At 38.2% G+C, this 109,781-nt stretch overlaps 9 protein-coding genes and 1 long non-coding RNA gene across 17 annotated transcripts; 7 read left to right on the top strand and 3 right to left on the bottom strand.

Moving 5' to 3' along the window:
- Positions 1 to 688: 688 nt before the first annotated feature.
- On the bottom strand, positions 689 to 5,524 carry LOC112556445. 3 transcript variants are annotated; one of them, XM_025225463.1, is made up of 4 exons: positions 5,164 to 5,524; positions 4,299 to 4,550; positions 3,804 to 3,884; positions 689 to 2,129 (listed from the first exon to the last, which is right to left on the bottom strand). In XM_025225463.1, the coding sequence occupies exons 1-4, from the start codon at positions 5,207 to 5,209 to the stop codon at positions 1,930 to 1,932; spliced, it is 579 nt and encodes a 192-aa protein (XP_025081248.1). In that variant the 5' UTR covers positions 5,210 to 5,524; the 3' UTR covers positions 689 to 1,929. The 3 variants fall into 3 exon arrangements, with proteins under 3 accessions (XP_025081248.1, XP_025081249.1, XP_025081250.1); XM_025225464.1 differs by having other exon boundaries at positions 4,702 to 5,523; XM_025225465.1 differs by having other exon boundaries at positions 5,009 to 5,523.
- A 100-nt stretch (positions 5,525 to 5,624) lies between these two features.
- Positions 5,625 to 14,512, top strand: LOC112556443 (adaptin ear-binding coat-associated protein 1-like). The gene is made up of 7 exons (XM_025225459.1): positions 5,625 to 5,852; positions 8,473 to 8,573; positions 9,054 to 9,158; positions 9,493 to 9,574; positions 10,665 to 10,773; positions 10,987 to 11,324; positions 11,712 to 14,512. Exons 1-7 carry the CDS (start codon positions 5,764 to 5,766, stop codon positions 11,764 to 11,766), a joined length of 879 nt encoding a protein of 292 aa, XP_025081244.1. The 5' UTR covers positions 5,625 to 5,763; the 3' UTR covers positions 11,767 to 14,512.
- Positions 14,513 to 17,164: 2,652 nt separating this feature from the next.
- LOC112556872 (delta-1-pyrroline-5-carboxylate dehydrogenase, mitochondrial-like) lies at positions 17,165 to 30,918 on the top strand. Its single transcript, XM_025226271.1, has 14 exons — positions 17,165 to 17,636; positions 18,998 to 19,205; positions 19,466 to 19,513; positions 19,766 to 19,921; positions 20,399 to 20,479; positions 21,061 to 21,132; positions 21,993 to 22,067; positions 23,213 to 23,400; positions 23,597 to 23,670; positions 24,657 to 24,900; positions 25,414 to 25,497; positions 25,787 to 25,853; positions 26,132 to 26,372; positions 26,726 to 30,918. Exons 1-14 carry the CDS (start codon positions 17,596 to 17,598, stop codon positions 26,941 to 26,943), a joined length of 1,797 nt encoding a protein of 598 aa, XP_025082056.1. The 5' UTR covers positions 17,165 to 17,595; the 3' UTR covers positions 26,944 to 30,918.
- A 9,540-nt stretch (positions 30,919 to 40,458) lies between these two features.
- Positions 40,459 to 47,537, top strand: LOC112557476 (glycoprotein-N-acetylgalactosamine 3-beta-galactosyltransferase 1-like). The gene is made up of 5 exons (XM_025227356.1): positions 40,459 to 40,535; positions 40,821 to 41,005; positions 41,369 to 41,558; positions 43,822 to 44,113; positions 45,157 to 47,537. Exons 2-5 carry the CDS (start codon positions 40,954 to 40,956, stop codon positions 45,352 to 45,354), a joined length of 732 nt encoding a protein of 243 aa, XP_025083141.1. The 5' UTR covers positions 40,459 to 40,535; positions 40,821 to 40,953; the 3' UTR covers positions 45,355 to 47,537.
- Positions 47,538 to 49,415: 1,878 nt separating this feature from the next.
- Positions 49,416 to 55,918, top strand: LOC112557832 (integrin-linked kinase-associated serine/threonine phosphatase 2C-like). Of its 2 annotated transcripts, XM_025227899.1 has the most exons (10): positions 49,453 to 49,573; positions 49,962 to 50,059; positions 50,441 to 50,705; positions 50,949 to 51,055; positions 51,553 to 51,646; positions 53,144 to 53,231; positions 54,200 to 54,321; positions 54,831 to 54,950; positions 55,384 to 55,465; positions 55,619 to 55,918. In XM_025227899.1, the coding sequence occupies exons 2-10, from the start codon at positions 49,999 to 50,001 to the stop codon at positions 55,754 to 55,756; spliced, it is 1,077 nt and encodes a 358-aa protein (XP_025083684.1). In that variant the 5' UTR covers positions 49,453 to 49,573; positions 49,962 to 49,998; the 3' UTR covers positions 55,757 to 55,918. The 2 variants fall into 2 exon arrangements, with proteins under 2 accessions (XP_025083685.1, XP_025083684.1); XM_025227900.1 differs by lacking the exon at positions 49,962 to 50,059 and having other exon boundaries at positions 49,416 to 49,573.
- A 720-nt stretch (positions 55,919 to 56,638) lies between these two features.
- On the bottom strand, positions 56,639 to 58,685 carry LOC112557833. The gene is made up of 2 exons (XR_003098004.1): positions 58,406 to 58,685; positions 56,639 to 57,205 (listed from the first exon to the last, which is right to left on the bottom strand). It is a non-coding gene; the product is annotated as an uncharacterized LOC112557833 (long non-coding RNA).
- Positions 58,686 to 60,085: 1,400 nt separating this feature from the next.
- Positions 60,086 to 67,114, top strand: LOC112558235. 3 transcript variants are annotated; one of them, XM_025228572.1, is made up of 4 exons: positions 60,086 to 60,434; positions 64,263 to 64,387; positions 64,766 to 64,903; positions 65,207 to 67,114. In XM_025228572.1, exons 2-4 carry the CDS (start codon positions 64,277 to 64,279, stop codon positions 65,312 to 65,314), a joined length of 357 nt encoding a protein of 118 aa, XP_025084357.1. In that variant the 5' UTR covers positions 60,086 to 60,434; positions 64,263 to 64,276; the 3' UTR covers positions 65,315 to 67,114. The 3 variants fall into 3 exon arrangements, 2 of the variants coding, with proteins under 2 accessions (XP_025084357.1, XP_025084356.1); XR_003098104.1 differs by lacking the exon at positions 60,086 to 60,434 and adding an exon at positions 62,306 to 62,778; XM_025228571.1 differs by lacking the exon at positions 60,086 to 60,434 and having other exon boundaries at positions 63,670 to 64,387.
- A 3,210-nt stretch (positions 67,115 to 70,324) lies between these two features.
- Positions 70,325 to 74,282, top strand: LOC112557607 (T-kininogen 1-like). 2 transcript variants are annotated; one of them, XM_025227578.1, is made up of 4 exons: positions 70,325 to 70,494; positions 72,159 to 72,313; positions 72,781 to 72,900; positions 73,443 to 74,282. In XM_025227578.1, exons 1-4 carry the CDS (start codon positions 70,443 to 70,445, stop codon positions 73,518 to 73,520), a joined length of 405 nt encoding a protein of 134 aa, XP_025083363.1. In that variant the 5' UTR covers positions 70,325 to 70,442; the 3' UTR covers positions 73,521 to 74,282. The 2 variants fall into 2 exon arrangements, with proteins under 2 accessions (XP_025083363.1, XP_025083362.1); XM_025227577.1 differs by lacking the exon at positions 70,325 to 70,494 and adding an exon at positions 70,924 to 71,101.
- LOC112557606 lies at positions 73,961 to 82,302 on the bottom strand. Of its 2 annotated transcripts, none has more exons than XM_025227576.1 (4): positions 81,991 to 82,302; positions 81,605 to 81,829; positions 76,720 to 76,890; positions 73,961 to 76,161 (listed from the first exon to the last, which is right to left on the bottom strand). In XM_025227576.1, the coding sequence occupies exons 2-4, from the start codon at positions 81,666 to 81,668 to the stop codon at positions 75,821 to 75,823; spliced, it is 576 nt and encodes a 191-aa protein (XP_025083361.1). In that variant the 5' UTR covers positions 81,669 to 81,829; positions 81,991 to 82,302; the 3' UTR covers positions 73,961 to 75,820. The 2 variants fall into 2 exon arrangements, with proteins under 2 accessions (XP_025083361.1, XP_025083360.1); XM_025227575.1 differs by having other exon boundaries at positions 82,129 to 82,302.
- Positions 82,303 to 85,642: 3,340 nt separating this feature from the next.
- On the top strand, positions 85,643 to 101,537 carry LOC112557326 (procollagen-lysine,2-oxoglutarate 5-dioxygenase 1-like). The gene is made up of 20 exons (XM_025227112.1): positions 85,643 to 86,018; positions 87,040 to 87,128; positions 87,510 to 87,646; positions 87,847 to 87,961; positions 88,369 to 88,420; positions 88,630 to 88,742; positions 89,109 to 89,172; positions 90,631 to 90,728; positions 93,131 to 93,232; positions 93,584 to 93,715; positions 94,009 to 94,130; positions 94,451 to 94,552; positions 94,874 to 94,999; positions 95,311 to 95,446; positions 95,633 to 95,746; positions 95,909 to 95,977; positions 96,666 to 96,770; positions 99,043 to 99,189; positions 99,439 to 99,567; positions 99,831 to 101,537. The coding sequence occupies exons 1-20, from the start codon at positions 85,949 to 85,951 to the stop codon at positions 99,984 to 99,986; spliced, it is 2,178 nt and encodes a 725-aa protein (XP_025082897.1). The 5' UTR covers positions 85,643 to 85,948; the 3' UTR covers positions 99,987 to 101,537.
- Positions 101,538 to 109,781: the final 8,244 nt, after the last annotated feature.

The following is a 109,781-nucleotide window of genomic DNA, read 5'->3' as shown; positions in this document are numbered from 1 at the left end:
AGTTAGAATGCATTCTGTAGCTACAGAACGGAATTATTTGTATAAAGTGAATTGGACAATTTCTGATTATAATATAAATGAAATACTTTGATTTTTACCGAGTTTTTTTTTTCTCTACCTATTGAATGCATTCTATAAGCAAAGAATTAAATGTATAGCTATATATTCTAGATGAAGAATGCATTCTCTACTTAAAGAATTGAATTGTTTAAATATAGAATGCATTATACATGCATAGAATGAAATGTACGTATAGCTATATAGAATGCTTTATATATACGTATAAAATGAATTGTTTTGGTATAGAATGAAATCTATGCATATAAAATACATTTATACAATGAGAAAATTCCCCTCTTGGTGCCCCATAGATAACTGGTATATATATAATTTGTGCAACACATTTGATGCTTTTAATTGTGTGCTTGTTCCACAACGTCTCTGAGGGACATTGATACATATATATTGCAGACAGCAGTACTTTGAAACTATAATAATAATCAAAATATACTTATACATCCTCTGACTTCCATCTATAAGGAGTAAAGTACAAATTCATTGGTTTGATATCCCAGTTTGACACCATGAATGCAAGAGAAGCAAGACTATAATGTAATGAGACACAGCTTGACAGTACTTCTGCATTTAAAAAGCCATCAAAATATATATATTAATCAGGAACACCTCATCATACGAACTTTTTATTTTATTTGTAAAAAAATATTATGGAAGACGAAACTGTGGATGCCAGTTTCACATGCTTTTCTGTGCACTTATATGCACATACACTCACCCAAGCAAAAACACATAAACAGAATTATTTTTTTTTTTTCATAAGCATTATGCAGATGTTTTCCCTCTCCATGTTTTAACAAAATTTTAAATATTATCCTTATCACAAATACATGTATTGCAATACTATTACCTTTATACATTGCAACTATGTTGGGTCCAAACTTAGTATGTTTAGACTGCTAAGCAGCTATGGATTTCATTTAACCCAGTCATTCTGTGCCTCATATCCCTGCAGTAGTTTCGGCTTCTGCTATATACCAGGGAAATCCAGAAAAGCTGTGATAAATTCAAAGGTTCCATGAACCCATTAATATCTGAGTACAACATATAAAAATAAACTTTTCTATAGCAACCTACACAATGGAATATATATCTATTCTAAGCTTTTACAATCAAATTGGCAGCAAAACAGCATTGCTAAAACATTTTCTCTATATCACATTCAAATAGCTTATGATCAAGAACATAAATCTAAAAACCTTGCTGCAAAACATTTTAACTCTTTAAATAGTACAGAAACCCTCTATGGTGCCACTGCAGTTACTTGTCTAGAGAGGATTAAGATAAATCATAGGGCTTTAAAAAAAAAAACCTAAAAATGGTAATGCCTTATAAATTGAAAGAGTACCCTTATTTTAAACAAAACTCTTTCAGCTGTTAAAATATTTTATATAACAGATAAAAGATTTTACACACACTCTCTTTTTTATAAACAATCACAAGCCTCTTCTCTATCAGACTTGCCTGCCCTCTTTCCATAAGGACTTGCTCTTATTGACCCAAAACACCAGGTGCTTATCTTTTCCCTGTTAATAACAAAACCTAACTTATTTCTTGCATTCTTTTTGATCTTTCACACCTTTATTCTATTATCTGGTTGCTTAGAGGTTGAATACAACATAATGAATGTCTTGCTTTGCTCTTTGGCCATTGACATTCCAATCAAAAGAATGGCCTATCTTAATTCACTTTCTGTATAACCAACTTTCTTATACATTCACTTATAATGTTTCAAAATATCAACAAATAGTCACTACTATTGAAAGTAAACTCTAAAACCTAAACCTTTCATAGAAAATTTCTCAAAGGTAAGCATGAACAGTTTATGCTTCGGGTCTAGACAGTTTTATCAAGCTAGCTACTGGATTTTATAGCAATGGCACATTCCTCCATTTTACTATCACAGAGTACTTTCACGAGATCCTCAATGGTCACATTAGTATCCTTTCTTTTCCAACTCAGAAGCATTTGAAAGACAACTTCTTTAAAACCCCTGTTCCTGTAGTCTTCTTTTATTCTGTCTACATCAGCTGATGCAAGTGATAGCTTTCTCCCTAAACAAAAGAGATTTAGGGTACAAATTAAGAAACAATGCAAAGCAAGTCATCAGAAAAATGTTATAAATCTCTTTTCATTAATGTAGGTACACAATATGGATATCATAGGACTTATATATCCTGAAAATCTCAATTGATGTGTAGGTTTGTGTTTTCGTATGCATGCACAAAGATTTCTGAGCTGAAAAATGCTGATATACAAATTATTTATATAAATATTTATAGGTATATATATATATCAAAACATAAAATGTTGTGACATCAAGGATATATATACATCCATAAGATAAATATCATCTGTCAAGACTGAAAAAAATGGTGACCTCAAAAGGGTTTGTCTTGTACACATTAATAAAGAATCTCCAAATTATTTTAAAAAGACACAAAATTAATTTATTAACAAAACTCCTCTCCATCTTCTAGGTGAAAATGAAGCAACATCTTTCAAGTTCTATAGAGGAATATCACCAAGTGCGACCATAGAGAGCAGAGAGGAAGAAAGATTAGACAGCAAACTTAGAAGCATGGATATATCCAAGCACTTGTTGTTTCTGCTTTTCTTTTAGGCAAAGCATTCTAAAGCTACAACAGTAATTCTTTTGTTGCTATGATATTGGAAAAAAGTGTGTAAAAGGTTAAAAGAAACAGAATCCGCCCATTTGTGAATGAAGGGGAGGTTTGGGGATGAATTTTGTTACTTGTGTTATTTTTTCCATTCCTTATTAAATTCCAATCAAAAAGCTTTGCTTTCAAAATATTTTTGTATATCACTTAAATACCTAAAAAACTAACCAGCTGATGAACAACAACCTATAATTTCTACATCTTTATTCCTTTAATTGTAGTTCTTTTATAGAAGACAAAACAAAAGAAAGTTCTAAAAGACTCGAGCAAATAACTGCAGTTAAAGACTAAAGCATAGTTAGAAATGTACTTATTTACAATAAGAAGTTAAAAAACACAAACAAAGCCTTACAAATAATTTTATTTCAAGGTGTGCTAATTTTAATCCAAATAGTGGAACTCATGAAATCCCTACAATACACTGTAAACATGTGGCACAAGCCTGAGAAAGGTAAAATAAGTTTGCTGACAAAATCATCTCTGAAACAAGGAAATATATAAAAGCTATGATTCAAAGTTCTAGGACTACTTGAAACTTTTCTGATTCCTCTATATTTAAATAATTATATACATCTCAGAATAATTAGTGAGAGATATTCTTCAATATCAAGGGTTAGCGTTGATGCTGCTTGCATGTTCAAAACAAAAAAGCCAGAAGCAGATTGAGGCTTCAAACAGCAAAGCTTTATGTGCTTCTCCTCTCTTTCTGTCTGTTTGTGTGTGCAAGAGCATGCAGTGTTGGCTGTCCTCTTTCTCTCTCATCTTTGCAGACCACGTTTCACTTGTTTCAGCATAAAGTAATGATATATTTAACCAGAAATCTTGTCAATGAATTTAAGCACCTTTAACATCCATTATTAAGGTCAGTTTGATTCCAGTTGCAAGAATATGAAAACAGCAGCCTCCTTGCAAGTATGTCAGCATTTATCACTGAACTGCAACTATTTTTTTTATGTCATGCCCTTTAAAGAGTGATCTGGCACCATGATTCAGGATCAATTTATGAAAAGGAAATTTTATGACAAATCATGCAAATGGTCAGCTTACCCAGTCTTTCAATCCTGCTTTCATCACTAAGGTTGAAGGCTGCTATATTGATATCTTTCTCCTGAACTAATCTCTGTAACTCTAAATAAATAATGAATTAAAAATATATCATATAATAAAGACACAAAAAAGAAAAAAGAAAAGCTTTAAATGCGCATCACACATAAGAAAGCATATAAAAAAAATTTCATGCCTAAAAAGAACACTAAACATTACAAATTTCCTGCAAACATTTCTATGAGGGTGTATATTCCCAAAAGCAAATCTTTATTTAGCTTTTGTCATACGTTATGCAAAGTTAGTGTTGAGTAAATTTTCTTTACTGTTCTGGTTAGTTAAACTTATAATTTGCTACAAACCATACTGATTAATCTGCCTCAACACTATAATAGTAAATTACTATATGGTTTAATCATGTTAAAATAAATAGAAAAACCTACGCCTCAAATAAAATATCTATTTGAAAGGCTTTGGTGTGATTTTAACTTTATATACCTTCTCTGCTAAACATTTCCATGACATGTTCCCTTTTAGATGCATCTTGAAGACTCTGGTCATCATTTCCTCTCAATTCTCTCCTGTGCCGCAGACGTGTCATGACACCAATATTAGGAGAAGAAATATTGAAATATCTCATGTCTTGGTGTATATGCACTTGCCCAATTTGAGGATTAGAAACATTCATCTGTCCTCCTGGATGAACTTCTAAGCTGACATTCCCAAACCGTCTGGACTTACTCCTTTCATCTGAAACATAATATAAGTAATAAGGGGTTACAGGTTTTGATTTCTGAATTACACTTCTTAATCTACTGAGCATAAGTTTAAAGTATGGAACAAATTTAATATACATGTAGTGTATAAAGTTAATTTTCTGGTTGTTGTGAAAATTACATACCTTAATAAACAAGGCACAATAAGAAATATGTGTTGTGCAATTAGTCAATATCTCTGGTCTGCTCCAGCCAATGCTCCACATTGTAATGTCCAAATAACTATCCCCACCCTTTCTCTGCTACCCCATAACTCGGTTTTATTCGTTTTGATAGTGCTGACCAGTATTTGCTACTATATTTGCATTTTGCTTGAACTGTGTTCATTTTTTCATGCCAATCATTTAGGTATGCACATTGATATTCAACTATCAAAGCTTTGTTTCATAAAAAAAGCATTTATTTTAGGAGGACCACTCATTAAATACTCACTGGCACGTCAGCTCCAAATTATTTTACTGAGTGCATAGCACAACCATAGATATATTAGAACAAATAACTGTTCATATTATTACTAGCAATGCTTGATGCAGTTGTATGATTCAATACATATATTTTTGCTTATTTTATGACGACGGAAAGCCAACCTTTACTCCTTCTTGTGGATGATTTGCTTTTCCTTGGTGTTGCCATTGTGTTTGTGAATTTTTTTTTTTTTTTTAGGCTATGTTGTCATTTTGACAGTCATTTATACTTGAATAAGTAACCAAAATCAAAATCTAATCGGGGACTTGCCAGCTGGAAATCCCGATAACAAATGTTTTAGTCACACAAATTACTATTATCAGGAATATGAATAAGAATAGTCTAAAATTCCATACAAACAGTTCTGGGGCACACTAAAATCATTGTTTTAATCTCAAATTAATTAATTTTTCTGTGCCTCTACAATAAAACAGGGTACACATCCCGCGTTTTCTGTGTAGACAACAACAGATCCAAAGTGATTTCCCCTAGCCATACGATTGTGACGTCCCCTTGGTTGTCACGCCCACTTTTTCATTTTTCGCAAATTCTTAATTAATTTTGTCAAAGATTTGTGAAATCTGACCTAAATCAAAAGTTGCATAAAATTTTTAATATTTAACTTATTTATGTGTGACATGTCTTTTGGCTTTAATATAATCAGTACCTTATTTATGGTGAGTGTATGTTATAATTCATCTTTTTAGATTTCCGTGGCCAGCATGGCTGATGTGTATGAGTCTGTGTTGTGCGTGAAAAATGAAGTATTTGTTTACAGAATACCACCTCGTCCATCTAACAGAGGATACCGGTAAGCCTCAATAACAGCTTTAAAGGTTTATTTATCTTAAAGTTGTAAGTTATTTAATAAACTGCACTTTCTTCAATTTCCTAACCAACTGTTGCATGAGTACCAGTCGTAGGAGAGACTTCATATCCATGGTGTACTAACACGGTGATAGAAATCGAATGTTAAGATTAAATTTTGCTTACGTTTAAAAGATTAAGAAAAAAGGGACACTTTTTTACGACTGTAAAATAATATTTTATAGTTAAGTGTCTTGCCTTTTACAAATATGACTGTTGATTGGCTCTGTTTTTATTTGCCACTAAACTGTTTGCATGAGTATATAGACCACCTGCTAATTTGCAAGATTTATTTTCATTTGCAAGTAATACATGTAATAGAGTATTGGTAATAGAAACATAATAAAATTATCTTCACTCTTCTGTACTACTAATCTTAAAATTTTAAAAAACATAACAAATATTACAAAAAAAGCACATTGAATAAATCTCAGAAATGAGTGTGATCATGTGTGTAGTTATTATGAAGCATTTGCAAATCCACACCATTTGTCTGATCAGTACTAAATTTGGCAGTGCCATACTTGATATCTTCGGGAAGGTCATAGCCTGTTTTCAGTTGATTTAGATTTCTCCTTAGCATGTTTATATTTAATGTTTATTTTCTGTATTTTAAGATATTGCCAGTGGCTTCAAATGACAAAAATTTACTGTGCAATCCCAGTTGCAGAGTACCTGTATGTCACGGAACGGGTGGCTCAAAAACTCTCTCGCACCAGACAAATGCGCGTTCTTTCAACAAATAACAAAACGATTGCCTCAGGCTGCCCAAATCATGTTTATGTCATTGTCGAGTGGCACAGGACTTAACATTACAAACTACAACACAAATATGCATCAATAACAACTCGCCTCAATGCCTCGTTCTCAAGGCAATAAACATCTAACGCTAACCACAATGTTTACATCCGGAGGACTTCCCCGATCAGTCTCAACTTAGTCAAATATCTCTCAAAGTATAACGATTACACTCCTCGCACTCTCTCCTAGCAATGAGGTTCCAGTTCCGTCTACTATCTTAAGACCTCACTAGCAATCGTTGAGTGCATTACAGTTCATCACCCCTCTTAGGGTTGTCGCTCTCCACATGACCAGCCTCTAGAATCCAATAACGGCAAATACATAGCAGATAATCTTCGGTTATGTCACAGGGCTCCTAGCCCATGTGCTGCTGTTTGCTGAACCAAAATCATGGTGATCACAGAATGGTCCTCGGAGGCGATTCTTCTTTATCCAGAATGGCTCCAGTTAAATCCCTCATACAATTAAAACCATGTCTAGGCGAGGTAAATCCAAAAACGTGTCAGTACCGCATCGCATCCAGCGTTCTACTTTACACCAAATCTCAACTAGGGAGATTTACAACCCATCGTGACTCAGGCGCGTCTTCTTCTCTCGGTATCCTGGTTCTGAGTAAATTTCCACAACTCATTCCTGCCAAAACCTACTGGTGAACTGTGCTCACTAAACACTTTCGGTCACAGTTAACCCTTTCCTATCTAATGTTTTCATCCATTCAGCCATATATTACACATACACTTTTAGTCCATGAACCGCAAAAGGGTTAAATATTCTGAAAAATACACGAGTCACAGACTGGCCTGTGACACTGTACTATGCAGCACAAATTTAAAAACCTTTATTTCAGATGGCATCCATGCAGGAGCAAAAGAGAGAGGAATGCAAGGAAAAGAAGGGTTGGACAGGGCAGCTTTGCTCAAATCATTGGGGCTTTGTTCCTAAACAAAAGCTGTTAAGCAGAACTGCCTTTATTCTTTTCCATGCCTTCATCACACTTTTAAGACTTTATTTGCACTGAAAACCTTCTGCTCCATCTTGCTGCTTATTTTGTCACTAGGTTCTTGTAGTTGATAATAATGTATTTTGACAACAGCTGACTTCTGCATTTGCTGAATTATAAAAAGTTTGCATATCATGATTTTATTTTAGTTGATTGCCAAGAGGATGAATAGATACAGTTTTTTCTATCTATTTATCTATTACTCTTCATGCATCAGGTTGCACATAAGGCCTCACCCAGTGTCCGCCACCGATGTCGATCGGCTGAAACCTGCTCCACGTGACCCCATGTCCAGCCCTTTCCTTTCATCTCCCTGTCCACTGTTCTTCTCCAAGTTTCCTTTTCGCCAGTCAGGCTTGAATCTCCACCTCTGCATCCCCGGGGTGTTTGCCATTTTGGACCCAAGATAGGTGAAACTGTCAACTTCCTCAATCTATTCTCCATTTAGTTTGATGCTGTCTTGGACTCTGGCGTTCACTCTCGTGCTTTTCGTTTTCTTTGCGCTGACCTTCAAGCCAAGGTTTCCAGCTGTTTCTGAGCAGGCATTTGTTTTTTCCTGCATGTCTTGGTGGCGGTGTGAAACAGGGCAATGTCATCAGCAAAGTCCAAGTCTTCATAGTTGTACAGTTTTTGTATTCACTTGTAAAACTTGCTACATGATGTCCACATTGAAAAGATTGAAATATTTTGTTTTTTACTGATTAAAAATAGGACTAGAAAGTTAAGATTACATTCTACATAACTCCCGTTTATAATGTAACAGAGCCTCTGAGTGGAGCTTGGATACCCCTGATTGGACTGGAAGACTTAGGGTTGTAGCGAGAGGAAAGGATCTGTTTATAAAGCTGGAAGATAAAACATCAGGTATGTTATGATATTTAATTATAAGCTAACTTAATGTAGCATTACTATACTAAAACAAATACATTATTCTAGGTCTTGATCATGCATTATCCAACCATTTAGCTTCACTGCCCTATGAACAGTTCTTATTCAACAATTTGTAAATGATACCTGATTTCAAGCACCTGACTTTTGTAACCTCCTCTTCTGGTTTCAGCATGGTGTTGCATGCACTAGTGTAATTCATTTGTGCCATTACTTATTTAAATCTTCTTAACAGATAACAAATTTTTTTTTTTATAAGGGCCTTCATTCACCTCATTATCACGAGCTCCAGTCACAGAGAAATTTTCTGATAGATTGGAAATAAGCATGTTATCCTTATTTATTATACAGTGTTTTAAATATCAACATACAGAAAATTATAACATAAATTGCTATAATGCACAAAAACAATAATTTTTAAAAATTGCATTTGTTGCTGGACTGCTTTAATTGTAGGTGAATTATTCGCTCAGTGTCCAGTTGAAGCATACCCCAGCATTGCTGTTGAGCCAGTTATGGACTCCAGTCGATATTTTGTCATAAGGATAAAAGACCCCAGTGGTAAATATTTGCCTTGAATTATCAGTTGTATGCCACATCTGGAAAAAAAAGGGAGTGTTTTTACTTGCAAAAATTAACTGATAACTGCCAAAAAATAAATACAAAAGAGAAGTAAGAGAAAAAAAGACTGAGGCATTGTTAATTGATCTGCAGTTTTAATGCTTTCCTGCTCAGGAGTGCTTTAATTTTTTTTCTTTCAGTGTATTTTTCTCTCTTAATCGTTTCTCGACTTATTACCCTTGTCAAAAAGCTTCTGAGCATGAAAAATTACTTCTACATTTGGAGAGAACTGTTAATGCAGCTTTGAAGTAGTATTTGGCTTATGATTTTACAGGCAAATCAGCATTCATTGGGATTGGCTTTTCTGATCGCTCAGACTCATTTGACTTAAACGTTTCATTACAAGACCATTTCAAGTAAGTGTTAGTGTGACTACATATTGAAAGATTTTTTCATGAACCAATTTCAAATTTATTTTTCTGGTTATAAAGCATATATGCATTCTTGTAGAGTGTTAATCATGCAGGTAAGTTTGCATGGTCACACAAACACATATGCTGAGAGTTTTTATCACTGTTTTTCAGCGTATCAGCATATTTCCTGTGCCAGACTACTTCAGCAGATATTCCTGCTAATTTTACAAGAAATAAAATATCACCTGACCTTTAATTTTGTTTTTGAAAAATAATGTTTGAAAAGGCTCGGGTAAAAGTGTTTTAAGTAGCACTGATTTTAACACTACCGCTAGTGTATAATGTGGTTGCTAAAGTTACCTCCCATTCTAGACTGAGATCAACAGGAAACTAATCAAGTGTAAAATACTACCTCTGTTTGTTAACACTTATTGTCTACTATATGTATCAGTAGATAGTTTTCATATTATAAAGACTTACATTCTAAATCACACACACACACGTACTTTGATGTGTAAAAGTTTAGAAATTTTGAGTTTTTTCCCTCCACTGGTAAACGTTAGCCCAATCATCCCCCTTGTCAGGTGTGACGGTAAAGATATTGTCACAAACGCTTATTATTATTGCACAGTATCTAGCTCCATTAAAGAGCGGGTGGCATTAAAGGAAGTGTAAAGCAATAAAGAATGTGTTGTTTTTTTTAACACAGGTTTATGAGTTGTAAAGATATTATTTATTTGAAAGCCAAATAAAGAGATTTTTTTTCTGATTTATGTGTGTGTATCTATACGCAAAACTGTCTGAGTATAATGACGTGGTTTTATGTGTTATGTAAATGAAATTTGTAAATTTAAAACATACTTTATTTGTAAATATATCATTAAGGAAACTCCTATGATTTGTTAACACAGAATTAAAGTGTTGTAAAGATTTCTTATCTCTTATTATTTCTTATCATATATCTGACATCATAGAGGCAGATTTGTAAAATTTGGAACTTATGGTGAAACTAATTGTATGAAAAAGGAGAAAGAAATGCAGTTTCTTAAAGTGCAGTTTCAAGTGTGAACAACAAGTTTTAATTTGTTCATAGATGGCTCAAGCAAGAAGATGAGGCAAGCAAAGCAGCAGAGGATTTGGAAAAAGGCCCAAAACTTGATCTTGGCTTTAAAGAAGGGCAGACAATAACCCTAAATATAGGGGTAAGTGTTGGAGGTTGATTTTTCTATTGGTAATATGCAGCTAATACAAAGATCAAAACTTGTTTTTGAGGATGTTATTCCATCTTCAAAATGGTAAAGGCTGAAAGAAAGCCAAACTGTGTTTATTATTGTTGCTCTTCACATTTTGTTTTATATTTGGTTTCCACTGATGACTTTAAATTTATTTCTATTGTATTTTCTTTCATGTTTCAGAGTAAAAAAGGTGATGTTTCCAAACCCAAACCAAAGAGAGCAGTAGGAGGCCTTCTTCCACCTCCCCCAGGTCCAGGAAGTGTCAGGTTTCCTACTCCCCCTACAAATCAGAATTTCCCTTCAGCACCATCAGCTGTTAAACCTGCACCAAATGCTGTCCAGACATCCAGAAGTATAAGTCCTGCAAATGTTTCTAATAGTGGTACATCAAATGTTGATCTTTTACTTGACTTGGGGCCAAGTGACACATCATCAGCCTCACCTCTGGCCCCTTTACAATCACAGACACAGAATTTACCAGACCTTTGGGGTGATTTCACTGGAGCCAGCAGCAGCAGGTCAATAACAAATCTTAAATGAACAGATTATCAAGTATGTGAATATGTTGGGCAAATTTAAATTTTGGCTGAATGACAATACAGTCCTAGAAAGAGCTTGCAGTTCAGTATAGTGCACTGGGTGCAACATATTATTGTTACAGGTTTCTTCTAAAGTGAGCTGGTAAGGTTGGACACAGCAAAAATTTAGATGATGTATAATAAAATATATTTAGCATAGATGCACTGGCAAAGATAAGTTGCTATAGGCCTTAATAGCTTGTACTTTGTTTAGTGTATAAGCATATTCAAATGTTTGCAAATGATTTTATAACTCAGTGTAGACAAATCTTGCTCTTTGTTGGTTGGATGTTTAAAATTTTCAGTATTTATTTTTCTTTCTTGCAGTTCAGTCCCTCCTACAAATAATAACACAGCAATGGATGACTGGGTACAGTTCTGATGTGCGTTGCCGGTTCATGTACACCAACCTGAAAAATGGTTGTAGATTCAGGTTGTTTTTAGCTGAAAGATTGCAGCTCTTGCTAGCTGCAGTTTATGTTTCTAGATGAAAGAGACTAGATCTTTAAACCTTAGCTGTCTACATTGGTTTAAGTTCTTATTTATGCTGATATAAGCTGGAATCCAGAGTGACTTTATTTCTTTTATTGAGAAATTCCCACATACCATTATTTTATTTTATTACTGAATAGATAATGGTCTGGATTTTAGCATCATGTTTTGCTTTTTGAAGTTAATGTGAAATGTGCTGGTGAGAAAGTTCAGTTTGTCTCTAGAGAGAGTTTAAAGCATAGAAAATGCTTATTATAAATGGATCCTTCTTTACAGTGTGGATAAATTATTTTGATTTTTGAAACAGTATGATCTCTAGTTTATCATATAGTTTGGAATACTTAGAATGTCTTCATGTAGATCAGGCTCTTCTCAGACTGCCTCTTAGTGATATTTAAAACTTTTTTTTTTAAAAGGGAGGGGCATAATTTGGCTTATGTTACAAAAATAACAACAGTAACAAATAGCATTACAGGACCTCCATAAACAGGAAAAAAATCTATATATTGACAAATAGGAAATTAGACGCCTCAGTAGCATGAGTAGATTTTAATTTAAGCCTTCAAGATTTCTGTTTACCTGTTAATGAAATAATTAAATATATCCATTATGTAAACTCTGTTCATCAGGTACATTCCATCAGTAGCACTGTACAGGAAGTATTCATCATAGGGCACTTATTATCCACTGTGGTATTAAAACCATTTTTAAAATATGCATTTGTGTATGCAAAATAAATGCGTTTCCGAGTCATGATTGCGTGTTATCTTGACCCACTCTTATTTTGCATGCACACACATTATTAATATTTTGTAAGGAGGGATCAAAGCTGCGCCTGCCTTTCTTTCTCTCTTTCACTCACACAGAGACAGCAGTTTGTCTTGCTCACTCTTTAGTGCACAGTCTTAGGACTAAGTTGAAACCTATTCTTTCTAACTTCGGATCTTTTCAAAATACTCTCTACTGCAGCCACCATTTAAAAAAATATTTTACAATTTTTTAGAAACAGCATCTGGTGTTGAAGAAAATGAAGCTATTTGGGTAGGTTTTCATTCTGAGTATCTGACCTGCATAATACATCATTGTCATAGTTTTAGCTTATATATGGAAGCATAAACAGGAAGGCATCGAAGAGATTAAATTCACAAAGCTGTAAACCTCAAGAGTAACCAAAATTAAATTTTCATTATAGGGTAATTTTCTCAATGGAATCTTACCCTGCAACCGAAGAATGTTTTATGTTTCCGTGTTTAACTGTGTCTAACAAATTTCATTAAAAGTTACCTATCAAAGGGTGTGTATAGTTGATACAGTAATGCTTATGCCGAAAAAATACTGTGTTCTAGAATGTGTTAACCGGTTTATTTTTCAAGGAATTTGTTCTCAAACTCTGTTAACATCTGGTTTTTTGACAAAAATGGTGTTGGATTGTTCTTTAGAAAAACTGTGTAAAAGCCTTATATCTAACTTGTTAAATGTGTACTTGTATCGAACTCACATAAATTCATCCTATGAACATGTGCTCATACATGCACAGATTTGACGTTAAGAGTATGTGGAGGAGGGTGATAAATGTTGTCAGTCAGATGTTTCTTTACTATCCTGGTTTCATTAACACTGAGTCTGGCCAATGACTATAGCTGACATGCAACTTTGGTCTTTACCTGTTCTCACATTGGTTAGTATTATAGTTAATTCCATGGTGGCAGGGGTGTTAATGTGTTAGAAATCTTGCTACATGTCTCTTGTGATTCTATGGTAAATTGTCATTAATTGTAGTTTAATCCACAAAAATATAGAGTTGTTTCCTGCAGAATTTTCCAAAGAAATTGCAACATGAATGTATGTGCAATGCAGACATAAGTGTTGGTTTTCTGCTTGTATACTTTCTTTATAAAACCTTATTTTCTCCAGTCTTGCTGTAAAACTGACAGGTTGTTAAGTCTTTTTCCTTTATTCTGTTTAAATGTTTGAGACTGAATATCGTTGATGACAGATGATTCATTTATTTATAGTCTGATATGTGCTGCAGTGTGTTGTATGATAGCATTTGAGTTTGGTGACTGGTGGATGGGACTGTCAGGGACATAGGTGTGACTTTCCAGTTGGCACCAAGTCTTGTCACTGTCTTGAATGTTGAGTGGTATAAAACGAGAGAATTTTGTCAGACTGACCATTCATTCTTTTTTTTTTTAAAGTAATCTTGTGCTATGTATATATTGATTAATACTTAGAGATACAGCTGGATCATAATGTAGATGAAGCAAAGATGATTTCCAATTGTAAATTATTCTTACAGCATTTATGTCCATTGTTTACTAGGATTCCCTTGGTAGTTTATTTTTATGGTTTTAAAACTTTTAGCAATGAAAGGATGTTATTCTTCAAGATTAAACTGTTTTTGTGTTAATGCAAATAAATATGAGTGTGCATATGTGCATGCTTTGCTTTCATTTGCATAACAAACTTTTCATGAATGTTCAAGCTCTTCATCACCTTTCCAACCAATCATTACTGAAAAGTTACATTCAGCTATACCCAATGTCTCTTGTATCCTTTTTCACATATAGCAAATTAGATGGCACCTCATCTCTGTTCCTCTTGTCTTAACAATTAAAAATTGCAGTTGTTTCGTCCATCATTTTCTTGAATTTATTTTCCGAACTGATGCTGACTGGTCACTAATGTTGAACAGACAAAGCCTTTTTAACTCATCACGAAAAATACTTCACGTGTAAGTTATAATTTTTCACTAAAATCCCTATGTGCTGTAGTCGAATCGACTAGTGCCTCAGATCTGCTAATGGTTGAATCAACCGGACTTCCCCGATCTGCCGATAGTTTTTTTTTTTAAAATTAACGTGAACACAAGTTGTTTTGCTTTAAAATATAGTATTTAATTTTAATCATTTCACACGACTGTTGAGACTCTTTACCAAGTACAGTTTCGATACATAAATATACTGTTCTATGCAAACTGCAAGTGAAGAAATACATGAAATCGAACCCAGTAAATCGTAAGTGCAACCTGTCTTTCATTTGTCTCTTCTGGGATACTACTAATACTATTATCAACAGTCAACGTTCACAATATAAAAACACATAATAAGCACGTTACATCACTACTTTATGTAAGGTGACCAGACGTCCCGCATTTGGCGGGACAGTCCCGCTTTTGACCTCTTGTCCCGCCTGAATATCGGGCGGGACGCCCAATGTCCCGCTTTCTGGCTTTCTGGCAAGTCCATCAACTGTCCCGGTTGTCTTTAAAAATCACTTTTTTCGGCGTTCTTTGACGGTGACGACACCATCATCGGAACGTGTCCCGCTTTCGCACCCGAAACGTCTGGTCACCTTACTTTATGTCAATGTGAAAGTCAAATCGGAGGCTTGAAAGGTTGACATCAATTACGAGTGACTTCCCTTAGCTTGGGAGTAAATAAAACCACGAAGTAAATGCATCCGTGTTAAAACCGCCAGTTTCGCGGAAATTGAAAATTACGAGACCAAGACATTTTTGAGCTGCTGTTAAATAATGTGAATGCCCCTTGGAAATAAAGTAGTGAGTTATTTGCATTTTTTAAAATTGTAAAATGTCTCTTTGTGCTAGCTCTGTTAGTTGACGAAGTGCGAAGTTTACAGCTGGAGACGGATGAGCCATCTGTGTGTACCGAAATTAATTTTTTTTTTGTAATAAGGCCTTTTATGCCATGGGCCCTCATTAAGCTACTCAAATTAGTTTAACCATGTGGCATACATAGATGATATGTATTTCACATTATCATATAAAGTATTAGTTTTGTGTGGGTAGTAACATTTTATAATACTGTATGAGCTAATTCCTAAAATCGGAAGTTGAATACTTGTTCTGCTGCTTTTAAGAAACATTGGTAAGTTGATAACCAAACTTAATGTAAGATTATTTATAGTTCATCACAGTTTAGATTGTCATAACAATCAAGTATGTAGATAAAGTCACTAAGATGGAACCCTGACTAAACTACTGACCCACGGATTTCATCAGTTTTAAATCATAATGGTGTATGGACATTAATTTTAAATATTCTAATCTTAAAAACAACAAAAGCAGCAGCTAAGTAAATCACCGTATAACTGTATTAAAAATTTAAAGAATATTACGATACAAGACATAAGTACAAATTTTCTCTAGGAAAAAAAAACTGATGATTATAACAGGACTGTTTAACTATAAAGAAGAAAATTTACATAAGCCTCATTAAAACCAAAATAATGGTTTTCTAGGATTCATACAGATGAGAACTACATTCTAGATTTCTTTTTTAACACCTTTTAAAATTTCCTAGACAGCTACTTTCACCAATGTAGAATAAACACAGTACATTAATGACACATGAATTGCCCAAGAGATTAGATAATGAGTTGCTGCTCGATCTTTCTGTCAATGCAAGTGACAAAATTTGACAAACATTTATATGCGTAAATGAATATCTTGATAAAGATCTGCATGTTTCTGTCAATCAGTGTGTGTCTGTGCATACACATAAGGGAGAGTTAAATAGCAAAAGTGCTTATAAGAACTAAGTTATACAGATCATTGCATAAGTAATCATAAAATGAAACTGTTTTCAGATAAGTGATGAAACAGCATATTGCAAACTTAAAATTCATGACCTTTTTAGACTTCAAAAATTCTCCTTGAACCTTGTGTTCATTATCTCTTTCCTTGCTTCAGTATCAAAAGTCACAAAAGTTTTTCAAAAATTCAGCAATAGTGATTTCAAATGGTTAAATAATTGAACATCAACACTTTTAATTTCTAATCATACAAAAAAAATTAAGCTTGTGATAAGTGCAGGTTTTTGAAGTAATGCGAAATAATCTCTCAAAATTAAACTGATAAGAAGGCAGGCTACCAGTTTCACCCTAGAACTTGCAGTCAGTATAGCTGTTGATGCAAACTTTACTATCAGCCCTATCTTTCATAAATTACTAAATTTTGGGTACAGCATGAGGTACTCTGTGATTAGTTCCTTTTATGTCTTGTTTTTTATTTCCTCTCTATGAAATATTTTTTTTTGTTTTGAGCAAACTAGACAAGATGAACACCCTTTCCATTAATATAAAATATTCTTAGACTGAAGCATACCTTCATTAGACTTTTGTTGCCATTATTTAACACACACATACAGCTGATGTATGTGACCAAAGTTTGACCATCTTATACATATAACGAAAAAAGGTGTTAAGACCATGCATTTTTCAAGTTAGTGCCGGTGCCTATCCTTAGCTTTGCAAGTGGTTTATAATTGTTTATTGAGTTTTGCACAACTTCATCCGCAAGCGTATAAGAAAGGTAGGGTGACGCAGTGCGATATACGGTAATCGGTAGATGCGGTCTATTTCGCGAGCTGTGATTGGTCAGATCGTACACACCCTCAATGTCACGCGCAAGGTTACAGAGAAAGGCAAAATTCTGGCAATTGTCCCAATGTTTACAGCAAAGAAATTTTTTGTTTCACACTAGAAAATACTCTTTGTTTAGTCGCGAATGCTTGTGCGCAATTATACTAAGGGCTTTGTGTGCAAGATGTAGTTGCTTTCGAAATATTGCGGCCTCCTGACCTTATTCAGTGTCCTTGTGACTGACAAAATTCGGCTGCTCCGTGTCAGTTGCTAGCAGTACATAAATGAGTGTTGTACATAGCCTTGAAAACCGCATGTGTGGTAAGACAAAATCATGGCATCATTTGTCGGGAGAAGTGCAACTCAGTCTTTAAGGTAATGCGATGTTGATGTTAAATTAGCGTGTTTTAAACATCTTAAAAAATCCGCTGTTAGCCAGCATCGAAAAAGTTTCTGGAAAGTATGCGTATGGGTAGCATTTATGCTGTACGTGATGGTATGTGGCAGACATTAGTCTATATATCATTAATTTTCGTGCCATCAGGTAGAAGGACGACGCATGATTTTTCCCTTAATATCAGAATTATAAGCGTATGCTATTTCAATGTGTAATGGTGTACGTATACATACACACACACCTGCATTGGCGATAATGGATGTGTTTTTGACTTATATGTGGGGGATCACCACAAGTTGAGTCATGATAGCCAAGTAGATGAAAAAGAATGTAACTGTAAAACATGGATAACAGCTGAAACAGCTCAGGTTCATGGCATATTATTTAAATATTTCCAAATATCATTTTCTTTTCCTTTTTTAAATAGAGATCAAAGATTAAACATTGAAAACATGTTTAGTATTTTACTTATCAGGACACTTTGTAAACAATCAGTTGCCATAGCTAATATATAATATTTACCCTTTCGACCCAAACTGCTTGCAATAAACATTTATGGATAGTAATTCACATATTCAGTATCAGCATATAAAGATAATGCAAATTGCAACTGGCAGTTTATTTGTTGCAACAGTAAGATTAATAAATATAAAGAATATTTAAACAACATAATACTAAGGGGTATATGGAATATTTGCTAACAGTTGTGTGGTGTGCTTGCATGCATGCAGGAGAGAATGAATAGTAAATTAGTAGCATACATTATATGTGCAAGTACATACTTGATCAAATCTAAGTTAATAATGGAGTTGTTTGCGAGTGTTTATAAGTGCATTTAAGATCACATCTCCATCTTTATCAGGATAGTACTATTAGTAGGGAAAAATTATTTTATAAGCATAATGCTAAAGCTGCACCCATTATACACCTAAATCAGTTCACACACCAGGTTTGATGTATTTTTATTAGAATTATAATTTTCCAAGCTGGATGGTATAACAGTTGTTGACTGGAATGGCTAGACTAAGATATACAGATATTGGTCTTAATGGAAAAAGAGGGATTTAAATAAGTAATTTGTCATTTATGTCAAGCAAATGTGACAGAAGTATATACATCAACTCTTTAAAGACTAGAAAGAACTGTGTTAAACAATAACTTTTGCCTATTCACAATTGCCTTGACCTTTTTTAAATCCAGTTTCTGCAATAATACAAACTGGGCTGTCTGATTTGCCAATGTAGATGCAAATGTTGAATGTACAACTGGAGAATAGCTTACTGTGTTGTCATTAGTATCAGTAATTAATTTAATAATGCAGAGAATAATCTTGCTTCAGCAGAACAGTGTTTCGACAAGAACTATCAATGGCAGCACCTCAGACTTATGAAGCTGTAAATGAGCCAATACTGGATTTTAAATTGGGGAGTCCAGAAAGCAAGAAGCTAGAAGAAGCACTGAAACGTCTTGAAAACAAAATTGTTGATGTTCCAATCATTGTAGGTGATGAAGAAATTCGTACCAAACATGTGCAACATCAAGTTCGAGTGAGTACACGGCTGAGTGGTATGAGTCTGCACTAAGATTTTTATTTTAAGTTTTACTTAATGGCATAATATTTATTGAAAAGACAAGAAACTGAATGCAAAAAATATTTTTATGGAATGCAGTCATAGTTTAAGGTATTAACTAGCTTCTAGTTCCTAGCTAAGGTATTAACTGATCACATTTTGCTAATAAGTAAAAAATACAATTCAAGTTAAAACAAGATTTTTTGGTTGCTTAAACAAGCAGGTTTGTGTTTCAGCCATTTGACCACCGAAAGCCAGTAGCAACCTTCTACTATGCCACTCCAGTAAGTGTGGGGTTTAATTGTGTGAAGTAATGTGTAGTCACAGACTAGCCTTAAATTTATTCTGTTACCGTGTTAAGAGTAAACTTGACCTTTGTTCTATGATTAAGGAGGTCACAATGATGGGATAGGTGTTTTATAAGGCTGTGCCATTTTGCATATTTGTGTTGTATCTTGAATATGGGTATTTATGTTTGCCCTTTCATAGACAGTTGTACTTTTTTTCAAAATCTTAAATAAATCATTTGTTTAAAGGAGGTGATACACAAAGCCATAGACACAAGTCTCAAAGTTCGGAAAGAATGGGAGAGGCGCCCACAGGAGGAGCGTAGCAAGATCTTTCTCAGAGCAGCAGATCTCCTTTCACAGAAATATCACATGGACATACTGGCTGCCACAATGTTAGGACAGGTGATTAATTGGCATATGGAGTATTCTGAGCATGAAAAGCCTTGTTGAGGAAGCAGGTTCTTTAATTACAGATGCATAGTTACATATTATTTAAGTATGACCCTTCCTGCATGAGGTCCATATGATCTTGCCTCCCAACAGACTGGTGGAAAACAGCTGATACCAAGTCAAATGATCAGAAAACACAGTCAAATAGTTGCCAAAAACCTTTGATCTGTGATATTAGATATCCCTGCAGCATGTGTAGGCATTACAGTTAAACATTCTTAGATTTTTTAGAAGTGTATGCTGTAAGCACTTTTCTACATGTTTTTTATGCTTTTGTAATTTACACTGGTACTTGCATTGTTTTCCTTCAGTTATTGAAAATGCAAATCAAACTGTGATGAACAATAATGTGAATGGTATTGTACCCCTCAGGTCATCTTACAGCTAAATATACAGAACTTAATTTGAACTCTGTTTATTTCTTTCCAGGGCAAAAACATTGTCCAAGCTGAGATTGATGCCTCTGCAGAGCTTATAGATTTTCTTCGCTTTGATGTCATGTTTGCACAGGTATGCACACCAAAGTAATGAATTATCAGGGAAGTTAAAGGCAGTGGAAGGAGATGGTTGGGTTCTGCCTTCCACTTGCCATGCCCTAGACCAGCGGTTCTCAACCTGTGGGGCGCGGCGTGGTTACAAGGGGGTCGCGAAGGTGGTCATTTTTTTAAAGTTTCTTATACCGGTATTAGTGAAATAAGCTTACATTGCTGACTAAGGGGGGCGCGCAGACGTACCTTTGTTCGTCAGGGGGGCATCACAAGTAAAAGGTTGAGAACCGCTGCCCTAGACAATAAATCATCCTCATTCACTGCCCTTCTGGGGTAGACTGTATGACTTATTTGTACATTTTGTCATTTCTTTTGCCATTTAAGCTGTGGTTAAAGACTTTTTGTATCTTTTAGAGTAGATTAAGAGTGTGTTCATGCTATATAAGTGAAATAAAGCAAAGATTGCTGTTAAAGTCTATATGAGCATGACTGATGCATGGTTTGCAATCAGAATACTTTGATTTAGAACATAATTAAACATTTGCTAATCTCACAGTAGCTGCATATTGATTTATGAGTTTTACATGTCTCATCTGATCCTAGAAAATTACAGAGTATCAGCCCATAAGTCCAGACAAGAGGACATTGAACACCATGACCTATAGAGGGATGGAGGTAAAAACAACAGTGCTAACTATACTCATTCTTGAAAGTAACCTTTAGTTGATATTGATGGAGGAGGTAGGGAGAAACCGCATGCAACTGGTTGGTAGGGGAGCGGGCACGTGTTTTGCACCAAGCTGGCAATTAAGGCTGTATCACAAGCCAGCCAGCCCTGTAAACAGACAATATATGCAAAGGAAGTACAAAGTGCCCAAGATAAGAGCTGAATCCAGGACAGTCAACCCTCACTGTCTTGGCAACAGGCACTAACCATTGTGCCACAAGGCAGTCCTGTTGTTGGGGGGAGCCCATGTAAATGCTGAAAGAAATTTAATAAAATAAATAATACATACTGAAGAAAACGACAACAGGAAAAAACTTCCTCCTGTTTCTTTTTCCAACTTAATTGTGCGCTGTTAAATTATGCTTTGCTAAAAATTTGAGGATAAATCATGATGATTAACAGCTTCCTTGTCTAAGAATGTTCTTTGTCATATTAAACTGCTTGGGCATGAATTTATAAAGCACATTTTCAATTGTGATTTTGAATTGATTTGGTTTTAACATTAGAGTGTTTGCTATGGTCCAGTCCACTGTAAAAATATAACATTTATAAAATTCATCCAAACAATGGTTGTAAACAGTGTGTACATTCAAAAATTGAAGAGCTGGTACTTGTAATGAATTCAGAAACATTATCAAGTTATCTTAGTGTTTTAATATTTAAAATGCCAAGAATTGTTTTATTTTTACTTTTTACATTTTTTTTCTAAGTTGTTTCCAATTTTTAAAATTCGTTTTGTAGTAACCAGTCATTTTTACAAATACTCATGATTCATATATTGCTATCAAGCGATGCCTGTCATTTGCAGGGCTTTTGGGCAGCTGTGTGTCCTTTCAATTTTACAGCCATTGGGGCTCATCTCCCAATGGCACCAGCTCTTGTAGTAAGTATCTTTTGTTTCATTAAGAAGTTCATGCAGTTTTGAATTCTCATGATTTTGACATATTTTCACTATGGAGACCATTTTAAACATTTTGGATGGATTAGAGTTAGTATTTTGAGATGTGAGAACAAGGCTGTGCCAACTGGCATGGTTCTCGTGCTCCACAATTGTTTCTTGATATACTTGGTTGTATCTGCAAGTCAATGGAATATACAGGCACACATCATTGACTTGCAGACAAGTCAATGATGTGTGCCTGTATACTCATCATTGACTATGCTCTAATTTTTGCTGTGTTTTTGTGACCGACTGTAGGAATCACGAAGATTTTATTTATATCAGTGGATTTACTCTGCTTGTCATCTGAACTCATTTGGTTTTTGAAATAGGGTCAGTGAGCAGCAAAAAAATAAAAAAAACAAAACAAAACAACAACCTATTCTATGAATGGACAGGACTATTTGCAGTCTTCTTGTTTTTAAGCTAAGTGAAAATTGGCTCAGGGAAACCGGGCATGTGGGCGAAAGTTAACCTTAATTCTCACTACCAACATCAACATAAAGCTGAAGGGGAACCATACATACAATACTCGCAGGTCGATCAGACAGTTCACTGGCACGCGGCTCACAGCCCCCCACCCCTGCTATTACCTGAACACAAAACTTGATGTGGGATATAACGTGTAAAAATAACAGATGTATTTAGCATGAAAATACAAATAAAAGAAGACTCATCTTAGGGGAAGTCCCGGTGCTATCCCTGGACAGGACCATTTGCAGCCTGGATCACAGTTTTTCAAATGATTTGCGAACACTGGAGCAGCTTCTTGCTAGATATTCTTACTATCTGGCATTCTCTAGACAACAATTTTGCATGTTGTGTTGCATGTGTCCGTTTCTGTCTGTCTGTGTTATCTTTTTATTATTATTATTTTTTTTTTTTTTTGTAAACTGCCATAAAAGCCTGTCCATAGGACCAGGATATGGTGCTCTATAAATTCACTGTATTATTATTATCATCATCTGAAATTCTTCTATTTGCAACAATTAAGATTCAATACTACATTTATTAGGAACAGACTGCTGAACTCTGAATTTTTCTGATTGTATTTGTATGCATCATTATATTGTCTACACTTGTATCAGGGCAATGTCTGTCTCTGGAAGCCATCTGACACAGCTGTTCTGTCAAACTACATTGCCTTCCAAGCATTCCGTGAAGCAGGCCTTCCTCCTGGTGTCATCAACTTCCTGCCATCAGATGGACCAGTATTTGGGAACACTGTCACTTCTTCCCCCGATTTAGCTGGCATCAATTTCACAGGCAGTGCAAAGTAAAATATCAGAATAACAATCTACTCATTACAAATTTTTGAATCTGTTTTCAGAGGATTAACATTTTTTTTATTAGATGATGCATATACAGTTGTGATAGTATATAGTTGTAAATTTTTCTTTTGGTTTCCATCAATATGATTTTGAATCTCTTTTTTTCCTACAAAAATTAAACTGTAAATTTTTTTCATACAGAACATTCAAACATTTGTGGAAACAGGTTGCTGAGAACATAGACATCTACAAAACATTTCCTCGACTGATTGGAGGTAAGTGACAGCTGTGTGGATAAAGTGTGTGCCGCCACTTTCATTTTTAAACTGTTTTGTTTTTGTGTTGCTGTGAAATGCAGTGTCTTTGTTAATATAATTTTCAGGTGATAGTTTGAACAATCTTCCACAAACTTAAATCATGCCAATATGAATGCAAGGTATCTTTGAAACCAGTTTTACTGCATGGATCTCAGTTATAACTTTGTAATCAGTGTAGTGAGCAAAGTGAAGAAGATGAAGATAGTGCATAATCCCAGCTAACAGCAGGCTCTAAGGCTTTACAAAGATGCCAGTACATGTGTGTATATATATATATGTCTTAACAATAAGATATGTTAAGATATATATATATATAGAACTTTCCATGGTATCAAGTATTGTCTGTGTTATGTCCGGTCACCTGTGAGCAGTGAGTGCATTCCTGTTGAGTAGATCAAAGAAAGAGTGGTACAAGAAATGTCAGCTGCAGTTTATAATGAAGGGGTGCCAGTTGCCACAAATTCCCCCTCACCATCCTCTGATGTCTCTGTCTTTTGGTAAAATCTCTTAGGGGACCCTTTCAGGTTACAGCTTTGTCCAAGCTGGTTGTACATAGTAGCCATCCTCAAAAGTCTTAAAATAGGTAAAATAAACACAAAAATGAATATATTCTGAAGCATTACACGAACCAACAAAAGCCCATGATCTTTCCGTAGATTGAAAAAATATTTCTAACAAAGTAGGCGAGGATCAGAAAAACAGTATGGATTTGCATAGGTTTAAATCAGAACCACACACAAACATTACAACACTCAGATATATTTATAAGATATTAGATGACGTGAATTTTCTAGAGGACAACATCACACACATCTGAGTGTTTTTGCAGCACTTCACAGTGTCTATAAATTTATGTTTATAAGAGGACATCATCATTTGTTATGAGATGGTGGGCTCTGGTTTTAAAATGTAAGAGATCTTTTGTATCAATATTTTGTTTTCAGAGTGTGGAGGAAAAAACTTGCATTTTATTCACAACTCTGCTGATGTAGAATCGGTTGTCATGGGAACCATACGTGCTGCATTTGAGTACAATGGACAAAAGTGTTCTGCCTGTTCTCGCATGTATGTCCCACAGTCATTGTGGCCTAAGATCAAAAGTCAGCTGCTGCAGATACTGAAAGAAGTCAAAATAGGATCACCTCTTGAGAGAAGTTCCTTTGTAACAGCTGTCATCGATGACAAGGTGAGTTTAGTTCTTTTTCTTTTTTTCTATGTCTAATCCAGTGGTTCTTAACCTTGTTTGAGGTACCGAACCCACAAGTTCATATGCACATTCACCGAACCCTTCTTTAGTGTCATCATGAATTGTGGGTGTGTCTTGACCTCCGTGGCGGAAGCTCCGCCGAACCCCTGAGACCGACTCACCGAACCCCTAGGGTTTGATCGAACCCAGGTTAAGAACCACTGGTCTAATGGTTGTAAGTGTAGTATTGCTTCTTTTAAACAAAATTTTTGTTTGCTGTGCTATTGTAGCGGTCACAATGTAAACATAAAAGTTTCTTGTATTTTCTTGACAGACTAATGTTATTCACACAATATTTTTTTTCTCTATACAGATTATTGTTGAAGAATAATGTCATTTTTGTGGAAGATTATTGCACACACAAAAAATTTCTCAGAAAGAGAAAGAGTCAAGAATACTAGTTAAATTACTTAAGACTTTGATCATAGCCTTTCCTCCCTTTCATCCAACAGGCATTTTGCTCGTATTAAGCAATACCTAGACTTTGTTAAGTCGGACCCATCCCACACAATTTTGGCTGGAGGTGGCTGCAATGATGAGTGAGCTTTTTTCCTCATGTTTCATGTTAACCCCATATGTCAATTGTTGTTGTCCTTTACCTATATCTTGATTGTCATAAACTTTCCTACTCTTTTAAACTTAATGCTTTGGAAATGGATTGCCACATAAACCAACAAACTAAAAGTTGGAAATAGATAAAAATGAATTCCTTGTGTCTTTTGTTCAAAATGAAAAGCATCCAGTTTTGATCACTTAAAGAAGTCAAAAAATATACTTTTTCCCAATATTTAACCACTGATGTTTGCTTTATCTATTTTTTCCCCATAGAAAAGGCTATTTTGTGGAGCCAACGTTAATCGAAACAAAAGATCCAGAGAGCAGAATGATGACAGAGGTAAAAGAAACACTTTAAAATTATTTTTTTCTGTTACACGGGCACTTAACTTTTGTAGCTAATTAGACAGTTCAAGAAAATTATATGTTCCATGAGTATCCTCTGTGGTTTTTCTAATATTTTACATACTATTCTTGTTTATTTTCTTCAAGCAGAAGGCTGTTCCTGCTCCTTAGGATCCAGTGCTGATCATAGGCCTACCTTTGTGATGATCCAAGAAATCAAAACAGTCTTATGCATGGTGGGCATTATAACACTACTTAATTTTTTTGTTATAGGAAATCTTTGGACCAGTTTTGACTGTCTACCCATATCCAGATGAACAGTTTGAGCAGACTGTAAGCTTAGCTGCGCATACATCACCATATGGCCTCACAGGTGCAATCTATACCAAAGACAAAGAGGTGAAGGCATACTTGAGAGATGCTTTCCGGGATGCTGCAGGAAACTTTTACATTAATGACAAATGCACTGGCTCTGTTGTTGGCCAGCAGCCCTTTGGTGGAGCTCGACTCTCAGGTACTAATGAAGCATGCTTTTGAAAGTATTCTCCCTTTCCACTCCTTTGTGTATATGTGTGTGCACCTGTGTGTGTGTGCATTCATATCAATTTCCACTTATAATTGATGACCATAGTACCATTATGTCCTGAAAAACTATTCAAATGGAAGAGCTGAGTTTATTGATGGTTTACCATTTACTGTTCTGGCGTTGTGTCTATGATAGCACTTATGTGATTGTGTTAATTCTATATTGTGGGAGTTGTTATCTGCATTGGTCATAACACCAACCTCTATCACAAAACAGCATATATACATTTTAATATATAAAATATATTGTTCTTTTATTTTACTGTGACATTTTGTCTGTAGGAACAAATGACAAAGCTGGAGGGCCACATTACCTGCTTAAATTCATCTCGATGCAGTCTTCAAAAGAAAGTTTTGAGTTTCTCAAGGATTGGAAGTATCTTCAATGCAAGACTAGTCTTTGTCTTTTTGCTTTTTCACAAGACACCATGGTGGTTAAGTGGGGGAGTCTTCTAATGACATGTTTACTTCATGTCTACCCTGGTATTTACATACACTGATTTTCTGTATATCAGAATGTTTAATTTTAAGTAATTGGAACTTTGTGATTGAAAAAGCCTTACTAACAAACTCGACATTTCTATTCCAGAAATAGCTGTGACTGTTGCATATTCTGAACATGTCAGGTTTTCATTTTATCACTTTCAGGTGACTTTGGAAGGCTGCTAAAAAAGTTAAAGTGATAAAGTGAAGTTAAATGTATTATAAATTTTCTAAAAATATACTAATAAAGAAATTAAGTATTTATTTAGAAAAGTATCAAAGTGCCTTGTTGTCTGTGATTTTGATCAGTTTTGAAGATCAGGAGCAGAACATCATACCTGAGTATGAGTGCTAGGAAGGCTTTTATTTTTGGCCTTTAATTTTGTTGTTGTTGGACATATTGTTGCATGTGCTTTGCTGTTTCCTTGTTACATCCCAGGTTTTGTATATCCTTTCAGAAGTTGTGTTACTGGTTCATTAGGTGCCTATTTCCATTTTGATACAGGATTAAATGCTGCTATTAACACCATACACCCTTGAACTCACATAACAAATTTTGCTTACTACTTGATTGTCAACTGATGAGAAAAACAGTGAGAAAATGTTAATACCCGTAAGCACGACTCTGATAAGTATTTGGCTTGTTAAGTCTATGCAAACATTTAGATATCAATTTAAGCCATAAGAACAACTTTTGCTAGCAAGAAATATAAAATGTAAAATATATGCTTTATTTTAACATCATTTTCAACCAGTATCTGAAAGTGATACAGAGAAAAATGTGAGAATTATTGAAAATTGTAGATTGCCTATATCAGAAGGCGGTGCTAAACACTATTTGTTGGTGTTATTTTTGGTACCAATATTACCAAAGTTTAATTAAATGCTCATATTCAGTGTTTGAGATTTATGAACAAATTGTTGTGATATTTCTCATGTGTTTATAAGATTTCAGGAAAATATAGTCTTTCATTCAATTCAAATTTTTATTTTATAAAGAGTAATACTTGCACCACAGAGATTAAGCACAGTAATTTCTATCTGCCCCTCTACTGCTAATACTTGACCTGAAAACCATGTGTAGTCTTTTATATGACTGTTTCTCATTTTCATACGAAAACAACAAAAGCCAGAAGTTTTCTCAAAAATGCTAAAGGAAAGATGATTTATATATTGATTCTTCCTCTAGAGAAATTCTTTTTTGTTCCTTTTATAAATTGAGCCACATATCTTAAGAAGATGAATGGCTACCTCAGTGTTTAATTGACTGCCTCTGTTGCCCAAGCACCATATAAATTATTTACTGCACTTTGCAAAATGCAAAAATGAGTTTGTTGAGTGACACTAGTAAAATACCGTTGTCATAGTTGGCTGCCTTAATGAAACATATTTCCTATAAATGAAAAACTAGCTGCTTTGCTAGTCATTGTATACGGCTTTGATGGATTTAAATCAATTACATTTTGGTGTTTTTGTGTAGATTTGCATCAGGGATATAGTCAGATACTCTATGAAAAGTTTAAGTATTTTTGCTGACAAGGATCAAAATTAGTTTGCTGCTATGCACTAAAATTGATTACATACTGTGTAATGTTTTAAGTTCATGCTGAACCATATCTGATAAAACCTCCTAGAATATATATGCTCAAGAATTATGTAGTATTAGTAACAGGTTTTTTTTGAGAAATTTTGTTATATTTTAAAGTTTTGTCTTTAGTATTTTAAGAAATGATTTTTAACGGAGCTTTCATTGGATTATTTTGAATTGTTTTTTAGTTGTTACAAAGGCTGCACTAATTGTTTTTACTTTTTAAAGGCATATTTCTGTATATGTACTTTTTTTAGTGGCAAAACTGATATTCTATGTAGTCAGGCTATGAAAAGTCAACTATTTACTCACAAGATTTTTTTATGATTATGCTTCTGCTGCCTTTTCCCACATCTGCAGTTTTGCCTTAATATCATTGTTGTTTGGTTGAAAAACCAGCTTAACTAAGACCAACATGTCTTTTTTTCAGCATGGGTTTATAATAAAATTAGAATGGTCAGCATGATATACATAAACTGTGTTCTTAGACTGTGATGATAATCAATTTACATTTATTGAGTCTAGTTATTTGACCATGAAATGTTAATTAATTACCATAGTGGCATATCTCTAAAGAGATGTGCCTATGTTAAATTCTTCCAGTCTTTGTGCTGAAGAGAAACATTGAATTAATGTGATGGCAGTCCTGGAAGCGTTCTTCCACCTTGTCCATACATAGCTCACCTCCACTTGACCAAGAACCTGATGGTCACCAAAGTACACTTTAAGCGTTATTAATGCCTCTTATACAGTATCTTCTTGGTTTAAAGTTATGGATTTCGCTGAGGTCAGAATAAGTCTTGCTTTTTCAGGAATTGTCTAACTTGTAGAGTTCGGTAGAGGAAGTCGTTGAAAATGGCCTGCAGCTGCATCCTTTGTAAAATTTGTGATAGAGCTGTGAAAGGAGTGACAGAGAAAAAGGAAACATCTTTCCAGTTTCCTAATCAAAATTTCATCAGTGATCAGATAATCTGCTTGCCATCCGCTCTTGTTTGTCCTGATAATTGTGCAATCATTTTTTATTTTACTTTTTTTTTTGAGATAACATGCTGCATGAAAAGTAGTGATTAAAATAAGCCTTACCTCCACATATTAACAAGCATGTATTAAGGCATTTTAAAATGTTTTCAGTTGTCATAAGTTTAATATCAGTCATTTGTGTCAATTTCTACCTTTTTTTTCAAATATCCTGGCATTACTCCGATGTGGCACTTAATCTGTATTTATAGACGGAGATCGTACAGCAGAGGCAAACATTTTGCAAAATATTAATTTTTGAGTACAAATAAATCCACTTAATGAATTTGAGGATACCCAGATACTATCATGGAAAAAGATAATTGTCTCTGATGATAATCCAGCTGTTAAGTAACTTTCAATTTATCTCATTTAATAAGTCATAAAAAAAATTGCCAGAAACCCCAATTTGGGAAGAGTTCACGAAGTCACCATCATTATCCTATCAAATTTAGCCGCGTGACCTTAACACAATCTTTAGCACTTTAGGAAGTACCAGGCTAACTAAAATATTCTTATCACTTAGTCGAGCATGGAGGTTTATTCCCTAAATGAACGTTTTTTAGTGGCCCAATTGGCACTCCCCCTTTGATGTCGAATTTGCTTAGTTCTACCCTCAGTTTAATGGGGTTGTACTGGCTACTTCTGTTCAAGCACTTTAAATAGGTGGTGTGTGTTGTGAATCGGATTATATCATGCAGGTTCGTTTTAAGAAGTGGAGCTATCCACGAAGAATGAAGGCATTCGTGAAAAGTGCATAATTTCGAACGGACAAAATATTTTTGAATACCTGGAAGGAATAATTTTTATAAATCGTCATTGTCTGTATAGTTACCATAAAAGAACAGTGCCTGGATAGATCTTCCGCGACCATTTGCACTTGAATGAAGTCTATAAATCTCACACTTTCGGAAATGTTTAGCACATCATGGACCGATGCTTGAAGCTGCTTATACCTTTAAAGGGCCGTACTTACGAAACAGGTCATGCTGGTTAGCAATAAGTTGTAGGTTCCAGTGACTGGAAACAGGCATGGGTCCATGAGGTCCCCCTCTTCTGTACGATCCACAATACAACAGGGAACATTGCTGTACGTGTCCTGACCAAACCTTGAGGGTAGAATGTAACTCAGGTTCATACAACTTCCAGCACCTGTTGTTGGTTTGGCTGTTAGATTTTAGAGCTGAATGAAAGGTATTTTTTACGAGTTCAAGGTGTGCGAATAATTATCAACAAATTGTATCGTGTATCGCAATATATTTCTTGTGGCATGGTATGTTTTAATACACTAATATCCCGAGACCTTGATTATTATTATTTATACAGTTTTTCTACGTTATGCTTGATCTTGAAAGTTAATATATTAAAAAAATATATTTTAATGCTATTTCCGCGGATCCTACGTTTGTGTGTGTGTGGTGGGCCATGTGCCGTGTTCTCCTATTATAAATTGTCAGACTCGCCTGGTTACACAATTATGCGCACCAAGCATTACAGAGCAGGTTGTAGGGCGCAGTCGTGGAGAGGGCGCGAGGGTGGCCTACTATTTTTTTTTTCAAAGTGATGAATGATGTTATGAAAAAATATCGTTTTCATAGTATATCATTTGCAGGAGACCTTTTCTCTACTCGTCGTGACCACCACACGAGTTTCTCAGTACGTGTTCAGTCGCCATCTGAGGTCAAGGAGGCCGCATTTGAAGTGACAAACTATCCAGCGAGGAAGTGTAGGGTGGGGTGCGAAGGGATGGGGTTTTTCGGGGCGCACCCTTAGGACGGATAGGAATACCCGCCAGTTTCACCTTTTGCTCCTCTTATCTAAAGTCGGGAGGAGTTCCGCACATGCATAGGAAAAAGAGCAGAATTCAGGAACAAATGGCTCAAATGGAATTATCAGTTAATAAAATTATTAAAACGTTTAAGAAACAGATATCAAGGTAGAGGTCGTAGAATTTAATAAATATATCTAGCTTTATTGACAAATTTCAGATCAATTTATTTAATTCAGTGAGAAACTTGTTCTCTCTGTAAGGGCTATGTACGTACAGTGACTCGACTTGGGATATAGAGATTTTACTCCTTATGGTTTTGTACTTACTGTTCTGACTCATAATCGCGAAAATTTCACTTTAGTTAACTAACATTTTTGGTTCAATGAATGTATTATGCCTATTTAGTTGTCTAATTGTATTTTTTTTTCATTTTGTTTTATCTTAGAATGCATTTATTTGTAGATGGCATGAATGGATATTTAATTAATACTATGCTTTTTTTTAAATATTTGAAATAGGCTATTTAAGGACTTGTGCGTATTAAGGCTAATATCTATTCTAATTATAAAATTTTGGATTCCTCCTGAAGACTTCGAGTACACGTATATTACCAGCTTTGTTCAAATTCATATATCATTAACAATCAAGTTATCTAGAGTTCACGATCGAGTCACGGATTATGATGGATTATTCCCAGGGGTAGGGACGGAGTACAATAGCTGAATACTGGACAGGCCGGCGAGAGCCAGCACGGGCCCGGGAAAGACGATCTCTCCTGGCTCCTTTTAATTGCAGTATATATAATTTATTTCCTACCAGTAACGTATTGTAGACTGCAAAAATTAAGACAAGTGCACTAGGATCTACATTACTACTTGAACATAAGATCGAGTTGGTTACATGCGAGTGGTTAGTAATTCAGGAAAAAAGGACGGTAAAGGACCAAACTTGTAGCACTCCGCTCAATAGAAAAAAATCCCCAGAGTGAAGAATGTTAGTCAATTTTTCTTTAAAAGAAAAGGAAAAGAAGAAGGTAAAACATCCACTGAGCAAGGCCGGACATCCTTCACACCAGACTCCCCCTGTCCCATCCCTCCCTCGTCACGACTGGATAGGGTTGCGTGGTAGCGAGCGGAGATCTGTCTTGTCTGGAGACGTAAACAACTTTTTTTTAAATGAGGTTGTACTGGGTTTTTCGTCTGTTCGGTTGCGCAAGGCTGTGTTGCCTTAGGAAAACGACATACTGTGCCGCCCTTGTAAACCATTTATGATCTATAAAAAATGGAATAATTATACGCACACTATGCAACCACACAAACATAGGCCATCCTGTTGAGCAGCCCAGCATTGTCCTTTACTGTGGTACCGACGCTGTAAACATGCTATAAACATAATAAAACCGCTGCACGTATCTGGGGTAAAGTGTCGCTTGCTGAGGAGTAGTAACATGTTCGGCGTTGGGGTGGCATATGCTGACAATGAAAAAGGTTCGCACTCGTACATTACCAAAAAAATAAAAAGGGAGAGTGTGAATACAGCCATGCAACACGCGCACGTACACGGTGGTAGCATCACAACACGTGGTACTTTGTGAAGAAAAGGGGATAGGGGGCAAAAAGACATTGCTTACGGAATCTTTTTGAGGGGTGTCTTCTTCCAAACACCCCCCCCCCCCTTCTTGACACTGCTCCCTGGTTCCTGCGCCACTGGACTTGTCAAGTTTTACAACTGCACCACTCTGGCCATCCTCAAAATTTCAGAATTCAAAAGCTGGGATGCTAAATGAAGTCCTAATTACTTTTGACCACTCGCGGGCTACAAGCAGTTTCTTCACAGTCCCTTTTCCCTACCCAGCTTTGTTCTTATCCCCGAGGGCGGTCCGCGCTGTCATTAATACAGTGAAGATTGGTTTTATATACTGGGTTCAGCTCTCGTCTCGGACACGCTTTTTTTTCTCTCTCTCTCTGTATGCAGCATCTGTTTACAGGGCTGGCTGCCTTGCCGTGATATATAGTTGCTAGCCGGTGTAAGACTGTCTCTCAACCCAGACTACAAGAACCGGTCGAATGAGAAAGACGCCTCGGGCAGTCGACACCTCCATCCGGCACATTAATTAGTAAAGACTGACCGCGCGTAGCTGTTCATATGTCCTGCCTCACCCAGTTTGGGCCGAACCCATTCTTTCCCGCTATCAGTAAAACGTTCGGCTTAACCAGTGGACTGTTTGTGGCCCCAACCTCAATTGAAATTACTATGTCGAAAACATCATTCATCATTCCACAGTGATGGCATTAACCTTCTGAACACGAGTAGTTATATACACTACTCAGTACTCGGCCGCGCAGTATTCGTTATTTTTGAGACCAGTGTCCATTATTATAATGTCTGCGTAGATGTGTGTGTATTTTTAAAAGCTCTGAACCTGCCTTAGATGGTGGGTAAAGTGCTATATAAATCAACTTTATTTACTCCTATCCTGTATCTGGTATCGGACGGACTCGGAGCATACCCGCAAGAGAGGTCGAGGCCTGAGCAGGGCATATCGCACCTCGCGTCTGGTTTTGCAATGCGTGTACTACCTGAACGTGCTGTCCTCACTGTGGGGCTGTGATAAATGGAGGACCGGGTACAGCGCTGGTAAGTAAAGTGCTCACAACTGCTGCTATTATGGTATTAATTAAGATTTTGGTATTAATTAAGTAAAATTAGTCGTGTGAGCGCGTGCGTGTGAGCCCCCGGGCCCTCTCTCTTACACAGGCTCTCTCTTACACCAAAGATCGAGAGAGGACGTGAAAACAGTCTAGAGAAATCTTAGCACCAACCATATATCAGGTGCGCTCGAAACGCCACGCCGGGCGAACAGGTGCATGGGTTCAAAATGAATAGAAAAAAAAAAATAAAAGAACTAAGCCCGGTTACTGGCGTATGGACATGAGTATCGTGGCGCAGTCAACAGCTTTAGGCATGACGAGCGGTCATGTCACCCGGAAATCGTGCGGTACTCTAACGTGCTCCACATTAAAGACCTCTTGTCAGATTATGTAAGAGTGTGACAGATAGGCTGATAAATACGGACCGCTGGTGGCTGCCTAGTTGTTGCCCGGATATTTAATATCCAATAGGACATAAAGTTTCCAGTCGTGTGTGTGAAGAACACCTTGAACCACAACTCTGCTCTTGAACAAAGAATCGCCTACATGCAGAGATGAAGGTTTGTGTAGAATTGGACTGGTGTTTGAAAAATTCTGCCTTATTATTAATTATTACTACTATTAATTACAAGTATTACTATTATTTAGAGCTTTTTATGTGAAAATGTCGGTTTATAATTTCCTGTAATTGATTGATGATCATTCAAGTACGACTTTCGGTATTTTGCGATTGGTTAGTAGTAGCAACGTCGTGCCCTCTGACCCAGAGAGTTCACGCTAAAGCGAGAAGTGTGCAAGAAAAAGACATCGCGGAAACTTAGTCTCTTTGAAAATGGATATTGAGTTTGATATGCCATTTCTGTGTCACTGATGTAAGGACAACCACAGATTATAATTTAGAGAAAACTCTATTATTGATTGTTGGTCTGTACTTCCGGTATTACATGTTTGAGACTATGCGGTTGTCGTCTGCTACTGCGACCACCTAATATAGCTGATTGTTTGTAACACCCATTGCAAGTAACGTTGAGGAAAGGAGATGTGGGGGTCGTCTATGAATGTCTTAATTTCATTGCGATAAGAAGGCTACAAAAACCTACACAGGAAGGAGTTTTCGGGTAAGGACATGTTCAACGGTCACTAGTCTTTACGAGTGGTCTCCCATGGGTCGTCAGCTATCTCAATATTTAAAGTTTGGTTAGTTTACGTGTTGCAGGCTTGTGGCTTTTTTTAATGTAAAATGTATTTTTCAGTGCTTAAAATTGTTAATAAACTGTGACAGCGAAACTAGTCTCTGTTCATAAGTAGTGGACTGTTAATAGAAAACATTTAAATAAATTTTGTTCTCAGACCCTATAGCAAATGAGAGTATTGATCTCGGGAAGACGCGTCAATCTAGCGAAAGTGGATAAACACTGTATACGCCAGAACTAAATTCCAAATTAGTTCCTTTGCCTTTTTGGTTGGGTTGCTTGGTTTGCTTCCACCTAGCGATTTTGCACTAGGAAGAAGGATGGGAAAGAAAACCACAGTATCCGCAGAAAAATCCCGACGGCCATGCTCTATAAACACGCGCACTCGTACAGACATATATACAAGTTCGTGCAGACTCAGAGAGTTCGACAGGAGGTCTGAATCCAAACCTTTTAGTTTTAACAACAGTGGTGGCAAGTGAGTATTTTACTCCAAACAAAACTTTGAGGATCTCACTCGCAATATGGGGCAATTTTTAAAATGTGTTCTCCCACAGGTTATCGCACCCATTCAAATACCCTACTTTTCATTTCCACATCCTGCTTGACTTAGTTCTTAAGCTGTAGCATAATAGGCAAGATTTAATCTGTATTTTAGGAGGGTTTTGGACTGTGACAACTGACATGCACACACTTGTGCTGGAACGCACGCACGCCCATGAACAGTATAAGGCGTTTGTGACAAGATGACCCTGGGCAGCGTGGTTGACCTCCCAGCGACCATGTGACCGTGACAACTGTGAGGCTCGGTCCAGTTGACCATTCTTATTTTTTCACTGTCTCCGCAGGTTAGGTTAGTAGTTTCGAGATAATTCCCCGATTAGGGGAATAAGAAACCTTTGTTGGCAGTTTTTTTCTGGTGATTTGTTTTATCAGACTCAATTTGAGTGACGACATCCTAAGATTCCACGTATCATACTCCATCCAGTTTAGCAAGTGGGTCTGACAAGGAAACGCGCTCTTTTATTTCCTTATACATCATGGAACTAATGAAGCAAACTCGGCTGCCACACAAACTCTCAGGAGATGAACGTGTATATATGCAATTGGATATTTGACTAAAAAAAAATTGAGGTCGTAAGGAATTTTGTTTATTTAAAAATATTAAAATCTGCACACGAGGCCCGCAGCATGGATTCTGTGATCCGCAGTACATGACTTCAAAACGAGGCCAGGATGCAAGACTCGAAAGAACGAGAAAGGTACGAATGTCAACACAGCCTTTCACTTTTTCAAGTACAAATATCATTAATATTGTATTGCATCAATGGACGCTCTTTACTTATGTTCTGCAGAGCCTTTGTGATCACACAATCTCTCCATTTCTGCTGGAAAAGTTGGGAAAAGCTGTAGTTAATTCGAAAAAAAAAAAATTGACTCGTTTAAACAGCTACACGCAAACGCATCTGCATTTCGTGGCATCTACATTTCATGATTGTGGTGTTCATCGTGCATTTTAAATGATCTGGTGATATATAATGTACATATACATATCTGCATCTCGATATCTATTATTCTAGATATGTGTGTATATATGTATATGCATATATCAAACCTCGCGCGACTTGTGGTTTACCTTGCATGCCAGCGATTTTAGATCTAGCACCTTATCTTGTTGAGTGTTGCAGCCTGTTTTACTCAAACTGCATATTTTATTAGAGTTGTTCTTGAATCAGATCGCCCAACTATTTCAAGTAGTATGATTTGTTTGAAGCTGGCTATTGTCAGGAAACTTCAAACGTTAAAACACATATGTGGATCTTTTCCCTAGTTTATTTTAGTTTATTTTGCTATGAAGAGTGATAGAGGTAATATATTATGATCAAGGAGACACAAATGAAAAGCTTTTTTTTTTAAAAGAAGAAAAGGTAATGTCATTGAAGAAAAGAATGTCTAAAGTTGACTTCATGTAAGATGGGATCTGATCTGTCAATAAAACATTTTTTAAAAAAGTTATCGTGATAAAACATTTCTTAAAAATACGGTAACTGAAACGATGAATCTAATATACAATAATAAAAGAAAAGTGTTACAAAGACTTTATCCTAAATATATTTATTTATTTTATTGTGCAGGTATATGTACTTGTCTCACTAGCACACCTACGAGAAAATGAATCTCTGTGTGTGTATCTTACGAATAGCAAAAATGTACACATATCGAATTGAGCGTTCACCTAACTAACTCATCAGGCAATCAGTGCAGCAGTTATTTTGGGAACAAACGAGATATTAAATTAATAAGAAACATTTTCTTCGGATATTTGCGACCAGTATGATACCGTTTAATCGAGGCAGTGACGTCTGTACTGAGGCGTGTAGAAATCCGTCGGATGTTGGCCGTTTTATGTCCGTTCTTCTGCTGCATAAAATGTCTGTAAAGACAGTGTACTTCTGATCTATCTGGAGTGCCAGTTAGAGATAGGCGCTTATGATAAGTACAAGAAGATGACGTGTGCAGGGTGAGGGTTAGAGAGGACCGGGGCCAGGGTGTTCTGTTCAAAGAGCATAAGGATCCAGTTGAGACCATCACAGACCAGTGCACGATAATGTGCACGCGGCAGACTGCCTTTGGGTTCATCAACATTAGAAACGTCAACTTTAGATTTTTTTGGTTTACGTCAGTTTTGTCTCATAATTCCTTTAAGTACCTTTTTTCCTTACTCAACTGTAGTTTTCTTTCCTGTCTTTGTACATGTACGAGGAAGCCCGCATAGCTGGGGCTTAGCTGGGCAAGGTGAGATGATCCAGGTGTGGCTAAATCAGTGCACCAAGTATGTGCAGCATGAGAGGGGCGGGTGCTTGAACAGCTTTCCAATCCTTTCGACAACTCAACATAGACAGTGGGAGGGTCTAAGTATTCATTTTTTTTCCTGTGCCGGTTGACAGCGCATGTCAGAGCAAAACATGTCCTATCTCTAATCATCGCTTACAGGGTGGGACAATGCCTTCACCCATCCGCTCTCTCTCTACCACCCGTCTTGTCTTCCTGCCACCCAGACCTCTTACTCCCCTAAAACCTGAATATAAACTAACCCCATCCTCCGTTTTCCAAGAAAGGCAGCAGTTTTCAGGATAGACACGGTTTATTCGCAAGATAAAACTGTATTTCGAAATGGCAAAATACCATTAGTATGCATGAATGAATAAGGTTGTTACTTTCATCACTACTGTCAGATAGTTCTTTTCAGTTATACTAAAGAACTTGTTGGCAACAGTGGCAACGCTTTTGTTTCATTTTCTTTTTGTTTTTTTCCCAAAGAAAGCAGAAAATTCCGATCTCAACCCCTACGAGAAGCAACAAGACCAGGGGAGCAGCAGAGTGAAGTATGCCGATATGACAAGGTGGAGAACCGGAGACAAGTCGATCATGTGCAGAGGAAAATGTTTGCACGGAAGTCACTGGAAACATCGTTGCCTTCGTCTTTTCGTCACACTGCTCGTCATTTCTCTTGTCGTGATGGTCGTCTTGAAAGGCTTGTTTCTGCTTTTATTCGTTTCCGTCTGTCCGTCCATCTCTGTCTGTTTTAGCCTTCTTATCATGAACCGCGATGTCTGTCATTTAGTGAACTTCTGTGAGAATTCTGGGGATTCAAAGCAAGAAACAATAAGTTTGAATGAATTTAGACTTTCGATTTTCAAAAAGGTACACTAATAACTAGCAATTCTAAATTTATCAACTGGCATTGGTATTGTTTAATCCCTATTTGATTGATAGGACGGAACGTGTTTTTTCTTGATGGGCGTCAATCATTCTTGTTCCACTGTCTTGTGGTGTTTCCTAAGGCCATGTCCTAGTACCATTGTATGTATTCTGTACACAGAACCACTATCATCCTACATTCAGAATCATTCTGTTTGTCATCAGTCCTATGCTAATGACACGCTGTATGCTAATGACATGTTATTGCTGTACTGCCTGCGTCTAACGTTACCGTCAGCACTACAGAGAACTGTATATGTTATGTAAAAATGGGATGGCAGCAAAACAAATTAAAGCTTCATGGTGACACAATCGAATCTCTCCAGCAGGAAATGACAATTTGACCTACGACTATCTGACTACCCAAAACCACCAATGTTAGTGAGGTCAACGTTCCCTTTGCAAGGTCTGTTAGGATTCTTGGCCTCATCGTCACTGCTGACGAACAAGATATATCTGTCTGCCAGTCTGCCTACAGGCTCTGAGAGATTAGTACCATCGGCCGCTTTCTGTCTCGACAAACTGCTAACTTTCTTGTCCGTGTGTTTGTTCTATCAAAGCATAATTACTATAATTCCTTGCATTTGAACTACCCTGCACACCTTCACAAACATTGAAAAATACAGAATTCTGCTGCATGTCGGGTTCTCAGAGTTAAAAAAAAAAGCAACAAACAAATGGATCATGTTACTCCTCTCCTTTGTTCTCTGAATTGACTACACGTATCCGCTCGCATTTAGTACACTCAGCTTTTATTTCTTCCAAACCACTTGTCCTGCCTGTTTCTCCGAACTTCTCTCAACTTACATTCCAACCAGAACTCTTCCCTCTTCTTCGCACGATATTTACACCTTGAATCAAAACAACAAAGTATGGTCACCGGCTTTTTAGCTATGGTACATTAAAACAGTATTAATTCCCTTCCCTTTTATATCCACTGCTTACTCGCTATAGAGTGTTTTAAATATGCATAAAAACATATATAGTCCGAAAGCAGTTTTAAACACATTCCACTACGAACCTAACTCTCTCCTTTTATATCTCAATTTGTGTAATTAGTCATGATTGTTCCCACCAATATTGCTTTGCTTATTACATTTTTAGCTAACTCTTCATTGTAACTGTTACCTTTGTATCTTCACTGACTTTTGTACTTCCTGCTAATCGTTGTCCAATTTACTGTTCCTTCATGTATTACATTTAAACCTATTTTTATATCAAGCACTCAATATATGCTCCTATATAAGCGTGATTCTTTACTATGATTATTTTCAAGATGAATGTATACTACCTTTTGATGACAATGAAAACTTAATTGATGCTAAATGTATGTTTGCTGTCAACTGCACATCACCGCGATGAATTTGTGCCAATGTTATTGATATTTTATTGCCTTTGTAAGGCGACTTTCATACAAAAATTTTGAGTAATTTTGTTATGATATGTTATATAAACTAGTGTACTTAGTATGAATGAATGAGTGCGAGAGAAGATATATATATATATGGCATGCCATTCGCTAAATAATTGGTACCACATTAATTTGTGCTTTCAGATTTATTATTCTGTGAGTTATTTGGAAAACCACTAAATCCGTCCATATTGTCTTCAGATGGTTTCCCAAATGGTAAGCAAAAACCAAATTTAACTATCATTCTGATAGCATTTAAACATTTCATAAACGTTTAAAAAAGAGTTCTCGACCATTTTAAAACGTTTATAAAATGTTTAAATGCTATCTGGGTGGTCTCTGTCTCTCTCACTCACTATCTCTCTGTGTTTTCATTTAGAGAATCAGCTTGTAAACATATTTTCTCGGCAAATGTGGCAACTAATGTAAATGAAAGTTCTATATGTCTCAGAGACAAAAAAAAAAAACCTGAAAAAAAGATGTTTGCGATGTCTTTTGCAGCGTATTATGACACAAACACTTCTGACGACTTAGCCAAGAAAGTCAGGATTTTTTGTTTCGTCCTGACTACCCCAGGAACGCTGAACGTGCAGAAGCTGTCAATGCCACGTGGCTCAGGCGGTGTTCAGGTTCCATGTTTGTGTCGTCATCGCCGTTACCTTTCAAGAATACACTTGTTGTTGGAGGTAGGAACTGACGAGCTTCATGCGATGCTTATCTATCAGGTCATTGCTTCAGACTGAAATAAAAATACGGTAGACTCACACATTAAAAGTAAGGCTTAGCAACCTTGTACGCCTAAGAAGATTTGTATGGATAATTTGTATGGCGAAAGCATCTTTCTCTCTTCTCTTCTCTCTTTGACTGAGGGAAAGACAAAGTAAGAGAGAGAGATTGAAGACTGTTTGCTCTGTTTGCATTTCTAATGCACTTTACTTAGCACAAACAATTATTTGAAAGTCGACAGTCGTTGCAGTCTAATCGCACTACGCGCTTCCCAAATGTGTTTACGTATGTTGTGTATTTGTTGCATGTTGCGTATTCAACAGTGCCCGATGGTCGGAATCATTTAACCCCCAAAACCTTCGCCGCCTTTCAGCACTTGTATCAACATCATCTGGAAGACTATGACTGGTTTCTGAAGGGTGACGATGACCTGTACGTCATTTTGGAGAATCTACGCTTATTTTTATCCCACCTGTCCCCTGACAAACCAGCGTACCTCGGCCATCACTTTCGGTAGGAAATCACTCATACTTTCTGAACTATCTCCCCTCCTGGGCAGCCTACAAGGCAGATACAGTGTTCCCTCGTTTATCGCGGGGGATAGGTGCTATGATCAGCCGCGATAAACGAATTTCCGCGAAGTAGGGACATACATGCAATAATAATATATACATTACAGGGCTTCTGCTAAGGCTAAATTCTTTGGGGTCCCAGGGACCCCTTCTTCAGATTTCTAAGGGGTCCCAGGCTAACTCTAAGTGGTCCCTTTACAAAGTTGAAAAAAAATCAACAAATCAACTACTTTGTTCAACTGCCTTTCAGGCACACAAAGCACTGTAATGTCTAGTCAGAAACTGCGAGATTTCTGTGCCATGAAGTCTGTGCAAACATCTGTGATGAGCTTATGCTCATTGTACTTGGGTGCTCACTTTCTTTCCATTTCTAAGGCAATGAATTTAACCACGCTGTCAACGACATCTTTGAAATAAGTTAAATAAGCTGCACCTGGTGGTGGATGCGAGAGGATGTATGAAAGTATGAATGCCTCAGATGCCATCATTCAAGAGGAAGTTCTCGACCGTAACCTGGCAATTAATAAGTTAGTGAGAACTAAAGTTGTAAGAAACGTCAACGAGAGGTGGCACGTTGCTAAAAGTATAAAAGTTGGGATAAAAAAAAACTGGTGCAAGGTAGAAAAGCAAACCTCGGCAACACGTGGCGCCCACAGTTCAGTGACATTCAGTGGATTCTGAATGTTACGTAAATCATGAGATGAAGGGGGATCGAAGGTGTTTGAAACTGTACAAATAAATGAAATGAATTTCAGTTGCAAACTATATTTAGCAATAAAACGCCTTTCTCAGCCGACTAGTACTTGGTGTAGGGTGTAAGAAAAGTGAGGCGAAACGGCTTCTATCTGAACATACTGTTTTTCCTTACATCTTTCTTTACTCATAAGAGGGGATAATAATATTTAATATTTTGAGTTCATTCCTCAAGATGACTGACCTACAGTACACCTCGGTTTGAGTCCAATCTTTGAACTTTTACAAATGGCCAACAATTCACGACTGCAACATAGTGCCCCCACTGTGTCTTTCTTCGCTTATCTAACCCGACCATTATGCGATCAATTCAGTTGTTTTTATGTTTGTGTCATTTGCGCTGTTCATTCTTCTCTCCTTTATAAGTTCTAGTTTTGTCTGTTTGTGGAGAATACAGTCAGTCCTAACCCCGACAGAATGTTCAGATAGAAGTCGTTTCGCATCAACGCTCAGACCCTACCGCAAGTACTGGTGAGGGGAGACGATTTATTGCCATGCTAGTCGGCAGTGCTGTGATGTCCACCCCGCCTTTTGTCCGGGTAGTAATTGAAGACGACTGGCCGATGGCAGTCCGCACCTCGTGTACTTCTACCTTCCCTCGCACGGACGATACCCCTCATCCCCCCGGTGGGAAGATATCGGCCTTTAATGGAACTCTTCTTGGTAAGGGAAAACAAACTCAGTGCAAGGGAAGTTACTCTCGCCTTCCAGCAGACGACAACAATAGGTTGGTCTCCGACGTCAGACACTACACTTACCCAATTTTGTATCTGTTCTTCGCCCAAATTTGAAGGGGTCCCCTGGGACCCCATTGACGAAAATGAAGGGGTCCTCCGAACTTTTAATGCGTACTGTACGCAATTTTTTTGCGTAAGCAGAAGCCTGTTACATGTAAAACAATATCATGTTAGTGTAAAGTAATATATTAATCATGGTATTAATACAGTACAATAACAAATAAGTGTAAAAAAATTATAACTTTACTCAGAGAAACCCAAAAAACTGATGCGAACTGGCTGCGAGATGGGAGATAACAACCATGCCTCGTCGCTTACGCATAGCAATGGATTTCTCATACACAATTATTTCTTTCGTCTGCCTATCTACAAAATAACCATGGTATTTTAATAGAAATACTAATACAGCTTCATTTTTCGTCTTTTTCCTGTTGAAATATCTCTGGTATTTTGTAGAAGCGCGGAAGTATCATCGATACTTCACTCAAAAAAAAACAAAAAAAAACCGCGAAGTAGTGAATCCGCGATATATGAACCGCGAAGTAGCGAGGGAACACTGTACATAGCGATACTAATGACGGCGAGACTGATCGATTGAATGGAAGAAAGAAGGGAGGATAAAAAAATTGTAGATTGACCTTAAAGAGAATTAGTTTTGGTGTGCCAGAGCGTCCGTAAGATAACTCACGTAGTCTTGCCTGTTCATGGTTTCAGTTTCTTTGTGCACAATGGCTACATGAGTGGCGGAGCAAGTTACGTTCTTAGCAAAGAAGCGCTGAGACGTCTTGGAGAAAAAGGAGTGGGTTCCCTGACGCCTCTATGTTCTCTTGAAGAGACGAGTGAGGACGTAGCCATGGGGCAGTGCATGGAGGTACTGGGAGTTTCTCCAATCAAAACCAGCGATGTTTTCGGCAGACAGTCCTTTCTTCCGTTCAGCTTAGAGTACGTCCTATTTGACCAGGGGAACTGCGTAAAGTCCAATTTTTCACTCAATCCAATGTCTGCAGTAAGTGATGAGTTTAAACACGAATGTATAAAAGTGACCTAGATAAATTTTCTCAAATTGAATGCTCGTCTGCCACCAGTTTTTACAAAGCACAGAGTTGCATTCAATCAATGATAGCTATTTTAAGTTCAGAACAATTATTAAAAAAAATCAATTTTTAAAAAACCCGACAGAATAAAGGAAAATGATCTATTGTTTAACGCTAGATATGGAGAATAATATATAATTTATAATATGTAATGTATAACAACTAATCTGTAATGTATAGTATTGTAGTCTTTCACAACGAAATGTGTAAAATGGCTGGCAAGTTTTTTTTTTTTCTCACTGAATAAGCAAACCATAGACAAAAGGAATTTAAAATTGTGCATGTAACTTTTGGACATCACAAGCAGAGAAATAGTAGTGTAAGTAAGAACAAGCCTTAGCCATTATGTTTGTTTTCTGTGACGAGTAACTGTCAGTTTCGAAACTTGATGACATTGAACGATGCGGACATTTAGCGTAAGCAGTACAATAGCCACACGTACCTCGAGATTGAATTAATCATGTCACATGCTGGCAAATCGTGAATGCACTCAGTATTTTCTTTGTATCGTAGCTGCGGCCTTTCATGGTGTGCCTCACGCAGGCCACTGAAGCAGGTGATCAATAACATCCTTGCTCGCTGCTCAAACATTACCTCTGCGTATCTCTTTGTGGAGTCGTTTGTGGACAATTTTCCTCACCGGCCGTCTGCCAGTGAATGGATATAGCCTTAGCTGCTGGTTCGGCTTAAAACACCAATCCCCTCCCCACCCCGATATTACGTGCGAGTGGCTTTAGCGGTTCGTTTAATGCGATGCTGATCTTGAAATGTGTGTGCACGTGTGTGTGTGTGTCAGTGTGTGTGTGTATGTGCACGCACATTACCCTCTGCACGTAATATCATGGCACCACACTGGCACACTTCAATGACTATAATTATGATGTCCACGCTGTGCGTCTCTGGTACTAGTCTCTGTTGTCGCTTCAAAGCTTGTTTTCTGGTGTCGTGATTTCAGGGAAGGGAGTGCTGCAGCCAGCTATCGATTTCGTTTCATTACATCGAACCCCGCATGATGTATATGATAGACATGCTGCTCTATCGCGTAAGTGTGTACGGGCGCCACGGACAGGACGTGGCCCTCAGGACTTCCGTGTTCAAGCCACAAGTGGAAGAGATTGATCACAAGGACGACCAGGAAATATTTTATCCATAGTGACTTGTGTGTCTTTGTACTCCCGGAAACTCCTTCTTTCTCTTCAGTAACAGACCCGACGAATACTTGCTTTAAAAATACGAGGAGGAATTTTTTCCCTGCCCCTTATAACTGCTGAATACACAATATTAATAAATGATTTGACATGTTTATTATGTGGCCTTTCCACAATCCCGGACAGAGCAATGGTCTAACCCTTGTCCGGCTAAGGGTGTGCATGAAAGTCATTGTCGCAGAGTTGACTTTGCTGATGCTGTAGCTTCTACTCTAGTTTAAAGTCATCCACAGAGTAACTTTTTCGGCCTTGCTGAAACGTTGTAGCCTGGCCTACCTTTCTCCTGTGCTGCTGTACTCTAAGCCCTGCCTCCCGACAGAAGACGTTTTTGCTGAGAGAAACCCACGACCTACCTGATGCTCTGTGACAAAACCCACGACCTACCTGATGTTCTATGATACCCTTATGAAGGTAGGAAGAATGGAAAGGTGAGGCGCTCGATGTTCTCTTCCATCGTGACGTGCACCGGACCTGGGTACAGGCTCTGGTAAGCTACACCCTTCCGGCAGGAAAATATTTAGATTTGAAAGGTTTTTTTTTTTTAATATTTGGGGTTGTTGTTTAAATAGTCTGTAAACTAATTTAATAATATAACAATAATAGAATTATAATGTCTATTACCTTTGTCGGCAAAAAGATCGAGCCTGCCATAGTGTCAGGATGAACTACCACCTTCGGAATTTCGCACTAGTGATGTCCACTCAGGACTTTTTCTTTAGGAAAATTGTCGGTACACAGGGACACCGGTACTATTACTTGAAAACAGACCTGTGTCTCCCAGTTAATCTGGGATTAATAAACAAAAATAATAAAGGTAATGACGAATTAGAGACCACAATTTTCTCGGGACCAGTTTATTGTGATGACAGTACCCATCTCTTTCCCCATTCCTCTGGAGGGTCAAGAAAGTACTCATTCCCTAGAGCTGGCTAAAAGTTATCTGCACCACACGTGTATCGAACCGGCACTTCTTCAGGTTCGGTCGCGAGAGTTCTAGCCAGTCGACCATCTGCTTTCCTGAATCTAGTGATTATAAAGCGCTTAGCTCAGTTGACATGCCTTCCTTTGTCCTTCCGTCTGGTGTGCAGTGAAAGGCGTGTCGGCTTTTCGCTGCAAGTGACTTCAAGAAGTCAGTAGCTTCAAATTCTTGTTAAGAAAATAAGCAAACACATGACAACAAGAATAATTCTAACCTGAGTTGCATTAGGGTTTGTAGCTCCTATTTCATACGCAAAGTTGTCCAGACCACACTAATGTCCCTGCAACTCAACCTGGAATATTGTGAGCAATAAATGCACCTTCAGCGGGAGAGGCATAAACTATAACTACAGAATAAGATGCTTTTCATAATGATATTTGGATACTAGACTCAAAAACACACTGTCAGTGCCAGTACAACGTGTTGGAACTCGAATATTTTATTGACCATTTCAGCCATTGTCACTTTTACTGGGTGAGCATATAAAAGCCATCCTCTCACTCATCCCATCACCTATGCATTCATACACCTCTCGTCCCTATCATACATACAATCTGTTTACACACTGTGTAACAGTCCTCTAACTCACTCACTCATCCAATCACGTATCCATTTAAACCCCTCTCATCCTTATTCCTACATGCATATACAGTTTGTATGTACACAATATGACCATTCCCTAATAATATCATGATTCAAAAACATCTCACACGTAAAGCAGCATCATCATACATGGTCAGGAGCCATTAATCATACTTCACATAAAACAGGCTCGCTTGTCGTCCTTATCTTAATCTATGGTTAAACCATGCTAGTTGTTTTGTTCTTCGTTGTGTGGGGTAACAAGGATGAAAAAAAAAAAAGTACAACGTGCTCAATATACTGAGTATTATATTATCTCTTGACAGAACTGTCTGGAACTGATTATTCAGCTTGGGAAAGGTTGATGTACCTTCCAGTAACATTTCTAACGAGAAATCCCGGAGAACTGGAGTATTATAAGCATTTTATATTATTTATTACATGTAGTTCGTTTTTGCTACACAGAAAAGATTTAGTCACAAGGCGGTCAGTGACGCGTAATGCTGATGTACCTGCCATATGAACACACACACACAAATTGTAGAAGGAAATAAAAATGCATGTCTACGTTGTCTCTCTCTTTGTGTGTGTGTGTGAGAGAGAGAGATTAACATGTATATACAAGAGCGCACGCACACACAGAGATGGAACCCAAGTGGTGTGTGTGTGGGGGGAGGGTAGGAAGGCGAGTAAAATACAGTGAACACGTGAGAGATTCGAGATGATTATTATTATTATTTTTTTTTTTTTGCAATTTCCAAAAATCACAGAATATGACTGCTGTTTAGAGATGAAAGTGCTTTTTTTTTTAATTCTCGAGACACGCATACACAATATGAGGTCGACAGCACAAATATACTGATTGTACAATTATACGTTGACGTTGTAAAGACCTCAGCCACTGGGCCAGTAGGGACCATACATTTATTTGTGTAAAAACATGAAATGCTTTGTCCTCCTTCTGTGCATGTTTGTAAGCATTGTCTCGAGGACGGAAGGGGGTTATTTACACAGATTTGGGGAAATAATATCTTGCATCGAGCTTCAAATGGCTGAGAGTTCGGCAAAAAAAAGTAAAATTTCTTAAGTACTACAGTGTGCCGTTCTGTACAAAAGAGATGTGAGACCCAGACTGTCGAGGGAATGAGAGGTGACTTCGTTTGCAAGTAATAACCCCCACCCCCCAAACTTTGAAAGCTTCGACTGTCCGCTCTATGTACGGTCCATTTTCTCCATATATTCTTCCCGTTGCTTTAGATTGTGGAAGTATGGGAGTCAACAAGCGCGGACTTCATTCTCTCATCTCGTGTCTACAATCCTGCCTCCTGCTTCATCTATATATTTTCTTCACTGCGTTGATGTGACTTCCGTGACAGTCATATGTGCGCCAACAATGAACAACTTTGTTAATGGTGCCACTACCTCCACAACTACTATTCCACAACTACAAACCACAGTTGCAACTGGTAGTATAACTGAACTATAGTGAATGCATCTATGCTGACGGCATTCACCTTGAAAACACAATGAACTCTTTGTTTTGAGACCATTATTATTCTTATGTCTGTGTGTTTGTATTTTAAGCGCCTTGAGTCTGGCTGATGCTGGAAAAAGGCCATATAAAAATGTGTTATTTATTTATTATGATTATAATGTATAGTGGTTCCCTGATTAATTTTTTAATTGTTATGAATTCATATATTACTGTTTCACATAAAAAAAAATTACCCATTTTTTTCACACTGTTAAAAAGCTCAAACGTCATATGAGCACATTTACAGAAAAAGAAAAGCTCTATGATATCATATGTTACCACTTAACTGCAAAACAGTGTCATAGATTTACAAAACAGTGACAGGACTTACAAAGCGAAAACATGTGTCACTGCTCGATCATAGACTCTGGTAGACACTAAAAACTATCAGCACAGAACAATAAACAAAATTTTATGCTATAGTAATCTACCAGGCTATTACCCTAACTCCCTTTCCCAAAAACCTCCCAGGTAGCCAAACTGAACCTGACGTTCGATGTTGGCCTTATTTCTTCATGTGCTCCAATGAAGCTGTATTTTCTTCCCAATATTTTCGAAGATTTTGGTAGAGAAATGAAAAGAAAAATACAATTCAGATATAACACATCAATCAGACTATTTTAAACATTCGTTGTCTTTATTTAAAAAAAAAGGTGTAGCAGACGCCGAAAGTTCGGGTTAGCAATATGGCGGACGCTAATGGTAGTGAAAGGAGAGCGTAGACAGCTTAGTCTGTGAGCATGAGCCAGAGTTTTCAGGCCTTGTAATTATAGCACATTCAGTCTACGGTCGAACAACGGACTTCATAAATTATTACATCTATTATTTAACTTCGTGGTCGAGACATATCAATACAACAGCTAAATTATCTCCCCCGACCCCAGACAAGCACCGCCGTAGTTACCGCCCATTAAAGAACCACGTCCTTCGCGTCATCAGTTTACGCGCTCGCTTTCACATTTCCGGCGTCTGCCAGCTATGACGTTTGAAAGTGGATCATCCAAGACAAATTAGAAAATTATGGACTTGTTTGGAGACCTGCCGGACCCGGCTGGTGATCAGCAGAAAGGTGAATGCAGAGCTGACTCCTTTCATACTTCGTCATATTTCAATTTCTTCGATCCCTTTTATTAGGCCTTATTGTTGACGCTGATGGTACACTACTTACACTCGCTCAGATTTCTAATCGAAGGAGCTTCAATTAACAGTAGCTCAGCATTGTAATAATAAAATACCTTTAGAGTTCAAATAAGGATATATTTAACAGTCATACTAGGGTATGCAGAGCACCAGAATATGTATCTAATTTTTAAAAAAAACTAACCAGCTGCTGCTTTGGAACATATGTACCATATCAACAGCCCCCTTCCTCAATTTTTGTTTAAAGAATTCGCTATTATCTTCATAATTAAATTGCATGCTAAGCATCGTTATAGAAACTGCGCAGCTTGCGGCAGTCTCATTACAGTTGCTGTAGCTTTTTCGTGATGCCTGATGATCGACCACAGTAATTTTTTGGGATCCATATTGCGCAGTCTGACTAGAGAGATTGAAGGTGATTAAAAACTGTGGCGTCTTTCCTTGGCAATATTCAGATGAATGCAAGCTAACATGCCATTATTCAGTCTTGCTTGTTTTTTTTATATCTTATTGTATCTTTGTTATATAATTATATATCTTAAATGTGTCTCATAAATTAGTTCAAGAAAAACATGTTCACTGGATAGTAATTTTCATTTAACCTTTCAGTTATGCAAGGTGCTCCAACCAGGTTTCCCTGGCTTTATTTAGTTGGTGGGAAATGCTACATTGAATAAGTTTTATAAAGTTTGAAGTGAATAACTTTGAAACATGCATGCACAGATAATTATTGTAGAATGTTATAGTAAACCTTATGATGCTCTTAAAAATTGCATGTATTTATTTATATATGTAGCAAGTCAGTCAGGGACAAAACTTTCCAAGTCATCAGAACCAGAACAACATGTGGCTCCTGTGATAGCTAAGCGGAAGTCAGATGCCATGGATTCAGATCCTTCACCTGAACATGGAAAACAGAAACCACGTCTGGAGGACAGTGGACATGTCTTTCAGCTGCGGAGCTTTGTGGCAGATCGGAAAGGAGAAAGGGAGGAAATGCAGGATGCTTACATTCAGCTGGATGACTACTCCAAGATGTTCAAAGAACTGCATCCTTCCATGTAAGCTGCTTTTTAAATTTGTTGAATAGAGAATTATTCAGCTGTGTTTCCTTTGATTTTTATTTTAACATAAATGCTAAAAATAGTAAAATAAACCATTACAACTTTAAATATATAATGAGGTTTAATAGGTTTAATTACGTGATAGTTTACAGTGTGTGTGTCTGTGTGTATGCCTGTGTGGGTTTGTGTGTATGCATGCATCCCTACGTGTGCATGATTTGCTTTCTGCATTTATTACAGACACCGATTGGCTCTATATGCTGTATTTGATGGTCATGGTGGATCTCGTGCATCAAGGTTCGCATCACAGTATTTGCACAAAATCCTCTGCGATAAGTTTCCGAAGGGTAATTGACAATAGACAGATAAATCAGTGTACACTTTTTCTGTGTATAATATTAGACAGATCAATTGATGTGTAATAGTTCTATGTAATAGTGGTCTTTTATCTGGCTTTAGAAATATTGGCAGAATATTTTCATTGACTTCAGGAACTCATTTAATATTTCTTTAATATAAATAAATGAATTCAGGACCCTGCTTTTTGATATTGTGTTTTAAATTTGCTTATATCTCAAGCTATTATTTTAATTGTCTATGATAAAATTTTTAATATAGATGTAGCTGTGGTAGTCATTTACCAAATATACTAAAACAAAATTTTAACTTCTTGACAATGCATTATTTTTACATTTTTGTTCTCTCTCTTTCTTGCACACACAAGCAGATGAATTCATATTTTCCTTCTTTCCTGCTTTATTGCCAAGAGGTGTTATCCTAGGTGCTGACAGTTTTTGATGACTATAATATTGTGTTACTGCATGTTTTATATTTGTTGTTGCAGGTGATGTGTCTGCTGTTGAGAAGGAGATCAAGAAATGTTTGATTGAAGTCTTCAAGAAACTTGATGAGGACTTTCTGAAAGAAGCAGCTAGGCAGTAAGATCTTGATTTACATATAATAAAGTTTGGAGAATTTTGTATTAAATCACTAACCATTATTTTGGATATTGTGATTCATCTACATTTTATTTGATACTTTTTTTTTGCTATATTTTGTTCATATTTTATCCTTTTTTTTTTGTTTTATTTGGCTAAAATCTGTTATATTAGTGGTATTGATAAACACATTAGCCTAGATGTCTGCTCACCAGGCAGTAGCAATAACATCCCCTGTTATGCTGTAAAAATATGTATTCTACAGTTGGACATTTTCATTTACATTGGATGGAACTTTTAGTGCAGAATTTGGAATTTGGCTTAATTTTAAAATTACTGCAATGTTCTGCAATGTTTGAAGACTTTTCTTCACTGTTGTTAACCATCTAGATCCAGGACAAAGACAAAGGGTAATCTATTGAGCTGTTTTGTCCTGTGTATCACTTGATATGCAAATGTAGGCCATAATCCTTCTGGCAGAAGAACAGTCTGGGGCCTATGTTTCAATAATAAAAGTTAACATAGTTTTAATCTCATTATTTATTAAATGAAAGTGTACATACATCAACTGCTGTGGACTTGCTCCTTTTTCATGATATATTGCGCAAAATAACATTGATGAAGCAAAAAATGGTGAGTGTATTTTGAAAGGTAACTAAACTTATACCCTGCTCAGTTCTCTATTAGCCATTGACTTTACAAATGTGACTTTCCTGGGTTGAGTTTTCTGAGCATGAATTTAGGCACCTTTTAAAATATTTTAGGATGGTAAAAGTGAAAAATGTGGTATTTCATCCCCATTTAATGAATACCCCATAGAATGTGGGTGACTTATCAAACTTTTATGGGAAATGTTGATAGTCATTTTCAAGTGCAAGACTGGTAAGAGCCAATTAAGTCTTTACATGGTCATTTATTTGGGTTCATCTGGTTTTTTTGAATGTATACTCTTGCTGTTATGTAGACACATTGTAAAAATAAGGGGTTAAGGATGAGGGTTGAGTAAAGCTGCACTTCATTATTGCCTTGGTGTCCATCCATGAAAAACTAAAGTAACTATTATGATTATGATGGTATCATCAAAGTGCCTTTTTGATAATGGTGAAATGAGTAATCAGTGACTAGCTCTCCTCCATGCATTTTTGGTGGGGTCACATAAAATATCTCAATAGAGTTTCAAAAGCTTTTACAGTCTGTACAGATGTCAAGAGATTTTTAAAGGCGCACACACACACACTGCTCCACTTTTCCAGGAACACACTTTCTATTTTTCAGTTTATATTGTTAGATTAAGAACAAATGTTGAATATGACTTTAATTATACTGTTAACTTTTTTTCCATTTTTGTTCTTTTTTTTCTTCATAAATTCCACTAGTCTTTTTTCACTTAGAAATAAGGAGATTATGTTCCTGGGTCTTCTGAGATCTTGTAAAATCAAATTGTTGAAAAGCATATAAAATATCAACTTATTTTTTTTCTTTTAAATCTTTCAAAAGAAAGCCAACATGGAAAGATGGCACAACAGCTGTGGTGGTTCTAGTGATCAACAACACTTTGTTCATTGCAAATCTTGGAGACAGCAAGGTGAGACATTAAGTATATCTTTGTTATAACTGTGTCAGCTATCTGTTGATTTTGTTAAACCATTGGGAAATAATTGTAGGACTCCTTGTTATGGCTATGAAGGAAAAAAGAAGAATAAAGGAGGTTAGTCTGAGGCAGTTTTTTTTTTGTTCAACTATTGGGTGTGCTTTTATGTAGCAGAAATTGTAGAGTTGGAGGAATATGATAATTAATATTTATATCTTTGATGACAATATTTAAAGAGACAGAGAAAAACAGCAAAAAAAAAGGGACAGTATCGAATGGGCTGCTGGCAGATAAATTTTCATACATTAACTTATAGGATGAAGCTTTTGCAAATGAACTTCTGGAAGAGTGGATAACACGAGTTGTTGTGTTGATGGAGGTGCAAACATGCTTTATGGCTTAGCTTGATGTGGAGGAGTTGATGTCCCTGACTTTTGCAACAAAAAATAAATAATAAAATACACAAGCAGCAACCCTATGGTAAGTATGACACAAACAAATTTTTATGTGGACAGTCCTTAACTTGCTGTGTTTCTTGGATCTTGGCATTTGAAGAGCTTACCAAGACCTGACAACTTCATTCTTCACAAGAATAAAAGCATTGATCTTGTCATCTGCCAGTAGTCCATTCAAATAGTGGGGTTTAAGGTTAGGAGGATTTCACAGATGTGATAAGCTTGTTAAGTACAAGTGAAAACTGAAAAAGAAGAGAAATAAAATACAGAGCAATTAGGTGTAAATGTTGTTAGCAATTAGTGTCTTGGAGAATAGTAAAAATAAAATATTAAAATATTATCATTGTTCTAAAAATATATATTCAGTGTGTTTTATAGACTTTAATGCTTTATATAGCTACATACTCATTCTTTATACATATCTGTGTGTGTGTATGTGTGTGTGCATACATTTTCAAAATGTGCGAATGGCATTAAATGTTTGCATGGATGTGCACTTGTGTGTAGTCATTACTTTGCAGGTATAAGGAAGATGAGAAAAAATATGTAGCTGTTCCATTGACAACAGATCACAGTCCTTCTGTATATGCAGAACGTATGCGCATACAGAAAGCAGGCGGATTTGTGAGGTGGGTTAAGCAATAAACGGTTTTGATTGTCTGTGACAGGCTGTGGAATTTTGAGGATTAGGGTTTTGTATGTGTAATTATGTGCAGGAGGAGGAAAGAAGCATTTGAAAATTCTTATTGAGAATAATCTTTTTTCTTTGTTGATATACTATTCACACATATAACATTTTTGAATGCACTTGTTCCATATATTTATGGCTATTGAAAAGCTTAGCACATTTCATTTATTCAGCTGGAGAACAAATGGAATTTTACAGCTGACCCTAAGACCCTTTTGTGAATACATCAAGGAGCTGGTGGTCTCCTTTTTCTCACTGCCTTTCCCTCCATCTCCAGGCCTGAGTGTGCATGAAATGTTATATATAAGGGCTTTATTATTACTTCTGAAATAACATCTGTTAATAGATGTAATAGCTGTTTGATATTGATGAAACTGATATTTTTTTTGTTTAGCTGCAGGGCAATTGAGATTTATCAATTTAAGAAAAAATTTTTTGTTGTTGTTACAGAGACGGGAGGGTGATGGGAGTTTTAGAAGTATCACGGTCAATTGGAGATGGCCCTTATAAAAATCATGGAGTAACCTGCTTGCCTGATATCAAACGATGCCAGCTGACTTCAAGTGACAGGTACATAAAAATGACCTCAAATTGCTTCTGTATGTCTTTAAAGTATTTTTTTTGTTTTGTTTTTTTTTCTTGAATGTTGTGCATTGATAGACATGTACTTCTTTGAAAAGGATGAGTTTTTGCTTCTCTAGTATATCAATCATTTTTGAACTTATGAAAAAAATTCTCAGGTTCTTAGAGAAAGAGAAAGTACAGAAAAGAATATTAGAAAGTGTTGTATAGGTGTTAACACATAATTTGGGAACCTTTGTAGAATAAGATTTTTATTTTAATTGTATAAGCTCAGTCCAAGATACCGGGAAAGACCTTGAACTCATTAATTCTTCAAACCATTTTCTTTGGAAGGTTTATATTATGAACTAGCAGCCTAACATTCTGCTGTGTTAACCTTGCAACATACTCTGAAAGTGTGTCATCACTTTATATGTCCCAGATTTATAATGATTGCCTGTGATGGATTGTGGAAAAGTTTCTCTATGGATGAAAGCATTCAGTTTGTGAATAATGTCTTGCAGGTTGGTACTTCTATGGAATTCAAATTATTTTCTTATTTAAATATAAAGGATTTAAATATAAATCTAAATATACCTCTTTTTTTGCAATTTTCTTACCATTAAAAAGTTAATGGTTTATCTGAAAGATTTTTTTGTTGTTGCATTCATACTTAGGATGAAACAATACATGCCACTGATAGACGATCAGCGGAAGAAGTTCGCTATGACACTTCTTGCTCAAGGCTTGCCAACACTGCAGTACTTCGGCTTAGTGGGGACAATGTGACAGTTCTAATTGTGTCTGTAAAATAACCACTGTACATGACCGTCATTTTCTTTCTTCATCATTATAATGCTATGCTCAGGCAATCATCCAAATCTTTTATATTCTAAAGACTATTTTCATCATGTACTTAAATACAGAAAAATGTTGTAGCTATGTGTGCTAAAGATTAAAAACAAATTGGCTTTTGAGTGTCTGTGTGTGTTCTAGTGCGACTTGGTGATATGTTAATGATATCAATGTTACACAACCTTAATATAATAAATTTAAGATTTATTATGTCATGAAAATTCATAGAGATAAGTGGTCAAAACTAATGGGCAATAACTTTTGATGGTAATCATTTCCCAGGAATGATGGATTCTATGTCACTGTTATGTGTTGCATACTTCTGCTACCTTGTTTGAAGATACCTCAGTGTTGCAAGTACGATCTCATTACAATTGCAAAGATTCACTTCAAAAGATGTCAGCCGTCTAGAAAACATTCAAAGCAGACACTGTTTATTTGGGGAGGTAAGTCACTTCGACCCAAAAGCACTTCGCCCTTAGATAATCGTCCTCTCCCCCAGCGCCTGCCATGACCAAATCATCTTAGGCAAGACCAAATTATCTTAACACCGAAATTAGAATCTATCCATGCCCAATAATACAAGTAGCTATTCACGTCAAATATTGCACAGCCGAAAACATTGACTTCCCTGTGCCTTACATTTTAATCTCGTTTCCGCACTGACGCACGCACAATCACTGCATGCGCGTACAGAAGAGAACTGTGCTAGTGAATCCATACTTTCAGAATATCGCGCATTAAGATTCTTTTTTAAGTAGGTGGTCACACCCGACGACAAAGGTGTCGGTGCACATCGATATTTGAATGATGAACAAATGATTACTGCAAAGAAAACAAGATCTTGTCAATAGACTTTATTGAACTGTCAACTGTTATGGGCTTGACTGTCCCTTTAGAAGGCGAGCAATTTTTCAGCAACATTATTGTTTATCGTTCACATACTACAAAAGCGGATATTTGAAGGACATAACCACTGTTCAAACAGCATTCCACGAAAAATGACCTACACTCTGGGAGATGACCAAGCAAAGTGAAGCACGTTTATAAGTTTCGATTCATCCCGGAGAGAGGTCGCCGTCCAGAGTACTCCCCAAAAGTGCCAGGTTCAATGTCAGAATATTCGTTAGTTGATGTTTTCGCTTCCTTTCTGTTGGCCGCAGTACGGGAAGAAAGTGTCCAGAAGTGCGGGCCATCTCATCGTGGTTTGAAGTGTGAGAACACAATCTTCTTAAACATAATATTATAAAAATAAGATTTCTTCAGACAGTAATAAGAACAGGTTCTTCTGGCATCAGACATGCTAGAATTTACAGCTCGACAACACGCGTAGGCCCATATGCAGAAGACGACGACAAAGAGGCTGAATATCACGATAAACGTCCAAAGGCGTCTACGCATGGAAGCGTCTGAAACACAACGAAAGCATTGCCGTGTGGTTCGCCAATTTTAATCATCTAGTAAGTGCTGAACATATATATATACTACAGATTTTTCCTTTTTAAAAAAAATTAGAGAAAAGGTCCTGGCATCATTGTTCTAAAAACCACACTTCAACTAAGCTATATAACTCAATGAGATCCTTGACAGACACCTCTCAGTCTAGAAACTTTGTCACAGCTGCCATAATAATTCTGTGTGAGAAAGACACTGAAAAAAAAAAAACAGTAAGAAGTGCGGATTAAACAATAAAAGGTAACATCCAAACCAGAATACAATAAAAGAAAGAACTGGAAAGAAGAATGATGTACTATAAAAGAAAACGAAGAATAATGCGGAGAGAGCACGTTAAAGCAACGGAGACCCGCAGGTCTTAAAAGAAAGAGGCTCCCACCATCGACGAAACCCAACAAGCGAGTGTCTAGAAACGAGGCGATGATCAACATCTTTACAACCGTATTCAACAAGACTTGTAAAACAAGGAAATAACCTATACTTCCTCACAAAAAAAGGGGAGTCCACATCTGGGCCAAGTTCGACTATCGGACCAGGAGCCTTGATTACCACTCACCCAAGTAAGGTCATGCCAAACATACTGAAACTACAAACAGAAGAACAGCAGATAGAGCTTATACAGGGGCTGCACCCCAAGCGATAATTTCAAAATGAAATAATTCAGTGAAAGTCCTGTGCAGAACTACATGAACCACAGATCTTGCACTTCAAAAGAAGGAGTTTTGGAAATGCAACGCTAAAAGCCCAAGCAGATCTCTGGTATCCAAATTCGATGTTGCTATAGTTCGTAAATTTGAATATTATAAATAAGTAAGAACATAAAAAATATGAAACACGCAGTAGGCTTATACTAACGCTTGTGATACTTTAAATATAATTAATAATTATTGTCCTTTTTTCAGTTTCTTTAGATTGCTGTTAGCATCTTACAGGGAGAATCACTGTGGTGTGCCGTTAGTTGTTTTAAAAACGGGAATTATAATAAAAACTGCAAGCACAGTGTCGATTCTAAGGGGCCGGAAGTCATTTGTCGCACACTAAATTTTCCTTTACAAAGTCTTGTAACAATAAAAAAAATGATGCAGGTATGTTTGTATCTATTGGACTGAGATTGCTTTTGTCAGTGCTCACAGGAAAAATGTGAGTTGACCTACCGAACTCTTCCCAGTCCGACAGATTGTTATCATCCGCATATTCAAATTCTTCCTGGCACAAAAGCACCCTCAGCGTCCCACGCGCCATACCACAGACAAAGTCAGGAAGTCTTACGTCAAAGATCTTAAACGTTCGGGTGGTTGCGTCATTTTGTTTTTGACGCTGACAAGAAATTGACGTCATCGGTAGTAAAGACGCGTTGCTTGGCTACTCAGGAGAGCACGACTTTCTTCTTGCCGGGAGAAGATAACACATGATTTATCCCAGAAGGCAGTTCGGAGCAAGCTCGATATGAAAGCACACAAAACATATCCATATCTGCCCCTCTCCCAAAAAAAAACAAAAACAAAAAAACAAACACAAAAAAAAAAAAAAAAAAAAAAAAAAAAAAAAGAAAGCTGACACATTCATGGTTCCGACAGCTCCATTCATTTGAAACCAGATTGCGCTTCTTGCGAAGTTCTCCGCTGTTAGTCTCGGTGAGCCTAAGCAATGAATGTGACTAAACCGGAAGCTTTGTATACACCAGCCTCGTTTTAATGTTTTAATAGCTAACTGGAACAACAACAACAACAACAACAACAACAACAACAACAACAACAACAACAGTCTGCAAGCAGTTCAGTAATACAAGTTTGAAGTAACATTCAGAAGTCGCACGGTCGAAACAACAAAGGCCAGCCTCCATCTATTGGTCCTGCATAGGTACACAGAAACGGCCGATGGGAGATGGACAAATTCTTCCGACAGGACATGGCTGTCACTGTGAATGCTTTCAGACACTTTCAGAAGTGTTTGCCTTTTATGCAGAGTCTGCGAAGCTTTGTTCCGCATTCTACAGTTGAATTTGTTTTAAAGCAAGATCTTCATCAAATAGATGCTTGACCTGTCCTTCTGAAATGGTCTTCAGCGCCAGCAGTGGATCTGAATGGACCATTCATTGATTTGTGGTTTCTGTAGAATGAATGATTTAGTGCACATGCGAAAGATCGATTATGCTTATTGATGACAGAAGAAATAAGTGCCACTGGCATTGTTTTATGTTAGACTAGTGTCCAGAGCACCACTTTTCTAACACAGCCAGTCCAGACCTATTCATAAGGGCATCTGAGGAGTATCACACGCTCCATCTCCTCCTAGATGGGTGGTTCAGAGTTTCTCGCGAGCATCGCATGCCCAGTCGTCTTATGACTCGAAACTGGTTGGAAACTGTCTGTCTGTGCACTTTCTTTATTTTCTAACAAGTACCAATTCTTGAAAAAGTAATAAATATGTATTTATGTCGAAAGATAAAATTTAAATCGAACCTAATCGTTTAAGCTGGATTGACGATACAGTCACTTCTCTTTGGTTATTGATTGGTTCAGTGATCAAAACATGAGGTAGTCACAATTTCTCGCTGTAGTAGTCTGGCAACAGAGTATAAGCACCACATTTGCAAAGATAAGGACACGCTTAGCTGACGCAAAGTCAACAACAACCAAACAAGCGCAGAATGGCTGAACTTAAGGGGCAAAAAACAAACATGTGAAAGATTTTGCGTTGAGATGTTCAAGCAGGTGCAGTTAAAGATTTTTAAAAAGTTTTGTAATTTCTAAAGAGAGGGTTTCTCTACCCGTGCATTTTTATCTCCTGTAATGAACTCCCTGTAGCCTCTGCGAGCTTAATGACTGCCAAGACGAAGTCGCACACGAGCTGGGAAGCGCTCCATCACAGTTTTTTTTTTTAAATTTTACTCTCGTGCGACGAGAGGATGCAAAGCAGGCTCACTAGTGAGTGTTCTGCTCTGTAAGTGAATGTAGCTTCTGGCGGCGAGGATAGCGAGAAAGAAACATTGGTTCGCTTCATCCCATCGTTGGTCGACCCCGAGTGCAGGAGTGCTAACTGTTGTAGCTGCGGATTACTAAATTGTCCAACAGCTACTTGTGGAGTTCATTCTGGAGATAATTTTCTATTACCTGTGAGGAGAGATTCTCATTTGGATACTTAAAAGTTCTGTACAGCCGGAGAACAATGATTTAAGTTGAGGTAAAGGGAGCCTATCTGGGTAAGTTTTCATGGAAACTAATTTTGCGTGTTTGCTGTTGCTATTGCTCCACCGCCACCACTTCCACATTCATCACACTTCTAACACTGAAGACAGCCATCGGGTAACGAAGCTTCGAGGACGACGACGACGACGATTGAGATATTTCGTAGTGTTTGAAAGTTCTTTTTGTGCTCATAGAAAATTACATTATATGACCGATGCTAAAGACAAACGGTTCATATGTGTTCCGCCTTACATACAAAATCCACTGTCTCCACAAACGTAACTCGTTTGTTACCAGGACACCGCCTGGGGTCGTATTCATGAAGTGAAGGTAAGCCGTTGTCTCGAGTAAATCAAGGTAAACTTCCTGTCTACGTAGTTATGAAACTGGCATCCAGCCAACGTGCATGTTGCTTTACCCAGGGACCATAGTTATCAATCAGTGGCAAAGGTCCCCTGGGATAAAGTAACATCAGGCAATATCCTCGAAATCTGGAGAATGCGCCATAAGTACGGAGATTTTTTTCCTTGAGTTTTATCTCCTTTTTCCCACATTTAACGACTTACCTTTCCTTCATGAATGCGATCTCTGTACCACAGATTCAGCTTAAAAAATTTTAATGTTTGCGATTGGTTATCAACACAACATCTTATGCCACTTCTCTTAGTGGTGCTCCTGGCTGCTCGCTGAAGGCGCTACGTGTAAGAGGCAGAGGATGTTGACAGTTTGGCATTCCTTTCTCTGTGCTGCTGATTATTTTATCGGTAAGAATGAGCCAGTTCATGTTTAGTGAAGCCGTAAATTGTCTAGAGCTGTTTGTGAATGGAGTCCTGTCTCGACACAGAGTTTGAGGGCACACATACTTTCTGTGTGGATATACAGAGAGAGTGGAAATAGGTTTAGCAATAGGTTCAATTATGAAACTGCGATGTTTATGGACAACGATGGGACCTTCGACCAGATGACTGCTTATGCAGGTTGAAACACTGTGAAGTGAGGAAGCAGCTAATTAGCGAAGTGCGCGCATCTTTCCCAGCGTGGAACGAACATGGTCACTAATTAGCTGCCTTCTTTCTCTGGCAATTTTTTTTCTCATTAGTTAAATGAGTTAGCAAAGAGGGAACTACCTGATGTAAACATCATTACCGTGCGCACAAGGTCACGTGGGAGGGGGAGAGGAAAGAGAGAGAGAGGTATATTGCATAGAAGATTAATGGATAACGCGAGCGCTCAGCGAAATTCGCTGGAATTGGAACATAAAGTATCATAAAATATATTCCGGTAGTATTTTAAGACGAAGAGGCACGAGAAATATTTTATTAATGTTTTTCTCTTAATCACACCTGAACATTTTCAAGGAAAAAAAAAATGATGAAAGGGCAGTATATCTAAAAATAGCGTCGTCGGTATGAGCTGAATTCAAAGAGGAGAGATGATAAAAGACCAGGACACAATGTTCTGTTGCTGAATGTTATCTTCGACATTTTGGTGAAGTTATTTTGTACTAATTTTAAAATGAACTTAACCCGATCATGAAGAAAAAATATTTCACTTGCACTGACCTTTAACATATACATTTATAGGCACCTTGCGAGCAGTAAGTCATTAGGAAATGTTTTAGACTGCGAACCATCCCATGTTTTTGGTCATTGCTGACTCATGAAAGAAAGAAAATATGAGAAGAGAACAGAACGAATGGAAGGAAAGATAGACGCTTTGCGTGTTCGTGCGTGCGAGTGTGTGTGTGTGATTAAAAAGAAACTAAAGCCACCTTCAGACTCTTTAAAGGTTATCATCCTCTTCCAAAGTATAGCTCTCAACATCTGGAGATGAAACTTGGCTTTCTAACAGTTTGCTTCATAAAGAAGGGGGTTGAGCCAGCCTTCTAGATAATGGACGACAACAGCCCAGACAGAACACAGCATTACGGAGATGAAGGTTGTCAGATGTGCGTTCTGCTCGTAATCCGACCCGGACCGGACACCGCTACATTCTCTTCATCTGACAAGCTAACTGTCGGGCATTATCAAAGCGGGACGCAAATCATCCCACTATGCCTTGCGTGCGCGGGCAACATCACCCGCGCGGCCTTCTCATCAACTTCTATAGCGCCCTAACCGGAAGTGACACCCGCCGGCGGCACGACCCCTCTGGGAGTTTGTTATTGGGGAAACCGTCGAGGGAAAATAACTGTCGGTCAGTTCGGCTGTAAACAAAAGTTTGATTAGCCTTCCTGTATACTGGCGCCGTCGTGTGGCCAGTATTCTTGGAGGAAGTCCTGCAACCAAGACACTGCAGTCTCCTTCTCAGTGATCTTAAGAACATCAACAAAAGATTGCGTGAGTCGGATTCTTAATCGATTTCCGTGGATCTATGTATTATTTTGTACGCATTCGCAGTTTCCAGTTGGCCCAGGTTTCGATGGTGAGTTGGGAGTAGTATGAATGGCATTTATTGCTGTATGTCCACGTTCCCTCGCTGCGATCCCCTGACATCGTTGAGGTTGGGGTAAAGGTCGTCCACGACCGCAGTTTCAGTAGTTTCTTTGAATTTTACGGTTAGCCGATACTTTTGTGATATTTAATTATGTCACTTCATGGTTTTATTGAAATTACTAAACACTGAACAAAGAGTATGTTTTGGAACCTTCGCGCCATAAGTAGAGACTTTAGAATACGAAGAGAGAGAACTAACAACATGCTCGATGACGATGATGATGAAGATAATAGTGAGTATTTGTAATGCGCAGTACCACGAACAAGATCGCCCCAAATTGGGACATCCTGGCCACTCTTGAAAGAATGCAACAGCGAGATCATTTTGAAAGTTTTAAATGCAAAAATATTTCCTGGCCAAGTATCAACTTCATTTTAAATTCCGACAGCTTAATACAACTATATAAAAAATTATTCGACATTCACAGGGTGGTTATGTTGCTGGACAATTTCATTTACATCATATTCAACAGGTGACAGAAAGAAGAATGCACGGATCGTTAGAGTGTAACCCTGCAGGCAGCAGCTATCTCTGTTCCTGAAGGTTCTGTCAGTGTTCAGCCACTCACTCTGTGGCTTTCTTCCAGTTTTACCGTATTTTTGTTGTTTACCTGTATTTAATCTACACGAGAACGAGAGAGAGAGAAGAAATAGAGAGAAGAGAGAGAGAAGAGAGAAAGAGAGAGAAGCTGCTGCTGTGTGTGGTTGTAATTAGTGAGGAGGGGCAGGGGGGAATGTTGGAAAGAATCGGGGGTAACGATGGTTCCCGGCAGGCTGAAGTGCAATGAGTGACTTCACTGATTACAGTCGTGGTCTTGCTACTGATCTCATTATCTCCCTTCCTAAATTATTCCCTCCCTGCTTATCTCCCTGTGCTCGTGGCTTGTCTTCATGCATCCACACCACTTTCTTTCCACCTTGCCTCCATGCGTCTTGTCTGAGTTCTCGGGGTTTCCAGCCAGACATGTTTTGAGGTAGGCTACCTGACAAAGATGGCGCACATGCTATCTACTGGTTTTAAGTGCATAGCAGGGGAGGATAGACAGACACACCGGCAATCAGATAGGTAGATATACCAAAGAGAAGGCTACGCTGATGATGGTCAAATACCTTTTCATATTGCAGACTCAGCTCATAACAGTAGGATGTATATAGATGCCATAACTCCGATTGCCCAGGTGGAATGGCTACAGTAAGTTAGCTTGTGATGCTTTGTTTCCTCCTTACTTGACATTCACAGTGCTGCTATACTATACAGCAGTGTCTTAGTGCCATACTTATACCAGCAGTATTGAAGCAGTATATGTATACCAATACTGCTGTTGCAGCACGGTGTCCAGTCATGATGAGCGAGACAGTGGACGAGTTGGTGATGGCCAGGCGGCGGATGGAGCATCAGAAGCTGATCAACGAGCTGCACAGGACCAACAACATCCTGGGCATCTCCTTGCTGGTCAGCGCCTTCATGCCACCACCACCCGTCTTTTCTTTCTTCTTTCTTTTTCTTTCTCGTTCTAGTCCTTCCTCTCTTTCTCTGTCTCACATTGCTTCTTTGAATGTTATCGTCTCTCTTGTACTATTATTATCTCCCCCTTTTTTTTGTTTCTAAGCCAGCTTTCACTCTGTTCCTTTTTTCGTTAATGTTTCGCTCTCTTTATTTTTATCTCTTTTTCTTTCCTCGCTTTGACACTCTCTCATTTGCTTCCTAATATCGATATTTTATGATTTTTTTCCCAAGGTACCACACCGCTCTGAATCCTACCTTTTGAACACATTTCTTTGGGTTAAAGATGGGCAGTCTTGAACAAGCACGTTTTTCTCCTTCGTGCAGGTTACCTCACTCACAGCAGTACTCATGGCCATGGTGGTGTATTCTTGCTTCGTCACACTTCAGTGCGTTCGAGTCACACTGATAAAAAACCTGCTGGTCTCAGTCTTGTTCCAAGGACATTTTACTCTTATTCTGCAGGTGAGATGACATCATCCATATAAAAGTGGTAATGAGACTACGACCCTGTTGTTCCCCCAAACTCCTCTATTAGTTTACAATTTTAGAGAATAAATGGCAAAGTAGGAAATCATACACTTTCAATGATACATTGAATATTTATTTAAGGTGTCATTTATTGGATGTCTTGTTGAAAAAAGTGCGACCAGTATTGTTAAAAACACAATAAATTATGAACCATCGTCGATAAAGGAAACACTAAAAATATTAAAATCGTTATTTAAAGCCTTGTTAATCTCTATCTCCCCTTTATATATTTTTCAGGTACTTCTTTTCATGGCACGGACTGAAAATCTCCCCGACACTCGCTGCTTCTTTAAAAGAACCTCATTCTGCGAGGCCATCATCTCGGGTCAAAGTTCTTCGAGCTGACCACTCTCTCCTGGATGGCCGTCATCTCCTACAACCAGTGGTGCCGGTCAAAGCCTAAGCTAAACAACAAATTCTACTTCCTGAGGTTCTCACTGGCCGGGTGGATCTCGCCAGGGCTACCCACGGCGATCTGGGTGGGGCTGGTGGCTCGGAGGAACTCCTTCAAGTGCTGGATGGGGCACACCGCCATGAGCGAGATCGCCGTGCTGGAGCTGTCCAAGCTCGTCTTCATCCTGCTCAGCCTGCTGTTCCTGGTGGTCACCTACGCCAACCTCTACTACTCCAGGGAGATCATCAACGTGGAGGAAGTGCTGAAGCTGCGCACGCAGTGCCACCTCTTTGCCTGCGCGCTCTTCTGGCTGACATTGGGTCACGTGATCTACGTGTCCTGTGCGCACGCGCGGTATACCTTGGACTACTTCTCCACGGCAGCCTGGACTTACATCATCAACGTCCTCTTGTCCTCCACCGGCCTGGTCACGTCCGTCTGCTTCTGCTTCGTCGACGCTGACGTCAGAGTGACGTTGCAAACTCCCAACAACCACCGGGTCCCCGCGTGAGTGTCCCAACACGAGTACACAGGTATTGATGACGAAACGTTAAAATTACACGTACAGGTAAGGCAGGGAGTCGTTGAAAACAGCAAACAAAGTGGATTTTGGACGGGACTTCTTATCTCAGCACGATATCGGGCATTGTTTACTTTCGTGTGTTATGATTGACACAAGCCAACGCGTGTGTAAACAGGGCGAGGATAGTGCTACTTGCAACGCCGCACGAACCACAGCCGGAATAGTTTCATGTTCTCCTCTGCTTGGTTCAGAGAGAAAGATAAAGAGAGAGAGAGCATGAATGTGTTTCTCTATCCCACTTCTTGTCTACCCCTGCTTAAGTCAATTAGAAGTCGGCTGCTGTGCCGTTATTTACTCTTAGCTGGCTTCGTGCAAAACACCATTTTTTTAAAAATAAAAAAACCTCTTGTTGATAAATATTTTTTTTCTGTGCTTTCATTCCAGCATTTTTCTCTACTCCCCTCTCCCTGGGTGTGTTCGGTGGTGGCGAGGGGGAGGGGATGTTGTTGACAGAAATCTTATCTTCTACTGTCAAGAAGTGAGAGTTTTGATAGGAATAAAAACATTGTAAATGATGGAGAGTGCTATTGGTTACTGTATCAAAGTACATCTGCTGCTAGTCATTGATGCCATTGTGACAATCCTGCACGTCTTCTCGGTCAGGTCCTTGCTGTTGTTGTTTTGTTTGTTTTGTCAGCACGCTTTGCGCGACTCTCATCTGTAATGGAAGTCGACAATTACCCCGTGGTAAAAAAAAAAAGTTAATATTTAGTGTCACACTAGTTTCTTGTGTTTCCTATTTCTAGAATGTAAAAACTTTCTGGAGTACTTAGCATTTGCAGCATCCTTAATGTCTAGAATCATTGCTGTTGTTTCTACCCCAGTTCAGACTGTAAACAGCTACCTGAAATAATGTGTGGTTAATGTTCTCAGTGGCTTTGTACGCACGCACAATAAAAAAAAGTATGCAACCATATAACACAAACTGTGCACAAAAGACATTGGAGGTACTGCTCAGGGGAGGAAGCAGTTGTATCAGAAACCCCTTGTGAACAGATATCATATACAGTGTCCCGAGACGAGATCTGAACCAGGACCTCTTCACTGCAGGAGGGAGTGTCTTAATCACTACACTACCGGCCGCCCCCCAGTTCTGCATTTCTGACAAAGTGCACGTGCATTCATATAAGTACAGTGGTACTAATAAATAGTTCTCTCTGTGTGTAACAATATATTATGCATGTTGTTTTTTGTTCCGTATGTCACTTGATTTTTAAATAAATAAATTTTCTGTAAAAGCACTATAGTGGATGCTAGTACAGAGAGAGGAGGGTAAGCGGAATAAAACTGCTTTTAATGTAAACTTTACAGCATCAGTGATAAATTCTAAGAATGTAGAATTTCAATGCGATGTTTACTTTCAAGTGTTTGCCACATTACACCTCCACATTCCTCAGATTCCAGCATGCATGCTCTGCAATTCAAGACCATGCAAACTTCAATGTTATTTTGCGCAAAGTACATATCTCCAAGGAAGCTGATACACAGCTGCAACCGCTGGGCATTGCTTACATGCTTATTGGGAACTGGCTGATGATGATATGATGTCGCACATTGTTCTCGCGCGGTATCGAAATTTTGCAGACATTTTTGATTACAGGTGCAAATCTCCAACTTTAAAATTAGATAATAAATAAACGGTTGTGTTTCAGAGACTGAAAGTAACAGAATATATTTATAGAATATATAGAATCTGTGTATAACTCAGACCACTTAGGAAGGTTTTTAATCAACCCGTCTCCACTTCCCTTGCCAACCCTGTATACTGGCGGTTTTCAGGAAAACGAACTATCAAATATATTCACTAGGGGAACGCGGGGGAATTTTTTGTGTGGAAGACAAGAGGAGTCGTGTGTTCGTTAGTCTCGAATAGTGACACCGATCACTCTCGTGTATTTAAGGAGAGAATATCTTGAGAACACCTGAGTCCGCCACCCGTTTTTTTCTGTTTGGTTTAACGTGATGAGATTCTCTTTGCCTTTGAAGGCTGCACTTCGAAGTACACCATGACACGCCCTTTGACCTCGAGGGACTGGAGGGAAAAAAGGGAGGGGGAGGTCATCTCGAACAAGAGGAAAACAGACTGGAGTGAATGAAAGACTTGACTGATTTGTTGTGGCTGAGACTTGCTTTGCTCAACGACATCAACTGAATAGCGAGGCATGTTTGCATCCGCGGAGGGAGAATTCAATGTAGGAGATTTAATGGCTAGGTCAGAGTGAACCCACTTTTAAAATCACTGTGTCGGCCCCAACTGCTGCTTCTAGGAGGTCTGGGATGCGAAAGACAAGAATGAAACCGATTCTTTGGAATTAATAAAATAAAAATCGATAACCAGAAGAAACTGGATCTGGCTTGTAGCATAAATCGTCGTCGTTGTAGTTGTCAGCGGACTCCTCCTTGTGACCTCTTTGTTCCTGTCTTTGCTCTTCCTTTAACCTTCGCTTCTTCCGGTGCTCTCCAAAGCTTCACTCGTGTCCCGTTTGTTCATTATGATGATCCCAAGCTAAAGTCTTCTTAACAATAACTGAAGACGGACCTGGTGCTGTTTGGGTACATGCAAGTTTATAACACACAAGATGAGGAGATTAGGGATAGCTTTGATCTTTGACCCCAAGGCTCAGACCTCGTACACATCATATATATCTGCATAAGATGAAAAAATAGGATCGACCTTCTAACATTTCCCTTCATTCTCCCCCCTCTCAACACACTCCTACATTTTATCTCTCTCATAAACACAAATATTTGCGTTTTCTTTCTCTCTCCCTCTCACCTATATTCTCTCTCTCTCATCTCATAAACATCTCCCTCTCACCTATATTCTATCTCTCTCTCACACACAGACTCAATCAAACACGAAGTGCACTCTCGACAAACTTTATCAGTAGAAATTGTCAGATTTAGTGCGTGTCTTTGTGACACTTAATAAGAGACAGTGAGAGGCGGAGCGGAGTGGTGTAAGGGGTGTGTAAAAACATTCGAGGATATAACCAGGGGGGAAAAAAGAACGAACATCTCAAGCACAGGGACTTATCGGTGACTGGTATCTCTCGCCCTATCGTCCGTGAACGCTCCCTCCCCCAAGGTGCCACAAGGTCCTTCTCTAACAGGATGTACATGTTTCTAAACTGGGAGTGGCAGCCATAATGTACTTTCCTATTTTTTATCTCTCCAGGCTGCTTCTATTTTTTCTTTGCTTCTTTTTTTTTTATATTAAACTAATAGGAGATTTCGCTCGGGGTACTAAACACTCAGGCTGTCGTGAAAAAGACTCAACAGCACCTATTCCTTCTCCGGCAGCTGAAGTCTTTCTCTATCCCCTAGAGATTTTTGTTTTAGCTATTTTATAAATCCCATATACAGAGTATGCTCGGTTATATTTTTTTTTAGAACAGTTTATCAGTGAAGGACAAAATCAGCTTGCATCGTCCAAGTTTCATCAACTTCCATCGGGCCGCCTATTGCATGCAGGGCCAGTAGACCGAGGCTGTCCTTCATTGTGTCAGCCGTGTAACTTCTGAACGCTGTTGTGCAAATGAATGTGGATCGTATGCAAGTCTGAACTATTATTGGATGATAGTTTGTTTGGTGGAGTAGATATGAGTGTTGTGTTATTGTTGTTATTGTGCTTTCACGTAGAGCTGCATCTAGTCGCCCTCGGGGACAAATATCTGGAGGCAAACAGACACGTATTTTCCCACAATGAAAACATTTCCCGTCAAGCAGAGCTGCTCACTTTATTTTACCATCACCATATCAAGTATAATCTGAAAACTCAAATATGTTGGAGTCTTTCTCCACCGCTAACATTTAGGTAAGTACCACTGTGTCAACGCCTTGATTTTTTTCTGAAAAGATAAAGTCCAACAGAGATAAGGGACATTGTGTATCACGAGAAAGCTGAAGTAAAACTTCACCAAGAATTAATTCATCTTCACCCGTTTCTGATGTGCCTCTGGCATATCTACTTCAAGATCAAACACATAAACAATGTGCGCCCACTGTAGTCTGGTGCTGTATTCAAAATAAAATAATAAAATGTGCATTTATTTAGCATGATTTACTACGTGTTAATGTTTACAAACCCACATTTTTGTGTGTACTTGTCAAGTTTTGGGCAAATGGGTTGCTGGGTGGAGAGGTTGGTGATAATGGTTTAAAAACTTCTGTCAGGATGCTTGCAAGTTCAAAGCTGTCATTTGAGAGATTAAACATCAGGTCAAAGTGGAAGTTACAATAAAACTTCGATGATGTCCTTGCTGGCTTACATTTTGTTATTTGATTCACTTGCAATGGGAACAAATGGAACACATTTGTGGCCAGTATTATCTACTCTCTTATCTTATTATTTCGTAGTATTCCTTGCGCCCTCTCTCTCACACACAGATGGAAAGAAGAGAGAAAGAGAGCACATCATTATTATCTAGTAGCCTTTACATCGACAGACCATTGACTGTGAGTCATAACGAGAAGCCAGTGTGGCGAATCTTACAATGAACTTTCATGTTTGTTTACTGGGCGTCATCATTGCAGCAGCGATACATGGTAAACACATACCTCTTATTTCTGTTGTGCTATATAACAAATATGTAAGCTCCTGTCAATTCCATTCAAAATCCGTTCCTCCTCCCTTGTGTACATGCTGCATGTTGCACTCTTCCCCTTCCTCCCTCCTTCCATCTAAGAGAGAGAGAGTAAAATGAGAGTTCCGTGAGTCGCGAAATTTTCACCACAAGGCTCGCGGGCTTGAATACCAATCTATTTTTATATGTCATAAGGTCATAGGGTCGTGTCATAATCACCTCTGGTCTTGAGGGCTTCTCACTGCACGAGTTATCTGCTTTTTACTGCCTTTGTTGAGCCTTTTGTGGAAAGAAAATTCGTAAAACTTGCACAGCTTCGGGGAGGTAATATTTCCACGACTTCTAGCACGTAACAGCTTACGTCCTCAACACGCCGCACTTACTTTCAAGCAGGTAACGTGCTACGTCCTAAACACGTACACCTTTACGTCTTCAACACGTGACACTTACAGAATTTCGAGAAGGTAGCATGCTACGTTGTAAAACATGTACAACTTTCAAGACTCGTGACATTCTGTACGACCCACACGGTAGAACTTGGCCACTCCACCAGTGGTGTCCTTCAAACCGTAAGTGAACGTTCATATTACGTCCTCACGTCTCTTTCTTTGATCAAGGACTGTAAAGAACATTTTCGAGTGTCCTCCAACAGCTCACTAAAGCGTTGTTCTGCAAGTTGTAAATAAACTGGAACCACGCTTATCACTTCCTCATTACTAAAGGTAAATCAGTCTCCGGGAAAACGTTTCTGTAATTTGGCATCAGACACTTATAGCTTACTCACACCTGCCACTTTAATGATCAACCACCTAACGGTAAAGAACGTGGACCTTTCCTGTGAAGGAGGAAAGCCAAGGAGATGTAAATCTCGCGGACTGCGTTTTGTTTGTCGCTGTCGACACAACGGTTGCAATACTGGAACGGGGAACTACTTCTTCTAATTAATAACCTACGCTAATCCCACTACCCCCCATCCATGTACAAACCTACTATTTGTGCACCCCTGCGAGCACTTGACTATGGGTGCCGAATCTCTGTCTCTCAGTCCTTCTGTTCCTTTTTAAGTCTGTTCCTGAACTCACTCCAACATTCTACCCTGATAAGCCGCGAAATCACATTCGCCGGAGTTATATTTACTTGAGATAATACAGTTGTGCATCTCTAACTGTACATTATATTTGGATATTTTACAATAGCTGCTGGCTTGAGTTCTTGACTGAGTCTACTCCTGTACTGCCATCTGTATAATCTGTACAGCTCATGGGTACTGCGAGAGTAAGGTGGTGCCGCAGTGAACTGGTCTCCCTCCCCTTCCTCATCCCTCCACCCTACACCGTTAACCTGCTCAACTTTGAGTCACAGGCTCGAGCCGTTTCCAAGTACACACAGGTCGAGTGCTCTTATACATGCAGGGGTGTGCACAATTTTTATGAATACCATTCTGGGTATCCTACACTACTTCACGTCTAAAATCTTACCTTTCGACTTTTTGCCGAGTAAGACACAATGAGACACACTGAAGCAGGGACACACACTACCGGGCACTGGGCCTAGCGACCGAACTGATAACCCGTGCGTGATGGTACTACAAACTTTGGAGACACTCTGTGGTGATTCGTTTGACAGGTCAAGGACAATCTCCTCCCGGGGGTCGATTCCCTATCCCCCCTGACTCACCCTTCCTGCAGCCCGCAGTGAGCTTCGCAGCAGCCATCGTCAACAGGGAGTGCAACTGCGTCATGTGTCAGACCATCGTCGTCGTCACCAACGCCACCGAGCAGGTCCGGCAAGTGTTTAAGTCTTTAACTGCCCATGACGTCATGACTTGGTAGTAAAACTTACCTTTGACATTTACGGGTGTTTCGATGGGTGGATGGAAGGTGGGGTGAGGAATAGGCGAGGTTTACAACTCTATGTACAGAATTTGAGACTTTCTCTGACAATAATATTGACCTTTCCTATTAGAATAATATTGAGAAAACAACTGCTGACTTTGTAAAAGACTGCCGTTTATCTATTGAGGTAAACCTCATCAACCATACTTCTAGATTTTACTTCTGAAATCATAAGTTAACAAATTATTCTTGGTGTCCATAATAATTTTTCCAAGATACAATTTACTTCTAAATGGTCTTTTGAAAGGTCTTAATGCAAAAAAAGGCAAATGTTTTAAAAGAGCAAAAAGTTCCTCCACTCAAATAAACTCAACTACGGTCAAAATAAAAGTTCTGTGAATTCTTTTTCAAAGTTTGAGTCGGGAGTAATGTACAACTTCTTGATGGAAATGGCCGACTCCAACACCTGCCTGGTTGTAGACTGCCTTTACAACGTGTCGTCTGCCGCATGTCCTCCCGACCCTCTGGCACCTGTGAGTATTAGAATTAAGTACAGAGTACTTATGTATATAGTCTTATCTTGTTCTGAAAAGTTTGCCAGGTCGCCACCAGATGACTTAAGCCTTTACCTTAGTTTGTTCATTCTGCCTATGAAATAAGCTTTGCCTACTTTGTACTCAAAATGACTTGCGTTTTAAAGTCAGAAGAGGAATTCTTTCAACAAACACCTGAACTACATCACGAAGACAACAACACCTCTTTGTGCTGGAGATCATAAGCCAAGCTAAATTTAGACACGATTTTACTATAGAAATCCAGTCTTAAACAAGGACTTGAAACAGTAACCGCTACATGATGTCATATTTGAAGCACACACAAACTTAAAAGCATCCCCCTCCCTACTAAAGCTCCCACTACATTTTCGAAGGCTGACGAGTCTTAATAAGTTATACCTCTGTGATGTCAGTCAAGCGCCTTTTTACTGTAAATATAGTTTGCAAACAGGAAAGACAGAAATAAAGGAGACCACAATGAAAGGCTGTTCAAGGGGGTGGGGTGGATTTTGGTGTTGCAGACGTACTGGTGCAATGCCACGGTGTATGCACGGCCATGGGAGAACCCGCCATACATTCTGGAGGGTCTGAGTTGCTGAGGCTGTTCGCAGAAATTGCAGGAATCCTTTCACGACTGAAGGGCGCTTTCTTTTCTTTTTTTTTTTTTGTCTGTTAGACTAGATCAGACTGATCGAATTTGTTGTCGCAACATATGTCAAGTTGAAGTGGTTTAAACTCAACGCAATTTTTTCTATTTATTTTGATATTATATTTACTTTGTAAGTGTAGCTTTTAAAACATCTCTCGTGTCATGCCAGAGATGGTTATATCCTGACCGTTGACTACTTTGTTGTACACAGTGTCATGCATGTCTTTCAGCGGGTACTTTAACCATCGAGGTCGACGACCAGTAGCGTCTCATTGTCTGTTAGTCAGACAGTTTCTACAGTTCTGATGTCAGATATGCACAGTTAAACAATTGTCGAAAATTCGAAATTTAGGTTGCACACCATTAAATAATGAAACTTAAGATTCATGGTTTATTGAACATGGAAGAGTTTATTTTTTGTTTAAAAAGATAACACGAAAAAATACCACAGCACTTTGCGAATAGTCGGCAAAAAAATATGCTTGTAGTTCAGAACGGATGGCACTAGTATCAGTATTACGTACGTACAGTTTACAGTTTCACTTAGAAGCTACAGCAGACGAAGTTATGTCAGTGGTAGGGATTGTGGAATTAGTACTTCTACCTGACAACACTTCAAAGAAGACTGAAACCAACAACAACAAGAAAAAAAGAAAAAAAAAACCCCACGAAATAAAACAAAGCAAAAAAAAAAAAAAAAAAAAAAAAAAAACCAACAAATACCCCCCCCCAAAAAAAAAAAAAAAACAAAACAAAAAACAACAAACAAAGTAAGTAGTTTAACAAAACGAATGCAGAAACAACCAGTTTTCCCTCTAGCTTCATTGTCTTTCCCCATCCCTCTACTCGGAGTCAGGTAACTCTTCCCGACAACTGGGTCAAGTCTGCTGCGCCATACCGGAACTACGTCAGAGCTCTATCCACTCAGTTATCTGTGATCTTAAGAACTTAGGGCAAAAATCTTTCATGAAGTTATAAAATGAGACCTTTGATTAGCTGTGAAAGACAGAAGAAAACCAAAAACAAATGTCAGGAAAGGAAGACTAGTGAGCAAAAGTAAAAACAAACAACAACGACACAAAAACTGACTGCATGAATATACTTATACACTGATTAACCTCAGTTTGTTCCAAACGATGATTAGACACGTTGACTTAAGTCAGGGGTGGGGAACCTTCGGCGTTTGGTCTGTCGAAGGCAGCCTCAGGTAGGACTTGAAATTCAGTTAATCTGAGCCTTTTTCATATCAGCATACATTGATATATAGTGATTCATAACAATAATGTACATGTTGAGGGACAAGCAAGGAACGTCCATTGCAGGATAGACAAAACATACATGGCGGGGAAGACAGAACACATACGAGAATATGGCGGGACAGACACATCTGCTTCTCGTCGGCCTGTATTGTAGGGACAGTCAGTCAGTAACAGGCAGGGTGTGAGTGTACATATTAACACACTGTGGAAAAAGCTATGGCTCGACCAAATATAGCAGGCTATTTTTTTAAAGTTCATAATCTTTGTATATCCCGCGAATGATGTTATAAATATCCAAATGGCTCTTGGAGAAAAAAGATTCCACATCCCTAACTTAAGTGTAAAGGTCTGTCTTTTTTCACGGACATTTTACGGAGTTATATCACACAGTTAAAATGCAGTGAACACACAAGTCTGTTGATGATTATTTGTAAACATCCTGATTCGCTTCTTGCAAACAATACTCACGGTGAGTACAACGTTCATGATCTTACCTTCCAGATGGTTCCAGTTCCAATCTGTTTTAATTACTGTAATATTTGCACGCTTGCTCATACGTGTATGATGAGGAGGGTGATGATAATGATGATCTCTCTAAGAGAGAGATATAGGGAGCGAAAGAGTTCCATGCAATTGATGTTGATGAAACTTCTCTACGATACGTTGTGAGAACTAAATATCCGAAAATAGAAAATTCTTGTGCCCGTCACCCAGAAGTACCTGCCACCAGGACCAGTGCCTCTCTCTCAAATGATATCTTGATGCCAAAGAGACTAATTTTGATTGAAACACTCTGTTTGCTGTGCCTTGTCGTCTGCTAAATCCTCTCCAAGTGAAGACATGGCTAAAAGACAAAAATGGCCACGACATGACAGTGCAGCATGACATGGAGACACGGGCAGCACATTCACAGTACAGAAATGTATTTCATTTAAATTAAAAACACAGCATGTAAAACAAGTCTCCGATGTCACTGATTTGCTCGAGTCGGCTAGTTCACGACCAGCAAAGACAACGCAAAAGCCAAAAGCGGAAGGACAAACACGTGACTGAAGAGAGGCACGCCGGGAAGGAAGCCCAGGACGAGGCTGCGAGCGCTGCAGGTGGCGTTGTCGGTGCCGTTGCATGTTTCGTTGGGTGGTGGAGCTCGCGGTGCGTTGCAGAAGTCTGATTCGCACAGAGACAGACACACGTGGAAGTTGGCTGTCAGGCGGTAGCTGCAGGTCGTGAAGTTGTCACCTTTCACCTGCAGCAGACGAGGGAATTTCACTTCGTCGGTGAACGAGAAAGTCTTCCCGTCGCTGCAGTCCCGCATGAAGCTCTTCACTTCCCCTGTTGAAGTCAGAAAAAGACTTTTTGTTATAAAGAAAAGCAGGATGTCTGAAGCAGCTTTCATATGGTTCAATGTCCTGATCAGCACCCGAGGAAAAATACATTTTACTTTTCTGAAATATTTTATTAGCATCAGTAGCACTCAAGCCATTCGTTGCAATAAACTTTTTCTTTCAACCTTACTACACTCGAGAGCATAGGATTTGTATGTATATAACAAAAGAACGAAAAACTGAATGTTTTAAGATATATTTTTAGTTTCATTTTATTATATTTCAATCTTTGTTGTTATATTTTAATCTTATTAAACGTTAATTTAATACTATTTTTAATCAGATAAACGTATTTGTGTATAAAATGTGGAAAGGACAAAAGCTTGTAGGCAGACGATGTAAGGAACTTAAAAAAACAAAACAAACTCAACTAGATGACATATATGCATACTGAGACACCTCTCCACAGTGTTGCTAATAGTGTTGGATTACAGACTTTTGAATAACAGTTCTGTTGTCACAGACTCTCCGATGTCACCTGATGAGTAGAGAAGGTCACACTCACCTCCACTGTAGTATGTTTCGATCATACAGAAAGTCTGGTTATACTCCTCGCTGCAGTTCTTGACCAAGTATTCATGGCCCAGACCCTTGGTGGCGTTGACCAGCTTCATGTAGTCACTCTGGCAAGGCTGACCCTCCTTCTGATCCACGCACTGAATACACCGTAGGCCACCTGGCGGCGAGAAAACATCCAGTGTGAGGAACATAAAAAAATCCATCTTTTTTGACACGTTTGACCGTCGCCACAGCCTTATCACAAGCCTTGAGTATCCCTTTAATTAATTATTCCTTTCTGAAAGAACAGAGCTGAGTGAACAGACAATTTCAAATTTCATTCTATATTCCGCTGTTGTTTTTTCGCTCTATTTATATGAGATTTCACTACAGCTTCCATGCCACAAACTGGGTTATGTATGTATATATGTATCTCGGTATTGCATCTCGTCCTAAGATGGAATCACTTCTATAGCTTATCAGAGTATGTGTATCTGTTGCGACCTGTTCGTGCAGAGTGAATGTTGGGAAAGATGGATCCAAGGGAAAGTTGAACCTATGAATAAAGCTCAAACTGTTGATGTTAGACCTCACGAGTGCATGCCTGAACACCAAAGACAGGAAAATATATTAAGAAATATATGGGAATGAAGTATATTAAGAAATAAATGGGAATGAAACAATCAGCGGAAAGAAGATAGTCTAATGCATAAATTAGTCTTGTGTACCTGTCTGAGTGTATGTGCTTCCGAGCTACACCACTCCCACAAATCGAGACTGTCTGGTAGTGCAGTGTCTATGCGCACTTGTCACCCGTACATGTAAGGTCTTCGGTTCAGATCTCGTATTAGTCAACAAATGTTTCTTTTTGTATGCGACAGCAGTTCACACGGATGTTGGGTGTTGTCCTTGAGTACTCTCGTTTTCATCTCTTTACACTGACCTTCTCCTTGTCCCCGCTCCTCCCTACCCCAGGTCAGGTAAAGAACACGGATTTCGTACAATCACATCAGCGGTTGTCTATCAAACAAATCAGTCAAGCAGCCACTCGTATGCAAGCACGTGATCTATTCATGTTCTCAGAAATATATTTCCTTATTTCTTTGTACTCCTAGGACAAAACGTGTATGTACTTTTATGAGGGTTTACAAACTTGGCGAAGCACCCGAACATGTTGAGAAGGACAGAGGGTACATGGCAACTACCTCGCTCTCTCGTGCACACGCACTCACGCATGCACGCACACCTACGCATGCAACTGTCAGGCTGTATGAAACACAAGGGTAAACTGTAGAAGGAACTTGAAGCCCATTCAAGCCACAGGTCGTCCCAGTTCGGTGGCTTTCTGGTATGTCCCCATTCGGGGTATCAGTCGCGTGTTGTCGAGGTGGATACTGCGCTATTTTATGGCCGACGAGAAACTGCACAAGTCCCAAGTTAGACGACCTCTCCGGACCCCTTGTAATTGTCATCGTAAATTATTTTCCAAGTATATAATAAGATGCTTACATTTCGATCCTCAAGATCTACATTACATTTAGTAACATAATATGACTGCAAATATTAGGACAAGTGCACGAAGACCTACAACACTATACTTGAACATAGAATTGTTTAGCTGCGGGCTCGGGTACACCTTCCCCCTCGTCAGACCTTATTTTATTGGGATGGTCGTTGTATTATACCTTCCATCTGCCCTCTTTTATTCTATGAATTTTACGCGGCCTATCTATTCTAAGAAAAGTAATTCGCAAAATAGCTTTTTGTTTAGTTGATACCCCACCTCCCACATTCTTCCCCCTCCCCACACCACACACTTTCTATCCGTGACCACTTTCCTGATGACTAGTTGGAACGAGGAAGTGTTGTATTATCACATTACATGGACAATGGCTGCCTGGATTGCGAAAGAAGTACAAGTCAAGAAAGCATTAGTGCATGCTAGAAATAAATACACGAAGATGAATAGTTTCTGTCACAGTCCTGCCTGCGTGGGGCAGTTGGATGACTGGTTTGATGGCAACTTTCTGAAGCTGAATGATGGAGAAACAGAGGAGATGGTCTTTGGTACAGAACGGGATGGAAGAGATGGTTTAATCAAGGGCTGCGGGTGCAGAGAGATACCAGGTTTCCGTACCTTGGCAAAGTCATGGATGGACCTCTCCTGTGCTCACTCAAACCATGTGTACACAAAGAGGTTTTGATAAAAGTCAAGCAGTCAAAATTCAGACAAAAGCAAAATATATATATATATATAAAAACATAATATCGCAGTCTTCATCGACGTTGTCATCACAATAAATCACTAAATAAATTTGTAAGGGTGGTCTGCCAGTGTTCGTGAGTAGTCAGATAACGGCTTTTTCACGTCATTGCAGGTAAACTTCACATGTCCAGAAGCAAATATGCAAACCAAAATATGTCTCAGTTCACATTTTAGGCTCAACTATTTCTTCATTCCCTTACCCTCCAGGGCCAGCTATAAAAACGTATATGTTCTTCGGTTCATGAATTTGGCGAAGCACCCAGTTAAACGTGTTGAGAAGGTAGATGGGGTAAGTAACTTCCGTGTATACACACAGAGACACACAAAGTAGGTCGTTAGAACAGCGACTTTTAAAAAAATTATACCAACGGCCAGCGGTTAGGACCCACCATCATGACGGAGAGCTATATCATTGGTCGAGAGCAATTGTCATAAATTTCGTAGCACTTTATGACACCCGTGATGGCCACTTGAGGGAATAGAGTCTATACAACGTGTGAGTGGTCTCCCAGAATCGGTTAAACTGACACCAAATAACCTTAGCCCTCAAGGAACTGATGTACTCCTTAACTCCTTAAATTATTTATGTTACTGTATGAGTGTATGCAGATGATACTGTCATTTTCTCCAAAACACCAGAAAACCTACAGAATGCTTTGGACAGCATGAAAAAATGCTGTGACAAGTGGAGCCTGACAATTAACCCAGACAAAGCTAAAATAGTTGTATTTTCTAGAAGTAAAATAAGAAAGAAACCAAGATTTACATATAACGGTGAGAAACTTGAAATAGTAGACTATTTTTTTTATCTGGCCTGAAATGGAATTATAATAACAAATTTCTTGTAACACAAAAAGATTTATATGACAGAGCCTCAAGAGCCATGTTTGCCCTACTAAAAAAATGTAAGCAGTCACAACTATCATTAGATTTACAACTTGATATGTTTGACAGCATTGTCCTTCCAATACTTGCTTACGGTTGTGAAATATGACCACCAGGAACTAGTGATGTTTATGTTAAACTACAGCTTAAGAGTTTACAAAAATGATCCTCAAAGTAAGAAAGTCCACCCCTCCATCTTGTATAATGATTGGAGAGTACGGTCGCTTCCATGATTGGAAGAAGGGATCAATACAAATTGTGATATGTATATAAAAGGAAAGGGGGATATATATATATAGCTATACATCGTCGAATAGGACTAATGCTGTTCGGCATCTTGATGTTCCCCTGCCATCCCCTATATTTTGAGAGCTATACATGCATGCACGTGCAGAGCACGATGTAAAGGATGAGGTCTGTAAGGACCTGTATCAGTACGAAAGGGCGAAAATAATCGACTAATAAATCACGGAACAGGCGTGGAAAGTGAGATAACTACTACCTCCACAACAATAACATCAATGATAACGACGACGAACACGATAACGGGGAGATTGTGATGGGAGTGACATGGGAGTGACACCCACGTTCACACTTTCCACATCCTTCTCGTTAACCTTACTAGGACAAAAAGCTTTCTCCGGATAATAAAATTTTCATTTTAACCTGGGTTGTACCCATTTGTAAATGTTCTCTTTTTACTGGAATTATACGGAACAAACCTGATTGTATTACTAATATCCCGGACGTCGGGTCTCTGTCAAAAAATACGAGTCAAGCTACAGGCAAGAAACTTCCACTTATCGAGCCTTCACGAGAAGGACACCGATGAGACTCAGATAAGATTAGTAACAGAATAAATCTGCCAGAAATAAAATCACGGTTTGAAAACAGATGTACACTTTAAAAAAATGAACAATGCAAGATGGCCCGTCACAGATATTTGAATGTGAATATGACTCAGTCATGCGAGGTCATGTTAATAGCCAGTGGATTCTGCTTTAGGGCCTGTGTACACCTGCACCTATACACAGTTCTTAGTCCCCTTTGTTCGTGAAAAGGAAAAACTCCTCTTTTCCTCCGAGGCCGTGCTTCGTGTAAGTCAAGCCCTCTGTGGGCGTGTAGACTGATACTCAATACCTTCTAATTCTGTGCACCACTCACTCAGCTCTTTTCTACGAACTGCACGGAGAAGACATTAACCTAAACGGAAACTATCTTTTCGAAATGGCTTTACTGAAAAAGGGTAAAATTAGTCACACATACTTGAGTTATTATAATAAGACCCTGCCCTTCGCTGAACGAAGAATTAAAACGTATGTAAGCAATCATATTTTCATCTCATTAGATAAAAAAAAAAAAAAATTAGCAATATGTCAGACGAAGAAAATCTAGTATATTTTAAAGTTCAGCAAAAGAGTGTAATTAGAGATCGAAAGAAAGTGTACTCACCCTAGAGAGAACCAATAAAGAATGGGGTTGTAAGTATTCACAGATGGACATGTTAAGACAATGCAAAAGTCAAAACATTCATGCACGTTCATACAATTGTCTATTTTAAATAAGTTTTCTCTTGCATTCACATCATAAAACACACACACACACACCAGGACACTTATCACGCAAGAGTGAAGTATTTGCACACGAACAGATACACACAAAGAAGAAAGAAGCTTTTAAGTAAAGCAAAGTTCTTTGTATGAAAATTTCTAAAAAGTGATTTAAAAATTCGCTGCCATACCTGTGAAACATACGAATCCTGTGACGATAAACCAAGCGATAAGGTGAAGTTCTGTTTTCTTCATGTCTTATCGTCTTCTTTTCACACCTGAAAGACGTGGACCCAAGTCACAGTCGAGCAGGACGGCAGACGTACCTCTGTCGAGATCGCCGTCAGACCGTTGACTCAAGGCAAGTAGGTCCTGTGACGTAATGTGACCCTCCGCTGTTCAGTCGTTGTGCTTACCTGGGAGTGGCAAATGGGTTTAGTCTAAAACTGATCCACCTGCTGACTCGCTGCCGTTCCCTCTCAGAAGTAACAGCTATTTTTAAAATGTTTCTTCTCTCATTGAAAAATAGAAGAAAACGTTTTGCTAGCCGATAACTATAACTGTGTACATAACCCACACGAGACAGTGGGTGGGTTGGCTGTTACCCGCGTGTAGGTGGATGTCGCTCGAATGAAATGAGTGACCGTACACCACTTCACCTTCTCGAACTACCCAATACTTTGTCAGCTTAAAAGAAATAACTGTTGACACTTACCGCCAACTGGGTGCTGCTGTAGGGTGTGTTCAATGACATGGAAGCAGATATATCTAGAAAGATTTTTTCTTCGTCTGACCTGAGTCGAGTACATTGAAATCTATAAACAGGTAAACAGTCTCTCTCTCTCCCCACCCTTCCTCATTGGTGAACTTTTCTTAATCCGCATTAATGGACCTTTCGAAACCTACTGAGAGCTTCCTGGTCGAGAATAGTTTTTTACAAAACCCTCTCAAGCAGACTAAGGCGCGTGCACCCACCTGACAGTGACCTCAGTTGAACCCCGTGAAGTTACCCGTGAATAACTGAAGCCTGAAGGTTTCCGGTTTCTACTTGCGGGCTACTTACCTGCCGTAGTCCTGTCTACAGGTCTTTGTGTGAGGTGTGTGTCATTCCTTTTTGTGGCCTTTTAATAGAAATATAATGAAGGCACTACTCTCATCTCCACCTCACACCTAACACATTGACTTCTTTGTCATCCGTCTCATACTTTGGGAAGGTGTGGTAAGGTAAACAGCTGTAGAATTTTTGTACATTTTTATTCGACATTTTGAAATAGTGTCAATAGTCATTTCTCTACCTCTCATTCTCATTCGCCTACACACACACACCTTCTCTCCGAAAGATATCTAGGAGAGGTTTCTATATCAGATCCTGTCTGTTTAAAGAGAGGTCTAGAGACACAAGCTGTAGCCGTTATTATTCACTAGTTTGTTTGAATGAATAACACCTGATAACAAAAATGTCTCTTTTCGGAAAACATGTTGTTGTATACAAAAAATATATGCACAACTGATAGTACAATCTTTGGTTTAGTGAGGCCTTATCACCCGTTAATGCAATGATGTTAAAGAAGGATTGTTCAGCATGACCAACTGCATGCCACAAAAGGGCTACAGCTAACCCTAACCCAGACACCATTACTGATGCCTGATGCCCGTGGTTAAATCAAAGCACAAAATACAAAAGCATGGGTAGTAAAAATCGATGACACCACACCTTCACTGTTAACGAATCCAACAGGTTTGCCTGTGGAAAACCAAGGCCACATTTAACTGGAATTTTATCACGAAGGAAAATGCATGACAATCAAGCTCTGTTGTTATAGCCGTTATCGCCAAATCACTAAGGACGTTCTTTTCGAAACTATGCTTAAGCAGAGACGTCTATGGCTTAAGGTTGATAAAATTTTGTATAATCTCTGAGGGATATAGTTCTCCTGGAAGGTTGAGTATGCTTGTCTAAGGTGTGTGTGTGTGTTGGGGGGGGGGGATCATATGCTGCTGGACTTTTGGTAAAGTGACCAGTCTCAACATCATAGGATGCCACCCATGTCTTTGGATTTAGCAATACAAGCTTTCAACGGATTTTTTAGGGATCCTCGAAATGTTCTTTTTAAATTAGACTCATGCAATCGTGGGAAAAATTAAATACTTTCCTCTTTTAGAGACTTTGAAAAATTCTTCTTGCAAACGTTTATTATCTTGCTCTCATTAAAAAAAAAAAAACCCACCTCAGCAGCGAGTTTTTCTCTGTCCACACCTTGAAGTGGAACATGATTTGAAAGCATATTGTTTTTGTTTGTTTTTCACATGTCTTATTTTCTTCTGCAGAAGTCTTTGTATGCTTGTGCACTGTTTGCATAATACACAAGCTGATTCTAGCAATAGTTTACACGTTGATGATCTGACTGAAGACGTTGATGACCTGACTGAAGACGTTTATGACCTCACCGAAGACGTTTCCTTGTTGCCTATTTTGTATGTTGTTTGTGCGTGAAATACAACAATGGACTGTCTACCTTAGGCGATTCAGTAAAATCTGTTACACCCACACAAAGAATGCAACTTTTTTTAAAAAGGGCTCAATAGCTGAATTTTATTCTATTATTTTTTTCTGTGAAGTTATGAACAGGAAAACATGCTGACTGATGGCAAAAGGGTTGCTCCTATTTGGAACTTTTTCAAAAACCAAGTTTGAATAATGCTGTCACTTTTATTTGACAGTAGACACCATGACGACGGAGAACCACTTCAAATAAGGTCTCATCATGCAGGTTTTGAAGCTGGCCGCTGACTCTACGAAAATAAAGCCTTGAAACACATAGCATTAGTTATTAAAGAAAAGTATTAGTTGTAATCAATGTTATAGAAAATGCAGTATTGATTTTACTTAATATTTTAGAAAGTTCAGTATTTTTCTCTATTCTCTCCTCTTGTAAGCACTAATCTTTGATTATATACTGTATAACTATAAACAAGTATACGTGTCGCATGCACACAGAGAGTGTGCGTCTGAATGTGTGTGTGTGACAGAGAGAGAGAGAGCAATGAAGTCCGCCTTCAATGCTAGGTACAGGTGCCTTGCCAATGAACAGATTTTTAAAGTTTATTTCGACCCATGAGTACTCTCAGGTCAGGTGCCCCCTGCATGTAAACTGTTCAAGCTATTTGTCTTTCCTATCAACATCGTTGGTATTACCAACTTGGTAACATAAAATAGTGCAGACCCTCTCTGCGCCCCTTTCATCGAATTCATAGTTCCTCTACTGGTAAAATTGGCCCTGGGATATTAAATTGCATGATATGAAAATAACAAGTTCTGAAAACCATTACCGAGAATTCGTTGAATGAAACTCATTAGTGATATCTGTGCAAGGGAAGTAACACTATTTTAAAGTGTGTTCATCGTGGCTGTGCTGCCCTCCCTTGCCTTAAAGAAAAGCTGTCTACTTTTAAGTGTATTTTATTCTTAAATAATTACTCAAATTTAGCATAGGCCTCTAATTTAGTGAGACTGTCTTCTACCACTCCTCGTTCTTTATCTTCAGTAATTCCTTTTCTGATGATGTATCGAAAATAGACAACTGCGTTCTTTGTGAGCGTGATTTTATTTCACGCCTATTAGACATTATTTATGTATTTTAAAAAGAAAGAATATAGAGTTAACAGAGTTAGCTCGCTATGGCAATTAACGTTGGGTAAAAAAAGGTTAAGAAGGAAATTGAAAATGATGAAGAAAGGGATATCCCACTTTGTTATCTTTGCCATCGTCCGCCCATAATCAATGTTGGGCGGTATAATTTGTAGAGCGCTTTTACCGTGTGGAGGCGAGTTCAAACGGATGACGCAGGTCGAAATTACCGAAAGTTGAGTACATGTAGCTGTATAAAAAGTATCCATAGAAGTTGCATCGAAGACCCCAGACAAAATGTATCCCCACCCTTCCCGCACACGTGCCCACCAGTTTTCTGGATAAACCCATGGTATGCTAGATGTTCTCTGAACACAAATAGTTTTATTATGGTATGCTATGTTCTCCGAACACAAAATAATAACGCTCCCACAGAAATTAACATTGTTGGAAATGAAGAGGATAAGCTATGCATACCACGCAAAGGAAATACCGCTCCTCTCAATTCTGACGATCATTGTTGCTACTGGCAGACAGCTGCTTCCGGTCACATGACCTTACGCACTAGCGGTGGGCAGGACCAACAAAGTTCTGTCCAATGAAAACATTCGGAAATCTTCGGGAAATCTGCGATCGTGCGGACAGTGTGAACAGCACAATTCTCAAGGCTACCCGATGCTGTGCCTTAAAACAGGCGTGTGATGTGGCAAAGAAATCTGGCGCTAGCGAAAGTTGTGCCAAGTCAATCAGTAGCTGCTCCTTATTTGACTTCTGGTAGCTGCAGTTTGAGGTTTGATGTGCAACGGCTTAAACAGATTAGTTAACCATCGTATTCCCAGTCTGGCACCGCATCTTGGAATCTGAAAGACAACTTTCCTGTCTCTAAAAGCGCCGCCAAACCTTTAGGATGCACCTAATATGGCTTGCCATTGCAGTAGGGTTACATTTTGTGCCCCTTTCCATCGCAGGCGAATCAGGTAACTTTTTTGCGCATTGTGTACTCTTTCACTCATTTTCTTTCACTCTTTCTCTCTCCCATCTCTGCCCTCTCTCTCTCTGTGAACGATATAGTTTTAAAGTTTTTATGTTTACTGTTTGATGAAGCGATACATTCATCGATACCATCACACTTTAAAATTCATCGATGCTTTGCTATGTAGCGAACTGAAACGGTAGTCATTACGGTTATTATGTATATCGAGATGAAAATACGAGCGTGATGTTCATGCTGAGTCAGGTGTGTAGAAAGAATCTGGAGCACTGGAAGTTGTTAGCGGACGCCGTGCTCCACGTCACGTACAATGGGCTAGCGGCTTCCACGACAGAATGCTTTCCTGTCTTAGACCTCCTCAGGAAAAGAAATTCTTGCTTTAATGGATTTTACTACTGGGACGTGTTTAGTGTTTGTGAACTGTGAAGTAGTAGAGTTATTGAGATTTACCCCTACTTTAAAAAAAGAAAAAGTTTAGTCGTCTGTCCCATATATTGAGTTAAATTTTTTCTTCATTGGAAGTCTTTGCTGTGAAAGAGAAATTTCCATTGCAATGTCTTTTGCAAAAAATAAAAAATGTGTTATTTAAGTATTACTAATTAAGTGTTACTATAGCTAATATTAATTAACAGGAAGGGATCATATTTTGGTTTCAACTGTATGATTGATAATCATTTTTACTCTGATATCACTAACAATATAACAAAGCATGTTTAAGTTGGCATTCCCCATCATCTCAACACGAGAACACAAACTATGTCTTGAGACTACTACTATTATTACTATGATCATGTGTTCACTCAATCTGACATTTTTTTGTGCTTCTTAACAATCTGGATAACTTCTAACATTGTATTTGTGTCAGAAGCTTGTGCATATTAATTTTGTGTATGAATTATGCAATGCCTCAAATTCTATTTTGTTAACTCCTAGCATGATAATAAGAAGATAGTATAACGTTTCTTAAACATTGTATCGAGATTAATTATCTACATGGTTTGTTACAGATTTGCTTGTGTTAACTGTTGCTACACAAGAGACAGATGGTTTCAAACAGTTCATGCATTCAGCTAAAAAGTACAATTTAACTGTAAAGGTCTGTATTTATGTGTGCATTTTCTTTCCTATTTCGATTCCAGTATCACTACTCAAGTTTTTATACAACAATGCAGACTTGCGCTGCTATGCAGCTCAGTGTAATTTACAAAATTAATACAACAGCATGTGAACATGTACATTCACAAAATGTTTTATTTCTAGTGCTGAAATATAAAGTGGAGACAGGGTAAAACCCTTAGATAATAATACAGTTTTGAACGCTTACATTTTTATCAAGGGATTTCTTTGATTTTGATTGAAGTACTGTCTACCTTGTTTTATTGGTAGAACATATGTTTGTAATGCCTTTTGCTGCTACGAAGACAAATACGGTTTCAGTTTTAATCTTATGTCAGCATTTTCAATATTTTATTTGTAGGTGCTTGGCTTGGGAGAAGAGTGGAGAGGAGGTGATGTCAAGAAGTATGCAGGTGGTGGCCAAAAAGTGAACTTGTTAAAGAACGCATTAGAAAAATACAAAAGAGATGATTCTCGTCTTATTATGTTTACAGACAGGTAAACTTTTACCATTCCCTACCTTCCTCTTCATCTCTACCTCTGTGTATGTGTTATTTAGCTTTAAGTGAATTGTTTTAGATGTTATTTGCAAAAGTTATCAGGTGTGTTGGGACTTTGAATTATTTTGTGAGTTACATTTAAGAGTAGCATGACTAACGTGATCTCTACTTTTGAAAATGGCTCTTGTTACTTGTCAGTTATGATGTAGTCTTCACTGCTGGTGAGGATATCATCCGGGATCGCTTCTCTAAATTTGAAGCCAGAGTTGTTTTCTCTGCAGAAGGCTTTTGCTGGCCTGACAGCTCATTAAAGGTGCCTAAATTTTGATTTTTTACAAGAATTATTAGTCTTACCATTTCTGTTTGAATGATTTTCTTTTTTAATTTATGAAAATAATTAAAATTACATTTTTTTAACTAGCCATACACATTTCATATGATTGGTCTTCGTAGCTGACATCCTTTTGTTATTTCTTTCAGTTTCCCCTTTCTACTTCTTTTCAGGTTTATTAGAGAGAGAGAATGTAACTTAAAAGTGTGTATAAATGAGTGAAGAGAAGGAAGCAAGAGAGAGAGAAGGTTTACTTTTCCAGAAATTGATTTTGATTATGTGATTAAAAAATGCTGATAGAGGTGAGCTATCATGCTCTTGTTTGAGGCACACTGCAGCAACTGCTTAGCTTAGTGTGGCACTGAATTGAAACTTGACTTTTATCACAGGACAAGTATCCACCAGTGAAAGGAAGTGAGAAGAGGTTCTTGAATTCTGGCGGTAAGTCATCCAAATTTGTCCATGTACAAGCACTTGTCTTTGTGCATGTACACATGTAAGTGCATTAATACATGTACTTTCAAGCATTTGTGTGTGTAAATGGTTTATGTGTAAATGTGTAAAAGCTTTATATTTGGATGTGACATTCACATTCAGTGCAGAACACATAGTTATTTAATGTCACTAATACCAGATAATGTCTGCAATAGGTTTTATCGGTTATGCCAAGGAACTGTATGAAATTGTGCACTACAGCTCACTGAATGATGATGGAGATGATCAAGGATACTACACAATGATATACCTGGATCGAGCACTCAGGGTATGCAGCATATTTTCTTTTATTATATTTCATTTTATTGAGGGAGCCATAGTTTAAATTTGCTGATATGTCATATGCTGCACATTATCTTTTATTTGATTGAATTGGTTAGTGAAATAAACTGACAATTATTGTATTATGTGGGACACATCGCATTTTTTCTCGTTGTCTACATACATACCTTGACTGGTTCCAACACACCAGTTATATTGCTGCTTTGTTAGTGCTGGTCACTTGTGGGAACACCTCAACAGATGCAGTGGCTGGCATATCTTGCCGCTGTTGCCTACTCTGATTAAAAAAATTAAAAATAATTATGTTTGTGTATGCATGCACATGTGAGCACATGAATGAATATTTGTGCAGGGCAAATGGAACATAAAGCTGGACACAAGATCAGAAATATTTCAAAACTTAAATGGAGCTCTTGGTGAGTGTTTATTTATCAGTATTATAGTTTAACATCATCTTGTTGCAGTAGAATGTTGAATAATTATTGTATTTTACATGGAGAGTACTTTTTAAAACACAGTCATTTTGCACGTTACATTTGTTTTACACCGCAATACATGTCCACTTTCAAATTTAAGATAGTCATTATAAGAAACTAAGGAGTGATTAAATAAATTGTTAAAACTATAAAAATTTAAATTGCCAACAATAGAAAGACAAATGAAGCACCAGATTATATGATATTTAATATGTGTTTGCACTCTTGTTTGGATTCTTTGAAGGCTCCTCCCCTAACTACTTTACTGAAATCTTGTCTGTCCACACTCCTGCCCGAAACCTTCGCTCTTCATCAGTCCCGCATTCTGTCCTCCCTCCCACTAAGACAGTCACAGACCTCCTCCCTCTGTGCTGCTAAGCAGTGAAACTTCTCTGCCACATCACATTCGCCACTCTGACTCCAAGGCTACATTCAAACACCCTCTGAAAACATATCTGTTCACAAAGTACTATTCCTGAATTACTATTCTTAACTCCCTGGCAATGCTGTCTGTCATGCTAACCATCATGTACCGACTCCATCTTGCACTGTTTATAGTATCTACATCCCTTCATCGATTACTTTACATTCTGCTCTTGTACTTGATCTTTATGTTGTTCAGTGTGCCCATATGTACCTCACTGTCCACTGGGTGTTATCTTTCATTTGTCATTATTGGCTGCGCAGAGAGTGCGATCTATCTTGGTTGTGATGTTGCACGTTATAAGTTACCATTATTATTATTCTTAAAGCAGCCTTTGACAATGTAAGAAGATAGAAGAACATACAGATAACAATCTGGATGTGATAAGATGGAATACTTTGCTATGCTGAATTAAATAAATTTTTGCAAAAAGAATAGTATTTTTTATTGGGTGATACACATGAAAAATATAGTGTCAAATCCTGTTGTGTAGAAAATGAAAGCCAGGAAGTAGGCATAAATCATATTTCTTTACAAATCCTTTTTATTCAACTAAAACCTTTTGTTTAAAGATCATTTTAATGAAACATCAATATGCTGTATTTTAGCAACATAGCGACTGTGCCACTCCCCTTATGTGCACTAACAGCAGCCAGCAGCGTTTTCTCATTGAAAATGTCAAATGATATAAGTAGCTATTTGTTGTGAAATTTAAAACTCTGCTTCTGCTTCATGTAGTTCTTGCCAAATGAACTAATTACTCACAGTAAATGCATTTTTTGTGTGTAGTCGTGTAATAGCGACAAGAAATGACAAATAAAACTTGTCAACATTTATCACTTACTCTGTCACACTTTCCACAGGACAACCAACTAGTCAGTTACATACATACCTTAATCAGCATCCTTTGTACTGTTCTCTTTATATTATTTCTAACTGCAATCTGCTAAATAATATAAATTTTTCTGTTGTAGGTGACATAACTTTAAAATACATCGGGAATCACAGCTACTTGTACAACATTGTAACTGGCACTTCACCCATTGTCATACATGGCAATGGGCCAATTAAGGTAAGAGAATGCTCTGTTAACCTTTAGTTAATGTACTAATAACAGAGTCCACATGTGTCAGGAAAAACTTGAGACGTCACTGTATTTTGAAAAAATGACTTCCGGTTCCTGAAGAAGTCAGCATATGAAGAAATTCATTAAAAAATCAGGGAAATGTCAGGAAGTTTGCAAAAAATGATAGCATATTAGTAAATAAGAGATCTGTGTATTTAACATCATGTACATCTTCATTTACTTTGACATTATTGTTTCCACTGTATTCTGTTGCCTAACAGGCTGAGGGGATTGGCTCTCCTTGATTTTGTTTATGTTTTGTGGTCATGCTTCGATTTGGATAAAAGTGTTGGACCTTCATGTTTAAGTGTGCTTCTGCTCTTCTGGTTTGCAATATGACTGTATATAATGTTATTTTAAAGTGCAAACTGAATCTATTGGCTGGATTCCATTACTTTCTTCACTCGCTTCGGCAGTGACCTTGAGTTACATTGGATAAACTGAAGTGATGGTCATCCTTTTGCAGTTTCATATGATAACATTTCTTCATATTCTCAAGCTTACTCAATATCTTCCCAGTATTCTCCTGATGCCACTAACCTTATTCTCTGGAGTCATCACCGTTAAATCTACAGTGATCGCCCTTTACTGCCGGAATGCAGCGAGTCCTGGCATTGTTCTTTTACATCTTTGTTACTATTTTGTGTACTTGTTCTACATCTTTGTTGCTATTTTGTTAACTTGTTCTACGTCTTTGTTACTATTTTGTTTACTTGTTCTACATCTTTGTTACTATTTTGTGATCTTGTTCAGTGCAATGAGTCCTCCTTCGGCTGAGATATTGCGCTTTATAAATTCCCACTTATTATTAAGATTATTACATCAAATATATAGACACAAAAATGGAAATTGATGAAACTAGTTTCATTTTGAAATCCTACAATAACTGATCAAGAAGCATCAAGAAGTCCTTGTTTAACTGAGATCATGGATGACTGTGTGAGCTATAAGAGTTCATCCTGGAAAAAGGAAAAAGTAAAGAATTTATGTTACTGTCTAATGAAGTCATTATTTTTGTGCTTCAAATCATTACAATATATCTGCTGATAGACTGCAAAGATTAACCTGAGTTTAAAATTATTGTCATTTAGGTAATTTATCATCAGATGTTAATTCCCTAAATGTGATCAAGAATTCTATTCCATTCTCAAGGTACAAACCTTTGAACATGGTTTTGGAAAGAGATATAGACCTTAAATATTAAATAGGCTTACTGACTGAACAACTCCATTTTCAACATTCTGCCCAGAGCTTCAGCAATGGCTGCAGCTTTCAGGGAATTCAATAGTTTGAGTTGAGCTCAAACTTTGTGGAATTGTTTTCATAATTTAATAATAATTCGGTATGCATTTTTTCTTATAACAAACTGATGTGTGGTATTGTGTTACTTTGTGTTTAACTTTGAGTTTAATTTGAAGTTTGAATCATGTTATATTTTTATTTGATAGTATAGCTCAGTGATGCCCAACCTTTTTCGGCCTGTGGGCCATATCCATTTCGGACAGCCGTGTCACGAGCCACTTCGCCGCAAAAATACAAAAAAGGAAAAAAAATATAGAGCAGATACCATTTTTTATTAGAAACATGTTGCACTTACCATTAATTATGTAGTAATTAGTGGGATATTTGAAGTTGTTTTCCCGAAACCAACTTCTGAATGTCCGGCCTCATCGTAGAGACACCAAGTCGGAGCACTGAATCGAAATGTTCGTCCATCGAAAAAAAGATTGGGAAACGCCCCTACGGGGGGATAAATACTTCTTCCTTTTTTTTCGTTTTTTTAAGGTCTTCTTTTATTACTAACATGCCGATTTCCTGAACTGTGGGAAACACCCCTACGTGGGGATGGCACCGCGTCGCGGGCCGGATATGGCCCGCGGGCCGTAGGTTGTGCATCCCTGGTATAGCTGGTAAGGAAGGGGGAGATGGTAACAGAAACTAGGCAAAGTTTATGCATGATATGGATTGCTTAAGCCTAGGGCCATACATTTCAGTTACCATTGACCACATTATCTTAACAACCTTGGACGCATGTAAACTTGTATGAAGACAGGCATAAAACTATCTGTAGTTGATATTAAGTATTATTCAAACTAATTTGGAAAGAATTATAAACTAACAAGATTGTTTCATCAGCAGTTTGGCATTTTGAATGCCTTAAGCAAATCCATGTCAAAAGTAATAAGGGAATAAGTGTTCAATTATATGTATCAGACTATATAAGTCAAAGTTATTTTTGGGTTATTTACTAAAATAAAAATAAACGTAATTCACAAAATTCTTGCTGAAGATTTAAGTCCCAACTTGCATGAAAACAATTATAGGCTTGCAATGGATTTTTCTTGCAGGTGGAATTTAACAGATTAGCCAACTATCTTGCTGATGGCTGGACAACTACTTCTGGATGCCTGTCTTGTAAAGAAGACACCATTTCTTTAGAAGGCATAAAGGTACGACTCCTGTAAAGTTTACAAGCATTTTTATTTTCACCGAACATGTTCGTATCCATCAGAATGCAACCTTTGCCAGAATCACTGTGTAGCACAAATAAATCTGTTTACCTAAAAAGACATGTTCCTTTTAGTTTTTAGTTGTGGGTATACAGAGATTGCACTCCATTGTTGAATCTTTTAGAAACAAAATTATAATTTATAAAGAGAGAAAACAAGAAGTCCTAGTATTTCTCAGGAGTTCTTTTTTATGAGAAAGTCTGCAAATGATTGATTGAAGCTTGTAGATTTCTTGAAACTGAATAATTATCTTGCACAAGTTAATCAGAATAATTCCTGCATTTGTTACAGACCCAGGATTACCCAACTGTTCTAGTGGGACTGTTTTTAGAGCAGCCTACGCCATTTATAAGAGAGTTTTTCCAGCACATAGCAGCTCTCAACTATCCAAAAAATAAGATTGACATGTATATCCACAATAAGGTAAGAAGTGATGAAATTATTGTTCATAAATCAAAATATTCCTTCAGAACACACCAACGTCGGACTCAATTTGTTAATCAAAATAATAAAATTGGCAGCTTGTACAGACAGTTATACAAGCTTGAGGACACATGTGACCTGCCAGCACGAAATGAGTCTTGTCACACACCAGTTTTGTAAAGAGGTCCTAATCCATGAAGCCAGTGGAACATTTTGTGCTTTTAAATGACTAAAGGAGACAGAGTTTATTCATTGAATTAACATTTTATAAAATTGCGTATGTATGTTTGCAGGAAGAATTTCATCGTGGTGATGTGACACGCTTTGTTTCTGAGCATGGTACAGAATACAACTCAGTGACACAAATTTCACCATCTGATAACATTGGAGAAGCTATGGGCCGTAACTGGGCTCTGTAAGTATCCTGTCAACTTTTGACACATCTTTTCTTTAAAAGATTATTTAATTTTATGCATCGGTAATGACTACACTCATTATGATTCCTGTGTGAGCTTATTTATACGCACATGGTTATTATGACTTTATAAACCTGATGCATTACTGCACAGGTAAAGATAATACATTTACTTGAAAACAGTAGACATATCCTATTAGGACTACTGAAATCTTCTGTGCTAACAAAATGTTTTTGGTGATAGATTTCCATACCTGTTCATAATATATTTCTTTCATTTTTTTGCTTGAAAAAAGAATGTTTTTTTAATTTTATTTTAGGGAGGAATGTGTCAAAAAGAGCTGTCAGTATTTTTTCTCAGTGGATGCGGTTGCGCAGCTAACTGATGTTGATGTGCTCAAAGCTCTCATCCAGCAAAACAGGTGAGCAGTACTTATCGTTTAGTTTGGTGTGAAAGGAAACCAGAGTTTTTAAGAGCTGATAAAGTACACCAATGTGAAAAGCCAGGCCTCACTTTTTGTGATTTATCTTAGTATTTTATCTAAGTTTCATTTCTCTTTTTCTAGTTCATAATTCAAAATACTTTATTAAACTACTTGAATAGTTAGGAACCTTTTGGTAGTAGAGCCATTGTGGTAATCAGTGTTCACAGTATTAAACTCATTTGTATTTCCTTATTGCATTTTATTACCTTCTTATAAACATACTGCTATTAATATTATTTTATTAAAAAAAAATACTAGGTCCATTATTGCGCCAATGCTTACTCGACCTGGAAAGTTGTGGTCAAATTTTTGGGGTGCCTTGTCCAACAAAGGTTACTATGCTCGTTCTGAGGACTACATGGACATCGTTGAAGAAAAAAAAATGTAATAATTTGTTGTATTGTTTGCCAGTTACCGTGTTATTACACCATCAGTGTTATTACTTTAAATTGATACTGGAAATTTAAATATTTGACTACTTGATAATCAGTTTGGAAGGATTCCAGGGTAATATGACAAGATTTAAAATTTTAAAAAATTTTATCCATCATTTAATTAAGTCTTCACTTAACATTTTCCCCAGCTGTGGCTTTTCCAATCTAAACAGTCTTTACAGTTATTTGCTAATTTGCTAATTAACTAATATTTTTCTTTGACTTGCAATTTGACTGTGTTACCCTGTATGTTGTTTTCAGTGGACTGTGGAATGTACCATTTGTTACAAATACATACCTTGCACAGGGCCACATCATCAGAAGTCTTCGCAATGCCTACACTAACAATCAGGATTTGGACCCTGATATGTCTTTCTGTCAAAATGCCAGAGACTTGGTAAACATTTTAAAAATGCTTGAAAAAATGTAAACAAAATAGGGCTGGGCTTAGAAGAAGAAGGAAGAAAGAAAATGAATTAGTGTATGTAAGCACTCATTTGAAGGCACATTTTCTCCATTTGTTTTGTTTATCAGATTTGATATTCATGTTTTCATAACGCTTACTAAATTTTCTTACCTACAGGGTTACTTCATGTATGTCACAAACCAAAAGCACTATGGCCATCTCGTAAACCCAGACAACTTTGAAACGAGTCACCTTTTCAATGACATGTACAATATGTTTGAAAACCCTACTGTAAGTATTCTAATATTATTTAGAATTAATATTTAATATCTGTTTGTGTCTAGAGCTTTCATGCTTTTCAAAAAGTCTTGAAATTCAGAGTTCACATTCTCAGAATATTAGACAAAACAGGGCAATTTTGTGTGTATATACATACATCTGTACTTTTTTCAGGATTGGGAGTCGAAATATATTCATCCAAATTACTCTGCTACACTTCAGAAAGGCACAGAGATAGAGCAGGTATGGATGGCATTCTCCATTATCTTTAACTTAACAAAGAATATTTAAAATTTTTTTGCCAGTAACTTTGTAATATAGAAACATATGGCATTGAACATGGATACCGTAGTTGTTTAAGTGCCATATGTGATTCTTCTCCTTGAGTATTCCACTCATCCAGCTTTACAGGGTCTTAACCTTTTACATCTTTTGCTGTGTGGCAATGCATCATTGTCCTCATTTTCTCAGATGCAGCAGTAGATGGAATCCTTTAGGAGTGGTGGCCCTACACTTAAAAAATAATGCCAAATGGATGATATTTGAGAGTTGGTGCCTTGCTCAGAACCTTGATATTTTAAAATATGATACAGGTTCTTTTTTCTCTCTCTCCTTAGTTAACAGTCTAATGCACTGACAGGCTCAGCTGGTTTGTGGTGGAGTTATAATTCTTCTGTTGGCAGCCCCATTGTTAGCTCTCTCCCTTCTGTTTGTGATTCTGCACTTGGAATACATTTCTAACCAAAATAAAAGATTTTTTTCTGTATTAGTTTTGGTAAGGTTAGAAAGGTATTCTAACTCTTATACGCGAGTAGATCTTCAGTCCTCCCTGCAGGGAGGTGACACTGAGCTTTTGACCAAAGAATACAGCTCACATTTTCACTTTAGACGAAAACTTTCTATTGTTGTACTAGTTTTTGCTTTTTTTCAGCCCTGCCCCGATGTGTACTGGTTTCCAATTGTATCAGAAACTTTCTGCGATGAGTTTGTTGCCACAATGGAAGCCTCAGGAAAATGGTCTAATGGAGGACATAGTGTAAGAAGATTAAGACTTGTCTAACTTTGTTTTACATGCTGACATAAAAGCCTGAATATATTCGTCCTTAGGAGATAGCACACCCAAAACTAACCACTCTTCAATTTTTGTGTATCTTGGCTAGTACTTGGCAGTAATGTGTGAATTTTTGGTGTGCACATATATTAAGCAATTCTTCAAGTTGAATAAAAAAGAATAGAAACAGATGCTGCTGTTATTTAGATGGGTAGGAAAGCACTTGTGGATTGGCCTAGGATGGAACCTGATTTCAGCGGTGTAGTCCAATAGGACCACAGGATTCAAAAGCCTGAAAACATGTCAGTGAGACGAGTTAATCTTGTAGTGAACTGAACTGAAATTAAGGAATTTTGAGCCAGCCTGTAAACTGAAGAGCTGTGCTAGATTTTAGATTTAGTAATGAACAATTAGGGAAGTTGTTTCTACAGGATCTAGAATTCAACAGAAGTGTCTTTTGTGGTTTATATCCTTAAATCTTCACCCCAAAATTTCCTAAAATGCAAAACATTTTTAAAAAGTATTTTCCTTTTGATGGAGCAACAGTGTTGTTCATCTGCTAGTTTCTGTCAGGTTTTGTTCAGATTTTTTTTCTTCTTTATGCATCTAAAGCAGTTGATGTGCATAAGAAGTCCACATTATCATGCTGAAAAATATCTTGAGCAGTAGCAGCCAAGTTTTTGTCTTAAAGTATGTAAATCATGATTGTATTACCTTTGAAATGGATAAGATAAATCTTGCACAGAAGGAATAAAATCTTTCATTTATTAAAATTCAGGTTTTGCATGCCTCCAAAGTTTTATGATTATCATATATAGATCATCTGAGCACTTCAACATTTTAAGGTGTCAAGTAATCAGCACAGTTAATTTTATTGTTTATGTTAGAATTGTTACTTCAAACATTTTTTTAGACAAAGATAGGAGGTATTTGATTCAGTACACTTGTTTTGAAATACATGTACTGTCTTTCATGTATTAATTTCTGAAAATACAACCTGTATTGTTTACAACATAGATACAGCCTGATGTACTGCTACATTGTACTCAGTGCTTTATAATAATGAGACATATTCATATGCATAACTCCGCCTGGAAACCCCCGGGTAACCTGTCAGTCCCAGGCCTGGATGAAGGAGGAGGTTTGGGCACTCGGCTCTCAGAAGAATCAGCAATGACTGGCCTGACAATCATCAAGAAGATGGAGATAACGCGGGTCAACAACAAGTAAGAAGCTCCACTCCAGCTACATGGGGAATTACAGGGACTGACTGTTTCACCCACCTTGGCAGCATAGCAAAAATGGAGGTGCAGGTGAAGATGTAAGAAGCTGAAAAAAAATAAAGCCAGGCTTGCATTCCACATCCTGCAACCTGTCTGGACTCCAAGGCATCATCTCTACACACCAAGATCTGAATCTTCAATGCAAATGAAAAGTCAGTCCTTCTATATGGATCTGAGACATGGCGTTTGACAAAAACCATTACCAACAAGATTGAGACATTCGCCAACAGATGTCTGCACCACATCCTCAACATCAGAATGCCCGAGAAGATCTCCAATACAGACTTGTGCGAGAGAACCAACCAAAAACCTGCCAGCTAAGACATCAAGAAGCGGAAGTGGGCTGGATTGGTCACACTCTGCAAATGCCAGCCAACAATTTAATGAGACAAGCTCTGGGCTGGAACCCACAGGAGAGGCACAGGGTTGGGAGACCCAGACAGACATGGAGGAGATTGGTCTACAGTGAGGCGGAGGCAACTGACATGACATGGACCCAACTTGGAAGGGAGCCCCAGAACCGGATCCAATGTAGCGGTGTAGTTGCGGCCCTATGCTCCACTGGGAGTGGAAAGGAATAAGAATTAATGTACATATTGGCATATTTCTGTACAAGAAAGAAAATCTAAATTCAAGTAGTTTGTCTCTTATTACACAATGGTGTTCTAATGTTTGGAATATCTTTTTGAGCCTGACAGCTGTTAAGTAAATCGTAAGAACCATCAAAAGCACCATTGAAAAGTTTTTTTCAGGTAGGCTATAACTGGAGTTTACAGTAGAGGTTTTTACCTGGGAAGGGAAGAGGTGTGCATGTACTGTTAGTCATGTGAATTAGTATAGAAACACTAGAAGATTAAATAATGGCTGATGCAATTTGTTGTTGTTATTAATATTATTAATTTTGTAGCTTACGGCTATATGACAAAGTGTGGCAAATATTATTTGACAGACTGTTGATGCTTTTATTTTTGTAGGATCCTAGACTGGCTGGAGGTTATGAGAATGTCCCTACAGTAGACGTCCACATGAATCAAGTTGGTTTTGAGCGTCACTGGCTGCATTTTCTGGCCACATATGTACGACCTGTGCAGGAGAGTGTTTTCACAGGATACTTTCATAATGTGAGCTTCATGTCTAAAAAATATTGAAAACACACACATGCAGGTTCATTCACAAACACATTCATGCATGATAAAAGGATCTAAATGTGAGAAGCAGTTATGATGGGAGAAACATGGACTGCATAAAGATTATTAATCCAGTTAGTACAAAATTGGCAGCAATGTTGTTTTTTTGGTTGCTTTATTTGTCATGAAACTAGAATGTAGGGCACTGATGAAATGCTTTGGGTTTTTCCCCCAATTTTGCAGCCTCCACATGCTATCATGAACTTCATCGTACGTTACAAACCAGATGAGCAAGCTTCCCTAAGACCACATCATGATTCATCGACATACACCATCAACATTGCTCTAAACTCCCCTGGTGTGGACTTTGAAGTAAGTATGGCTTAGGTAGTATAAAACTTGTTAAATTGTGAGAAGTATTTATCTCGTGTAAACCCAATATTATTTTTATATGTTGTAGAATTGAAGGTGGTTTTGATAATTTTGTTCCTAGGCCACTGTAAAAAACTGTCTTAATGCCCATTTGATTTGTGACTAGAAAACTTGTCATGCTCAGCCAGAAATAGCCATCTTTTAAGTATTACACATATTTTTCCAAATTTGATCTTTATACTTTGTACACACATGGTTTTCAGGGTGGAGGTTGCAGGTTTATCCGCTACAACTGCAGCATCACTTCTCCGAGAAAGGGCTGGATGTTCATGCATCCGGGAAGGCTGACTCACTACCATGAAGGATTGACCACCACGAAGGGAACTCGTTACATAATGGTTTCCTTTGTTGATCCATAAGTAAAGGGCGATATACATCAAAATCAGTTAAACTGTTAATTGAAATGACATAATGATCAGGTATACTCACTCACATCTGATGTATTAAGCCAAAATCTTTTTTCAGTTGCTACCTTTTCAAAGTCGATAAAAATAAGGAACATGATGGTGGTGGGAGAAGTAATAATCAAAATTTTTAGAAACAGCGTCATACAGATATTATAAAATTGTGTATGTAGTTTTCTGTTTCGAAGGCAGGCTTCCACGTTATTGTATTGAAGAAAATGTCATTAAAATAGTTTGACAGTCTAATTGAGAAGAGGGAAACAGATTTGTAAGCAAGGGTTCATAACCTAGAAAGTGGTATTAGTCGGATTTTTGTGGATGCAGTTGATAGACTGTCGTCTCAGACCCTGCCACAGTTAAACAGGTCATTGATTTTTATGTGCAATGTTAATGGTGCTATGGATGTTGGGGGAAGTGGAGAGGAATCTGCAGTATTTTTTGTCTTGTTTTTAGCTTTGAACAAGATGTTGCAACATGTCTAGAATGGTCTGAATAATTTTGACTCTTAACATAGCTGCTTCCCTGATTGCATCTTCATTGTGTATGTTATATAGTTCTTAAAAGTGGACCACGACATTATAAAAGGTTTCTTAGGGTCTGTAGTTAGTGTTGTTCATAAGAGGAAGTGGATGTTCCACTTGATTAATTTCCTCCTTAATGTACGGCTTACTTTAATCTACTTATAAATACTTCCATGATGCAAAGCATTATTTGGTGCTGCACTGAAAATAAATGATAGCTTTGTATATGGTCCTATTTCATCTTTAACATCCTTCTTCCAGAAAAAAATGAAAAATTCTGGACAGTATCTTAAAGGTACACTAAGCAAGAAAAGTAATCAAATCAGTCTGGATTTGCTGTGAAGCAGCTTAAATGAATAATGTGTGCTAATGTTATTGCAGCCTTAAAGTGTGAATGCCTTTTGGCATGTTTGTTAATTTAGTTGTAGTCTCAACAATGAATAAAAAGTAAGATTGTTAGTCTGCATCTTAGTCTTTGTTTGATTGGTAAGCAGCCATTTTTATATTATGTCTACTTTTCAGATTATCATGTACAGCTATCTTTCATAAAAGCTTTAACATATGTTGTTCCTTTGAATTTTTGTCATGTTTACATATTTTCAAAAGCTTTTTATCATGGATTATGAGTGCTTGACAGTTTGCTGGATGACAGTGACTGAAGGGCAACTTGCAACCATATTCTTATTTAGCAGTTTATTTTAGATTAACTTAATGAATGTCTGTTCTCATTTTTATGTCTTTTTGAACTGAAATAGATGTAGTGACAGTTGACAATTTATTAGTAATCAAGAGTTTCATTTATAAACTGATATTTGTAAATATTTTATCATCGAAAAAACATTGCTAATGGTCTGTTGAAACTGCACCTGTACAATTTGGCTTGAATGATTTCATGTGTGTGGGGATTCAGTAAACTTTTGTTTTCATTTACAGAAGGTTTTCCGTCCATCAGCTTCACGATCTTAATAAAATTGAATTTTAAGAATTTTTGGTTGTCTCTGTGTAGGTAGGTGCCAGCAGTTGTGAGAGTGAAAGGAGGGGAGGGAAGGATGGAGGAAAGATAGTTGTAGAAGTAGGACATCTTGAAAAATGTTTTACAGAGGATATCACTGGTGTCCCATTTTAAAAAGCTGCAAGATCAAGAAGAATCTCCGGAACAGGAAGAATCAAGGGAGGAGCTGGCAGGAGAGGGAGACGCTCTACTTGTTGAATATCTACTCCAGCAGCTTGTGACCTGCAGCACGGAGTAATAATTAAGTGGTTTTTGCTCCTTGGTACGAGGGACATACAGGGCAGCACTTTGAGGTCCAAAAACAGCACGGTATGCAGGGTTTCCAGTGTGAGCTTTCAAACGACAGACATAGGATAGCATGAACTTAAGGCACCTAAACAGATGCTGAGCCCTTGATAGGACCCAGAATTTTGAGATAGGACTCGAGCAGAGCCGTAGATGGAGCCATAGCTTGTCTGTTTGAGCAGACCAATGCACGATGCATAGGACGCAGGACCGTGTGGTCCGCCCCCTCAGCTGACGACCAACTACTCGAAGAATGTTCAAGGCTTTCTAACATGAAAGGCGTAGAGATATGTGGAAGGAAAGAGAGTTTGAGGTCAAAGATGACCCCAAGAAATTTTACTGTTTTATGCGTTGCATGTAATGTGTCGGGACTGGTATACTATACCTCCCGTGCTATCCGGCGTTTTTTTCCAATGATGGATTCCTGTCTAGCTGATTATTTAGCTAGCTGCAATTGGTTGGTAGTTCCGTTTTCTTAGGTAGAAAGTTGGTTTTCATCCCTACTATGTCGATACAAAGCCTTTGCATAAACTTGGTGCGGAATGCGGAAGAGGTTTCAAACGATGTCTGTATATGAGATGCGTCTCGTTGTCTCTGTACGCCGTTGCCCTCTACGATGTGTCCAGATAATTTCCCTTGGCGATCATGATTTCTGAGGAATACAGCTCTGTAAAATATCCAAAATACGATGTGCATTTGCAGAGAATGATTCATCTGTGGATTCCGGGATGCCAAAGAATTTTAGATTATCTCGTCGAGATGCTATTTCCAGTGTTGTCCATAGGAATGGGAATCCCATGGGAATCCCATGGGAAACGTCCCATGGGACGGGATGGGATGGGACAGCACACATTTGTATTTCCCATGGTAGTCGATACTTGATATTGCAAAATAAATTTACTGTTATTTCATTCACCAAGGATTTAAATCTTTCCTCTGAATCATCTATTGTATTTGAAGTAGCAGGAATTATAGAACAAAAGCCGAAAAGTGGTTTTCAGTGTTGTCCATAGGATTGTTAATACCATGGGAATCCCATGGGAAACATCCCGTGGGATGGGACGGGATGGGACAGGCATAAATTGCCATGGGACGGGATACGGGATAGAAAAATATGTCCCATGGACAACCCTGGCTATTTCTAGTCGATCCACCTTGTCTGCTAGCTGTTTCTCTAATTCCTCCGGGTTGTTCTTTAAGACAAACACGAGTCTTGACATCCATGCACTAGGTACGAACTTCATGTATATCTCCTTCGAGTTGTAGAGTTCGTGTCCGTAAGTCGTCTACATCTTTGCCAACTCTAGAAGGCGTAGCATGGACTTCCTTTACTTGACTGGAGAATATAATTATTTAAATTCTCTTGTCAATGCGGTTGCTGGCTTGTAAACATCTCTGTCAGAGTTTGATGTATGTCAGTTGCATTTTGCACAAAGATTTCAAAGATACTTACCTCAGGTCATGGGTTTGTCTCAAAATCCCCGGAGCACAACAGCAGGGAGATAAAATCGAAGGCGATAATAAACATTAGCAGCACACATTGTGAACGCCTAGTCCTCGCCTTGTCATGGCACCATAAGGCCCGTGAGCGCTAAACATGAAAGTCCAAAATGTTCACACAAAAAACATAAAATTTAGGCATTCTGCAGGCATGTTCTTAGTGTACTAACACAAATAGATCAAATAAAATTCAGTAAAGATGTAATTAAACAAAATTTTCCAAGCCGTGACCAAAAACCGTGTGAGTACCGGTAATAAGCAGATCTCACCTTCCCTACCCCGAGAGAGAGAGACGTAGGAAGATGCTCGGCTTTGGAGTTGGGGATGGGGTAACTCCATGCTGACAGTAAACAACATTTAAATTCTTGACTACTCAGTTTTTGTTTGTTTGTTTGTTTGTTTTTTTTTGAGGGAGCAGACGTCCCCCTTTCCCACCTTCCTGTTCCTACGCAACAGAGGCAGTAGCAGCAACAACAATGACCAAAAGAGTAACAAATAAAAAAACTCCCAAACAAACAAGATCAACAGACAAACAGGCAAAACAAAAAAACCAGAATAAGACAACAAGAACAAAATAAGACAAGTAAACAAGCAAGAGAGAGCTTGCCACCTATTTTAAACAAGAAAGGGTAAGAATAAGGAACACTTACCAGTAAAACTGATGTTTAAAATAAAAACAAAGAGGAGTTAACAAAAGAGAACAAAAATCAATCTACATTTTACTCGAGAATACAGACTGTAAAGTCACTGGACACCTGCACCCCATACAGTCAATGAATTGTCCACACTGTCCTCTCCCACAGCAACAAAATTAGTGTTTACACAGTTGGTGTCTTTTGTCTTATGTTGCAGTTCATTGCCAGTTTATTGAAGGAAGCAGACTAAGAGAGTAAGCAGATGGCGAGAACTGAGAGTGAGGGGCTGACAGCCCTTCTGAACCCTAATCTTGTTCTTGTGTTTTGGTTGCTGGTGGACCTCCAGCAAGTTAGCATGTTGTCTGTGGCATCTGTTTACTGGGTACTCGGCCATGATGCATTCTATGTTGCTTACATGGCTCAAAACCACGGTCACAAAGTTCACACTCAACTGATTTTATATTATTTCAATGCATAAAAAACACGTATATTTACAAGCACATTATGTTAATTTTTCACGACCTTCCTTGTGAAATCTTAACAAGAATGAGAGTTTTCAATGTCACTGAGTAACACTCTATTTTTAATTTTAAGTCACCAGCTGTTGCCGAGAAAGACCCCCGCGTAGGTCCTGAATATTTTAGAATTTTATAATACCCTAGCTGCTTTTCCTCTACATTCTACTGCTCTACAAATCTGCATAAACCCTCGAGTAACCTTTTGACTGTAAAAAACCCAGGACAGCAGCTTGGGACTTTCAAAAATCCCTTTTGTCCACAACAAAATCGACTTTATCCTATTGCCAATATAAGACCAACATCAATAAGACCGAGACAAGTTTTTACTCAGATGTCGGTGTTGTCAGCGATCATAAGCTTCTTAACTAACATGAAGCAGAAGGCAAAAGTTCAACCAGCTCCAAATTCTCGTTGACTTTGAGAAACTGCAACATCTTGCTAGGGATACGTATGCACTCTAAGCAAGATGACTAGGACTTAGACACTCTCGCTGGAAACATCAAGAAGGGTCTACTTCAACAACTCACGAAATAATAGAAGCACAGAGGAGAAACCTTGGATCACAAATGATGTTCAACATCTATGAGAAGTTATTTTACATAGGGGTGTATACTGAGGTACATGTAAAAGCGCTGCTGCAAGTGATCAGTGAGTGGCGACCCTTGAAAGCGCTCAGGTCATCATTGAGATATGTGTAATCTCACTTTGTGAAACCATTTCTTATTTTATCTTATTTACAACTTTGCCATTTGCCTTTCCCCACCCGCTGCACGTTCTGACTCTACTCGTTTTTTTTTCTACAGAAATCACGATTACTAATCAAGATGGCTGTGATAAGAGAAGTGTGGTCATCCAGCAACATCCCCCCCTCACTCGGAACTGCGTTTCCACATACAGTCTGAAAAGAAATTATCCCATTATCCCAGTCTTTCATGTTTCCCTTGCAAATGTAGGAACGCAAGAGAATTTATACTTCCGGATCTTTCATCCTTCACTGCGCTCGCGTTGAAAGCCTTGTTCTGGTTATGATAATTTTGTTTTCAGGGTTTCCAGATACTAGCACAAAGGAGGAAGGGGACTGAGCGGAGATCAATGCGGCTTGTCTGATGTGTGACACATACCTGAGGTCAGCATGACCAGACGACATCGACCACCTTCATTTCGTTCGAGATTGGTTTGCTCCTGGCATAGGTCTCTCCTCTCACATACTCAATACCTTTTTTCTTAAAAGTAAAAATATTGTTCTCAATGCGTGAAGTTACAACCCACGAATGAAACTAAATAAACTGAAGCTTAGATCAGAAAATTGTTAAACGATTCCCCCATTCTGTGGCTTTTTACTTGATGTGGATATAGTTTGCTAGCCCTCTACCTTATACTTAAATGTGTATGAGTCTGTTCTGAAGGCCAAAGTGTTTACCGCATGGCTGCAATGCTATCATTGTAGACATCTTGTATAGATTAAAACATAAACTATCGTATTTTTTGTTGTTTTATTTACGACGCAATCACTGCATCGCTTAACAGTTGTTTGAAGGTGGGGGCGATAAAAAACAGATTCAAACGAGCAGAAAATCATCGTTACACCTCAAGCAGGTAAATCTTTTGTGTGCCACCAGCTTGTATCCAGACTCGTCTGCTTGTGTGTACCTGTTTCCCACGCATGAACACACACACATGAGCACACAGAAATTCATAAATGCAGCTCATTTCAAAGAAAACAAATGCAAAACAATCTCACAAACGAAGACATAAATACACATGGTTCCAGTCATATAAAAAGAAAGCAAACTACCCCCAAATACATGACCCACCCAGTATAAGGTCACCCCGACCTGTATTATCTTTGTTATTCTTTCTGTCTCTCTTATCTAACCTTGGTTTGTTCACTGATAGCACTGGCCTACAATCAGTGATCGCTTCTGCATAAATCATAATAAAAAAAATTTAGGAGTATGTTTACTGGGTTGCGCATGATATAAAAATTATATACTAAATTTTAAACTAGGGTCAAATATGAAATGTTATAAAATTTCAGTCGAATAACACTGTCATTGTCACCAAAACTCAAGACTCATACATGGAGATACATAAACACAGACACATTTACACAAACATAAATATATTCCTTTACATTGTCTCCCACATATACCCAAATGAATTTGCATTCATCTATTTGCACTCACGCATGCACGTGCGAGGGGTTGGTCCTGTAAAATTCAAACATCCTTTGTCATTGTAAATTATGTTTGGCAGAGACAAACTGTGTGGGTATGCTAAACAGGGGCAGGGCCGCCGAGAGCCAGCCCGGGCCCCGGGACAGACCTCTCCGGGCCCCTTGTACTTGTAATCGTAAATTATTTTCCCAGTGTATAATATATGTTTACAATTCGAATCTCAATATCTACACTCAAACTCAACTTCTGCATGTGTAATGCTTGGGTTCTGTCCTTAGACCTTTCTTTAAAAGAAAAAGAAAAGGAGAAGAAGAAAAAAAAAAAATCCACTGACCAAGGCCGGGCCCCCTTGACAGCCGCGGGCCCGGGTACACCAGACCCCTGTCCCCCCCTCTCGTCAGGCCTGAACAGGGGGATGGTCTAAGGTTCACACTTTTCCAACGTATTAGCTCACTAGAATTGACAACTTGAGAATTCAAAACAAGTGCTTCCGGCTTTAGATTGTGTGATCATGGGTGCGCCTATTGCTGTACTTCGCCACCCGGATACGATGATGTGCAAATACAACTTAACGACTGCCTCACGCTTGGAAAGACATGATTGCCGCCTCCCGTGTCTGCCGGGTAATGCAGCAGGATAATAATAACAACGGGATTGATACATCACATTTCTTCACACAATGCTCTTAACAGGATGCAAAGAGCTGGAGGTAATGGTGCCCTATGACATGCTGTGGAATGTCGGTTGGTTGGCTGTTTGGTTGCCATGACAGAAAACTGCATCTATCTAGAGATGGTTTCGTACTAAGAGGGGAGAGGAAACCGAGGTACCCGGAGTAAACCCCCCACGGACAGCCATGAGGACATGTCACAAACAGCGAGCATGCTGTGACGAGATGTGACAAAGAGCTTCTGTCTGAAGTAGTGACAATGGAGTGTTTCGACCACTGCACTATCATACTCCTCTGTCGAATGTCGTCTGCGTTTTCAGCTTGACTACCTGTCTTGTGTATTCAGCAATACCGAGTAACTCGAGGACTAGAATGGATATGCCATCAGAAAAGCAGCTGAAGATATACACTGGTAATCACTCGGTAACAAACATACATGTAGGTTATTTAGAGCTGTGTGAATGGGGAGGTAAAATTTCTTGCTGTGGAGAGGTCATGTAAGACGATGCAACACCGTTGATCGGCACAAAAGGGTTTGAGAACTTTGGCGCCAGTGTAGTCCCCTTCAGTCAACGGGGACCCACACAGGACAGGTACAGGCTTGGCGGTTGGGCGTAGTTACTGGACGGATGAAAACCCTGGGACACAAAGAGAGCAGGAGGGGGTCGACTAGCGAGATAATGTAAGTCCTGGGATCTTTTGAAGAGAAGTCGGGTGTGAAGGTGAAGAGGGAGGACAGAACGTGAGTTGACGGCAGGTGCTACGACTCATCGAGAGCGCGAGTGTGTGACGTGGATGTTTTGCCTGAACCAGAACCATCAACTGAGGTCAAAGTAAAAGGACTTGGAACCCATGACATGCGTTGTGCTTGTTTTTGTGGTGAGATCGGGAAAGCAACACATCTACCCTGCTACACAGCGATGCCTTTTTTTTTTCTCTCGGATTTTTCGGAGAGTGGTCTTGAGGAACCAGCTGTCTCTGTAGAGACATCCCACTTTCACTCCGTGTGCAAAGTATTTAGATACTGTTCAGTAGACAATAGTTTTAACCTGCAGGATAGGTAAAATGCTTATAAGACTATCGTCTCGTCTGTCGCCGTTACTGGAGAGATGTTCAGCTGTCTGCAGAACTTGTAACCTGTAACCTTCAATGACCAAAGCACAAATTCGCTTCCGGTTCAGTTACCAACATCGCAAAGAAGAGCAGAGGATGCAAACTCTCGTGTTGATGGAGGTACAAAAGATCAAGCTTTATGGATTAATGTGTTGTCAGTTTATTAGCTTGATCGTCGCCAGTGGAGGTTAAAGACTTTTTTTAAAAGAGAAAGAAATAAAATGTAGTCAAAGAACAAATTTATTTCAAGCCTATTGTTGAGTTGAAGAACTTCATGGCGGTTCCAGATTTTAAACTCCTAAATGGTTCGCTGAGATCTTACAGTACAGTTTGGCGAGAAACTAAGTCGGTCTAGAGATGTATAAGCATGAAAATACACAATGTCATCATCATAAATTTTTTTTTTATAGATGCTCAGCTTAACTTTAAGCCTATCGTGATCACGTGCATAATAATTTATTGGCAAGAATTCCCCAAAGAAAACAGCGCTCTCCTCGCACGACATAACTTCTGGAGCTGTCGTCTGGGTACCCTTGCCCGCCGTTTGAGTGTCCGCAGTTTACTGTATAAATCGCACATATCTATGCACACAAAAGTTACATGGTGGGAAGGACAGACTACCTTTTCCCCACTAATATAAAATGTCAGACAACGAATAAGGTTTTCAAAAACAATAACATTTGTCGTACGATTGGAATGCTTATTCAAGATAGCGCAAAATCCGGCTTAGCTGTGTGGGTAGCATTTCTGAGATCATGTGACAAAAGACTTAGATGGTAAGACCTATATTCAAAAGCGAATGGTAATCGAGTATCGCAGAGGTAAGCCTCTTCAACGTCTTCGTGGAATATCCAGTCTAGTCATTCAGCCTTATAGCTGTCCTGAAGGATGTGGACCAATGAAGTAGCTGGGTTTTGAAATAAGACAGGCATATCCTGGGTAGTCTAAAAACGAAATATCCTTCGTAGCTGATGCTAAGTTCAAAAAACGTCTTCATTTCTGCAGACTCTACCTTTGTATTCATCAAGTACGTGTGTCACGCACATATGCACCCACTTAGATGCATGCATGCATGAAGCCCCATTATGTTAATTTTCTCACGAGACAACTTGGGGAAGGTGATAGACAGGGCGGATAGTGCTGCGCCCGAGGCGAAAGGCAGATGAATACTGCACCCCTCCCCTCTTACAACCGTCATAAATAAGACAAACGGCCACGTTGTCGTCTTGTGGTGTGGTTGCCATAGAGCTGATGATAACGGGTTTTGTTGAGACGGTGACATAACACCTTGGGCTAGTTTGTAACTTTGGCCAGCATTC

This window comes from Pomacea canaliculata, linkage group LG2 (assembly GCF_003073045.1).
Source record: "Pomacea canaliculata isolate SZHN2017 linkage group LG2, ASM307304v1, whole genome shotgun sequence".
In the NCBI taxonomy this organism is placed as follows: domain Eukaryota; kingdom Metazoa; phylum Mollusca; class Gastropoda; order Architaenioglossa; family Ampullariidae; genus Pomacea; species Pomacea canaliculata.
Note: the sequence above shows the minus strand (reverse complement) of the source record. Positions and strands in the feature narration are given on the sequence as shown.

Bases quoted from the DNA above. Each gene is read 5' to 3' on its own strand.
- LOC112558235 (XM_025228571.1), top strand. From the start codon at position 64,238: ATGTATACCAATACTGCTGTTGCAGCACGGTGTCCAGTCATGATGAGC. The intron at 64,388-64,765 runs GTCAGCGCCTTC...TCCTTCGTGCAG, and splicing joins TCCTGGGCATCTCCTTGCTG to GTTACCTCACTCACAGCAGT. The intron at 64,904-65,206 runs GTGAGATGACAT...TATATTTTTCAG, and splicing joins ATTTTACTCTTATTCTGCAG to GTACTTCTTTTCATGGCACG.
- LOC112557607 (XM_025227577.1), top strand. From the start codon at position 71,002: ATGCTACGTTGTAAAACATGTACAACTTTCAAGACTCGTGACATTCTG. The intron at 71,102-72,158 runs GTAAGTGAACGT...TTCGTTTGACAG, and splicing joins CCAGTGGTGTCCTTCAAACC to GTCAAGGACAATCTCCTCCC. The intron at 72,314-72,780 runs GTCCGGCAAGTG...TCTTTTTCAAAG, and splicing joins TCACCAACGCCACCGAGCAG to TTTGAGTCGGGAGTAATGTA.
- LOC112557476 (XM_025227356.1), top strand. From the start codon at position 40,954: ATGTTTGTGTCGTCATCGCCGTTACCTTTCAAGAATACACTTGTTGTT. The intron at 41,006-41,368 runs GTAGGAACTGAC...CGTATTCAACAG, and splicing joins GAATACACTTGTTGTTGGAG to TGCCCGATGGTCGGAATCAT. The intron at 44,114-45,156 runs GTAAGTGATGAG...TCGTGATTTCAG, and splicing joins CACTCAATCCAATGTCTGCA to GGAAGGGAGTGCTGCAGCCA.
- LOC112556445 (XM_025225463.1), bottom strand. From the start codon at position 5,209: ATGGCAACACCAAGGAAAAGCAAATCATCCACAAGAAGGAGTAAAG. The intron at 3,885-4,298 runs GTATATAAAGTT...TTATTTATTTAG, and splicing joins GGAAATGTTTAGCAGAGAAG to AGTTACAGAGATTAGTTCAG. The intron at 2,130-3,803 runs GTAAGCTGACCA...TCTTTTGTTTAG, and splicing joins AAGCAGGATTGAAAGACTGG to GGAGAAAGCTATCACTTGCA.
- LOC112556872 (XM_025226271.1), top strand. From the start codon at position 17,596: ATGGCATCATTTGTCGGGAGAAGTGCAACTCAGTCTTTAAG. The intron at 19,922-20,398 runs GTGATTAATTGG...ATTTCTTTCCAG, and splicing joins CTGCCACAATGTTAGGACAG to GGCAAAAACATTGTCCAAGC. The intron at 20,480-21,060 runs GTATGCACACCA...ATCTGATCCTAG, and splicing joins TTGATGTCATGTTTGCACAG to AAAATTACAGAGTATCAGCC.
- LOC112557832 (XM_025227899.1), top strand. From the start codon at position 49,999: ATGATCGACCACAGTAATTTTTTGGGATCCATATTGCGCAGTCTGACT. The intron at 50,060-50,440 runs GTGATTAAAAAC...TTATATATGTAG, and splicing joins TCTGACTAGAGAGATTGAAG to CAAGTCAGTCAGGGACAAAA. The intron at 51,647-53,143 runs GTAAGATCTTGA...ATCTTTCAAAAG, and splicing joins CTGAAAGAAGCAGCTAGGCA to AAAGCCAACATGGAAAGATG.
- LOC112557326 (XM_025227112.1), top strand. From the start codon at position 85,949: ATGCACCTAATATGGCTTGCCATTGCAGTAGGGTTACATTTTGTGCCC. The intron at 90,729-93,130 runs GTAAGAGAATGC...TTTTTCTTGCAG, and splicing joins ATGGCAATGGGCCAATTAAG to GTGGAATTTAACAGATTAGC. The intron at 94,553-94,873 runs GTGAGCAGTACT...AAAAAATACTAG, and splicing joins GCTCTCATCCAGCAAAACAG to GTCCATTATTGCGCCAATGC.
- LOC112557606 (XM_025227576.1), bottom strand. From the start codon at position 81,668: ATGAAGAAAACAGAACTTCACCTTATCGCTTGGTTTATCGTCACAGGA. The intron at 76,891-81,604 runs GTATGGCAGCGA...TCTCGCCGCCAG, and splicing joins AGGATTCGTATGTTTCACAG to GTGGCCTACGGTGTATTCAG. The intron at 76,162-76,719 runs GTGAGTGTGACC...TGACTTCAACAG, and splicing joins CGAAACATACTACAGTGGAG to GGGAAGTGAAGAGCTTCATG.
- LOC112556443 (XM_025225459.1), top strand. From the start codon at position 5,764: ATGGCTGATGTGTATGAGTCTGTGTTGTGCGTGAAAAATGAAGTATTT. The intron at 5,853-8,472 runs GTAAGCCTCAAT...ATAATGTAACAG, and splicing joins CCATCTAACAGAGGATACCG to AGCCTCTGAGTGGAGCTTGG. The intron at 10,774-10,986 runs GTAAGTGTTGGA...TTCATGTTTCAG, and splicing joins CAATAACCCTAAATATAGGG to AGTAAAAAAGGTGATGTTTC.